At 43.1% G+C, this 122764-nt stretch overlaps 6 protein-coding genes across 8 annotated transcripts; 4 read left to right on the forward strand and 2 right to left on the reverse strand.

The window, feature by feature from the left end:
• Positions 1–29780: 29780 nt before the first annotated feature.
• NFKBIL1 (NFKB inhibitor like 1) lies at positions 29781–36785 on the reverse strand. 2 transcript variants are annotated; one of them, XM_087708479.1, is made up of 5 exons: positions 36471–36785; positions 33741–34053; positions 32238–32353; positions 31185–31302; positions 29781–30369 (listed from the first exon to the last, which is right to left on the reverse strand). In XM_087708479.1, exons 2-5 carry the CDS (start codon positions 34015–34017, stop codon positions 29834–29836), a joined length of 1047 nt encoding a protein of 348 aa, XP_087564605.1. In that variant the 5' UTR covers positions 34018–34053; positions 36471–36785; the 3' UTR covers positions 29781–29833. The 2 variants fall into 2 exon arrangements, with proteins under 2 accessions (XP_087564605.1, XP_087564604.1); XM_087708478.1 differs by having other exon boundaries at positions 29781–30372.
• Positions 36786–41237: 4452 nt separating this feature from the next.
• Positions 41238–49804, reverse strand: GPANK1 (G-patch domain and ankyrin repeats 1). The gene is made up of 3 exons (XM_087708481.1): positions 49578–49804; positions 43588–44211; positions 41238–41778 (listed from the first exon to the last, which is right to left on the reverse strand). Exons 2-3 carry the CDS (start codon positions 44172–44174, stop codon positions 41322–41324), a joined length of 1044 nt encoding a protein of 347 aa, XP_087564607.1. The 5' UTR covers positions 44175–44211; positions 49578–49804; the 3' UTR covers positions 41238–41321.
• CSNK2B (casein kinase 2 beta) lies at positions 45879–55952 on the forward strand. 2 transcript variants are annotated; one of them, XM_087708482.1, is made up of 8 exons: positions 45879–46052; positions 46882–46975; positions 50513–50595; positions 50839–50941; positions 52974–53089; positions 53572–53647; positions 53969–54158; positions 55434–55952. In XM_087708482.1, exons 2-8 carry the CDS (start codon positions 46906–46908, stop codon positions 55522–55524), a joined length of 729 nt encoding a protein of 242 aa, XP_087564608.1. In that variant the 5' UTR covers positions 45879–46052; positions 46882–46905; the 3' UTR covers positions 55525–55952. The 2 variants fall into 2 exon arrangements, with proteins under 2 accessions (XP_087564608.1, XP_013930825.1); XM_014075350.2 differs by lacking the exons at positions 45879–46052; positions 46882–46975 and adding an exon at positions 49870–50025.
• A 6184-nt stretch (positions 55953–62136) lies between these two features.
• On the forward strand, positions 62137–67442 carry LOC148047742 (galectin-1-like). The gene is made up of 4 exons (XM_087707771.1): positions 62137–62437; positions 65296–65372; positions 66286–66457; positions 67251–67442. Exons 1-4 carry the CDS (start codon positions 62429–62431, stop codon positions 67395–67397), a joined length of 405 nt encoding a protein of 134 aa, XP_087563897.1. The 5' UTR covers positions 62137–62428; the 3' UTR covers positions 67398–67442.
• Positions 67443–77946: 10504 nt separating this feature from the next.
• LOC148047743 (E3 ubiquitin-protein ligase TRIM39-like) lies at positions 77947–97601 on the forward strand. Its single transcript, XM_087708119.1, has 6 exons — positions 77947–78351; positions 81871–81966; positions 83185–83415; positions 85850–85872; positions 88256–88374; positions 97084–97601. Exons 1-6 carry the CDS (start codon positions 77947–77949, stop codon positions 97599–97601), a joined length of 1392 nt encoding a protein of 463 aa, XP_087564245.1.
• A 10664-nt stretch (positions 97602–108265) lies between these two features.
• LOC106545696 (E3 ubiquitin-protein ligase TRIM7-like) lies at positions 108266–121605 on the forward strand. Its single transcript, XM_087708120.1, has 7 exons — positions 108266–108682; positions 110609–110704; positions 111745–111978; positions 113772–113794; positions 116433–116545; positions 118523–118555; positions 121085–121605. The coding sequence occupies exons 1-7, from the start codon at positions 108266–108268 to the stop codon at positions 121603–121605; spliced, it is 1437 nt and encodes a 478-aa protein (XP_087564246.1).
• The last annotated feature ends 1159 nt before the right edge of the window (positions 121606–122764 follow it).

Here is a 122764-nt window from a genome sequence, read left to right on the forward strand (position 1 = left end):
AGAAATGTTGGGCTCAGTTTTGATCCTACATTGAGGACTAGCTGTATAAACAGGACCATGCCAAGATAGAAACAAGCGAATGATGATGATAAGGATGGATATATCGCCACTGAAGGTGGGAGACCAGCAAACAGCAGCATTTTGAAAACCTGGTGAAGATTCAGAAAGTCTTGAGAGACCAAAAGAGGACAGGAAATGTGATGCTTGCAATTTCTCTGGAACTAATTGTAAGCATCTTCTGTTCCTGGAAATCTTCGTCAAAGCCCTTAAGCAAAAGAAATCTCAAATGTCAGAAATATATTTCACACCAAAACCAAAACCAAAAGCAATCCAAAAACCCATCAGAAAGATTCTTGTGGTTTACCATCCTTCATGCAAGGTCTTGTGCTCAAACTTGGAAGGGGGAAACACCTATCAGCAGAACAACAAAAATCACAATCCATTTGCTTGTATAGGAAATGACATACCATGGAAAGTAAAGCAAAGCAAAGCAAAGCAAAGCAAAGCAATAAATAAAATAAAATAAAAAAGTAAAATAAAATAAAAAAGTAAAATAAAATAAAATAATAAATAAAATAAAGTACAGGACAGTAGAATAAAACTGTTTAATAAACTATTTAATAACTGTTTAATAAATGTATAGGCGGCCCAATCCTGGAGGAAACAAAGCAAAGCAAAATAAAAAAATAAAGAAGTAAAATAAAATAAAGAAGTAAAATAAAATGAAGAAGTAAAATAAAATAAAATAATAAATAAAATAAAGTACAGGACAGTAGAGTAAAACAAAGCAAAGCAAAACAAATAAAATAAAAAAGTAAAATAAAATAAAATAATAAATAAAATAAAGGAGGGAGGGAAGCAAGGAGGGAAGGAAGGAGAGAAGGAGAGAAGGAGAGAAGAAAGGAGGGAAGGAAGGAGGAAAGGAAGGAGGGAAGGAGAGAAGGAGAGAAGAAAGGAGGGGGAAGGAGGGAGGGAAGGAAGGAGAGAAGCAGAGAAGAAAGGAGGGAAGGAAGGAGGGAAGGAAGGAGGGAAGGAGAGAAGGAGAGAAGAAAGGAGGGAGGGAAGGGGGAAGGAGGGAGGGAAGGAAGGAGGGAAGGAAGGAGGGAAGGAAGGAGAGAAGCAGAGAAGAAAGGAGGGAAGGAAGGAGGGAAGGAAGGAAGAAGAAGGAGGATTGTTGTAAAATAAGATGGGTTTATGGGATGGTAAGAAAGCAATTTCAATTATATTGTCAACTGTAGGGGAGAAAAATTGTTACAAATACATATTAATAACAGTTATGAGATCATATAATTGTGAATGTATATATGAGATATAAAATTTTTAAAAAATAAAATAAAGTACAGGACAGGACAGTAAAACAAAGCAAAGCAAAACAAAATAAAAAAGTAAAATAAAATAACTAAAACCACTGACAGATTGGCTTTTAACGGGGCCCAATTTTTTTAAAAAAATATTTTAGCTACTTTTACGTTTGTTAAATTTACTTCATCTGTCTTCCTTTTTTTAAATTTTAGCACTGTGTGTGTGTGTGTGCATAGAACCATACAATGGGGATTTTAATATTAAGTAATTAGCTTAAAACTGAAACCATGATCATATCATCAATATTGTAATGTGGATTTGGTTTCAGATTTTTAAAAAAAAAAACAAATGATTTTATGCTTGTAATATTGACGTCCTAAATGGTTATTCCTATTAATGGGATTTGTTTTCTTTTTCAATGCTCTGAGATATCTAAATCGTGAGTGTTAATCCTCTCTGATCATATTACCGTTTGGAAACCATGGAATGGTCAGGCGGCGTTCAGCTTACGACCGCAATCGAGGCCAAAATTTCTGTGGCTAAGCGAGACATTTGTTAAATAGGCCTCATTTTACGACCTTTCTTGCCACAGTTAAGTGAATCACTGCAATTGTTAAGTTAGTAACGCAGTTGTTAAGTAAACCTGGCTTCCCTCATTGACTTTGCGTGTCGGAAGGTTGCAAAAGGGGATCACATGAACCCGGGACTCTGCAACCATCATAAATATGAGTCAGCTGTCAAGCGGCTGAATTTGGATCCCGTGACCATGCGGATGTTGCAGTGGTTGAAAGTGTGAACAAAACAATCATAAATCATTTTTTCAGTGCTGTTGTAACTTTGACTGGTCACTAAATGAAGGACCGTAAGCCGAGGTTTAATTATATCAAGATGTATAACAATAAAAAGGGAAACATTTTCCTTTTTCCCTTTTTATTGTTATACATATTGATATAGTTAATCCTTGGCTCACAGTCATTCATTTAGTTTAATAGAAAGAAGGACCAGGGGAAACATGATAGCAATGTTCCAATATCTCAGGGGTTGCCACAAAGAAGAGAGAGTCAAACTATTCTCCAAGGCACCTGAGGGCAGAACAAGAAGCAATGGGTGGAAACTAATCAAGGAGAGAAGCAACTTAGAACTGAGGAGAAATTTCCTGACAGAACAATTAATCAGTGGAACAGCTTGCCTCCAGAAGTTGTGAATGCCCCAACACTGGTAGTCTTTAGGAAGATGTTGGATAGCCATTTGTCTGAAACGGTATAGGGTTTCCTGCCTAGGCAGGGGGTTGGACTAGAAGACCTCCAAGGTCCCTTCCAACTCTGCTATTGTATTTATATTGTATTGTATTTTTTTAAAATCTGCAAGGTAGCACTTTAATTATTGTTGTGAGCACGGGCAGCATCATACATGTGAATTGTGAAATCACACCAGCTTACAAACACATCACTGGTCTTGCGCAACATTGCATTGCATTTTTGTCCTCTCTATTTGTCCACATTTGTTCTTTGTTTAGTGAAACTAATTAGAAACGGATTAAAAAGATTACAGCTCGACCGCAAATGCTTGCGTAAATAGATTAAAAGAAGGGGGGAAAAAACCCTGAAGTCATCCCTTTTTTTAAAAAATTGCACAATTGACTAGAATTAAAATGCATTTTGTTTTTAAATGCTGCTTTTAGGTGAAAATCAAGCCGGACAAGTAGAGTTTGCTTGTTTATTTTCATTATGAAGAACAGAAGATGAAGTTGATGAAGAAGGTTGCTGGTGAAATCTCTTGTGAGGATAGAGCTGGAAGGGATCTTGGAGGTCTTTTAGTCCAACCCCCATTTGAAGGAAGAGACTGTCTATACCATTGAGAAGAGAAGAGAATAACAGAGTTGGAAGGGACCTTGGAGGTCTTCTAGTCCAGTGTTTCTCAACCTTGGCAACTTGAAGATGTCTGGACTTCAACTCCCAGAATTCCCCAGCCAGCAAATGCTGGCTGGGGAATTCTGGGAGTTGAAGTCCAAACATTTTCAAGTTGCCAAGGTTGAGAAACACTGGACTAATCCAACCTCCTGCTTGGGCAGGAAATCTTGGTCTATACCATTCCAGATATGTGGCTGTCCAGTATCTTTTTAAAAACCTCCAGTGATGGCGCACCCACAGCTTTTGAAGGCAAGCTTCATTCCCAGGGGTGGGATTGAAAAATTTTAGCAACTGGTTCTCTGCTCGGGTGCTGGGTGGGCGTGGCCATGGGGGCGTGGCGTACTCGGATGCCTGCACCATGGCACGTGCGTGTGTTTGTGTGTGTGTCCTTCCCAGGATTTGGAGGTTTTGCAGCAGAGGTGGGTTCCTACCAGTTCGCACCTATTCGGTAGAACCGGTTCATCAAATCTACCAAACCGGTTAGAAGAGGTTCCACCTGTGGACCCGGAAAGCAGGCCACACCTACAGAAGAGGTTCCACATTTTTTTTGAAACCCACCACTGGTCCTTGGATATGATTGTTCTACACTATCATGCTCATATTTATAAAACTCAGTGCCTCTGAGAAAGGTAAGGATGACTACTGCGTTTGTGGTGCAATCAGAACATTGCGTGTGTTGAAGTTGTTTTAACGCAAACCAAAGATGCCTTTTAAAAAACAAGTTTACATCATATTCTTATGCATGCCAGTGCTGTGTGTGAGGTAATTTAAGGATGGTTCTGACAAGTGTCGTCGGCATCTTCATATCCGGTCACATGGATGGCAAGGCTCGCCCATCCGGTCACACGGACAGCAAGCCACTCCCACAAAGGAGGCCACACCTACAGAGTAGGTTCGAACAATTTTTGAAACCCATCACTGGTTTGCAGGAGGGCTAAAACAGCCTTCCCCGGACTCCGGAGGCTCTCCGGAGGCTAGAAATGGGCTCATTTCTGGACTGCTGCTACTTCCCATATTCTGGACTTGGCTTAGCTCTGCAGCTCTGAGACTGCGCTGAGCTCAAAACTAGTCTGCTGCTCTAAACTGAAACAGAAATTGTTCTCTCCTCTGCCAGTGTTTGCTTGTATTTGCTACCATGTTGGAAAATCTGCTTTTGGTATTGTATATTTACTTCATGTGTTATATTATATATAAAGAGAAGTGAATGAATCCTGCTGAAGCAGTTACTTGTGTGTGCTTTCTGGATGTGATCGCTGCAACAAATTCTGACAGACATTGTTTACCCAATGTTTCCCTGACAATCCCTTGGCCTTTGATATACTAATTTTTAGATCCATCCTCCTCACTGCAGGACACATGCCAACTAAAATTGACTGCAAATTATTCTATACACACTAACAAACTATGTGTATATGCATATACATACACATGTATACATATACAAGTAGTCCTTGACTTACAAGTACAATTCATTTATCATCATTATCATTTATTATATTTATATGCCGCTCTTTTCCCCCTAAAGGCTATTCATGCCCTTAAAAAAAAAACAGGCCCGTTTTCATGAAAAACAGACCATTTTGGGGAGGTTTGCCGAATGCAAAACCGTTTTTTAAAATTTGCCTCTTCAAAACCTTGGTGTGTCTTAAACTCCGGTGTATCTTATACTCCAAAACACACGGTAAGTCTACGTGGTATTGCTATATATTTTTTCTCAATCAAGAAAATGTACAGGAGGCTTTCTCTCACACTCATGTATTGCTCAGTGACCGGTTGTAAAAGAAATATCTGACCTCAATCTGTGTCCTTCCCAGCTTAAAACCACTTCCTCAGGAAACCGCATCTGTGTTTTAACGCTTCTCTAATTACATCATCATTATCTGTGGCATTACAACTTTTCATCATTCTCATAGCACTGATCACGCCACCATTTTTTTCCTGGATGCTAACATTCCTAGCACTCATTTTAATCCCGCCTTCATTCCCATCCAAATCTCTAAAAATCTCCCTTTTAGCATGCCGTACTCTCAGTTCAGATTTACTGCTTTTATTTTTATTTTTGTTTCCACCCCTTTGCTTGCTTGCAAGAGCCGAGGTGGCACAGTGGTTAGGGTGCAGTACTGCAGGCCACTTCAGCTGACTGTTATCTGCAGTTCAGCGGTTCTAATCTCACCGGCTCAAGGTTGACTCAGCCTTCCATCCTTCCGAGGTGGGTGAAATGAGGACCCAGACTGTGGGGGCGATATGCTGACTCTGTAAACCGCTTAGAGAGGGCTGAAAGCCCTATGAAGCGGTATATAAGTCTAACTGCTATTGCTATTGCTCGCCTGGGCTCCTTGGGGCCCCAATAGGAAGCAGTTGTTGGAGCTAAGCAGCCCACCATGAGAAAGAGTTGGCAAAACAGCTGGCTCAGTTCAAATTGGATCTGACTGAGAAGGAGGCTCAGCAGAAGCACCCCACTGAGGATTACGAGCATAGGCTTTCCAAGCAGAGTGAAGACCTGAGGGAGTGCAAGGCCAGGTACTGGAGGCTCAGCGGGCTGAGATGGTCAGCCAGTTCCAGGCCATGATGCAGTCCCACTGGAACACGGCCCTCCGGCTCTTCGCCACCAGTGGCGCTTCCCTCCAGCCGTCGCCCAAAGCCCCACACCAGGAGGCTGAAACAGACCCCAAGTTGGAATTTCTGCCCCCCCCTCCGACCCGCACAAAAAGACCCCAAAAGGAGAGACACTCTGCAGCAAGACAAATGTTCATTGCACGGTTCCACCCCAAGGGGTGTAGTTTGAGGACCCCTGATGTAGTGCAATATAAAAAAATGCAAATAATTTTTCTGCGGACCCACCAAAATTTTCTCACGCAACACCAGTTGGTGACTGCTATTTTAGAGGATCGTTGAAGCAGTTGGAGGTTTATTTGTGTCCTCAGGGGTCACCTGAGTAGTGCAAATGGTTCCTGTGGCTGCAATTCCCCCCCCACCCCAGAAATCCATGCCTATTCCCACACCATTTAAATGGTGTTCATCCCAAATTGTATAACTGAAAGTCTGTAGAGATTCTCAGTCATCCAGGTCATGGTTGTTCCCAAAGGTGCTTTTTCAGGAGGCAACTGGACTGTGGGATAGATTAGTTTTCGCCCCACGGTCACAATTTGGTGATGGCATAGGTCCATGATGGTGACCCAATGGCATGTGAGCTCTCTCTGCAGGCATGCAAGCCGTCATCCCAGCTCAGCTCCACCAGCTTGTTTCTGGGTCTCTGCCATGCATGCGCGGGGGGAAGGGTGCATGCAGGAGATGCACATGCATGCATGGGGGGGAGTGCGGGGGTGCACGTGCATGCTTTCAGCACCCCTGACAACAAAACGATTAGCCATCACTGGTATAGCTTATTATCCTCAATTACAATTATGCCCCACGCAGCATTCCTTGCTAATGGTAAAGGCTAATACGGTCAATTTTGGCTAGTGATTCATAAGTACAACTACAATCTAGACTTTCCCTAACCAAACTCCTGCTGTTTTACCCACGCTAAGAACGCTAATCTGGAGACAGACAGTTTGTTTTTAATGCAACTTCCCCAAATAACCATTTCTCAACACACAGCACGCTTCCTTCTAAACAGCAATATGCACCAATGTACACACTTTGCACAATCTTTTTAGCTGAGAAATTCATCACCAAATTTGCATATTGCATTGGCAAAGCGTGTGAATTCGCTTAAAAACTCAAGGGGAAAAATATATATTCTTCCCGTTTGCAGTGTGATGATTAATGTCTTGTTGTTGTTGTTGTTGTTGTTGTTATAAACTTCTATTCATTAAACATGAAACTCAGTCAACTGAACATTTAAAAATGTATCACAAATATCATTGACTGGTGCTAATGGTTGATACGGGTTGCTGCCAGCGTCATGGGTATTGACCAAGTACCTTCTTAAGATTATATTATTATTGTTGCTGCTGCTGTTTTAGCTGAAACCCCTTGCCAGAACTTTTTCTGTGCACCCACCTAGCTGGATATTTTGTCTGTCCCTTTAAGCAGTCTCCATCTTTGGCTGTACTAGCTGAAAGAGTGTTAAGCAAGAAACCAAGAAGCTTCAGAGGGCTTTAGAAGGCGGGTGGGACCACAGCTGTACTTGATTTCACTCCAGAACTCACGCTTAGCCAATCCATTGGACTTGACATCACACAGAGGAAGTTGAAATTGTACCTTGGAAATCAGCCAAACTCAGTTCTAAACAAATGCGCAATGCCAGATTTTCCCACAAGTGAAGCTGGGAAAGGAAGAAACTCATGCCTTCCCACTTTCTCAGGAGTCTGTCTGTGAAAGCGCACCTTCCTTCAGAATCAGGAACATGCCTATTTTCACAATGCCTGGCAAGATCAGAGGAAGTACTGTTCTGTTTACATTTGATCAGAGTTAGTTCACTTTATTGTTTGTGGGGGGCGGAAATGGGTCTGCTTTGATATTGTTTTGAAATCAACATTCCATACGAGGGCAAAAATTTTATTGGGGCACTTCAGGACAGCAATCAATTGATTAATCAATCAATCAGAATAGAGCTGGAAGAGACCTTGGAGGTCTTCTAGTCCAACCCCCCCTCCTCAAGCAGGAGACCCTTAAACACAAGTGATGGCTAAGCTTTTCGTTGCTGCGTGATGAAAGAGCACCCATAATGCAATGCATGTGTGACCACCCGCACCATGTGCCCCCATGCATGCACGCACAACCCCCTGCATTCCCCTGCTCATGCACGTGTGACCCGTGCATGTGCCTCACCCACTCGCATGCACACACAACCCCCCCATGTATGTGTCACCTCCCATGCTCCCCACCCCCTGAACGTGTGCATGTCTCCCGCATGAGCTGCATGCATGTGTAGCAGAGACCTGCAAACCAGCTAGCCAGCGGGAGGCACGCACATGTGTGGTGGAGCTGAGGTGGGGCGATGGCTCTTGGGCTCGCAGAGAGGGCTCTGCATGCCACCTGTGGCATGCAAGCCATAGGCTCACCATCACGGCCCTATACCATTTCAGACAGGTGACTGTCCTGTCTCTTCTTAAAAACACCCAGTGATGAAGCACCCACAACTTCTGAAGGTAAAACTGGTTAATTGTCCTCATTGTTAGGAAGTTTCTCCTTAATTCCAGGTTGCTTCTCTCATTGATTACTGATTATTTTTTGGATTATAAGACGCACTGGTGTATAAGATGCACCAAGATTTTGAAGAGGTAAGTAAGAAAAAAAAATTTTGTTCTCCCCGGCCCCCAGGAGCACTCTGCAGGCTTCAGCAGGACTCGGGGAAGGCAAAAATGCCTCTGTTTTTGCGAAAAACGGCCCATTTTTCACCTGTTTTCCTCAAAAATGGGGTGCGGGGCGAGGCTTTGTGAGGCCAAAAATGGCTGTATAACAGTGTATAAGACGCAGCAACATTTCCACGCTCTTTTAGCGGGGGGGAAAGGTGCATCTTATACTCCGAAAAATATGGTAGTTTCCATCCGTTGCCATTTGAAAAAGCATCTTTGGGAAAACCGTGACCTGGATGACTGAGAGTCTCCATAGACATTGATCTCCTCTTCTATGTGGCAACTGGAATAATGCTTGCGTTGCCTTAATAAAAATGAATGTGTTGCTTTAATAAAACTCCAAATGCAGAATTTGCCCCCATGTAAATTTGGATTCTGAAATAATTCATCACTTCCCTTCTTGGGAAGTGTGGCTACACTCTACATGGCGAGAACTGCTGAGATGCAAATGATCTCTAAGCTTTTCTTTCTTGGGAATATTTCTGCTCTTTTTATTGCTCACTTTAGACTTAAAGGTCATGCCAGTCACTAGGAACTCGGAATGGCTCACTCTCCGGAAGCAAGTACTCAAGATTAAAGCCTCAAACAACCCTGGAAGTAGCCATCAAAAGGCAGCATACACTCAGAAGACTATGTTCTATGGGGACATCATCTCAGGAGCAAATCAAAATCCATCTCAGCCCGGTTTATGGATTAACAGAGCTGGGAGGGACCTTGTAGGTCATCTAGTCCAACTCCCCGCCCAAGCAGGAGACCCTTCCCCCAGTGATCGTTAACCTTTTTGGCACCAAGTGCCAGAACTGGAGCACCAGAGCAGTGGGACCCAGAAGAGAGCAGCTGACCGGTGCACATGCTTTTTCGGGTTCTGTCACGCACATATGCAAGCCGGAGAGCTGGTCGGGCATGCATGCTCACCAAGCAGCTGCTCTTTTCTGGGTTCCGGTGCTCCAGTTCCAGTTTTGGCACTTGGTGCCAAAAAGATTAACCATCACTGATATAGTGAAAATGAGCAGAACCCAGAAGAGAGCAGCTGTCTGGCGTGCATACATGCGACGGAACCCAGAAGAGCAGCTGGCGACGGTTTGCATGCCTGCAGAGAGGGCTCTGCATGCCACCTCTGGCATGTGTGCCATAGGTTCGCCATCATGGCCGTACACCATTTCTGACAGATGGCAATCCAGTCTCTTCTTGAAAGCCTCCAGTGATGAAGCTCCCACAACTTCCCAAGGCAAAGCTGTTCCATTGGTTGATTGCTCTCACTGTTAGAAAGTTTCGCCTTACTTCTAGGTTGAATCTCTCCTTGATCAAAAGGGTTCCACCACAAAACCGCGTTAGACTAAAGGGCGCTCGACGAAACCGCGTAGCTGACGTCATCACAGCGCGACAACAGCGCGGAGAAAAAAGCACGCTGTAAACGCTAAACCTAAAACTAACCCCTAAACCTAACCCCCCTAAACCTAATCCTAAACATAACCCTAAACATAACCCTAAACCTAACCCTTAACCTAACCCTTAACCTAATGCTAAACCTAATCCTAACCCTTAACCTAACCCTAAACCTAACCCTAAACCTAAACCTAACCCTTACCTTAACTTGAATCGGCTTGCTTTAAAAGTGCTATTTAAAGCGCTCTTCTTTCTCCGCACTCACTGTTGTCGCCCTGTTGATGACGTCAGCGACGCGGTTTCATCGGGCGCGCTTTAGTCGAGCGCGGTTTTGTCGTGCCACGGATCAAAAGCCCCAAAGGTTCTCCAGAGAGTCAGATCCTAAGAGCTTCCCAGAATCCTAGTAGGGTGGGGTTTTCTCTAATCTCTGGGGAATGTGATTATCACATACAGGAGGACCTTGGCTTACCATCATTCACTTAGCAACCAGTTGAATTTGCAGCAGCCCTGAAAAAAGAGGATTTTATTTATTTGTCTGTTTGTTTGTTTGTCAAGCATGTACAAGGTAGTATAAGGATGAACATGGAATAAATGAAGGAAATAAGTACAAGTAAATAAGGACAGTAGGACAGAGACGGTAGGCACGCTGGTGCACGTATGCACGCCCCCTTTTACGGAACTCTTAGGAATGGGGTGAAGTCCACAGTAGACTGTTTAAGGTTAAAGCTGTCGGGGGTGTTGAGGATGTAACAACGGAGTCAAGTAGAGCATTCCAGGCGTTGACCACTCTGTTTGCTGAAGTCGTATTTTCTGCAATTGAGCTTGGAGCGGTTCACCTTGAGTTTGTATCGATTGTTTGCCCATGTATTATTGTGGTTGAAGTTCAAGACGTCGTTGACAGGTAGGACATTGTTTATGACTCAGATTCGAAGTTTTGACTTCGGGCACCGGGCAATACAGCTGCAATTACAGCTGTTTGCAGCATCCCGACAGTGCATTTTATAATGGTACCCCTAGAGAACCATTATTTTGCTTAATGATCAGGGCATTACAACTGCTGCTTTTGCAGAAAAGGTTGCAAAATCATGTGACTGACCTGTTTTACAACGGTTACAACATATGATGGCAATTGTCAGGCTCCATTGCAGTTCTATCTCAAGGACTATTTGTATGATTTCTCCACCACCCCCCTCCCTCAGCAAGAGATATTGTTGACCGACAACAGTTCATTTAGTGGCCATTCAAAGTTACAATGACACCGAAAGAAGTGACGTGACTGTTTTTCGCGGTCATGACCTTTGCAGCAACCCCAGGATCACGTGATCAAAATTCAGACGCATAGTAACCAGTTCGTAGTTATGACCGTTGCTGTGTGCCAGAGCCCCTTTGCAACCTTCTGACAAGTAAAGTCATTGGGGACATCAGATTCCCTTAACAACCCGCCTGACTAACTTATCAACCACAGTGTTTCACTTAACAACGGTGGCGGGAAAGATCGTAAAATGGGGCGAAACTCACTTGGCAAATTTCTCATTAACAACAGAAATGTTGGACTTAATTGAGGTTGTGAGGACTGCTTGTATTTTCCCCAGGAGGCTTGGAGGAATGATCATCCATGTTCCCATAGAGTTCTGATAGACTTTGCTCTCTCATTCCCACAGGGCAACTGCAGGCTTGTTAGTTTATTTGCTTATCAAAACAACATGATCTTCTTCTTCCTCCTCCTCATGTCTGACTGGATGAGAGAGGGAGTGTTGATGAGTCATCTCAAAGCACTCGGTGAACCATCTTGGGTCATTTTCTCTCCCACTGAGAGATATCGCTTGAATAATATAAAGCTGTTCAACCAATTCCTTGGTTATCAGGACTTAACACAGTGGTTCTCAACCTGTGGGTCGGGACCCCTTTAGGGGTCGAACGACCCTTTCACAGCGGTCGCCTAAGACCATTGGAAAATACATTTTTTTTAAAAAAGTACAAAAAATATAAAATAATTTCACCACAACATGAGGAACTGTATTAAAGGGTCGGGGCATTAGGAAGGTTGAGACCCACTGTCTTAACAGATCATTATTTCAGTGGAACCCCACCATGAACATTGAAAGGGGATTTTGGGCAACTAAAAATGTTGCTACAGTATGACACCTCTCTCTGATCCTTTCATAAGACTCTTGCTCTCCTTCTCATGTGCATCACAAATGCTTTGCCTCGTTATTTCAAGTCCTCCCGTGTAGGTACTTCTCGACTTGCTATCATTATTGGCTCTAGAACAGGGATGAAATCTGGCAGGTTCTGACAGGTTCTGGAGAACCAGTAGCGGAAATTATGAGTAGTTCAGAGAACCAGCGAATGCCACCTCTGGCTGGTTCCAGAGTGGGAAGGGAATGGAGATTTTGCAGTGTCCTCCCCCCTGCCACGCCCACCAAGCCAGCTCCACAGAACTGGTAGTAAAAAAAAATGAATTTCACCACTGCTCTAGAACATCTTTCACTTAAAGCAGAGGTATCAAACTAGATTTCATTGAGGGCCACATCAGGGTTGTATTTGGACTCGGGAGTCTGGGGGGTGCATTGCCAGGGTGGCAGTGGCCAACTCAACATCACTCATCGAGACTCCGTTTTAGGCTGCAATGGCCTCCTGAAGCCTTCTGCCAGCAAAAACAGAGCTTGGGGAGCAGTGGGGGGTTTCAAAAATTGTTGGAACCTACTCTGTGGGTGTGGCCTCCTTTGTGGGAGTGGCTTGCCACCCATGTTACCGGATATGAAATTATGAATTAGTACTTAGGTCGGTCCAAGTAGCTATTCAAAAACTCTGGCATTGAAGCATGCAAGTCTTAAAGCTGTGAAGTTACAAGATCCTTGCCAGTGGTGGGTTTCAAAATTTTTTGGAACCTCTTCTGTAGGTGTGGCCTGCTTTCCGGGTCCACTGGTGGAACCTCTTCTAACCAGTTTGGTAGATTTGACGAACCGGTTCTACCGAATAGGTGCGAACTGGTAGGAACCCACCTCTGTTAGGGAGGCTGTGTGTGGCAAAATTTTTGGTGCGCTGAACCGGCAATAATTCCGGCAGCAACCCATCCCTGATGTGATCCCCCTTTTCTGTTCAGGAGCTCAAGCCATGTGATCCTGTCCACCATTAAACCTTCTTTCCAAGCAGCTTCCATGTTTCCAGTGTCTTTTTCCCCACTTGGAACTGAACCCAGAAGGACATTTCTTCCAACAGCAGTTTGCTATATAACTCCAATAATGACAAGGTCAAATACATAGAGCTTTTCTGGCTGAATTAGGAACAGCTATCTACGAACTAGAGAGGGCTTTCTCACCATGTCCTGTTTTTCATCAAGATTTTTGCATGTCTTGTTTGCATATAGTTTACTAGTGAAGCAAGTGCTGTTGTCAGAAAGGTATGGTACTGGGGCTCTCAAGAGCCAAGAAATTCCTTCCTTCATATTTCCAGAATCTTGATGACAAGTCTCGGAAAATTTATAAAATCTGAATCATATTTCTTTAACCGTATTACACTTCTGCCTTTGTGGTTTGTTATGTCATTCTTGTCTGGTAGAATTACTTCTTAATTCAGGGGCACAGTATTCTCCCATTTCACAATGCCCTATTCACTGTTATGCAAAGAGACTATGTGGTGTTGGTCAGTGGTGGGATTCAAAAAAATTTAGTACCAGTTCTATGGCTGTGGCATGATGGGCGTGGCAGCTGAAGGATACTGCAAAACCTCCATTCCCTCCCCACTCCAGGGGAAAGATACTACAAAATGCCCATTCCCTCCCCACTCCAGAAGGATACTGCAAAATGCCCATTCCCTCCCCACTCCAGGGGAAGGATACTGTAAAATCTCCATTCCCTCCGCACTCTAGGGGAAGGATACTACAAAATCCCCATTCCTTTTCCACTCCAGGAGAAGGTTACTGCAAAATCCCCATACCCTCCCCTCTCTAGGGGAAGGAAACTGTAAAATCTCCATTCCCTCCCCACTCCAGTGGAAGGTTACTGCAAAACTTCCATTCCCTCCCCACTCCAGGGGAAGGATACTGCAAAATCGCCATTCTCTCCCCACTCCACAGGAAGGATACTGTAAAATCTCCATTCCCTCCCTACTCCAGGGGAAGAATATGGTGAAATCTCCATTCCCTCCCCATCAGCTGGGACTTGGGAAGCAGAGAATAGATGGGGGCGGGGTCAGTCAGAGGTGGCATTTACTGGTTCTCCGAACTATTCAAAATTTCCACTACCGGTTCTCCAGAACTGGTCAGAACCTGCTGAATACCACCTCTGGTGTTAGTCCATTGATTCTCAACCATGGTGAATTTGAGATGTCTGGATGTCTGCCAGACTGGGGAATTCTGGAAGTTGAGGTCTAGACATCTTAAAGTTGTTAAAGTTGAGAAACATTGGTGTAGTTGTTGCGGTAGACTCTGTTAATTCTACCCTCAGCCCTAGAGATTTAGTGACTTAAATCTCTTTCACTCTAACCATTTTCACGGGATTTTTTTATGTGTATGTGGGAGGAAATAATCATAAAATTGGAAGAAATCTTAGTGGTCTTCTAATTCAGCCCCATGCACAGGGTAAAAATCTTCGTAACATCCCTAGATCTTTCTGTGAAGATGTAAACTGTGATCTTCAGTGAAAGATCTAAACTCTTAAACTGATTTTGCTTCTACCTTCGGGAATTATGGAAAATAATTCGATACCTTCTTCCTTGTGACAGCCTTTCAAATTAATTAATCAATTAAACAGTTAATCAGTGGAACAACATGATGCTTCCAGAAGATGTAAATGCTGGAGATTTAAACCCTGGGAGTTTTAAAGGAGAGATTGGACAACCATTTGTCTGAAATGGTGTAGGGTTTCCTGCCTAAGCAGAGGGTTGGACTAGAAGACCTCCAAGGTCCCTTCCAACTCCGTTATTCTCTTCTCCTCTCCTCTCCTCTCCTCTCCTCTATTCTATTCTATTCTATTCTATTCTATTCTATTCTATTCTATATATTGAGAGATCTGCCTAAAGCCTTTTCTCTTTTCATACATTTCCTTTCATTCTTAGCATTTACAAAGAGCATTTAAGTCTTGAGCTCTTCCAGGAAGAACTGGACCTACAGTAGATCTGACACCGCCAACAAACGTATGAGGCAGCTGCAACCCACTGAATTGGCTCCAAGGTTTTGCAAGATGTAACAGATACTGTTATGGATAGTCAATATGAACTTTAATAAACTGGTAGCCTCCTGATTAGAATTCCCCTTAATTTTACCAAAGCATTCAGCAAAGTCATCCATGAGGACTAATCGGGAAGATGGCAAAATGTGAGTTGGGTTATGCGATCATAGATGAATCAAGCATGAAACATCCTCTTCTCAGTAGTTCAGCCTAAATCTGGAAGGAAGTGCACTATATCAAATAGCTCTGGCTAATTTCTGTGGTGTTCAATGTATTCGTAAATTATTTATTGGGTTGGAAAATACGATTATAGATAGTCCTTGACTTACAATCACTTGTTCAGCCAATGGTATAATGGCACTGTAGGAAGTGACTTATGACTGGTCTTCACACTTACGAGCATTGCAGTATCTCCATGGTCATGTGATCAAAATCTGGGCGTGGGGGGGGTCTGGCATGTACCTCTGATGATTGCAGTGTTCCAGGATCATGTGATCAGCATCATCACCATGAGCCGTGGTGGTGCAGTGGTTAGAATGTAGTATTGCAGGATAATTCTCCTGACTGCCGACTGCCAGCAGTTCGATCCTGACTGACTCAAGGTTGACTCAGCCTTCCATCCTTCCGAGGTAGGTAAAATGAGGACCCAGATTGTTGGGGACTAATAGGCTGACTCTGTAAACCACTTAGAGGGGGTCTGTAAAGCACTGTGAAGCGGTATATAAATCTAAGTGCTATTGCTATTTCTAACCTTCCCAGCTGGTTTCTGACAAGCAAAGTCAATGGGGGAAGACAGATTCGTTTAATAACTGCATGATTCACTTAACAACTACAGAGATTCGCTTAACAATGGTGGGGAAAAAAAGGCAGAGGTGGGATTGAAAAATATTAGCAGCCGGTTCTCTGGTGGTTGCTGGGTGGGCGTGGGCATGGTGGGTGTGGCCTAATCAGCCTACTGCACCACAGGGGGGGGGCATTTTTGCCTTCCCCAGACTCTGGAGACTTTCCCTGAGTCTCCAGGAGGGCGAAAACAGCCTCCCCCAGGCTCCAGAGGCCCTCCGGAGGCCGGAAACAGGCCTATTTCCAGACTTCCGGAACTTCCAGAGGCCCATTTTTCACTCTCCCGGAGCCTCCACTCGGGCCCTGCAATTACCTGGCATGATGGACGGGCTGCGTGGAGACTCCTGGGAGGGAGGGGAGGGGATGGCGGGGCCAGCCAGTCCTTGCAAAAATTGGTTTAGCAAACCAGATGTAAAATTAACCTCGGGTTCGCCCGAATCAGCCCGAACTGGCTGAATCCTGCCACTGAAAAAAGGTTATAAAATGGGACCCAGTTCACTGAAACAACTGTCTTGCTTAGCAATGGATATTTCGGGCTTAATTGTGGTCGTAAGTTAGGGACCACCTGTATCAGAATTTGCAAATGACAAAAAAAAAACCAGAAGGAATTGCAAATAATCTAGAGAAGAGCAGCCAGTTTCAAAAGAGTCTGGGTAAAAGTTGAAACAATGAGCGGAAACCAGCATGGTAAATTAGCAAAACTGAATTTAAACTCCTACAGTTCAATGGAAGAAATCAAAAACATAGGTATTAGGATGGGGTGAGGATTGGAAATCATAGTGGGCAACATGACATTTATAATGGTTTTGGGTGTCTTAATAGATACCAAGCTGAGATGAGTCAAACAGGTATTCACCCAACTGCAAAACAACACTTTCACGTCACCTGACAAAATAATTTTCTTTCTTTTTCTTTTTTTAAAAAGATTTTTATTAACAAACATGTAAAATACACACACACAAAAATTAGACGTACACCACATTTATACAATACAGTGCGAACAGGAACTTCCTGTTTTTTATATTAGCAATCATCAATCGATATCGCTGACCTTATATTATTTCCCCTCCTATTGTATTTCATTTAGGTTTCACCATTCTTAACCCTCTTATTTTACTCATAACTAATTTTCTTACAGAAGAGCAATGTAGGAGATGACTAGATTGAGTCCTGGGACAGAGGAATCAAATGCATAATCAGTCATGAGTATCTAAGTCCGGCCCACTGTGAATTCCTTATCTACCACCAAATTGCTTTGATTGTTCATAGTTCAGATTCTTGTAGAAAGCTTAAGCTTACAGTAAATCTTTATGCCCATTTGAACTGGCTGGATCTTCTGATTCCCCTGGCGCTTGACATGCAGTGCGATAGGATACAGGTAACTCTTAACGACCAACCTTTCCATAACTAAGTAAGACAGTTGAGTCGTGCCCCATTTTACAACCTTTTTGCCATGGCAGTTAAGCAAATCGCTGAAGCTTTTAAGTGAATCATGCGGTTGTTAAGCAAATCTGGCTTCCCCCATTGACTTTGCTTGTCAGAAACTCCCTAAGAGGTTTGCAAATGACACTCACCAGAGTCCAGGATGCTGAAACATTTATCAATGTTATACATTTGTTTGCCAAGCATACAAAATTGTGGGAAATGCTGCAACAGTCATAAGTGTCAAAACTGGTCCTCAGTCACTTTTTTCAGTACTGTTGCAACTTCGAGCGGTCATTAAATGAATGGTTGTAAGTTGAGAACTACCCGCAATTCCTTGTAGTAGGCCCCTTGTTTAGGGGCCCCATCAAATTATAGCTCAGGGTTTGAAATGATCTTCAAGGCTTCACACTTCACCTTCATGATACTTAAATTAATCAGCAATCCCAAAGGTCAATGTAATTGGGATTTCCCTTCGCACAAACTGCTTTATTGAGCCAGTTTAGAAGACTTTAGACTTAGAGTAACTTTTATTGTCGCTTTAAATATACCCTAATCAGCATATAATAAAATGAAATTTCGTTACATCCAGCTCTCAAATGGTCACCACCTCCAATATATGCTACATAAACATGACAAAAATATAAATAAATAAATACAGAAATATGCATATAACCACATATATTATATGACACAGAGAAACGACACAGTCTAGTTCGGATATATTCATGTACATGGCAAGAAAAACGAATCTTGTGAGTTTACCAGATGGATGGCCTTGGGAATAAAGCTGTTAATCTGGGAGTGCTACTAGAAATACTTTGAAACCTCCTCCCAGAAGGGAGCAACAGAAACAGACCGTGAAGTGTGTGTGTAGGGTCTCTAACAATGCTTCAAGCTCTAAGCACATAGCGCTTAATAAGCAGCATCCTGAATTACAAGAAGCGAGCTTCCTATGATCTTCTCAGCTGTCCTTACCACTTTCTGTATGGACTTTCTATCTGGCACTGCTGCCAACAACCAAGACAATGATGCTGTTTGTTAAAACACTCTCAATTGTGCCTCTGTGGCCAGGACAGAAGGAGAAATATGTGCTCTCCTCATCCGACGCAGGAAATGTGGGAAACCCGTACTCAAGGAGATGGCATTGGAAACTTTTTTTTCAAACTCGCCCGAAACTGGGGCCTCTCAACAAGGAAATCGAGTATCCAGTTGTATAACAGTTTGTGTGAAGAGATTGTGATGGAAATGTCAGAATCCCCCCCACTCTCAACGGAGAGAGAAAAAATATTTCCGACATCTCCCACTCAATCCCGCCTCCTGAGAGCCTTAATAAGTGCTTGGCCACGATTGTATACATGAATCCAGAAGGCGAGATGGCTTTGCTAAAAGCATTCCAGGAAATTGAGCTCTTGGTTAAAAGCGACATTAAAGAGAGACACTCTTCCATCGTGTTTTCTCGTTCTTGAAAGGATGAGTCCAGACAGTGGTTTCCTTCCTTCCAGGAGGCCCCATGAGAGATCAATATCATTTCTCGGAGGGTTGTGAAATGGAGGAATTGCTTCTGGCTTGCAATCAGAGAATTTTTGTTTTTGTAGATTCCAGAGATACTATAACTTACCACGGTCCTAGAGAATGTCAGCTATTTGATGGTTTCCATCGCCATCCCTAGTAATCCCCCCTCCCCCTTTGATCAGATTCAGAGTGGACAATCGATCTTTCACATTCAATCATATCCTCTGTGGTTTTCTCCAGATGTCAATGAAGTTTCTCAGTCATCCAGGTCACGGTTGTCCCCAAAAGTGCCTTTTCAAAAGGCAACTGGACTTTCTTGTTTTTCTAGAAGACGTTTCACTTCCCATCCAAGAAGCTTCTTTGGTTCTGACAGAATGATGGTGAATGGAAGGATTTATATTCTTTGCAGACAGGTGGTCATTTGCATCCTTGTATCCTGGGGATGTTATCTGTGTCCTCAAGGTCACCAGAGTAATACAAATGGTTCCTGTAATCTGTAATTTTTTCTCTCTCTGGAAATCCACTCCTACTCCCACACCATTCAAAGGGTGTTCATCCCAAACTGTAAAGCTAAAAGTCTGTAGAGATTCTCAGTCATCAAGGTGATGGCTGTCCCAAAGGTGCCTTTTCGGGAGGCAACTGGACTTTCTTGTTTTTTCTTGTTTGAATACGTTCCACTTCTCATCCAAGAAGCTTCTTCAGCTCTGACAGGATGGTGAGGAATGGAAGGATTTATATTCCTTGCAGACAAGCTGGTCATTTGCATCCTTTTATAGGGCCATTGAGGCCACAGGGAGGTTTATCTGTGTCCTCGGGGGTCACCTGAGTAGTGCAAATGGTTCCTGTAATTTTGTTCTCTGGAAATCCGCTCCTACTCCCACACCATTCAAAGGGGTGTCCATCCCACATTGTGTAGCTAAAAGTCTGTAGAGATTCTCAGTCATCCAGGTCATGGTTGCCACAAAGGTGCCTTTTCACAAGTGCAATGTCTGAACCAGGTCATTTGTCTCATTCTGTGAGAAGGAGGGAAGTTCCTTTGGATCTGCCTCGAACAGTGTTTCACAATCCTGGCCATCCCAAATCTGCTTTTTCAAGAGGCAACTGGACATTCTTGTTTTTTCCTTTTGAAGATGTTTCGCTTCTCATCCAAGAAGCTTCTTCTGTTCTTACAGAATGGTAGGGAACGGAAGGATTTATATTCCTTGCAGTCATGTGGTCACTAGCCCTCTTTCTGAGAGTTGTTGAGGTCAGCTGGTGGTTTACCTGTGCCCTCAGCATCACCTGAATCCAATGTTTTCTTTCCAGATGTTCTGAACCAGTGTTTCTTCCATCTTGGCAACTTGATGACGCAGGAACTTCAATTCCCAGAATTCTGGAGGTTGCGTTGCACACACCTTCAAGTTCCCAAGGTTGAAAAACACTATTCTGGACCAGTCTGCTGTCAATCTGTTCACTAAGTATGTGTGAGTGAGTGTAGGAGGACAACTTTCTTGGCCAACCCCAACAAAAGATCATCATGATAAGCTGTCACTAATTAAGTTGAACCTGTTGATCTCTACGGCAGGAGAATTATTGGACTTTCAGCCTATCCAGGATGGTTCCTTTTGGCTCACATCCCAAAGGAGGATGGGCTTAATCATCCTATCCAAAGGCCAAAATCCAGAACTCAACATATGGGCAGCCAGTTCCAAAGCACAAGAATTAATCAGAGGTGTAATGGTGCTTACATCGTACATGGGTAGGTTATAGTGAGCAATTTCCTTTGGAAACCAATGAAGTGATATTTCCAGATAGAAAAAGAAGTTTCTTGGGAAAAGGATAATATGAAGAAAACAAAGCAAGGGAAGAATCATACAGGGAGAATTTCAAGTAAGATAAGGAGAGTCAGCTAAATTCAACTCATTGTAGAGAAGTCCAGAGAGAAATATTTTGAGTCTTTTGCTTGTCCTCCCTCCTTCCCTCCCTCCCTCCTTCCCTTACTTCCTTCCTTCCTTCCCCTTCCCTTCCCTTCCCTTCCCTCCCTCCCTCCCTCCCCCTCCCTCCTCCCTTCCCTTCCTTCCTTCCCTTCCTAACTGGTAATAAAAAGATTAGCAACCCACCTCTGATGTGCAGAGTTGCCAGACAAAGGGAACAGCTAAAGAACAGGGGTCGACTTGGCAGTAAGGCCACAGGTGGTCGATGAATGGCCCCTCCCAGAGGAAATAAAAGAGGAGTGAAAGGGGAGTGGGGTTTGCAGGAGACAATTAGTTTGATTAATTGGTTCGTGACTCTCAGAGACTCCTTGCCAGGTTTTGCAGATATCGGCCTGTCAGCTCTCCAAGCCAGATAAGGTCTGTGACTGTAAATCCTCCCTTGAAAGACTTTGCTGGATGTGAATGAGCAGAATTCACAGTCAATTAATAAAAGGGGTTTTTGACAGGACAAGGAGTTGCTTCGTGGTTTGGGGAAGCCAAGGTCAGAACAAAGTGATCCTGACTCCAACTCTATTCCCAAAGAGAAATCCAGAGCAAATTTCCATCCAATGCAGAATAACCTTGTAAATTGATTCCAGGGAAATGAGACCCACTGAACCTGAAAGAAACATTTCACCTACATCTACATACGGTCCTCATCTTATGACCATAATGGAGCCTGTGCATGACAGCTGTAAGTAGTGAATGGTTGTAAAACATGTCACCCACGTGACTGACACAATTTTATGGGGGGGGGGGGTTGCGGCCGCTGTTGAGTAAAAGCTGTGATTTTTAAGTGATCGCTGCAGTTAAGGGGACCAATGGTTTGTTACGGGCCAGTTTTGCCAAAAACTGGTTGTAAATGTCAGGTTTTGTCAAAAACCTGGTAAAGTATGTGGTCATGTGATGATTTCAGGGGGGGAGGCAGCAGAAATGGGTCATAAACACTGCCAGGGAGGTCCATTATAATTTCAACCGGTCAATTAAGTGATTGGCCATAAATTGAGGACTACCTATGGATTCTTGAAGAAGCACGGTGGATATCAAGGTCCACATGCAGGAAAAGATTGCTTTAGGGGATAACCCCAGCAGCCTGAAAAACCTGTTGGTTAATGTACAGCAGTCTCAGCCCATGGATCAACATCTGAACATCACCAAACACATGTAACAATTGTAGGCAACTGTTGGTTTCTTTCCATTGGGAGCAATAACTCTCCAATGGTCAGACCAGGGGTGGGTTCCTGCCAGTTCTAAGCTCTTCTATGGAAGAGGTCCCACAAATCTACAGTGCCGTTTAGAACCGGTTCCAGCTCCCTCCCCCCCGATATCTGCACATCATCAAGATGAAGAGCGAGAGGAGGAATTCTGGGAGTTGAAGTCCACAAGTCTTAAAGCTGTCAAGTTTGAACACCCCTAGGCTTTTTTTTCCCTAAAGGGTTAGCGGTGCAAGGGTCTTGTAACTTGACAGCTTTAAGACTTGCATGCTTCAAATGCCATAGTTTCTGACCAACATTTTGGTTGCTAAGCAAGAGCGTTGTTAAGTGAGTTTCACCATATTTTACAAGTTGGTCATGCCCACCCGGTCACACGGCTGCAAGCCACTCCCACAAAGCAGGCCACACCTACAGAAGAGGTTCTAAAAATGTATGAAACCCACCACTGGGTGAGACATATAATTTCCCAACCAGCTGCCAAGTGGTTGTGGGGGTGGCTGGATTTCAAACCGAGCCAGAGTTGTTGGACAGGAGGCTCAGAACAAGGATTTTGCTTTACACGCTCTGGAAGGTTGAAGTTAATGCTCTATAAAGCCCTAATAAGACCACACTGCATCCAGTTTTGGTCACCACACTATAAAAAAGATGTTGAGACTCTAGAAAGAGTGCAGAGAAGAGCAACAAAGATGATTAGAGAGGCTAAAATATATGAAGAACAAGAACAGGGCATAGCTAGTCTAGTGCAGAGAAGGACCAGGCGAGACAGGATAGTAATGTTCCAATATTTGAGGGGCTGCCACAGAGAGGAGGGGGTCAACCTGTTTTCCAAAGCACCTGAAGATCAGACAAGGTGTAATGGATGAAAACTTATCAAGGAGAGATTCAACCTAGAAATAAGGAGAAACTTTCTGATAGTGAGAACAATCAACCAATGGTAGAGCTTGCCTTCAGAAGTTGTGGGTGCTTCATCACTGGAAGCTTTCAAGAAGAGACTACACAGCCACTTGTTAGAAATGGTGTAGGGTCTCCTGCTTGAGCAGGGGGTTGGACTAGAATCACTAGATGTTCTTACAAGGTTATTCTATTAATATTATGTATAAAACACTGATTCCTATTTCTGTTGCTTGGGGTGTCTGTTTTATAATTCTCCCCACCTCAAAAGCAAACAATTGACAAGTCTGTTTGGGTTTAATGACTGGAACTCTGCCACTCGGAATCTGCAAGAAGATTCTTAAGAAGTTGGGAGGTGATTTCCATTGTTTTTTGTTTTTTTTTAGCTTGACTTCCTCTCAAAGATTTCCTTCCTTGGACCTGCAGCAGAAGTGTCACTCTGTGCGTTACTTGTGCTGCCCTGACAATATCTGTTGTGGACACAGCTTGACATTTTCATGCAAAACTAGATGAAAAGGGATTGTTCGACTACTCCTACAACAGAAGGAAGTTTGTAGTGGTGAAAATTGACCTTTTTTTCATCTGCCCCCTTTGAGATCAAAAATGTTCCAAACAGACCCTCATCTGTCCAAAAGTCACAAAGGCGTGGATTTCCACCCCCCAAAGCCTGGAAGTTCCTACTGCTTATTATTAGCAATAGCACTTAGACTTATATACCGCTTCACAGTGCTTTTACAGCCCTCTCTAAGGGGTTTACAGAGTCAGCGTATTGACCCCCAACAATCAGGGTCCTCATTTTACTCACCTCTGAAGGATGGAAGGCAGAGTCAACCTTTAGCCGGTGAGATTTGAACTTCCGAACTACAACTAGCAGTACTAAGCACTACCCCACCTCGGCTCTTTTTCTGCAATTAATCCAAAGTGAATTCTGGTTTCATCAAGACCAACGTGTTTTCCTGTGAATCTACTCTATATCTGTACACTTTGCCAAATCCTCCATTAATATGACAACATAGTGCTGCATTTCAAGGGCTTTTTTCTAAAGTGCAGGTAGTCCTCGACTTACAACAGTTTGCTTAGTGACCGTTCAAAGTCAACAGTGGCATTGAAAAAAGTGATTTATGACTGTTTTTCACACTTAACGACTGTTGCAGTATCCCCATGGTCATGGGATCATGGCAATTGGTTCACATTTATGACCTTGCAGTGTCCAGAGGGTCATGTTATCCCCTTTTGCGAACTTCTGACAAGCAAAATCAAGGGGGAAGCCAGATTGACGTTCCTACCTTAACAACTGCTGTGATTCACTTAACAATGGTGGCAAGAAAGGTTGTGAAACAGGGCAAAACCCACTTAACATTTGTCTGCCTTAGCAACATAAATTTGGAGCTAAATTGTGGTCATAACTTGAGGACTCTGTTGTACTTGTAGATTCTGATGAATGAAATAAAAAAAAGTATTTGCGTATAAACTTGAAAAAGATATCTGGCCTTTATCACTGACCTCTCCAGCTCCTTCCATTGTTGGCTATCTGGAGGTTTTTCCAGAAAATGTACCCCTTCTTTACTCTCTTACACACCCTTCTTCTTTTCCTTCTCTCTCTCTCTCTCTTCCTCCCTCCCCCCTCTCTCTCCCTCCCTCCCTCTCCCTCTCCCTCTTTCTCTCACCTTCTCTCTCTCCCACTTTCCCCATCTTCATTCTCTTTTTTGTCACTATATTCTGTCACTCTTTTCGGTCACTGGATTCCTGGGCAAAATTCTGCTATTTTCAGATTCTATTCAAAAGTTGGAGCACAACACGCATCCATTTCCTGCTTCCTTCATTGTTATTTCCTATCCCTCATTAAAGCCAACAGAAATAACAATGACTCCAAACTAGTAACGGGCGGAAACTGTTCCTGAATTTCAGTTTTCCAAAAGCTGCTTCTGAGAACATGCTTTTAATCATGTTTTCCCCTTTTGGATTTTCTTGGGGAAATTCTTCAAAGTGCGTCTGTCCTCTCGTCAACCAATTGTCCCCAAACTTCCCCTTCTTCTAAGGATTCCTCAGTAAATGATATGTAGGGATTGTTACCATTTAGGCTGAATCTTCAAATACTTCTACAATGCTGAGAATTATTTGCCCTTCTATCTGTCTAGAACCTTTGAGTTTTATGGTGAGATTTTATGCCTGTAGTGGTATAAACTTCAGCTACAGTATTGGTTCGTATTGTGTCTGTATACCCAAATGTGTAAACCGTGATGTAAGCAGTGAAGAACTAAGAGATCTCCAGAGTAGGCATGTTTTCTGAAGAAAGCACGGTTTGACCTCTTCATTGTACAGTTCACAGCAGTTTCCTTTTGCATCATCTGGAAATATTCTTCACTGACTCATGAAGGATGGTTAAATACCATTAACAATTTCACAAATAAATTGGAAGGATTTATATTCCTTGCAGACAGCTGGTAATCTGCATCCTTTTTGTCTGGGTCTTTGGAAGTACTTGGAGGTTTATCAGATAAACTATCCTGTCAAGAGCTGAAGAAGCTTCTTGGATGAGAAGTGAAACATCTTCCCGCCCCCCCCCCCCAAAAAAAAACCCCAAGAAAATCCAGTTGCCTCCTGAAAAATACCTTTGGATGACTGAGAATCTCTACAGATGTAATGTTAAAACATTAAGAGATTCACAGCATCAGGAACCTTAACTATTTTGCATAACTCTTTTTTTAATTTTTATTTCCATTTTCATAACATACAATCACATGTATACTATACATAGCCAGTATCATATAGTATTAAAAGATAATTACATCAGTTCCTCTTTTCAACAATGCCCAGAAAAATAAAAACCCATTATAGCTCTTCTACTCTCCATACATCTCTTTCTACTACCTCTCTCCAACTTCCTATCTTCCCTCCATCATCCTTTCCTACCCTACTTCCCCTTCCTTTCTCCTTCTCCTCTCTCTACATTCCACTCCTCCTTATCCTCATCCTCCTCATCTTCCCCCCTTACCCTCTCTCCTATCCCTCTCTTCCCAACTATTTTGTATAACTCTTGAAATCTAGAAAGGGCACCATGAATTCAGACCCAGGAGAAAACTTGGTAATTCAGCTCTCATCCAGAATGAGCTGGTGCACAAATTAGATCAGGGGTAGTCAACTTTTTTATACCTACTGCCCACTTATGTATCTCTGTTAGTAGTAAAATTTTCTAACCGCCCACTGGTTCCACAGTAATGGTGATTTATAAAGTAGGGAAGTCAATTAAATTTTAAAAAGGAAAGTGCTTCAATATCGGACAAAACCCATACCGCCCACCATGAAAGCTGGAACGCCCCCTAGTGGGCGGTAGGGACCAGGTTGACTACCACTGAATTACATGTTTGCCTCGCATTTGTGATATCTGAGTGTGTGGCCAGGTGGGCTGTGTGAATAACAACAGAACAGGAACCATGGAAAGTTTGAGTATCAAAGACAAGGTGGTATTCCTACCCTGAAGATGGAAGAAAGGCTCCTCTAGTGGGAGGCACATCCTGGATCTCTCCATCAATGCCATTTTCATTACAGATAGTCCCCGGCTTACAGTAATTCATTTAGTGACTGTTCAAAGTTGCAACAGCACTGAAAAAAGCGACTTATGACCGCTTTTCATACTTATGACCGTTCCAGCATCCCCGTGATCAAAATTCAGACACTTAGTCACTGACTCATGTTTATGACGGTTGCAGTGTCCTGGGGACATATGAAAGTCGCCTTTCGCGACTTTCTGACAAGCTGAGTCAATGGAGAAACCAGATTCCCTTAACAACTGTGGCAAGAAAGGTTGTAAAATGGGGCAAAACTCACTTAACAAATGTTTCACTTAGCCACAGAAATGTTGGACCCAAATGTGGTCATTAAATCGAGGACTACCTGTGTAGTCCATACTCCTTTTAATTCTAATGAAAATGCAGAATCTGTTGCCTAATTAACCGGGCTAAAGGGCTTTTTTTAAAGTCTGGAATTATCCAGATAATGGACCTCATTAATGCCTTATAATTCTCTGACAAAGCAATCAGACTTGTAAAGATTCTGTTATTATAGGTAGTCCTCAACTTATGGTGAGTCACTTATCAACCAGTCCACATTCCAACAGACCCAACTGGAGAACATTTATGACATGGATTCAAAGTTCTGATGGTCAAGCGCCCCTCCCTACCCAGTGCCTCAGATAGAAAGTCCATACAGAGAATGGTAACAACAGCCGAGAAGAGTATAGGAAGCTCACTTCCTGTCATTCAGGATACTACTTATAAGAGCTATGTGATTAGAGCTCGAAGCATTGTTAGAGACCCCACCCACCCACTTCTCAGTCTGTTTCTGTTGCTCTCCTCTGGGAGGTTGCGAAGTATTTCTAGCAGGACTACCAGATTCTGCAATAGCTTTGTTCCCTACGCCATCCGTCTCACAGGATTAATTTTTCTCGCCATGTACATGAATACATCCGAACTAGACTGTGTGTCAGCCTCTGCTTTGCTGCTGCTTCGGCTGCCATGAAACAGGGAGGGGAGGGCATGGTATTTGGGAGGGGAATCATTATGTGCTGGAGAAATATTCTAGATGCTGTCCTGACCATCCATTGCGCATGTGGAGGAAGGGAGTTTCCCGCCAAGGTTAACTGTCCAGCATTCCACCCTGATGATATTTTTTGAAGATATCTCCCACCTGACAGTTGGGTGAATTATAATTGGACTATGGACTAGGGTGCCAAGGGGAGGGGATTGACCTGTACATGATATTCTTTGCTTTCGCGCCTAATTAACCAGATTCAGCTTAGCTTTGCTACTATTCGTTTGTAATTAGTAAAAGTACACTTAATTTCAAACAAATGGAGTTGAGTGGTTTCTTTCCTGATTATTAAATGAAGCAGCACCTGACACTGTGTTGTTTCTCTGTGTCATATATGTAGTTATATGCATTATTTTGTTTTCGTTTATTTATTTATTTAGTCATGTTTATGTACTGTATATTGGAGGTAGAGAGCGTTTGAGAGCTGCGTGCAACAAAATTTCATTTTAATATACGTATACCAATTAGTGTAAATTCACAGGACAATAAAGTTATTCCAAGTCTAAGTGGTCAGATGAACACACTCTGGGCACTTGGCAATTTGTGCCATGTTTATGGCCATTTGCAGTGTCCCATCATCACGTGATGGTGTTTTATGACGGTTTTGCTCAAAACAGCATTTAACTTACGCTGCAAAAATCACGTCCATAGAAAAACCAATGGTTCAATTGACATCTTACAACTGTGATAGGCAGGCTCCATTACAGTCATAACTTGAGGACTATCTGGATAGCCATTCGGAACAAATGAATTTTTAGCCTTTCTGTGGTACTGATTTCCTGATCTGGGCTATCTATTGGGACTCTCATCGGGTGAGGAAACTAAACTACTGGGCTTCAAATGCTGATCTCTAGCTCAGGTCTTTCCTTGTAAGATCAAATGACAACGCAGCTAGTGGGCATCACATTTTCATTGGCTGAGATTCCAACCAAGATATGCATGTGCAGAAGACTGGGGCTGGCTAAATGTACTAAGCCAGTGATGGCAAACTTTTTTTGGCTCCCGTGCCGAAGAGCACAGGGGGGGTTCGTGCGTGGGTGTGCCACACTCTGCTATGCACACGCACCCCCACGCATGTGCGCACAACAGCGCACCTCCTGCTTTTGGCATGTTTTTTTCACCCTCCCCAGGCTCCAGAGGCTTTCTAGGAGCCTTGGGAGGGCAAAAACAGCCTCCCCCGCCTCTCCCCCCCCCCCCGGACGCCCTTCCCTGAAGCCTCCGGAGGGCAAAAAATGGACCTACTGGGAACCCGGAAGTTTGGGAATGGTGACTTCTGGTTTGTCCATAGGGTCGATTTTTAACCTCCGGAGCCTTCAGGAGGCTTCCTCGAAGGCTCTGGAGGGTGAAAATCAGATCTACTGGATCTGGAACTGGAAGTCATTTCCGGTGTGCTCATAGGGCCAGTTTTTGCCCCCTGGAGCATTCAGGGAAGCCTCTTGAAGGCCCCTGAAGGCTACGGAGGGCTAAAAATGGACCTATGGGGAACCCAGATGTTGGGGAATTGTGACTTCTGGTTTGTCCATAGGGTCCTTTTTTGCCCTCCGGAATATTACCTGAAGGCTCTGGAGGGCAAAAAGCAGCCCTACGAACAAACTGGACTTCTGGTTTGTCTGTAGGGCCAGTTTTTGCCCTCCAGAGCCTTCAGGGAAGCCTCCTAAAGGCCCCTGAAGACTCCAGAGGGCGAAAAACGGACCTACAACTTAACCGGAAGTCCATTCCTGAATTTTCGGTTTGCCCATAGGGCCGTTTTTTCGCAGTCCAGAGGCTTCAAGGAAGCCTCCGGAGGGCGAAAAACGGCCTCAAAAGAAGGCCGAAGTCAGCTGGCCAGCACGTGCATGCGCACTGGCCAGCTGTTCAGGCCAATGTCTCACGTGCCCTGATAAATGGTTCCGTGTGCCACCTGTGGCAAGCATGCCATAGGTTCGCCATCCCAGTACTAAGCCATATTTTTAAAATGATTTTCAACAAAGCCATATTGATCTGGCTTACCTATGAAACTCAACCATGGGGTGTGTGTATTCATACAGAATTGCCCTCAACAAAGAATACTCAGTCGGCCCTAGGCCAATCGAAGACTTTCAACAGCAACAGTTTATAGGGTTTTTTTTGTTTATAAACAGGGCAAAGAAAACAAGACATCTTCTCTCTTTTCAAGTATCCTAACACATTTTAGTCACATAGACCAGTGTTTCTCGGCCTCAGGTACTTCAAGATGCATGGACTTCGACTCCCAGAATTCCCCAGACGGCATGCCGTCTGGGGAATTCTGGGAGTCGAAGTCCATGCATCTTGAAGTACCTGAGGCCGAGAAATACTGATGTCGACAAGCAGCCAGCTTTATTTGGCTGCTTCAGCCAAGCGATTGAAAGCTTGGGACAACGCTGTGACAGTGTCCAAGATCCGACGGCGATCCTGTTCGGCCAACCGTGTGCCGCAACGCTGTGCAAACTTATCCGGATGCCACAAAGCCTGCTGACGCCGAAGGAAGCGCCGATAAGCGCCTCTGTCTGAAGGATCTACACCACGAAGGGCTGCCGCGGCCATTTCCTCAGGAGTCCCAGTCGAGCTAGGCCAGGGAATGTCCTTGTAACACAATGAATGTGAACTGTCTGAGGAGGAGAAGACACGGCTGCACCCTTCCTCGTAACGCCTTCTCTTGCCTGCCTGAATCTCTTCCTCCTTGGCTTGGGCACGCTTTAGGTACTCCAGGTGTTCTTGCTCCAAGCGCTGGAGTTGAACGGAAGGCTTTGTAGTTTCTTTTTTAGGCCTCTGGTGACGCTGTTCCTCTTCTTGCCTACGTTTCTGCCCGTATTCTCGGCGTATGCGTTCAGTCCATTCCTCGAACGTTTCTGAGTTGGGACCAGTAGAGAAATCTTCTGAAAAAGAACGAGGAAATAAGCCAGGGGATGCATCATGCTCCGTGAAGGTCCCTTCCAAATCTAGCTGATGCCACAACTCTCTTACTTTTTAAGACAGTAGAACAAGGGAGCTTGCAAAGCCCAAAATAGCAACAGCACTTAGACTTATATACCGCTTCACAGTGCTTTACAGCCCTCTCTAAGTGGTTTACAGAGTCAACATATTGCCCCCAACAATCTGGGTCCTCCTTTTACCCACCTGAGAAGGATGGAAGGCTGAGTCAACCTTGAGCCTGGTGAGATTTGAACTGCCAAATTGCAGTCAGCAGAAGAAGCCTGCAGTGCTGCACTCTTACAACTGCGCCACTGCAGCTGATGCTGCAAATTGTTTAAATAACAGCAAAATGGGTGCTTCAGAAAATGAAAACAAGGTAGAATCTCTGGCCAAACTGATTGAGGGAATTATTTAATTTTTTTTAAAAAAAAGTCTAGGGGTCCTGACAACTTGGTCTAAGTAGCAGTAGCAATAGGACTTACATATCGCTTTTCAGCCCCCTCTAAGCCGTTTACAGAATCAGCATATCACCCCCAAACAATCTGGGTCCTCATTTTATCAACTTCGGAAGGATGAGCCAAACTGGAGCCAGTCAGGATCGAATTCCTGGTTTTGGGCAGAGTTAGCCTACAATGCAGCATTCTAACCACTGCGCTAACCCTTCTTAGTGGCAACTCCACGAACCCATCTGTCGCGATCATGGCTCAGACCTCCACAGGGTAGACCACCTGATGGGACTGTGAGATCTTCACTTTTAAGGAAAGTCTAGCTTTACCTTCATGCTGCCATGGGGTCTCTTGAAACTCGTCCTCACATTCATTGAGAAGTTTGCATCGCCACTCTCTCTCAGCCTCAGATTCTGCCTCATTTTCCTCAAGTGTTGCCTCAGGGCACTGTGGGGAATTAAAATATATCACTCTTTGATTGAGATAAAACAACAAAACAGAAACAGTTGACGATCCTTCCTTCTTCCTTTCCTCTCCTCCTTCTCCTCTCCCCTCCTTTTGTTTCTTCTCCCCGCTCCTCTCCTTTCCTTTCCTCTCCTATCCCCCCTCCTCTCCTTTCTTCTCACCTCTTTACTCTCCTCTCCCCTTTTTCCTTTCCTCTTTCCTCTCCCCCTCTCTTCTCTTCTCCTTTCCTTTCGTCTCCCCTCCTTTTCTTTCTTCTCCCCGCTACCCTTTCCTCTTTCCTCTCCCCTCCTCTCCTTTCCTTTCTCCTTTCCTCTCCTCTCTCCTCCTTTTCTTTCTTCTCCCTTCTTTCCTCTTTCTTCTCTCCCTCCTCTCCTTTCCTTTCCTCTCCCCCCTTTCCTCTCCTCTCCCCTTTTTCCTTTCCTCTCCCCCTCTCTTCTCCTCTCCTTTCGTCTCCTCTTTCCTTTCCTCTTTCCTCTCCTTTCCTCTCGCCCTCTCCTCTCCTCTCCCCTCTTTCCTTTCCTTTCCTCTCCTCTCTCCCCTCTCTTTCCTCTTTTCTCCTCTTTCTTCTCCCCCTCTCCTCTCCTCTCCTCTTCCCTCTTTCTTCTCCCCGCTCTCTTCTCCTCTCCCTCTCCTCTCCCCTCTTTCCTCTCTCCTCTCCCCCTGTCTTCTCTCCTCTCCTTTCCTCTCCCTTTCCCTTCCCTCCCTCTTCATCAATAAGAAACACGTAAGAAGGTTATGCAACAGCGATGGTCCTAAAATACTATTACGAAACATGAAAGTAATAATGATTAAAATAAATGATATGGATCTTTTTCTCTTTCTTTCCCCCCCCCCCCACCTTCTCCATTAAGTTTTCATTCCTTTCAAGTTTCTGCCATCTCTTCCTACAGACACCCTTACTGGAGGGTTACTGATACCCATTTCTCTTCCGCTGCTGTGTTCAAGAGGTCCCCGGGGGTCTTCCCAGCTCTGTTCTTGAGGCTCATGGCAGATGGACAGTGGATTCGCAAAGGTACGAACAGATCTTCATAGGCTGAGAAGAAAGATCAATGTTAATGAGCAGCGCCACTTAGTGGCGTCTGAGAAAATTGCAGCAAGTTGTGTTTTGAATATTCATAGTTTGCTACACCGACTGTAAACTCTGTAGTAAAACAGGCTTCTCTTACCAAAACCAGCATATTAAGACTATTGAGCGCAGTGCCTCACAAACCTTGAAAGACTAATAATATAACTGCATAACTCGCATAACTCTAGTAAACCACAAACTCCTTCTTTAGATGCACAAATTATTACCGATATATAATTTTTGGTTACTCCCTCAGCGAATCTAATGAATTGGATTGCGGCCTATGAAAACTTATGCTAGTGATGGCTAACCTTTTTGTCGTCACGTGCCAAATGTGCACGCTTGCACATGCCCACACTCAAAATGCAATGCGCATCCGACACCAACCCCACCCCTGTGCTTGCATATGCCCCCCCCCGCGACCCCCACCCCTATGCATGCGTGCATGATTCCTAAAGGCCCGTTTTGGGCTTAGCAGGCCTCCCTGAAGCCTCCTAGGCCCAAAAATGGGGTGTGGTGTGTGCCCGTCCCCCACATGCACGCATGACTTCCAAGCATGCGTGTGCATCTCCTTTAACAAATAATCAAATGGATAAATATTGCGCCAAATGAAGCCCCTACCATTGATTCCATTGAGGGCCTCATGTTATTCCCCCAGGTGAGCAAAATATAGGAATGGTTCCCACGTCAATCCTTTGCCCCCAAGGGGCATCTCCAAGGTCCCTTGTTCTATTCCACTGATGGCGAACCTTTTAGACACCGAGTGCCCAAACTGCGCCCATGCGCATGGACAAACTGAAGGGCGTGTGTGCACATGTGAACGTGCGAACATGCACATGCGTGGACATGCATTTATGCATGCATACATGCACATGTGTGAATGTGTGCATGTGCAGATATGCGTGAATGTGCATGGGTGCGAACATGCACGTATGCGCAGCAGAGAGCCAAAGACCAGCTGGCAGGTGGAAGGCGGGGCATCCCAACACCGGCAGCATGGCAAGAGTTAAGATCTTTTTCTTTCGTGAGCTTCTCTTTCATCGTTTGCAAGGAAACAGAAGCTCACAAAAGAAACGCCACGGAGATCTGACGAGGGGCAACGGCGTTTGTGCCAGCAGAGAGGGCTCTGTGTGCCACCTTTGCCATAGGTTCACCATCATCACCTTTGCCATAGGTTCACCATCATGGTTCTATTCTATCTTGCAACAATATATTACTTTATGCGACAGTCCTATCTACTATCTCCATATAGTACAGTAGATGAGAGATCTCCATTGTTTTATTTATTTTTTTGAAGCAGATGTCTTCATATTTTAACTAAGCCACAAAACAAAGTTTTAAAGCTTCGTCTCACCACGATCTCCTCCACGTGCCACTTGCCGGGCAGCCAAATGCAGAGCTGTGTCTCCCCGGTGGTCCGGGAGAGAGGGGTCTGCCCCGTACTTCAGCAAAAGGGCGGCAGCTTTGCGGTCCAGGAGGGCACAGCATCGGTGCAAGGGTGTGTGGTTTTTGTGTCCCTTCCTTTCGCCCAGGTCCAAGACGTCTCTGTGATGCCGCAGGAGCCTGTGCAACTTGTGACGGCGGCCGCGTTCCACATAGCGCCATAAGCGGCGCTGGTACCTCAGTGCCATGGAACCAGACGGGCACCAGGACTCTCACCAACAAGCCTGGAGAAAATTCAATATCAATCCCTCAGTCTCAGCCTAAGCCATCAAACAAGTGGCAGCAATATTAGATATGTCTGCTGTCTTAAGTGTGTGTGTGAGAGAGAGGGGGGGAAGGGAGGGAGGGAGGGGCAGAGAGAGAAAGAGAAGGAAGGATTGAGGTTGGAATTAGTAAAGTTTATTAAAGGAATTGCTGAGGCAGAAAGTTGCAGCTGCAATGTGTATAGCAAATGGTGGGGACACTACTGCCTACCAACAAGAAAGTGACAAGTTAGAAGGACACACTAGAAGGCTGCTATAGCTAAGGCAGGTAGATACATAAACTTTGATATCCTCTAGCTTATTATAATAGTAAAGCACTTTTGATAAGACAGCTTATTAACACAGACATGCAATGTATGAAGAAGGAGGGTAAAGTAGAAGAATCCAATCAAAAGAAAAGTGTATCCAGGAACCAATGAGTGATTCTTAGGGCATTAACTTCCTTGCTCATAACTGTATAAAATTTGTGCTTGTGCATTGTTCGAGGTCTTGGCTCCTTTAGCTGCTGAAACACCTTTGCTGGAGTCCTCCAATAAAAGAAGCTGGAAATGCCATTCTTCGTGCCTGGTGGTTTTTATTTTTATTGGCTTTGGCACCAGGCTAGGACCCATTTGAGGTACTGTGTGTGTGGGTGTGGGTGTGTTTGTGTGTAATAAAAAATATATAATGAAATATATTTTCTGCTGAAATGTTCATAGATATTCTAGTCAGAGGGGAATATATACTTTATAAAAATACAAAATAACAATAAATAGTTCTGCAAGTCATGAAAAGCAGCAGTTCTAACCCACTGGGTTAGCAGAGACCTCCAGCTCCATTACCTCTCCATGCAAAATGCCAAAATTCCTTCTCTAGGCTCAGTAATGGGAGAAAGGAGAGTGAGAGATTAGGGGTGGGGGGGCACCTAGAACTGATGAACCCCCAAATTAATCAAAACATCCTTGATCTTCCTGGACCAGCTGCAAGAAGACACTTGCCCTTTATCTTAGGACCGAAAGTGGACACCTAACATCAAAAATGTCATCAAAAAAGCACAACAAAGAATGTTCTTTCTGCACCTACTCAGAAAGTTCAAACTGCCCAAAGAGTTGCTGATTCTGTTCCACAGAGGAATTATTGAGTCTGTCATCTGTGCCTCCATAATTGTCTGCTCTCAAACCCAACAAGACAGACAGAAGGGTAAGGATCTTCCAAACCTTTGGAGAGTAATATTCCACAGCGTAGACACAACATCAGAGAAGACAGACAGAGAATCTTTGGATTAAGCAAGAGACTTTGGTCTGTGGATGTCTGTCATACATCAAGATAATTTGCTGTTGAGCAATACAAATCTTTTCAAGGTAAACTAAAGTGGGACAGCACGCATAAGGGAGAGAATATAGAAAGAGGTGTTTGGTGTCAGAGCTGAATGCTGCCAGTAGAAAAAGATACATTTGTCAGAACTCATATCTTAAAAATAGGTATATCAGATTAAGAACCAAGCCTATCTTAAAAAAAAAAGGAAAAAAAACTTGTTGTTTTTTTCTTCAACGGATTATTGGAACTGCAGAAAAAACAATTACTGCCAACCTGCCTTCCATTGAGGACCTGTACACTGCACGAATCAAAAAGAGGGCTGAGAAAATATCTACAGATCCCTCACATCCTGGACATAAATGGTTTCAACTTCTACCCTCAAAACAACGCTGTAGGGCACTGCACACCAGAACAACTAGACACAAGGAGAGTTTTCCCCTGAATGCCATCACTCTGCTAAACATCCCCACAACACTGTCAAATTATCTACTAAGACTGTATTATTATTATTATTCTCTTCCTTCCTAGTACCTATCTCTTTCCTAGTACCTATCTCTTTCCACTTATGGCTATAACCATGTTGCTTGTATCTTTAAATTTTATATTGTTTTATTTGTTTCCTAGTATAATTTGATTGCTTATGAAACCTATGACTATCACTAAGTGTTTCTTGATGAATGTATTCTATTCTATTTTTTCTGTATGTACACTGAGAGCATATGCACCAAAGACAAATTCCTTATGTGTCCAATTACACCTGGCCAATAAAGAATTGAATTCCATTCCATTCAGCATATCCTAAATCCTGCTTCTTTGGGAGTTGCCTTTAATTCTTCAGGCACCTTCACCCCATGCCTCCATTTTACTCACCCTTCTTCTACCTCTGAAACAGAATCTTCAACTCTTATCATTCTACCATTCTTAGTATAAAATGAGACAGTGAAGCTCACTGAGAGGGAAGTGACTCTATTATTGGTACAAGGATTCAGTTATAACACCAAAGAGTTGACCAGTGTGGAACAGGCCACGACTGGTCAAATACTAAGTACCAACTTAAACTAAAACAGCAGAAGAAAACCAACCAGTTTCCATGATCTTGAGCACACAACTACCATTTTCAAAAACATCAGGAATCACGCTAAGGTCCCGAACCTCAATGACGGGAACTAGAGAAACCTGTGGATTGAAATCAAGGAGGTTAAGGAGGAATGTGAAAAGAGAGACTACCAAAGATCAAGAATTAGGGAAAGGAACCCAAAACACGGACAACTGCCAGCAATGACAATGAAGACACTAAAATGATACATCGCTAGCTCTTCATTCAGTTCACAACCGTGTGCATCAGCGCGAACAGGGACCGGAGAGAGAACAGCTGGCACGGAAGGGAAACCATAGTAAAGCCCCTAAACTTCTGGATTGCCCTAGTAAAGCCCCTAAACTTCTGGGTTGCCCTCCCGCCCTCCTCCCGCCCTCCTATTTGTAAAAGGGTTGAAAAAGTATAGTAGAATAAATTATACTTTCGAACCGATGTCCAATTCGAATCGCTTCCTTGCTCACGAGTGATAACCCGGTTTATGATCTAAACCACCCCTTCCTTCCTTTCCCGTGTTAATCCGATTATGATTCCAAAAAAGGTTATGACACACTTACCTCCCCAAGCGAGTTTTGATCAAACGTTCGTGTTGTTTTTCTGCAAAGTCGGGTGCTCATTCAAAGCACAGCATTATCTGTGCTGCATTTAGCTCGTTGAAATGCACTTTTTCTTTATTCTCATTCTGGATTCCTGGGCAGTTAATTTCTTCCCCTTCCCCTCCCACCCCACCCCAGAGCATCTCTTTCCTTTAATACACCCTCCCTTCTTCCATAAATCGAGATTACCTTAGCAAATTTCTAGTTGATACATAAAAGCGCCCGGCGTTCATACAGGAAATGGAATAAATAAGAGGTAAGTAAGGGCGGAAGTGCCTTCAAGCAGTTCTCTAAAACATCAGCGATGGTTTGTTCATGCCCATACTTGGTGTCCGGCGTTTAAGAGTCCGACTAGGAAACCAGAGTTGGAAGCACAAAGCAGGCGGGTTGGGGAGGGAAGAACAGCAGCAGCGAGGTAATGTTGTAACCCTAAATTTCCGTCCTCCAGATGTATTGAAGTGCAGTCTCCACCCTTCCCAGCAAGCGAACATATTGTGAGATGAAAGGAATGGGAATTAGAAACTTCCTGTGTGTCTGAATCGCTTTCTTAATTTTATATAGGCTACTATTGCCGGGCTGCAAAAGGAGATGAGTAGCAAAGAGTAGCAATTTGGTAAAGGGGGGGGGGGGGGAGAATCTTCACACTGCTGCCATCTATTGGTTACCCAGGTTTTTTTTTTAACCCAAATATAGTAGTCCTAAAGAGATGGGTTTGGGATTACTTCAGTATATCTGTTTATAAATATCTGCCAAAAGGAAATGTGAAAATTAGGAGTGGTATTGTAGGAAGCTAAAACCCACCCCTCTTCTAGAAAAATGAAATATCCTGGGAAATATTGAAAAGGCAGAATATTATATTTCCCTGGATCAGAAATGGAGAAATGTGTTTTTAGGCAGGAAGCAGGCTCACTCTTAATAGCCCCCACCTTTGTCAATGGACCATTAAAAGACCTGAACCAGTCTATTCTACATAACAAATACCTCCCCCTTTTCAGTTCCAGGGTGATGGGATTAAGGCATGATAGTATTAGCCCTTTACCCATCTCACCACAGGGTACCTGAGAAGAAGCAAATGCTCAACCAAACTTGGATTCAAAACACAGCCTAGAGAGTTGCCCCTGTGTAGCCCCATGGGAGTCTGACAACCAATCAGAATACAAGCTAAAGATCAAAAGTCAGAGAGGACCTAAAACCTGGAACTTTCAGCATCTCTTGTCTCTTTTTCTTCTTCACACAACATCTTTTCTGTTCAAGAGCTGAAGCCATGTGGTCCTGTCCACCATTAAACCATCTTTCCAAGCAGCCTCCATGTTTCCAGTGTCTTCCCCCCACTTGGAACTGAACCTAAAAAGGACATTTCTTCCATCAGTATAAAATGGGAATTCATGCTGAAGATGCCTTCCAAGCCATTGTTGTTTGAAATAGCAGATTCTTTGTTGTGTGTGTGTGTGGTTCAAGCAGACAAAAAAAAAAAAAAAATCAATGTACTATTTCCTTTTGAATAGGCAGGATTGTATAGAACACAGAAAAGGACTAAGAAACAATAAACCCCAAAAAACTACATGCCTGAAAGAAGAAAGGGAGGAGAAAGAGAATAGAAAATATAATTAAAAGTCTTCTACATCAGCACAATTCACTGCATCTCTATTTTTCTATCCTTTCAAATAGCTTTAGAATGGGATGTTTTTTCCTTCCTGGCCACCAAGAACATGTTGACTATTTTCTACATTTACATGTCTTGAACGTTCTCATTCTTCCATTTACTCTATTTTTTTTACATTCATATTAATTAGCAGAGATATATTCCATTGTCCCTATCATAGCAATAGCAATAGCAATAGCAGTAGACTTATATACCGCTTCATAGGCCTTTCAGGCCTCTCTAAGCGGTTTACAGAGAGTCAGCATATTGCCCCCAACAATCTGGGTCCTCATTTTACCCACCTCGGAAGGATGGAAGGCTGAGTCAACCCTGAGCCGGTGAGATTTGAACCGCTGACCTGCTGATCTAGCAGTAGCCTGCAGTGCTGCATTTTAACCACTGCGCCACCTTGGCTCTATTTACCTTGGTGTTTGAAATAATTTTCAGATTCATGGGTTTTATTTTATACAATCTGAAATATACAGAACTTAAAAATTCTTATCAAACAGTGTAAAAACATTTGGATGTCTATAGCAGTGGTCACCAACTGGTGGTCCGTGAGAAAATTTTGGTGGTCCGCAGAAAAATTATTTGCATTTTTTACATTGCACTAAATCAGAGGTCCTCAAACTATACCCCCTGCGGTGGAACCGTGCAATGAACATTTGTGTTGCTGCAGAGTGTCTCTCCTTTTGGGTCCTTTTGTGCGGGTCGGAGGGGGGCAGAAATTCTGACTTGGGGTCTGCTTCAGCCTCCTGGTGTTGGGCTTTGGGCAAAAGGCTGGAGGGAAGTGCTGCTGGTGGCAAAGAGCCGGAGGGCCTTGTTCCAGTGAGATTGCATGATGGCCTGGAACTGGCTGATCATCTCAGCCCAGTGAGCCTCCAGGCGCCAGTACCTGGCCTTGCATTCCCCCATGTCTTCCCTCTGCTTGGAAAGCCTATGCTTGTAATCCTCAGTGAGGTGCTTCTGCTGAGCCTCCCTCTCGGTCAGATCCAATTTTAACTGAGCCAGCTATTTTGCTAACTCTTTCTCATGGTGGTTGCTTAGCTCTTAACAACTGCTTCCTATTGGGGTCCTAAGGCGGGCGAGGAGTGGCTGGCAGGAGGGTGGTGTGTAAGAGGCCAGGGAGGCGCCCCTTGACCAACTTGAGTAACATCAAGTTGCCCACGCCCACCCAGTCACATGTCCACCTTGCCACGCCCACCCACCCACCCATTAGGCAGGTCATATTAGTGGTCAGTGGGATTTAAAATTATGAATTTAGTGATCCCTGAGGTCCAAAGGGTATCCAAAGGGTAGGGGACCCCAGATCTATAGGATGCCTTTATCAAAAGATACTGTATATATTACTTACTCTTCCAGTCCTAAGTGGTTTATAATCTATGAGTTCCAGGGTAATTAATATATTTCCAAGTAGCTGAAGTAACATCAATCCACTTCTTCCCACTGTACATTATTTTCTTCCTCAATTCCACAAAATAGTTCAGATTGTAAAGTTTATTGTTTATTCATTTTTAAGGCATGTAAAGCATACATTAAACTGTATAAAGTCAAAAAACCAGTAATTCCTGCTTTCCTCCTATGGATTTCTTCCCTGTTTCATTTTCTTCTCTGCTACATATTAGTTCAGTGCTTTTCAACCTTGGCAACTTTTAAGATGTATGGACTTCAACTCCCAGAATTCCCCAGACAGCATGAAAATGCTGGGAGTTAGACGTCCACACACTTCAAAGTTGCCACAGTTGAGAAAGGCTTGAATTAGACTGAAAAGACAAGGATTCAGTGGCTAGTCACACCACGTGTTCAATAACAAAGTGGCCAAGACTGTTACAGTACCCAGAGCCAATGTCAATATATTCAATAAATCCATGATGGTGAGCCACAGGTAGCACGCAGAGCCCTCACTACAAGTACGAGAGTGGTCGCCCCAGCTCAGCTCCACTGCGCATGCGTGCGTGACTCTCACCGGCCATACGATTTTTGGATCTCTGCCGTGCATGCGTTGGGCACATGTGCGGGGGAGCAGGGGGGTTCACATGCACCGCCACCCCATGGCACATTTTGGTGCTAGGAGGGTGCAGGGAGGCCTGCTAGGCCCAAAATGGGGCGCGAGGTGTATGTGGAGCCCCCTGGCCCATTTTTGCTCCCAGGAGGCTGCAGGGAGGCCTGCTAGGCCCCAAATGGGGCACAGGGTGTATGTGGAGCCCCCCCCACTCCTGGCCATTTTTGCTTTCAGGAGGCTGCAGGGAGGCCTGCTAGGCCCCAAATGGGGCGTGTGGTGTGTGTGGAGCCCCCCCGGCCCATTTTTGCTCCCAGGAGGCTGCATGGAGGCCTGCTAGGCCCAAAACAGGGCAGGGAGTGTTGTTCATGCATGTACGGGGGTGAGCAGGGGTGTCGCACACGCATGTGCAGGGGTGCGTGTTGCGGTGCCATGTGCGCATTGCATTATTGGTGCAGGCGCACACATGCACGCTTTTAGCAGGCGACGACAAAAAGGTTAGCCATCACTGCAATAAACCATGATTTAAGACAGGCTTTATTATGATGCACAACTCATAGCTGGATATGCCCTTCTCAGGATCACCAACTGTCCCAAAACGGTTCAAAGATCAAAGTTCATGTAAGTCCGGAGGTCGCGTTCCCAAGCTGCGGCCTTGGCCTCTCTGCGGCGGGCCTCCCGTTTCCCCACCGTTGTTGCTCGTTCCTTTCTGGATTGTCGTTTCCCAGGTTCCTCTATAGCACAAGGGTCGTGAGGTCTGAAATGGGTAACCTTGGCTTTGAGGTTACTGCAGAAGCCGAGGCCCTTCTGATCCCTCTTGAGGACAGTCTTAATAGGGAACTTGCGACCAGCCCCGTCTGGCCCCAATCCTGTCTCTTTATCCCAGCCACCTTTGACCATCAGTTGGAAGCCCACGTTACTCTCAGGGATGCAGTAGCGGGTGGAAGGCAGTGGGTCACGTCGGTTGAAAAGGTGGGCGGTGGAACGCTCATGGAGGTCCACGGTGTCCTCGCTATAGTGTGCCCGACACACTTCGCAGTATTTTCTCTCGGCTGGTAAACTGCAGAAAGAAGGGAAATGATTTGAAACAAGGCAAGCCACTTTTGCACATACTGTAACTTGAGTCACGCCAAAAGAGGGTCATGGGAGATGGGAGCCGGGCTGCAGTTTTTTATTCTTGAGAAAAGTTCCCCTCTTTTCTGAAATTCTATCTATGAATAGCATTAGACCAGGGGTGTCAAACAAACGATTTCATTGAGAGCCTCACCAGGGCTGGGGTTGACCTTGGAGGGACAGGGGGCATGGCTGTGGTGGGCAGGGCCGGCTCGACGTCACTCATGTCGGGGGCGCCTGTGGAGGGCCAGGTGGGCTAAAGGGATCCACTGTCTCCAGCGGAGGAAGGCGAGACCAGGGAGAACACCAAACCCTTCTCCTCTAGAGGAGCCTCGCTATCCCTCAGCCCTAGGCAGCGGAGGGCAAGCAAGTTTGTTTTGCTAACACTCTGCCAGAGAAAATGGAGCTCTGGAAGGGCGCTACTGTTTTCAGCTGCGACGGCCTCCTGCAGCACTCTGCCAACGAAAACAACTGCCACCAGATTGTAGATCAGCATCTAGTCAGCCTGAGCCGGGCTGAGGCACTGCGGGCTGGTTCTTTGCTGTTTCCAGGGAGGCTCTGCAGGCCAGATTTAAGCACCCCGTGGGCCGTATCAAGCCCCAGGCCTTGAGTTTGACACCCCTTAATTAGACCATGGCAAAAAAAAAATTCAAATTAACCTTGCTTAGCCCAGACCTGGTATCATCCCAGGTCTTTATTGGCAATAATTACACTGCACAGCAAGATTTCCATTTCAGAATAAATTCCAGGAGATGAATTCAATGTTACCTATTTGTATCTAGCCAAACACTGCCCCAAATTCAATAATAAAAATGTAATTAATCTTCAGTGATATAGAAGATGCAGCTGATGCTTAAAGGAAGGGCCATGTTGTCTTCTATCTGCTGGCACCCTGGAAGAACTACTTATAATTTGGAATGTTCAGTGATGGGCCTTCATGGCCTAGTAGCCTGAATTAGTTTAAAATAGCATTTATTTAAATGCATTGGCCATCCAGCTCCAGAGGACTCTGGGCAGCATACAAAATCAAAATACAAAAGTAAAAAAGCAAGAACCATTAAATCAACAAGCACTATGAAGCAGTACATGTCTATCGCTAAGTGCTATTGCTATCACAGCATATTAAGGCCTGAAGAGAAGAAAAACTGTTCATGGCATAAAATGGATTTAATGATCTTTGCTTTGCTATACCCGCACCCATTAGTGCAATAACTATAAATCAATATTAGGGTAAACCAGGGATGTAAAACTTGATTTCATTGAGGGCCGCATCAGGGTTGTGTTTGACTTTGGGGGGCTGGGGTGGGCGTGGCTGGGGTGGGCATGGCCAGCTCGATGTCACTCATGTCAGGGGCGCCTGTGGAGGCTTGAGCACTCTTCCAGTGAAAACGGGCTCCGCGCTCCATTTTGGCTGCAAAGGCCTCCCGCAACCCTCCGCCAGCAAAAATGGAGCTCGGGAGGGCAGCACAGAGCCCTCCCGCACTCCATTTTCACTGGCAGAGGCACTGAGGGCCAGTCCACTGTTTCCAAGGCAGCCCCATGGGCCAGATCTAAGTACCCTGTTAGCTGGATTCGGCCCCCAGGCCTTGAGTTTGATAACCCCGAGGCCAACTTTTTAAACTTTTGACAATTTTGGATTTGATTTTGGCCTACCTCAGTGGTCAAAATGTTGCATAGCAACATTCAGAAGCAAATGCACTCGAGGGCATTTCCTCCTTCAGGAAAATTGGATGAACACTGAAACAGGAGAACTCACCTGGGGGATTCATTCTTCACTTGAGGCCTTTTGCTCTCCCGAAGGATGCTGACCACCTCTTCGTGTCCAGCATCTTCAGCCAGATCCATAGCATCCCGGCCTTGTGACTCACAAACTCCCTCCCAAGCAGCCTCATGTCTCAAAAGATAACGTACCGCTTCCTCTTGTCCAGCATAGGCTGCACACATGATGGCTGTCCAATCAAATCCATCTTTATAATTCACATCACACCCTTCCTTCTCCACAAGCTTTTGGAGAGACTTCAGGTTGCCGTCTTGAGCGGCTTTCAAGAGCTGATTCCCTTTGCGGGTGTCGGTTTGTTCTGGGCAGCTCGGGGTGCAAGGAGACACCTGCACTGGCCGACGGAGGACACGAGCTACCCTTGGTTTCCTCTGTAACGCTCTTTTGGAGCTACTTGTAAGTGCCAGGCTCTCGTAAAAGTTACGCACGGCTTCACCAGATAAAGTCTCTCCTTCCTGGTTGGTGGTGCAAGAACTTCTCTTTTTTTTCTGAATGTGTCCATCTCGCCAAAGATCCGATTCTTCCCGGGCACGAGTGAAGGCGATCAGTTGTTCACCGTGGTTCATGTTGAAGCAGAATGGCTCTGGCTGCAAAGCTGCAACCCTACAAACGGTTGGAAGAGAAAAACAAGATACTTACATTAAAAAAACACGAATTATTTACCACAGAAAACCGTGCACTGCCTTTACATTTCGTAGCACTGCACAATGTGGCATCAAGCCCACAAACCTCCTGAAGATCGGTGCTTTCTTCCTCTCATTAAAACTAATAAATCTAGCTATTGTGGTTAGCTGGATTTAGTGAGAATTCAAACCGAACATTTCTACAGGGTACCTCATAGGCATAGCTATACCAGGCGTGTCAAACTTGATTTCATTAAGGGCCACATCAGGGTCCGGGGAGAGGGGGGGGGCTGTGGTGGGTGTGGTCAAGATGGATGTGGTCAGCATGACATCACTTGTGTCAGAGGTGCCTGTGGTGGCCCGAGGGTTCTACCAGCAAAAACAGGCTCCCGAACTCCGTTTTCAGCTGCGATGGCCTCCTGCAACCCTCTCTCAGCGAAAACTGAGATCGGGACAGCTCTGCGCAGCCCTCACGAGCTCTGTTTTCGCTGGCAGAGGCACCATGGGCCAGTCCTTTACTATTTCCAGGGCGGCCCCGCATGCCAGATCTAAGCAACTCCCGGGCCAGATCCGGCCCCCAGCCTTGCGTTTGACACCCCTGGTGTATACTGATCAATTTCAACAATTATGCAAGAAATAGATGCTATCCAGAAAAGAGTCCACACACTACTCTAGAGCAGTGTTTCTCAACCTTGGCAACTTGAAGATGTCTGGACTTCAACTCCCAGAATTCCCCAGCCAGCGAATTCTGGGAGTTGAAGTCCAAACATCTTCAAGTTGCCAAGGTTGAGAAACACTGCTCTAGAGGACTGAAGTAAAGAAAACTCAGAAAACAAAATAACCTAGTCTGTTATTTTGCCATCCCTAACATTGTTTTTGTTTTTATTGACATGTTTTTTTCCACTTTTAGAGCACAAGAGTCAATATTATTAACATTAATAATATCAAGATGGAGTCAATAATATTAATAATCATCATAATCTGTCCGAACTGCACCATTTTGTTGAAAGATACCCTAAGGTAGGGAGAACAGATCTTGGCAATTTTTAAGATTTGTGTACTTTAATTCCCAGAATTCCCCAGCCAGCATGGCTGATTGGGGAATTCTGGGAGTTGAAGTCCATAGATCTTAAAATTGCCAAGATTTGACCTCCCTGCCCTAGAGCAACGTTTCTCAACCTTAGTAACACACGTGGACCAGCTCTCAGAATTCCTCAGACATATCTTAAAAGTTGTCAACAAGAAACCCAGGCCTAGAGAAAAATAATAATTGCAAACTCCCTTCAATAGTAAAAGAACGATGGATAACATTTTCTATACCATAAAATATCAGCCCTTTTAGTATTGTATAGTATAATCTTTATTGTCATTGTACTTAAATACAACGAAATTGGTTTTCTTGCACAGCAAGAACTAAGTGTTAGCCATAGTTACGAAAAGTGGAAACAGATTCCGCAGGTTAATCTAACAAAGTTTATTGGAGGGGGAAAAAAAACCCTGTCTCTTTAACCCTGAAGTTTACCGTCGCGTGTCACTTTAACTGTGTATCTCTAAGGTTCCTCTTAAGACACCAGAGCAACGCGCGATTCCTGAAGAGGATTGTTTCCCCCCAAACGGAAGTGCCCGTTCGGTTGCCTAGCAACGCGCGAAAACGCTACGTAGGCGCGGCGGATGCTCCAACTTTACACGCAAGCTCGACTTATCCTCCAGCACTTTTTTGAAACGGGGTGGGTGGATTAAAAGCACAGAGTAGTACAAAGTGTACGGATGTAAAAAAGGGAGCCTTCCACACTACTGAGGAAAGGGTTTGAAATAGCGGAGGTAAGGGATGCTTGGGAGCCGTTGACGTGAGGCATGCGCAGTCACGCGTGCTCTCCATGCGCATGCTCACTTTGGCCCGCAAAGGGTCCTGCTTTTTCCCGCCTTTTCCTGCCAGACTCTGAAGGTTTTTCCTAATTCGCACCTTTAGGCCCAATTCGCCAATACTATGTCATTTTTCAAGCATAGCCTTTTTAAATGGATATTTTAAGAAAGCAATTGCTCTCAAAAGTCGACACTGTGCCACCTTTCACTTGTAAGAAAATAAGATTTCCAAAAGTTTTAAAGCTTGTTTACTGGCTGCATTTCCTCAGTTAACAGATTTTATGGAAGCAAAAAAGGAAAAACCAGAAAAAGGAATAAATCTGATAAAAGATTCCTGAGGATTAAAAAAAGTTTATGTTTATAGCTTTGGTTTACGAAGGAAAATTCAAGAGCAAAAGCCCAAAATGTAAATAAAGTGACATCTTTCTGAAATAAAGCACTGTTCTATATAACAATAATAAAAGACATATGACCACTGTAACCACAAGCCACAATTGGTTATTAACATTTTGAATCTATTTTTTTTAAAAAGTCCTGTCAAAAGTTAAAATCCAGAACTGTTACCATTTTTAATTTCCTGATTTTTCAGGATGAGGAATCCAAGCAACTTTCAATGTAAGCAATCTAAAAATACACTATAGGTACCTTGCATATCTAGAATCCATCTCAGAGGGCAGTTGGTTAAAAAAAAAATACCCCAAGCAATCCAAACATTACTTATATGTGATGATTATACTTTACTGAACATGTTGATGATGGATGTTTTCCTCATTTTTCCATTAAACAGGCATGGCTAATTAATACAGAAAACATGACAGCCATTTTGAGAAGTACTACTGCAGACAGGATGAGCCGGCGAAGCAGCACCAGCATCCGTGATGGTAACTTATTGGGAAAGGGAGGTCAGCATTGAATTCAGGGAAGTTGGGTTTGCTTCCTTCTTATATGTCTATGGAGGTTCTCAGGTCATGGTTGTCCCAAAGGTGCTTTTTCAAAAGGCAACTGGACTTTCTAGTTTTTCTTTGAAGATGTTTCACTTCTCATCCAAGAAGCTTCTTCAGCTCTGACTGGATGGTGGGGAAGCTGAAGAAGCTTTTTGAATGAGAAGCGAAACATCTTCAAAGAAAAACCAGAAAGTCCAGTTGCCTCTTGAAAAAAAAGCAGCTTTTGGACTTCCTTCTTATGTAGTCTTTGAATTAAAACTGGGATAACTCTGATTTTGCTATCCCTCTTAGCTACTATATTCTTTTATAATAATGGTTTGTGAATTCAATGAAGGAGAATATTTGTAGCTCAAGGTTAAAATGAGGGGTCCTTGGTGCGCTCTGAGTTTGTTTTCTTACAGACATTTCATTACCCAAACTAGGTAACATCATCAGTGTTAATAAGGAGAGCAGTTTGCGGTCAGCTTATATTATATTGTAGAATATAAACCTCATAGCAAACTGCACTCCTTACTAGCACTGATGATGTTTCCCAGTTTGGGTAATGAAATGTCAGCCAAAAAAAAAACAACCCCAAGCAAGCTCAGGTTTGTGATTTGCACAATTTGCACTGTAGAGAGGGAGTTCTGGATTTAATTCAAGCTCTCATAATTAAAGGACTGTTCATTCTTTGTATGGATCACTTCTGTTTTGGTCCAGATAGATACAATGTTGATGATAGAATCATGGTTAAAAAGGAATGTGCAAAGAAATGGAAATCAGCCACAAGTGGAGGCCAGCTAAAATAGTGTTAATCTTTCAAAAGCTAACTATTTTGAAAACAGCATACTCTGGCTTGCATCTCTATCTCATTGCACTTTTCCTGTCACATTTTTAGAATTAGGCAATACAGGTAGTTCTCGACTTACAACAGTTTGTTTATTAACTGTTCAAAGTTACAACGCCAACACCACTAAAAAAATGTGACTTAGGACCATTTCCCACACTTAACACTGTTGCAGTGTCCCGGAGTTGTGTGATCCCCTTTTGTGACCTTCTGACAAAGTCAATGGGGAAGCCAGATTCACTTAACAACCATCACTAAGTTAACAACTGCAGTGATTCATTTAACAACTGTGACAAGAAAGGGCATAAAATGATGCAGATCTCACTTAACTGTCTCATTCAGCAACAGAAACTTTGGACTCAATTGTGGTCGTAAGTCAAGAACTCCCTGTATCCTATATTCACTGTTATTTACTGCTTTCACTCGATATAACACCGAAGTATGACCATGTACTTTCTTTTTTGGTCCTATATGTAATTTGGTGGGTTAGTGGGAGCAGTGTCCAATTGTATTTGGCTACCAGTGGGCACCCATCATCCATAAATCCTGCTATACTGTATCATAGTGAGGTGAGGCTGGGAGAGCTGAGCGAAGGATGCCTAAGGAGCCTAAGGCAGAATATGAGCTCCCAGCAGGTGATCCCTGTTGACCAGTTAAAGCGGCCAGGCACATTCAAGAGAAGGGATATAAGAAGATCCTGGAGGCAATTTACTGACAACTAAACTGACCAACAACCAATATCTGGACATCACCACATGGAGCACAGGTAGTCCTCGACCTACCACCGTTCTTTTAGTGACCGAAGTTGCAACAGCACTGAAAAAAGTGACTTATCACCGTTTTTCACACTTATGACCATTACATCATCCCCATGGTCACATGATCAAAATTCACATGCTTGGCAACTGGGTTATATTTATGACAGCTGCATTGTCCCTGGGTCATGTCATGTGATCCCCTTTTGCGACTTTCCAGCAAGCAAAGTCAAAGGGGAAGCCAGATTCACTGAACAACCATGTGACTAGCTTAGCAACTGCAGCGATTCCCTTAATTGTGTCAGGAAAAGTTGTAAAACAAGACAATGTCAGGATTCAGTTATAGCAACAAAGCCGGCTAAGGGATCACCATGAAACAAGCCATAAATTGCTCATGTACCAAGTACCAAGGTAAGCTAAAGCAGCAGCAGAAGAAAGCCAACCAGTTTCCATGATCATTTCCAAGAAGAACATCAGGAATCACACTGAGGTCCCAAACCTCAATGACAGGGAACTAGAGGAACCGCGGAATGAAATCAAAGAGGTTGAGGAGCAATGGGAAAAGAGAGAGACTGCCAAAGATCAAGAATTAGGGAAAGGAACCCAAAACAAGGACAACTGCCAGCAATGACAATGAAGACACTGAAATGATACATCGCTAGCTCTTCATTCAGTTCACATCCGTGTGCATCAGCGCGAACAGGGACCGGAGAGAGAACAGCTGGCACGGAAGGGAAACGATAGTAAAGCCCCTAAACTTCTGGGTTGCCCTCCCGCCCTCCTATTTGTAAAAGGGTTGAAAAAGTACAGTAGAATAAATTATACTTTCGAACCGATGTCCAATTCGAATCGCTTCCTTGCTCACGAGTGAGAACCCGGTTTATGATCTAAACCACCCCTTACTTCCTTCCCCATGTTAATCCGATTATGATTCCCAAAAAGGTTATGACACACTTACCTCCCCAAGCGAGTTTCGATCAAACATTCGTGTTGTTTTTCTGCAAGTTCGGGTGCTCATTCAGAGCACAGCATTATATGTGGTGAATGTAGCTCGTTGATGTTACCATGCAAACTCCCCCCTCCCCTCTACAATCACCGAAAGGTTTATCGGGAAGAGTCCTTCGCTTACAAATGGGTTCTGGGCAAAACAGCTGCGATTGAAAGGAAGTTAGGACTAACTACCCACCACCAGCAGCGTTCACTTCCTTCTCCGTTGCATTGTGGGACTAGTAGTTCCCCGTTTCCTGTTTGTCCAGTCTCTCCTTATGCCGAAGTACTGCAATCCCGTGATGCCGTTTCATCGGCGAATGTAGCGCGTGCGCTGTTGAAGCTGAGAAGAGGCCTTACTGGTCCAAAGCTTGTTTGCACCCCGCGTCCCTCTCCTTGAGGCAGTCGTGCCTTTTGGGGTGAGTTATTGGGCTGTAGATTTAGGGAAAATCATAGTGGGGGAGGCATGGCCAGGTAATGTAATGGAGTTTCTCTAGTTAATATTCAGGGAAGAGCGGAGGTGGAGGGAGGGTGGCAGCCAAGATGTGTGCCGGGCGCTAAAAAAATAAAAACCGAAAAAAGGAAGGAAGAGAGTCGATTGCATGTTTCTTGCAAAATGGTGCGGTAACGGGAAGATATTACCACTCTGAAAAAAAGCAGTGGTAAGTCGGAAGTGGGTTTCTATTTGCAAAGAAGAAACAGCTTATGGGATTCTTATGTAGCCTTGGTTCCCATGCACAGATGCAAGACGGTAGTTTATCGGCCAGCGTAAAGCAAGGGTTGGGGAACATGAGCTGAAAAATCCTATGTCTGTAGATTGTTTTGTGTAGGAAGATTTCCCCACAAAGAATTTGTGAGTGATCGCCGTTAACACTGAGGATGCTTCTGTTCCTCTCTTTCTCTTAGAGGACGGGAAGATGAGTAGCTCTGAGGAGGTATCTTGGATTTCCTGGTTTTGTGGCTTGCGTGGCAATGAGTTCTTCTGTGAGGTGAGTTGGGAAGTATTGTCCACTAAATGTGTATGTGGACAATGCTGCAAATTAGCATTGTCCAGTTTTTTAGAAAAATATTTGAACAACATATTGAGAGAGATGATAGAGGGTTTTAAATAAATAGGAGCTGCAGCCAATTTCAGATGTGTGTTAACTTGGGTCTTAATATACCTTGAGGAAGTAACGTACAGACACTTGAGAAGTCAAGATCAATTGATCCTGGTTTCTATTTGTTTTCAGGTGGATGAAGACTACATCCAAGACAAGTTCAATTTAACCGGCCTCAATGAACAAGTTCCCCACTATCGCCAGGCTTTGGATATGATCCTTGATTTGGAACCAGGTGGGAAACGATCTAAATCTGTTTGTATCATGGATTACTTGACATTACAGGGACTGAGGGGCCCTTGGTGCTCTCTGAGCTTGCTTGTTTTCTGGTAGAATGTTCATTACCTTTAACAAAGTAACATCATCAGTGCTAGTAAGGGGTGCTGTTTGTTGTTAGTTTATATTCTGGTATGACAGGGACTTTTGATTAGTGGATTGTAACCTCTTGACCCTGCTATGCCTCCCTCCTTGATGTTGATACACATGCTTAGCAACATGCACTTGACATATACATGCAATAGCCATTACTCAAAGATACTTTGATGAACCTAATCAGGGCTCATTGGATATGCCACTGGAAACTCTTCATACGTATGTAATCAGGATCAGAAATATGATGAATTGTCACAGGTTGACAATATGGGAAGTTTTTGATAACCACGGTAGAAAATATTGGGATTCATAATCTTCAGACATCCCTTTTCTTTCCAATTTTTCAAAATAGGTGGTACTTGATTTACAACCACAATTGAGCCCAAAAGTTCCATTGATAAGGAAGGCACTTAAATGAGTTGTGCCCCTTTTACAGTCTTTTTGCCATAGATGTTAAACGAATCGTTGTTAAGTGAATCAGTGCAGTCATTAAGCAGATCTGGCTTCCCCCATTGACTTTTCTAGTTTGAAGCTGGCTGGGAAGGTTACAAATAGTAATTACCTGACCCCAGAACATTGCAACTGTCCTAAATATATGCCAGTTGCCAGTCACCCAAATTTTGATCACATGACCATGGGAATGCTACAATGGTCTGTGTGTGAAAACTGGTCATAAATCACTTTTTCCAGTGCTGTTATAATTTTGAACATCACTAAATGAATCTTTGTAAGTTGAGTATTACATGTACAACATTTGGAATTGAATCTTGTTTCACTATCTGTCACCAGAATCACTTTCTGAAAACAAAACAGAATGGGTCCAAATTTGATGTATAAGCATTGGGGGCAAAAAGCCAATAAAAGGAGATTGAACTTGAAAATGAGTTGGATTTAAGGTTTTAGAGGAAAATATTCCTCCAATTTTGGAAGATGCAGTTGGTCAGCAGCATGGAATGCTCTTGACTGCTTCCTTCTAGGGTTCCCATCTTTTCTTCCTCCCAGTCACATGACTGACAGCAGAGCATTTGTAGCCTGGGCCCCATGTTACAGCGGACATGTACAGATGCACTATGCGGAGAAAGCAGAAAACTATGGCAATAGCTGGCAAAGGCTTTGGAAAGAATTCCAGAAACCATGCTTTGCGTTCTTTTTTCTGTTTCATGTCATAAGAATAGAAGCAACAGGTTAAACAATATGCTATTACTAACCACCATTGTTCAACTGTCTTCATAAATATTAATTCTCTGAGGGCCCGGTAATCTAAAATGAATCTTGATTCAGTCCACAAAAGCAGGATTTTAAAATTATTTTCCAGTTTTCTATTAAAATTCTGCAGGGCACTCAAAATATAAAATATTGTCACTTGTTTTCCTTTCTGTTTTGTTTTGTGCCTTCAAGTAAGTCTTGATTCCTGGCAACTATATGGACAATTTCTTGCAATTGTCTTAGCAATGTTTCTGGTATTGGTTTGCCATTGCCTTCTTTCTAGGGCTAAGAGAAAGGGCCTGACCCTAAGTCATCAAACCATTTTTATACTTAAGGCAACGTTAGAACTCAGTTTCTAGCCTGGTGCCTTTAACTAGTGCAACAGCTCACTCTCTCATTGATCTTAATGTGTATAAAAATAAACGCTTGTTAATTTGTTAAAGTAAACCAAACAAAATATTTTGCCAATTGTATTACATTGTGAGTTACAATTACAATTTAGTGTGGCAGGAATAGAGTAAAAGACAACAATGGTTAAGAAAATACTAAGTAAATGCATAACAGTAGAAGTGAGCTAACAATGTAGAATCAATATATAATAATGCTTCAGTAGGAAAGTACAACTTTCTCCCTCTTTGTCAATGTCACAGTGCATTGCAGCAGAGCACTTTCTTCCCTTTCTCTTGCAGATGAAGAGCTGGAGGATAATCCTAACCAGAGTGACTTGATCGAACAGGCAGCTGAAATGCTCTATGGACTTATTCATGCCCGCTATATCCTCACAAACCGTGGTATTGCCCAGATGGTAATTATCCATGCTATTTGGCAAGCGGGTACTCTATAAAATCTTTCTTTATGTTCCTGGACAGATTCCCAATCAGAGATTATAAAACTTAAAAAAGAGTAAAATTTTAATGTATACTGCAGATGCATTTTGATCAGCAGTCCCCAACCTTTCTGGCTTTGTAGACTGGCAGCGGGAGTGGGAGAGAGGAGATGGTTCTGCATGAGTGGTGGGTGAATGCGTATTTATGCAGCTTCATTTGCACAAGCGACTGCACACACACCCATCGCTTGCACTAATGGAGATTTGAACATACACGCATGTTCATCTGCTACTTCCGGGGGTTGGAGACCCCCTGATCTAGATGATTGAGTTAATTGCCAAGTGCAGCTTCCTTAAAGATTTGCCTTAAAGATTTCTCTGCCCTGAGCCAGCGAATCAGTTCCTTTTCAATTTATGGAGTGATTGTATTTTCTATACTTTTTCTCCTTCTCTATTTCTAGCTTGAGAAATACCAACAGGGAGACTTTGGATACTGTCCACGAGTTTATTGTGAGAATCAGCCTATGCTGCCCATTGGTGAGTATGTTATATTATGGAAGAAGTGAATCGGAGCTAATGTAAGGGATCTATTTTATAGGAGGAGATGAAGAAAAAAAACTGGGCTACAGAATCAGGGTGAAATAGTGGGCAGATGCAATCATAGAATACTTTCAGTTCAGGCTCTTTTAGAACTAAATTCTTGAATCGTCCATTTTGGAAACGTGCAAACTGTAAGATCTGGGGACTGTGGATGGAAGTCAGGTTGCGGTAAGTCTGCTCCAGAAGACAATCAAGTAACTTCTTTAAACTAATTTAATTTCTGAATTCGATCTTACTGTGCTTTGTCTTCACTGCTAGGTTTATCTGATATCCCAGGGGAAGCTATGGTCAAACTGTACTGCCCCAAATGTATGGATGTCTATACTCCCAAATCTTCCCGCCATCATCACACAGATGGTGCCTATTTTGGAACTGGTTTTCCTCACATGTTATTCATGGTGCATCCTGAATATCGGCCGAAGCGACCAGCCAATCAGTTTGTGCCCAGGTAAGGCCTCATCAAATGTGTAGCAGAATATACTGAATATATTCTGCTACATCTCTAATGTTATTGCTGTCCCCCCAAGAAAGAAATGAAGGAAAGAGAGAGAGAGAGAGAGAAAGAAAGAAAGAAAGAAAGAAAGAAAGAAAGAAAGAAAGAAAACGAAAGAAAGGAGTTGCACTAGAGACTTGTCAGACAAAGTGGACACCTCTATGCTGCTGGAAAAAAAGACTTGAACACAGGTCTGGTTTTTGTGTTGTCAGTGCTTACTTGCAACTGATCTTGGACCTCGTAAATTCTCATTTCAACACTAGCCAGAGCCTGGGATGTTAGTGATATGGTTGTTTTCAGGGAGTCGGTGAATGTTGAAACATAGCAATGTTAAGCAATACTGTTATAAGTGCTGGCAGTGCTGCTTCCCAGTATTTTGCTCAAGAAGTGGTGCAGTTCAAATCATTGTTAAATGTGATGAAATAATAGAATAGCAGTGAAGTGTTAATAGGACACTTTCCTATAAAAGTGACAGGTAGGCCAGAAGCTAAGAGAATAGACAGACACAGAGTATAAGAGAAGTAGTTGACAATGTGATTGAGTTAAAAGAGAGGAAGGAAATGGAAAGAAGCAGTACATATAAAACAAAGGCAGATACTGGTAGTTCATATGACAATTTAAACAACTATTTTGTAAATAACAATGGGAATATATTATGTAATATACAGAAGAGTATGCTTTTGTTAGATCAAATTTTAATTGTTTATAAACAACTCATTCTCTGAATAAATGAGGCATGATAACATAATAATTCTCTTCCTATTCCAAATCCAGTTTGAGATACTATGCTGCCAGAAAAAGAGAAGAATCTTATCATTATGGGGCCATATTTTAAAGTATATATTTTTTCCTCAAAATAAACCAGGAAAATCAGTACATCTGAGTTGAGATGTATAATAAGACTTTATGCAGAGAATATATTTTCTTCTAAACCATACTGTGGAAACCCTGATTTTACTGTGCTTTTTGTATCCTTGGGAAGTTAAGTAAACTTAAGTCAAAGTTACTTTCCTGAGGCTTGTAGGTATAACATTGGGCCAATTCCCACTTGTATCAAATTTCCCATTTTAAAAAAAAATCCATGATTCCTTATTTGAACCAAAGTATTCATACTGAAATCTGACAAAGTCTATAATTTAACTCAAAATATATGTTGGTTATTTGGGCCAGACTTTTACATCTTCCTTTCTTCCCCATCCCACTTTATTTTAATTCCTTTATTTCTTTCAGACTTTATGGATTCAAGATCCATCCTATGGCTTATCAGCTGCAGCTTCAGGCCGCCAGCAATTTCAAGAGCCCAGTCAAAACTATCCGTTGATCTTCTGTATCCAGGTGCCCAGGATCCTTCCCTGAAAACTTCCTTTAACTTCATTCAGGGCTGCTCATACTTTGATTTTTTGGTGAAGTCCCCTATGGACTGTTTGTCACTTTCGGCCTGATTTTTAGTCTCATTTCTGGTGCGTGGTTAAAATGAATAATAAAACAATTTCTGTTAATTCCCAGAAACACAGACTGTGACAGATACATTCGGTAGCCAACTTGAATGTCATAATTTTGTGGGGGCTTTTTTTTTTGTTTTTTAAAAATAAAAAAAATTAAAAATGTAAAAGGTGAGAATTAAGGTCCTTTTTTGTCCAAGAGAAAGGACTACATTTTGGCAAGGAATGCTATAGAATAAAGTAAAGAATTAAAAAGGAAAAATACATACGATTATACCAGAAAAATAAACCTGAAAGCGCTGAATTATTTTGGCAGAATCCCAGATTCTTAATTGTAAGTGTAATATAACGTACCACTCATGCATTTTTATTTCACAATAATTGTCCACGTGAGTATGTTTATAAAGAGTGAAAGAAGATGAACTATTTGCGTAAGTAGAGTTTTAAATAAATAATTAAATAATTTTGATTGAGTTAGAATTATATTCAAATAACTTCATTGTAGTCATTAATCAGCAGAAAGGAACGTGACTCACGCTGCGTTCGAGACCCAAGTGCTGCTGTGTGGCAGGGTGAGTCCCGTTATTCGCTCCAGTTCCTTGACAGGAATATGAAAGGAACACCCCACCCCCATCAGCTAATCCTTTCAACCCAGAAACGCACCTTGAACAATGCCTCTGATAGAAGGACCAGAAGAAAGACTTATATGAAATTCAATTTGGAAGGAAAAGATCAAAGCAACAAGAAATTCTGTGTGCTGGACACTCTGTGAATTGCCATGAGGGAAGAGTGAATTAGAAATATTTAGTGAGATAATATTTCTAGCACAGAGCATCATCATTTATATTCCCAAGCTCTTTGATTTATGAGCTGTTGATACATTAAAGAGAAGTTGGATTTCCTGTCAAATTACTAACAGTTTAATTGTATAACCCTCTAAAATACTATTCCTCACTAACCTCTACTAGCTTTAGACTAGCTCTTCATACTTTGCACAATAGGAAATTCAGTGGCCTACAATGCTTTTGCTTTATTCATGTTCGGGAGTGGTACTGTTGCTATCACGTCTCCTATTGTTGCTGACTCTGCTTTCCAGTCACTTTGCCCAATTCACTCACCGTGACTCTGGGTGGCTTAGAGAAGTAAAACCTCAAACTCAAAAACCAACAAATTCCCATCTCTCCAGTGACAGTCTCTTGTAGAAGGTAAGGTATGTGTTTTAGCCAGGTGACTTCTACCAGGTGTTAAGCCGTTAGATCTTTCCTTCGCCCCTCCAAATCCATAGAACTTTTGGTAATTTCTTCCCCTTTTTCTCTTCCCTGGCTTCTCTCATGTTTTCCCAAAGTGAAGGATATTGCCATGTACTGTAGGATGATTTCAGGTTATCTTTAATTCTTGCAAACAAAGTTTATTCAAAGTACATGGCAGGCTCAAGTACCTGGTTTTGTGGGGTGGGATGTTCTGCTATCGGAGGTGCAGCTTTGCTTGGAGTTTTCTCATTTGTAGGCTTGAGATTTGTCGTTGGCCTGTAGTGGTGCTGAGTAGCATCTTTGGCTTGCTTCTTGAAGGTTGTCTTTTCCATCGAGGTGAGCATTGCTACTTGGCCTGGAGGTGCTGATAGACATACTCTGAAGTGCGTTGCAGGGGATCTTGAGGTTCGGCTTCTGGCCCAAGCACGTTGCTGCCTTCACTGCACTCGTGGTCAGAATATGCAGCTCTTTCTAATGTGTTGACTTCGCCTGTGGCAGCTGTTACTTCTTTGTCTGTGGCCAGCCTCTCTCAGTCTGCTTCTAACACAGCTTTCTGCATTTCCAGGGTTGCCTCTAATTGCTCTCTCTCTCTTTCATTTCCGTTTCCCGTTCAGCAAAGGCTGCTCGTGCTTTTGCTGCTTCAGTCTTTGCTCCGGCAATGGCAAGTGCATTACTTTCTGAGGACTGCTTAGAAGAACTAGAGATTAGATCTTGTATGAAGAGGCCCGGGTCTGTGACATAGTATCTCCTGGAAGTGCTTGACTGTCTAGAGCCATGATTGTGAACCTATGGCACGCATGCCCAAAGTGGTACACGAAGCATGTCACCCGGCACACGCGGCCTTGCCTTTTTGTTTTCTGGGTTTCTGGAACACATGCATACATGACTATCAGCTGTTCTTTGCACGCGTGGCAGTGCCAAAAACCAGTGCACACATGCATGCCAGCCAGCTGATTGTTGGGTATGCATGTGCGCCAGAACCCAGAGGTTTGGCTTCCACGATGCTTCCATGTGACCTTTTTGGCATTTGGTGCCAAAAAGGTTTGTTATCCCTGGTCTAGAGGCTGCTGTATTGCCATGTGCAGGTAGCTGCTTTGCCAGAGTAGCAGGTCTCAGTATACTCGTGATCCTAGATCCCACTTGCTGGGTAGCTGCTGTTTCACTATTCTCTCATTACACGTTACTCTGCGTGCAGCTAAACCTACCTGTACCTCTAATAAAATGGACTGCGTGTGTCGATCTGGATGCTTTGTTAAAGGAACGGGAGGGTGAAACTAGGGGAAAATAGGAATACATATAATAAGACCCAAATACAAGATAGGCAATATTGAGTTGCTGCTGAACATAACAATTAACAAATACAGGGAATCTAAAACTTAAGAGTGATGCTGTGTGTGTGTGCGTGTTGGGGGGATGTGGGTTTGTCCTTGGATGAACATGTGCCACAGAGTAGCAGAGATTCTTCCTGGTGCTTGTGCCTCCTCCAAATGCTAAAAGAAAACGGAGTCTGCCTTCCCAGTGTGCACTTGTTTTGAGAGTGTGGGCTAATGGGTAAAAGAGGTTGTTGGTTCAGCTTCAAAACAATAGATTGTTATTTGCCTCTTGGGCCACTAGATGGGGCTAAAGAGCAACAACACACACACACACACACACACACACACACACACACACACACACACACAGAGACAATGCTGGGGCATGACAGATCCAGTGTAAAAATGGTTGTGAGGGTGCTTTCAGCTACTGGTGTCAATTCTTTCTCGTCACCTAATTGAATGATTACTCCTTAGATTTCAAATAGAAGGCATGTGGGAGATTAGATGGATAAAAAGGTATGGAGGGAAGATGGATATGATGGGTAGATAGACAGACAGATAATTTTCAGCAACGAAGTATCAGCAACAGCATCTTCGTGTCCAATTTTAGTGAACTGAAACTGTGTGAAAAGGAAGGTGCCTGGAGTGACTACAACTCCCGGCATTCCCCGGGATTAGGTTTAAGAGCCTTGTCGTTTTCAACAGAAGCTAATGGGAGAGGGAATACAAATATCAGCAACCTGGTCCATTTCTCTTAGGGTTCGTCACGGATTGTACAATTTCATTGTGCTTCAGTTATTCGGACGCTCGGAGGTGGAGAAACCACGTAGACTGGGGAAACCCGTAAAGAGAATGGGGCAATGTGGACCCAAGATTTCCCCGTTGGCAGCAGGAAAGCGCCCTCCACAGCATTTGGATCTGACTGAAGCTTAAAGGCCTTTCAGACTGGCGTATGTAACAATAACACAGTTGGAAGGGACCTTGGAGGTCATCTACTCCAACCCCCTGCTCACACAGGAGACCTGTATTAGAGATTCGAACCACCAAACTGCTGACCTTTCTGATCAACAAGCTTAGTGTCTTCACTGAGCCACCCCTCCTGCTTGAGCAGTGGGGTGGACTAGAAGACCTCCAAGGTTTCTTCCAGTTCTTCTATTCAGCTTTCGGGCAATGGTAGATGGAGCGCTGAAGAAAATATGTTTCTTGAGGCTTTTATTTAAGTCACCTCTCTATTTAAGCTGTTGGCCTTAAAAGTTGCGAGGTCAGCACTAAATATTGGATTAGCGAAGCAATGCAGAGGGAGGGCAGGGCCATCTTAACAGCATTATGGGGCCCAGGCAAAGCAGTGTACTGGAGCCCCTACAACAACTACTCTCAGGAATAAAAATGTAAATGGTCAGTAAAATTAAACATGTATCTAATTAAACACTTCCAACAAAACCAATGTTGAAACATTAAAAACATACTGTGGAGCAACAATTAATCCACATGATAAACATTTGAACAATACATAAGGCTTGAAAAACACAATAATACTCAGCCATCCAGTTACTGTATTTATAGGATATCTGGTGCATTGAAGGGTTAACATACACAGATTAGTATGGGACCCCTATGCTCATGGTGGGGCCTGCAAGCAAATGCCCATCAGGCCCATGCGTTAAGACTGCCTTGAGGGGGGGGAGTTGAGTAGGAAGAAAGGGGGCTGTGATGGAAGAGCAGCGTTATTCGAAGGGAGGGGGGGAGTTTCCCTAAGTGGGATTGGATACATTCTTTGTGGCATGGATTAAATGATCAATCTCTTAATAAATTATGCTAGCAGGAGGCAGGTGTTTCAAGAGGCACTTGAACAGCACTTGAAACGCTGAGGAGAAATTCCCAAACGTGTGCCCAGGATTCCTGATTTAAACCAACACATGTCCGCTGATCCCCAAATCCTCCTAATCGTTCTGAACCAAGTTTTGGTTTCCATGGACTTTGTCTTTTGTCCATAACGGTATTATGCAAAACCTCATTTGTGTGTGTGTAGTGGACAAAACCCTCCACTCTCCCTTGCCCAATGTATATTTCTGTGACATTTCCTTTGGGCAATGATAGTGAAATATGGCTCCTAGGTACATGCTTCAGTATGCTACACCTCAATTAAGCAAATGAGATCATAATTTAATTCACGATTTAGTAGAAAAGTTTCAATTTAAGAGGTCTTCTCTTTAGACTGAGGAAGGAACCTGCCAATCAAGAAAATGTTGATTGGTTTAGGAAAAGTTATCTGTCCAGTTGCATCATGAAAAATTAGACATCCCATAATATGTAAGCGTAAGAATTGAAAAAAAGCACGGCATTCTGAATAAAACCAAAAGAAACAGGCTTGGGAACAACTGAAAAGGAAATTGTTTTATGTACAATGTATCAAGCACTTTGGCAAGGTTCTGGTTTTTCTAAGAAACTCTTTTTAAATTCTTGTTAAGTTAGTTAGACTTATGACCATTTATTAACACTGCATTTAAAAGAAAGAAAGATAGATTAGCCAGTGCAACTACTACAAAACCCAATTGCAAGTATTACAAAGTCCATTCTATGTGGCCCTCACTAAAGACGGGCTCCCAACATGATAGTTTTATCTTGAAAATATCCACTTTAGCGTATGTTGGGGTCTCAGACTTTTTTATTCTATTATTTTACTATTCTATACTGTTAATCTAAATCAGTCCTTCACTGACGTTGGGCTCCAATGCATGGATTCTTATCACAGCTGCTGGATGTTTTGTGTGAAAGTGTGTTTTTGAGCCAGTATTTTTTTTCTTAATTTATGGAAACTATCTGAAATGGTTTGCCATTACCTGCTTCTTAGGGCTGAGAATGACTGGCTGAAGATCACTGAAGATCACCCAGCTAGCTTTGTGCCTGTGGTGGAACTCCCAGTCTCTAGCCTGATTCCTTAGCCATGATTAGACCGAATCCTCTCTCCTTAGTTGCTTTAAATCATAAAAAATCTACTGTGCTGCAGTCCCCTTTAGGGAAGAGCTGGCTCACTACTCAAATGTACACATTGCTTGAAAGTATTTTTGAAGTGGGCAGAAAAATGCTTCAAATAAACAAGGATGCATATGGACTAGCATATTTTTCTATTGCCAGCAACATGCCTTCCATTTTTATACACTTGGGCAAAAAGGAATCTGTAAGGGAATCGCTTCCAAAATTGTTCATAAATCCCATTTACTCTAAACCTGTCTCAGTGATTCAGCAGATACATAGATTATAGTTTAAATCTGCCATTCTGGATTTAAAACTGTTAACTTGCCTTGTGAGATATCTTAAAGATGGCACTAATATTTTGAGGGGAAATTACAAAACGGAGGATAATTTCGAAAGAAATATTGTCTGGTTTCCTTTCTGCCTTTCTTTTCCTATCCGCAAAAACACTTAGTTGAAGTTTTCGGCTGAAGTGTCAATATTTTTGGCTCCCATGGACTCTCCTGCAATTCCTATGCTTGCAATTCTGGCTGCAGTCTCTTCACGGGTTTCCCTTGCGGTTCTTTCATTAAATAGGAATAATTAACATTTCCACCTGAGATCCGCGTAAAACCTGGTTTGGAAAAATGTACACCCCGCGCCCCCTGCTAAGAAGGTCTCCTTGTGCAAATCTAGTCCCACTCCCAATGCAGCCAATCCGCAACACGCCACTCATTGTCCACAAATCAGAATTTCGGCCTGGCGAAAGACCATGGGTTAGCCGTGCTCCGAAAGGCTGCTGGGAACTGTAGTCACACGGCTCTCCTTTTGCCCCCATAAAAAAAAAATTCCTGGGAATGATCAAGGGGAATTCTGGGAGCTGTAGTCTAAATACCTTTCTCTGTATACTTTCAAAAAGATAGATTTCTGCCCAAGCAAGCCGCGAATAGATCGTGGAGATTCCAAACACTTTTTATTATTATTTCTAATTTTTTAAATGTCAATTTTAACGCACTCTTATGCATCCGCCCTCTCGTGGCTCCGTTGAGGAACGCTCATAATCCCACCTGGAAAAATCCGTAGATCCGTTTTCCCATCTCGTTAATTGGTGCTCGGCGTTTCACTCCTGATTGGCTGGTAGTAAAAAAAAGCACCTGCAGCTGAAAGCTATTTCAAGGTTGCGGGGAAAGAGCCTGGGACAATTAAGGGTGTTTGATTTGGTTTGCAGGGCGTGCGGCGACTTCTCCGAGAAATCGAAACAAACGATGGCAGTGGTGAGTAGAAAAGGCAATGTGTGTGTATATACACATATGTACTATTGTTTTTTTCCTGGGATACAGAACTGTTGATGTTGCGCAGCCGGGAAAGGAAGAGATGAGAGTAACGTGATTGTAGCGTTTAGAACGGTTTTGTTGAGGTTTGGCAACTTGAAAACGGGCGGACTTCAACTCCTAGCCAGCATGGAAATTGGAATCCACCCATTTGCGAAGTTGAAAAAAAACAACACACACACATATTGGTTTAGAAGTTTGGTGTAAAACAAGTTTAAGCATTTTGCCAGAAGTGCAAAAGTTATATTGGAGCTCATATTAAAAAAAACTAAAGGGAACATTTATTGGATTTATTGGTGGGTGCAGGTCCAATCTTGGTCAGATTTCAATCAGAATAGAGCTGGAAGGGACCTTGGAGGAGGTCTAGTCCCCTTCTCAAACAGAGACCCTACACCATTTCAGATAGGTGGCCGCCCAGTCTCTTCTTAAAAACTTCCAGTGATGAAGCACCTATAACCTCTGGTGGCAAGCTGTTCCACTGGTTAATTGTCCTCACTGTTAGGAAGTTTCTCCTTGATTCCAGGTTGCTCCTCTCTTTGGTTAGTTTCCATCCATTGCTTATTGTCCTGGCTTCTGATGCTTTGGAAAATAAGTTGACCTTCCAACTTTTTTTTTGTGGCAGCCCCTCAAATACTGGAAGATGGCTATGGGGTCACCCACTAGTCCTTCTTTTCTCTAGACTAGCTAAGCCCTGCAACTGTTCTTCATATGTTTTAATCTCCAGGCCCTTAATCATCTTAGTTGCTCTTCTTTGCACTTTTTCCAAAGTTGCAACAACTTTTGGGTAATGTGACCAAAACTGGATGCAGTGCTCCAAGTAGTTTAGTAGTAGTTTATTGGTCTTGTATGCCACCCACTCCCGAAGGACTCCGGGCTGCTTACAATAAACAAGGGAAGGGGGATAAATAGACAAAACAACACTTTAAAATACACAACATTCATAGTTACCGTGGGGCTGGGTACTTCAACAGCCCCTCCCCCCCCCTGCTGGAGCAGCCAGGACTTAGTGGCTTTGCGGAAGGCTGGGAGAGTAGTAAGGGTCCGGATTTCCACGGGGAGGTCTCGTTCCAAAGAGCTGGAGCTGCAACAGAGAAGGCTCTCCCCTGGGGAGTCGCCAGCCGACATTGGCTGGCAGATGGAATCTGGTGTGTGTGTGGCCTTACTAAGTATCCAAGCTGGAAACAATTTTGGGTGGGAGGCCCTTTGTGTTTTACAAGTTGGAGAAAGGTAAACTTAAGGTAGCCTCCTCCCTCTTCCACAGCCCTGGTGGGAGAGTCTATAGTGCAGCGTTTCTCAATTTTGGCAAGTTTAAAATGAGTGGACTTTGACTCTCAGAATTCTGGGAATTGAAGTCCACCCATCTTAAATTAACCACTACTGAGAAACACAGCTATAGTATATGGGATGCTATGGATAATTAACCCAGCCTGTCGGGTTTCTTTTCCACATTTTGATCCAATCATTTTTAGAGCATTGTGAATTGAACGCTCCTTACCCTTATGTGTATAATAGGATTATGTAGTGAACAAAGACATATTTATTTTCCAGTGCTTTGGATATCTCACTAATTGTTCTCCTTAGCAAAACTTGACTTCTCACTGTGAGAAAACATTCTCTCTTTTCTCTGCAGTGTGCACAAACGTTGTACTACATACCTTTGCATAAATGTGTTGTACTTCCTAAGTTAAACTATCAAACTGCCCCAATTACTGGGTTTCAACACAGCTGAAGTCTCATACTGAATTTCAGGCTTGTTTTTCTTCTTTTCCTGACATAAAATTTTTATGGAAAGCTGTATGTACTGAGCTTCATGTATAGTAGTTGTTTTCTACCTAGCTAGGGTGACTTTATTCATAAGCAATTAAGTTTACAGGAACTTAGCCAAACAAAACAAGCTACATGGATTCATGCTAAAATTTAATTGGGTTTGCATACCTTTGGCTTAACATGTGCAAGCCAAACATTTTTAGGTTGCAAAATACAAATTATAATGGAATGTGAGAAAGACCTTGAAACGCAGAATGAAGTAATGCTGCCTAGGGAACAGTCAGATAAGAGAGGGCATACCATGTAGGTCCGTAATGGGCAGAGAAAGAGGCTGGGGTGGAGGGACCATCCTTAATTTCTCAGGCTATAAAAAAGATGGGGAAAAAATCCTATTTTCAGACTTGCAAGATTCTGTTAATGTAGCTTTACAACAAACTAGAATTAGTCATGTCTCCTCTCTGTTGTGCCTGAGAAAGCTAATACAAATAGGTTAGTAGGATGTATAAATCTAGTCAATTGTGGTTTATTCATGAAACCATGTGAAAATCACACTGTGATGTGAGAATTTGGCTATGGTCTATATACAGTTGAGATGGAAAATTTGTGGAAACTCTGAAGTGGGTGGAAAATCATTTTTAGATTTCTGTGAAAACACTTCCAGAATTTGAAATATGTGTAATTGTTTTTTAGATAGATCTGTCTTGTGTCTTTTAATCTATACAAATAACAAGGGAAGCACATATAAGCACAAAGGAGGAACATGTGCTTTTTTTTTGCATGAAAAGAACTGTTCCAAAAAAATGAACTGGAAAAGGACTTACGGTAGTACAACATCTGTCCAAGAAATCCTGTATGTTGCTTTAAATAGAAGTTTTAGTTTAAAACTTTAGGGGAAGTTTTCTTTCCTAATTTTTTCCTCCTGTGCTTTCAATTGTTATCAGCCATGAGATAATTACAGAATATTGTTTAATGTTCTTTTCTGTTTTGGGCTAGAAGTTTGGCAATTCTCATGCCCTGCTCTTCTTGTTTTTTAGCAACTGGTCGCTCAAACGAAAATCAAGCCTGGCGGTTGCATCAAAGTGAAAGGCAGGATAGAAGTAAATGCTGAAAGGTTTGTCAATAATAGAATTGTAATTACATCACAAAGAATATTGGGTTGGAAGGATATTGGGTTGAATTCATTCTGCGATAAAGGGACACTGAAAACATTTTGGTTCAGTGGATAGTTGGACCCCTACATGTCCTTTAAATTATCATTTGTTGAAATTTTTTGGAGAACCTGGGTAGTTTTTTTTAAAAAAATGTAACAATGAATTGTCTTTGCATGGTTATATAATGACCCTTAATGAATGCCAAATAATATAAAATCCTTCAAGCACCATTTTTAAAACACATAGAAAATGAAGCCTATTGGTCTTCGACTTGAAAAAAGCTTCAGCTTGAAATTGTTCTGCAATTCAGATATTTTTGCACGTGCATGTTGAGCGCAAGGACAGTGTTTTTCAAAGTTGCCAAGTTTCCATGTAATGGAAGTGAGCTCCCGTTACTTGTCCCAGCTTCTGCCAACTTAGCAGTTCGAAAGCACGTAAAAATGCAAGTAGAAAAATAGGAACCACCTTTGGTGGGAAGGTAACAGCATTCTGTGCGCCTTTGGCATTTAGTCATGCTGGCCACATGACCACAGAGACGTCTTCGGACAGCACTGGCTCTTCAGCTTTGAAACGCAGATAGGCACTGCCCCCTAGAGTTGGGAACAACTAGCAGATATGTGCGAGGGGAACCTTTACATTTATTCTAATGTAGTCAGACTGTATTTTCTAGCAGGAAGAGAAAGGGTTAATCCTTCCCTTGCACTTGGGAAGTAAAGATGAAAGTCCAGAGTAGCCTTTGTAAGTAGGACTGTTCTGGACGTCTTCTTTATGGTTTCCTTTCTATATTTGCACATGTACTCTGGATAGAGAGGTCTGAATGTAAGACTAGATTTCTTGGACTATCTACTAATGATCAAAACTTGTTCTTTCCAGTTTTGCCATCAACCTGGGCCAGAGTGAATCTGACCTGGCCCTTCACTTCAACCCTCGCTTTGACAGTAAGGGCGATGTTAGGACCATTATTTGCAATTCCAAAACATGTGGAGAATGGGGGATGGAAGTCAGGCAGACAGCATTCCCTTTCCAACAGGGAGAAGAATTCAAGGTAAGAAAAACTGTTGGTCTCCCCTCCACTTGGTATCTTCCAGATGCCAACCTCTCCCCCCCCTTCCAGCATGGCTATCAGACCTGGAGGGCACCAGGTTGAGGAAAACTGAAGTCTACATACAACTAATCACAATAAAAGCAAAGTAGCTTATCAAGATAAACAGAAAGATTGAGATCTCTGGACAAGATAGAGTGGGGGAGGCTGTATTGGAGGGATTTGTTTGAAAACCAATTCAAGTCTTCTGGATTAAATGAGTTTTTTTTAGAACCCATTGCACTAATAGTTTACATTACAAGAATGTAATTGACCTGGCAAGCTAATTTGCAATTACCTTAGGTGTTGTCTAAAGCTGCACATTTGCTTTCTTTGAAATGATAGCTTTTAACCAAGGTTTGCTGTATTTACATGATTTGTATCCCAGCTGATGAACATTCAAGGGAGCTAATGAAATATTTTGGTTTTAAAGCTCCAATCTTTATTTGTGTGTGTGCATGGTCTTTATGTATGCTTTCAAGTCAGCTTTTGACTCCTGGTTTTTGACTCTCAGAAGAAGTGCTGACAGTTTTCTTTGCAAGGATTTATTTCCCAGGGCTTGAGAGGGGGAGACCGGCGCGAAGTCACCCAGCTGGCTTGGTGCCCAAGATGGCACTAGAACTCAGAGTCTGCAGATTTGTAGCCTAGTGCCTCAAGAATGACACCAAACGGATGCACTCTTTCTCACAAAACTTTATAGCGTCTGAACAATATAATAAACTATATCTCAAGCGACTTTCTTTTTCATATCTTCCAGCTCTTTATCTGCTTTGATGCCAAACAAATCCTTGTGAAAATGCACAAGGGGGAAGAAATCATGTTCCCAAATAGACTGGAAACCGATACAGTGGACTACTTCTCCATTACTGGCGATGTGAAAATTAAAGCTGTCAGATTTGATTGAGCCCATCCCTTGTTATGAAGCCCAAAATAAAACTTGCATGAATAAAGTGAGACTACCTTTGCCTGATTCTGTCGTTCAGCCTTTGCTCGTCTGTACAAATTGCTTTTCTGCATGGAGTAATTCCAATTTTGCTTCCTGTTCAAATATGAAGAAATGTGTGCTGGGATAGAATAGAATAACAGAGTAGGAAGGGACCTTGGAGGTCTTCTAGTCCAACCCCTTGCTTAGGCAGGAGACCCTACACCACTTCAGATAAATGTTATCCAACATCCCCTTAAAAACTTCCAGTGTTGGAGCATTCACAACTTCTGGAGGCAAGTTGTTCCACTGATGAATTGTTCTGTCAGGAAATTTCTCCTCAGTTCTAAGTTGAAACTAATTCTGTGAAGCAAGGCATCAGAGGCAGTTCATGAAAATCTATGCTTTAAATAAAAGGGTTAGTTTTCAAAGATGCCGCTGGATATTTCCTAAATTTTGGCCGCCTAGGAGAGTAGGGTAAGAAGCAAATCTCTTCTTACACAGTCCAGCTATGAAACTTGTTGGGATAACTCGAGACAAATTCAAACCAAGTGGACAATTTTACTTAGCCAACAGAATTTCCCTAAAAGAGAGCAAGGAGTCCAAGGTTGCTGTGTTATACCTCATGGCCGGGGCTTCTGGGAGTTGTAGTGTTGTACAGGCTGCTGAATTGCAAGTTCCATACACCGGGCACAGTGCATATTTTGAGTGACACGATGCAAGAAGAATCAGCTACCTATAGAGTAGTTTGCCTCTAATGGGAATCACTAGAGGTAAATTCAGTGAGGTTTCTTATAGCTTCCTTATAGCTTATACATCTTGTGTTTTCTCCTGTTGTCTTCTTGCCATTCCCCCCCCTCTCCAAAAAAAAATATTGTGAAAAAGATTAGCCTGGGGTTCTGCAATCTCCATAAAGTGGAAATATGAACTGTGCACTTGATGTTAGTCTATTCCCTGTCACTCACAAGCTATTGAACTCTGACACTGCTGAATTTCTACAGAGGCCACACTAGGCCTGTATACAAGTGGTGGGTTGCTAATCAGTTTACTACCGGTTTGCTTGTGCTTGCGCATGTGCAATGCTTCTGCGCATGCCGAACCAGGAGCAACCCACCTCTACTGTATACTAATATAAAATAGTTTGCTTGGATTTGGCCTAGAAGATTGGGTCACTCCAATCTTTGTGGTAAATCATGGCTTATGGTTTGGTACATCAGTAGAAGAGGATACTTGCAGCTGGGGTAAACAGTGGGGGAGGGGTATTTGGTGCTTTCTGAGCTTAGTGGTTTGCCTGCAGATATTTCATTAACCACCTAAGTAACAACATCTGGCACTCATTTGATAATGAAACATGTGAGAAAGCCTCTCTTGGCATCAAGGACTCCACAGTTTGGTATATACTGAAGGCCAACTGATTATGGCTTGTGTAGCCTATATATTTAATGCTTAACAGGTATGAAGCTGAACTAATTCTGGCTTGCCTCTTACCCACCCCACCATTGGCTACTGGTGATTAATTCTGCTGGTGAAACCCTAGTTCTTCTGTTGTTTGAACCCCATTTAGAATACAATAGCAGAGTTTGAAGGGACCTTGGAGGTCTTCTAGTCCAACCCTCAGCTTAGGCAGGAAACCCTACACCACTTCAGACAAATGGAAATCCAACATCATCTTAAAAACATCCAGTGTTGGAGCATTCACAACTTCTGGAGGCCTTTAAAGCAGAATAAGCCACATTTCTCCCATGGATGGGTGTCTGAAGGAATCTCCAACGTTTATGGAAGATAATAAAAATGATTATGGGCTCTTAAGTTGCTGTTTATTCCTAGTAACCACATAGGTTTTCTCCCATGATCTATCCTTTGATGGTAAACCTATGGCACATGTGCCACAGGTGGCAAGCAGAGCCCTCTCTGCGGGCACGCAAGCTGTCGCCCCAGCCCAGCTCTACAGCTGATTTTCAGGTCTCTGCTGCGCATACACAGGGATGGGGGATATGCATGTATGCACGGGGGACATGTGCGGGGGCCCCCTGTGGCCCATTTTTGGTTCCAGGAGCCTGCAGGGAGGCCTATTAGGCCCAAAATAGAGTGGGAATGGGGTTGTGCACGCTTTCGTGGGGGGTGGAGAGAGCACAGGGAGTTGTGTGTGCATGCACAGGGGGGTGGGGCACAGGTGTGTATGTTGCACTTGCATTGCATTATGGTTGTGGGTGCGTGTGCACAACATGACAAAAAGTTAGCCATCACTGATCTATCCTTAACTTGGCCCCCTCAGATTTTGCAAAGGGTTCTCCCGTCACCACTGTGTTCTTCCTCCTCCTTGCTGCTGGTCCTATTTTCGCTCACTTTCCCACTATCAGAGCCTTCTGTAGACAGTTGGGTTTTCGCAACATGTCCAAAGCAGGGTAATTCAAACGTGATGTTTCATACCTCCAGCAAGAGGTATGAAACATCACAAATCTTGAGTTGATTTGTTTCTCAACCCTCCTGGGCAATTTTTAAATGTGTGGATTATGCTGGCTGTGGAATTCTGGGAGTTGGTGTCCACACATCTTAAAGCTGCCCAAGGTTTCCATTGTTTCACTTAACAACTGTGGAAAGAAAGGTCGTAGAAGGGGGCAAAACTCAACAAACATCTCACTGAACAACAGAAACAAAATCCGAGAGAGAATTTTTATAAGATGTTTTATAGATGGCATTTAGATCCTAAAAAACTGGCTTGTATGTATCCGAATTTACAACCTAAATGCTGGAGATGTGATTGTGTTGATGCTACATATTACCATATATGGTGGACTTGTAAAAAGGTTAAAGCATTCTGGATAAAAATATGGTGGATTATGCAAAATATTTTTTAAAAGAGGATAAAGTTTACCCCTCAGTTATTCCTGTTAGTTATAACTACTGATTGTACTGTTATAGAGACTAACTTGATTTTGTACTTAATAACGGCAGCGAGACTGTTGGTGGCGCAATACTGGAAGAAGGAAGATTTGCCTACTATTCAAGAACGGACATTAAAAGTAACAAACTTAGCAGAGATGGCTAACATATCAGCATATCTTAAGGATCACTCAGATGAGAAATATAAACTGGAGTGGAGAAGATGGATTGACTATATTCAGAATAGTTTATGACTGAATAAGCGAGGAATGAGGAACTCTGTTTGGAGTTAGCCTAACAAAAGAGGAGTTAAAGCACAAATGAAAGATGATACTAACTTTCTTTTAGTTTATTTTAGAATATGTTTGTTAAAGATTTATACCCTGTATTTGCTCTGGGAAGGGGGTGGGGGAAGGTTGGGGGGGGTTGGGTTCGGGTGGGGAGGGTGGGGAAGGTAAATATTTGTAAAAGCTTTTTTAAATTTTTCAATTAAAAAAAAAAGAATAGCAATAGCAATAGCAGTAGACTTATATACCGCTTCATAGGCCTTTCAGGCCTCTCTAAGCGGTTTACAGAGAGTCAGCATATTGCCCCCAACAATCTGGGTCCTCATTTTACCCACCTCGGAAGGATGGAAGGCTGAGTCAACCCTGAGCCGGTGAGATTTGAACCGCTGACCTGCTGATCTAGCAGTAGCCTGCAGTGCTGCTTTTAACCACTGCGCCACCTTGAAACGTTGGGCTCCATTGAGGTGGTGAGTCAAGGACTTATCTATTTCCAATTTCCTCCATAGACGGAAAAAAAACACCCCAAAAGCTTAAAACGCGGGAAAGAAGAGCTCTGTCTGTGACCGGTGTTGCTAATGGCGACTCCAAGGCCACCTGGCTCAGATGCACCGGTGGAAGGTGGAAGCAGTCAAGGCGCTCTTTTCCGCGGTTAGCGTCTCCGCGCGGGTGGGAGCGGGCGAGCGGGAAGATCAAAGACAAGGGGCGGGGAAACCCCCGAAAATTCTAGTATGAGGATTCCAGATGGGCGTGGCCAGCGGCTGGTTGGGCAGGGCAGGCTTGGCTCCTAATGAAAAGGAGGGGTCGTTTTCGCGGCGATTTCGATTTTTTTCTCTGTGCTGTTCGCCGGTTCCCCTTCCTGGCGCCCGTGTGTCTGAATGCGCTCTGCCCTTCTCTTTCCACCAGCCGGGTCCGGACGTTTTGCTTCTGGCTTTGGGTATATATAGTAAACGGATTTCTCTCTCGTCTTAAATCTGGTTTGTTGAATGGCTCCGGGTTTTCTTAGAATAGAATAGAACCTGGAAGGGACCTTGGAGGTCTTCTAGTCCAGCCCCCGGCTCAAGCAGGAGAACCTATAATACTATTTCAGATAAGTGGCTTTCTAGTTTCTTCTTAAAACTCTTCAGTGATGAAGAAGCACCCACAATTTCTGAAGGCAAAGCTGTTCCACTGGTTAATTGTCCTCACTGTTAGGAAGTTTCTCCTTAATTGCAGGTTGCTTCTCTCTCTGGTTAGTTTCCAACCATTGTTTCTTGTCCTGCCCACTCTGGTTCTTTGTGGAATAATTTAACTCCCTCTTCTTTGTGGCTGCCTCTCAAATACTGGAATATTGCTATCATGTCACCTCTAGTCCTTCTTTTCTCTAGACTAGCCAAATCCTGCAACCTTTCTTCATGTTTTAGTCTCCAGGCCCTTAATCATCTTAGTTGATCTTCTTTGCACTTTTTCCAAAGTTGCAACAACTTTTGGGTAATGTGACCAAAACTGGATGCAGTGCTCCAGATGTGCCTTACTAAGACTTTGTCCAAGCTGGAAACAATTTTGGGTGGGAGACCCTTTGTGTTTTACAAGTTGGAGAAAGGTATTTGTATTTGTATTTAAGTTTATTTATATGCCGCCCTTTTCCCTGGGGGGACTCAGGGCGGCTTACAACTTAAAAAGGGGGGGGAACAAACTTTTAACATATAGAACAAACATCATTAAAACACAACATTCATACCATTCGGGCAGGTTGCAATCTTTAGCCCCAGGCCTGACAGGAAAGCCAGTTTTTAAGGGCTGTGCGGAAGGTCTGGAGGGTGGTGAGGGTACGGATCTCCATTGGGAGATCATTCCATAGGGTCGGAGCTGCCACCGAGAAGGCTCTCCTCCGCGTGGTTGCCAGTCGACATTGACCGGCGGATGGAACTCGGAGGAGGCCTAATCGGTGAGATCTAATTGGTCGAATGGAGGTGATTGGCAGTAGGCGGTCTCTCAAGTACCCAGATCCACTACCATGGAGGGCTTTATGGGTGGCAAGTAGCACCTTGAAGCGTATCCGGAGATCGACAGGTAGCCAGTGCAGCTTGCGGAGGATAGGTGTTACGTGGGTGAAGCGAGGTGCACCCACAATCGCTCGTGCGGCCGCATTCTGGACTAGCTGAAGTCGCCGAATACTCCTCAAGGGCAGCCCCATGTAGAGCACATTGCAGTACTCCAGCCTACAGGTCACAAGGTAAACTTAAGGTAGCCTCTTCCCTCTTCCACAGCCCTTCCACAGAGTCTATAGTGCAGCGTTTCTCAATTTTGACAAGTTTAAAATGAGTGGACTTTGACTCTCAGAATTCTGGGAATTGAAGTCCACTCATCTTAAGTTAACCACTATTGAGAAACTCCCTCTTCTTTGTGGCTGCCCCTCAAATACTGGAATATTGCTATCATATCACCCCTAGCCCTTCTTTTCATTAGACTAGCCAAATCCCGCAGCCGTTCTTCATATGTTTTAGTCTCCAGGCCTTTGAACATCTTAGTTGCTCTTCTCTGAACTTTTTCCAAGGTCTCAACTTTTTTGTGATATGGTGACCAAAATTGGTTGCAAGTGTGGTCTTACTAGGATTTTATAAAGTGGTACTAATACTTCACATGATCTTGATTCTATGCCTCTGTTTATACAACCCAGGATTGTATTAGCATTTTTCACTGCTGTTGTACACTGCTGGCTCATCATTAAGTGATCATCCACTAGGACTCTTTAAGATCCCGGTCACAGTGGCTGTTTTTGAGCCAGGTCTCACCTAATCTGTACTGTGATTTTTCCTGCCTAAATGTAAAACTTTGCTTTTCTCCACATCGAAATTCATTTTCATGTTTGTCGAGATCTTTTTGGATCCTGAGCTTATCTTCTGGAGTATTCGCTATTCCTGCCAGTTTAGTGTCATCTGCAAATTTGATAAGCCCCCCCCCCCCTCCTATTCCCTCATCTAGGTTTTGGAATCAAACTGAGTTGCCTCTGTGTCATGGTGTAATGATGTGCAACGCAGCATAATTAATAAATTAATTGCAGTGTTATTTATTGACTTGGAGGCCTTGGAAAGATGACATGGTGTTAATTAATAGTAAATATTATTTAAGTATTTTAGTAGTGTATAATAGCTAAGTGCTTATTTGATTTTAAATATATTTACAACCAAATAGAGGTAGTCCTCAACTTACAACGTAAGTTCTCTTAGTGACCATTCAAATTTACAGTGGCACTGAAAAAAGGGACTTAGGACCATTTTTCATGCTTATGATCTTTGCATTATCTCTATGATCACATGATCTAAATTCGGATGTTTGACAACTGACTTGCATTTATGACAGTTGCAGTGTCCTGGGATCATGTGATCCCATTTTGCAACCTTCCGAAAAGCAAAGTCAACGGGAAACCAGATTCATTTAACCACCGGGTTACTAATTTAGCCACTGCTGTGATTCACTTAATGACTGTGGCAAGAAACATTGTAAAATGGGGCAAAACTCACTTAACAGATATTGAAGAAATCCAATTTTACACCCTTGGACTAGAAGACCTCCAAGGTCCCTTCCAACCAGTGGTGGGTTTCAATTTTTTTTAGAACCACATCTGTAGGTGTGGCCTGCTTTGTGGGAGTGGCTTGCTGGCCATGTGACTAGGTGGGCATGGGCAACTTGTAAAATGTGGCGAAACTCACTTAACAATGCTTTGCTTAAAAACCAAAATGTTGGCTCAGAAACTAGCATTTGAAGCATGTAAGTCTTAAAGCTGTCAAGTTACAAGATCCTTGCACCCCTAACCCTTTAAAAAAAATACCCCAGGGATGTTCAAACTTGACAGCTTTAAGACTTGTGGACTTCAACTCCCAGAATTCCTCCTCTAGTCATGTTGGCTCAGGAACTCTGGCATTTTTTTTTTTTTTTTGTTTTTTTTAAATGTTTTATTCATTTTCATTTTCAATTTTGTACATTCACTTATATACTGGATATTGGCAATAATAATATTATAATCGTAAGAAAAAAAAAAACAAAAAGCCCCCAACCGAAACACAACTCATAAACCCCACCTATCACTTTCACACACCCCTTCTTCTCCCCCTCCAACTTTCCTTTCTCCCTACAACGATCACCCCTCCTACTTCCCTTTCCCCTCCTATCTTCCTTTCTCGCCTTTCTCACCCTCCTTCCCCTCTCATCCTCCTTACATTCCCCTCTTCCTCCCTCCTTACTTCTCCCTCTTCTTTTCCTCTACTTCTCACTATGGTGCATTTCTCTATTCCTTACACCCAACAAAAAAAAAGGAAAGAAAAAAGCAATAAGAAAAAAAAAGAGAAAAATAAAAAGAAAAGATAAGGAACAGCAGTATACAAGTGTATTCTTCTTGTTCTATATATTGAAGCTATATCTCCACCCACCCACCCACCCCCAATGAACCCCCCTCCCTAACCCCCTCCGACTTCCCAGGTCACACACCCGGCACAGTTCAGTACCATTCACCTTCAAAATATCTTATTAACAATAATAATGAAAATAAAATAAAAAGAACACTCCGAAAAAGAAAACAAAAACAAAAAAGTAAATAAAATAAAATTGAAAACTCTTTTGCATTATGCTCAGCCTCCCATCATTCTTCAAATTTTAAACAGTGTGAATCATTCCATTTATATTTTGTCCTCGTCCCTTACTTCTTTGATATTTACCCCCATCTTCCTGTAGAATCTCCAGATAGTCTTTCTTAACCTTATATTCAAATATTAGTTTATACAAAAATCAATTTATCTTCATACTTTCGCTACTCATCTTCCTATCCTTCGTTTCATGTCTCCATTCCTCCCAAGCCCAAATTGCATAAGATTAGGATCTCGCTCTTCACTTTAAAATCCTGAGCTTTTTATATTATACTTCAGACATGTAAATTCGTAAAACATATGCCCAAAATTCATACCAGTTCGTTCAATCTCAAGATTCCTTCATCAATATCCCACTCCACCTTCCTTTCTGCTCCACACTCCATTCATCCCAAACCGCAATTCAAATAAATCTTAGTCCCCGCTTTCCTCACAAAAAACACTTCATGCGCAGTTTGGATTGAAACTCAAATAAGTCTTGTAAAAGTCCCGTATCAGTACACAGCTTTACCATTTCATACCAAACAGAAATCCTAAAGTTTTAATCAGTCCAAAAGCTTAGAAAGTATTTTAAAAACGTCGCTGGGTCTGTATTCTTTACTCTTCTGTCCTTCCGGAAAGAAAAGGCAACCCTCTGCCTTATAACCACGTGTCCTGCTGCTTTGAAAATATGACTGAATCCTCAGTTTCCGCTCTTCTGCCTCTCCAGTAGGGGGAGAGCAACTCCCTCCTTCTTGTAGTTAAGTGAGTTGCTGCTTGTCTTTCCTTCACCTTGTCCTTCCGCGTTTCCGAGTGAGTCAGGAAGCCCAGCCTTCAGAGTTTTATAATAAAAGTCCCGAGCTTCCGAAACAGAATTAATACGAAATCTTTGATTTTCAAATGTAACTGTGATTCCAACTGGAGCCTCCCATTTATACTTTATTTGACGATTTCTGAGTTCTTGGGTTAAAAAAGTATAACTTCTCCTTGCGTGCAGCATCTGAAGCGGGATATCTTTAAAGACGAACAAATCGTGGTCATCAATTCTGAGCCTTCTATTATAAAGCTTTTGTGAGATCGCATTTCTGGATTCTCTTGTGAAAAAATATATAATTATGTCTCTTGGAAGCTGTCGTTGCTCTGCTACATGCGAATTTTGGCGATAGATTTTTCGAATATTCCAATCAAAATTAAGTCCTGGGCCTCCCACCACTTGGCTGAAAGCTTCTACAAAAGTCTGTTTCAAATTTTCTCCTTTCTTTTCAGGCAGTCCTCTGACTCTTATTGCAAACGCCTTTGTATTATAATTTATCATTGTAAGTTGTGTTTGATTATTAATAATCTCTTGTTGTAAAGCTTGAATATTAGAAGACAAATTAAAATTAGCCCTCTCCAAAGATTCCAATTTCGTCTCCATTTCTTCAACATAATCTGTTAAAGTAGACGTGACTTCAAACGTATTCGCATTTATCTGGGCAATTTTAGCATGTATTTTATCGCATAAATCCAACACAAATTCTTGAATTTCTTTTCTAAAGTCATTAATTATTTGAAAGAGAAGCTCCTGTGTCAAGAAATCTCCAGTAGATGGCGTAGGAGACAAAGGCAGCGATTTGGTAGCAAGTTCTTTAAGCACGAGGGGGGAGGATTTTTTTGCCTGTTTGGACCTGGGAGACATTATAGATAAAATCTGAGAATAGACAGATAAACAGTGTCTTCAGCTGGCCAGTTCTCAATAAATTATTTGTAGACTTTGCTCATTAATGAGTAGCGGTCTCCGGGGAAATAAAGCCAGTTAATTACGTCATCAATCACCAACACAGTAAAAACGCCATTTTGTGTCCCAATTGCGCAGAGAAGTTCAAAGGAAAAACAAGGCTGGTGTTTAGATAGTTAAAAAAAAAAAAACACATCACAGAGGTGCGACCCGCTCGTATTATCTTGAAAGCAATTTATCATTGTCCTGAGTGCGGGAGTCGGCTGTCTAGGGCTGCAAAAAGGCAGCTGCAAAGAAATGGCTGGAGATAAAAGCTCGGCTACGTTGGATCCATTCTCTGTTCGCAGCCCCCCAAAAAAAGAAGAGGGCTGTGAACTACGAATAAATCCTAACACCTGAGCTTCTGCCTGTCCCTTTCTGCCAGAAAGGGATGATATCTATTGATCTTAATTAGATATACAGACCAGATCTTTAAGAGGGGCTTCGTTGAGCTCCTCGGCGACAGGCTCCTCCCACAGGAAGTCAGGAACTCTGGCATTGAAGTGTGCAAGTCTTAAAGCTGTAAAGTTACAAGACCCTTGCACCCCTAACCGTTTAGAAAAAAAAACCCTCCAGGGGTGTTGAAACTTGACAGCTTTAAGACTTGTGGACTTCAACTCCCAGAATTCCTCCTCTCGCTCTTCATCTTGATGATGTGCGGACGGGTGAGGGGAGGGAACTGGAACTGGTTCTAAACGGCCCCGTAGATTTGTGGAACCTCTTTTATAGAAGAGCTTAGAACTGGCAGGAACCCACCCCTGCTTCCAACTCAGTTATTTTGTTAACAACTAAACGTTTTGGTGGGATTGGAAGACAATCTCACCAAACAAGATGGGTGACAATCCCACCTCACCCTAGTTTCCATTTCCGGTTGACCTTTGCAGGAGTGGCAAAAATAAATGAATAAGCAAACAAAAAAAGGGAACTCTCCCTAAACTTTGATGCTCAAGCATTATTACATCCTCTAGGAAGAACAAAACGGCCTTCAGCTTCTTGGCATCGGCACCATGAGTCAGGAGATCACCATCAAGACGTTCTGCTCCGAAGTGACCTGTTCCATCTGCTTGGAGTATTTCAGAGACCCCGTGCTGCTTCAGTGCGGGCACAATTTCTGCCACGACTGCATTATGAAATACTGGAGGGAGTTTGTTTTGCAGTACATTTGCCCCCAGTGCAAAATGGCCAGCGGGACGGAGGGGGTTCTCCCAAACAAATCCCTGGAAAAATTTGCAAGGTTGCTCGAACAGCGGAAGCAGGAGGCAGGAGGCAAAGAGGCCTGCGAGAAACATCAGGCGCCTTGGAAATATTTCTGCAAGAATCACCAAGCCCCCTTCTGCAAGTGGTGTGCTGGATCCAAAGATCATGAAGGTCACGTCAAGATCTCCTTGGAGCAAGCAACCCAAGAATTTAAGGTGGGTAGATGGAAATCTTCTGTTTCTAAAATGCTGGAAAAATAATGATCTGGGTTTGTGTTTTTTTTAAATGTGGACAAAAACCTGGGGCAGGAGCTGGCTGTGGGATTCTGGGAATTGAAATCCACACATTTTTAAAGGGAATATTTTTAGCTCAGGGTTGAAACGTGGGGTCCTTGGTGCTCTCTGAGCTTGCTTCTTTTCCTGCAGCTCTCTTTCGTTATCCAAACTAGGTAACTAGCACTGATGATGTTACCTAGTTGGGTAATGAAATGTCTGCAAGAAAACAAGCAAGTTCAGAGAGCACCAAGGACCCCTCACATCTTAAAATTATTGTGTGTGTGTGTGTGTGTGTGTGTGTGTGTGTGTAAACAATGACTTACACTGTTTCCTTGAAAATAAGACAGGGTCTTATTTTCTTTTGACACCCCCCGAAATAAGCGCTTGGCCTTATTTTCGGGGAGGTCTTATTATTTTTGAGGTGCAGGAGGCGGCGAGTGTGGTCACTTCATGGCTGCTGCTGTGTTGGAATATTTTCAGGGAGGGCTTATTTTTGGGGGAGGGCTTATTTTAGCCCATGCACTCAAAAGCCCGATTGGGCTTATTATCTGAGGAGGCCTTATTTTCAGGGAAACTGAGTAAATGTGCCAAAAAAGATATGCTTGGAGCAAGCAGCACAGGAATTTAAGGTGGGTGGATGGAAATCCTTGTTTTTGAAATGCTAGAATAATAATAGTCTGTTTAAAAAAAAAAAAAAGTGGACAAAAACATGGGTCAGAAGCTGGTTGTGGGATTATGGGAATTGAAATCCACATATCTTAAAGGTGAATATTTGTACCTCAGGGTTGACATGAGGGGTCCTTGGTGCTCTCTGAACTTGCTTGTTTTCTTGCAGACCTCTTTCGTTATCCAAACTAGGTAACTAGCACTGATTATATTACCTAGCTGGGTAATGAAACATCTGCAAGAAAACAAGCAAGCTCAGAGAACACCAAGGACCCCACACATCTTAAAATTACTAAGAGGGGAAACAGTGACTTAAATGGATTTCTTTAAAAAAAATGAAGAAAAAATTTAAAAACTGAACTCTCTTCCATTTGCTGAGTAAAAAAACAAAATGCCTTTTGACTCCTTGAATGGCAAAGCATGAAACACAAACACATCTGTTGCATATATTTTTCCTTCCAAAGGAGTTTATTACATAGTGTAATGATTTGATAAGCTGATGGGATAGTTACAAGTACTGCACAATTGAAAAACCTCAGATTTTAATTTATTTGCTTGTTTAATTTCTAAAAAGCTTTTCTTTCGGACACCCATGGTAATTTCCGTATGTAGTGCACTTCCTCCCATTATTTGCCCTAAACTATGGTTGGGTTGAGGGACGTGGCTAAGATGCTGAGCTTCTCGATCAGAAAGGTCGGCAGTTCGAATCCCTAGCGCTGCGTAACAGAGTGAGCTCCCGTCGCTTGTCGCAGCTTCTGCCAACCTATCAGTTCAAAAGCATGTAAAAAATTGCAAGTAAAAAAATAGGAACCACCTTTGGTGGGAAGGTAACAGCGTTCCGCAGACCTTCGGCATTTAGTCATGCCAGCCACATGATCATGGAGACTTCTTTGGACAGTGCTGGCTCTTTGGCTTTGAAACGGAGATGACAACCGCCTCCTAGAGTCAGGAATGACTAGCACATAGGTGCCAGGGGAACCTTTACCTTTACCTTATGGTTGGGTTAAGGCAGGTTTGGACAACATGTGGTCCCACTATGTCACCAAATTACTGATCCCATTTTAAGTGAATTACAGCTCTCAAAATCTTCTGCCTTTTAATAAAATACAGGTAGTCCTCGACTTACGATCACAGGTGATCCCCAAATTTGTATTGATAAGTGAGATAGTCATTAAGTGAGTTTTGGTCCATTTTACGACCTTTCTTGCCACATTAGTTTAAGTGAATCACTGTAGTTATTAAGTTAGCAACACGGTTGTTAAATGAATCTGGCTTCCCTATTGACTCTGCTTATTAGAAGGTCGCAAAAGGTGATCACACGAGTCTCGGATATATGCAACCATCATAAATACGAGTCAGTTGCCAAGCACTCACATTTTGATCCCATGAGCACGGAGATGCTGCAACATTCGTAAGAGTGAAAAATGGTCACGAGTCATTTTTTTCAGTGCTGTTGTAACTTTCTAAGGCAGTCCAATAGGGATTAAATTCCCCGCTATATTCTTACTTAGAGGACTAATTTATCTTTAAAAAAAAGGTTTCTTAGGGCAATCTTTTGAAAGTAAAATAAAACCTCACCAGATGGAACACTTTCACTTCTTCTTTCCTTCCGGAGCCGTCTCCGACTATGTCAGTCTGGGGGCTGCCTGTTTGCCGCCGGTTGGAAGCGCTTCCCTTGGGGCGATCAGGGACTTTGCAGTGTCGCTGCGACCAGCAAGGTTTTGTCTTCCAAGTCACCGTTTCTTCGGGACAGTTTAGGTCCTGCCGGACCATCCAGGGGCAAAAGTGTCATTGGCAGACTCAGACTGTCGAGTCCGCACGATGTATCGTCGCAAAGCTGGCTCCTCCCTCCCATGCCATTGTAACTTTGAATGGTCACTAAACAAACTGTTGTAAGTGGAGGACTACCTGCATGTTAATCAAAAAACGTACCTAACATGACTTTGCTCTTACAGCGTCTCCCTCTTAAATCTTGGTCTAGCTATTTTGGGCTCTTGAATGTTGTAGTCCCTAACACCAAGAAAGCCATCGTTTTTTCCACATTTTTATTGTAATTTTGTGTGATTCTTTGACCTTCAGTTGGCCCCAAGCAGTGGTGGGTTTTAAATTTTTTTAGAACCTCTTCTGTAGGTGTGGCCTGCTTTGTGGGAGTGGCTTGCTAACCATGTGCCTGAGTGGGAGTGGCTTGCCAGCCATGTGACCGGGTGGGAGTGGCTTGCCAGCCATGTGACTGGGTGGGCGTAGCCAACTTGTAAAATGTGGTGAAACTCACTTAACAATGCTCTTGCTTAACAACCAAAATTTTGGCTCAGGAACTCTGGCATTTGAAGCACGCAAGTCTTAAAGCTGTCAAGTTGCACCCCTAACCCTTTAGAAAAAAAAAACCCAGGGGTGTTCAAACTTGACAGGTTTAAGACTTGTGGACTTCAACTCCCAGAATTCCTCCTCTCGCCCTTCATCTTGATGATGTGTGGATGGGCGAGGGGAGGAAGCTGGAACCGGTTCTAAACGGCACTGTAGATTTGTGGAACCTCTTCTATAGAAGAGGTTAGAACTGGCAGGAACCCACCCCTGGCCCCAAGAGAATGGGCAAGCTAAGAAGTCTGGGGAACAAAAAAGTGAAAAATAGGCCATCGTTGAAGAAATGTTTGTTTGTGGTGAAGAAAGTGGTGGCTTTCTAAAGCAAAAGAGATGGAACTCAAACAATTTGCCTACTGATTTTAATGAAGGAACCTGTTATTAATGACAGATGATCCGCTCAACAAACTTATGTTTTTTTTCCTTTCTTTTCAGGATTATTTCCGTGAGCTCCTTGTTTATATAGAGAATCAGAAAAGTGCAATTCTGCAGCATAAATCGTCTATAGAGAAAGAAAGCCTAGATATAATCGTAAGTGTTGATGTTGCTGGCAAGTCACTATATAAGTTTTTTTTTTAAAGTGAATTCCTTTTAATTTGTAAATGTGTAGAATGGCATCTTTCATTTGAAGGAATCTGATCCATGAGGTATTCGAAATCTGGTCTCTAATATGGGATAAATCTAAATACTGCATTCAGTTTTGGTTGCCACGATGCTAAAAAGATGTTGAGACTTTAGAAAGAGTGCAGAGCAATTTAGTGGATTAGAGGGCTGGAGGCTGGGAAGAAAAAAGAGTCCGAGGCTTGAGTTCCTTAAACTGTGTCATATTGGCACCAGCTGGTGAAAACTGACTCTGAATATTCACTTGGTTTTCACCTACCGTATATACTCAAGTATAAGCCGAGTTTTTCAGTCCACTTTTTGGGCTGAAAAAAGCCGCCTCGGCTTATACTCGAGTCAGTGAAAAATTTGCCCGAAATGGAGGAGAAAAAGGGGCGGGGCCATGCCGCTGGGTGACGCTCGTGAATGGCCCGGCGCCCCTGTGAGTTTCCCCTCCCTCTGTGTCAGTTTGTTGCGCAGTGCGCACCGCACCATCCCCCCTCCTCACGTTCTAATGTAATGCAGGGCTGTCTTACGATTCCCCTTCCTCCCCCTCCTGCCGCTCTGCAATGATGTCCCACCTCCTCCTTGTTATGGCAAGCAGCCACATAGCGATGTCCCACCTCCTCTGGTACAGTGATCCAATGATAGGAATGCCAATGATAGGAATCACTGTGCCGTGTGTCATAGGAGGCAGGACATCGCTCCCGCGGCTGCACGGGACATCATTACTGGTAGCTGCTGCATTTCCCACCCTAGGCTTATACTCGAGTCAATAACGTTTCCAGTTTTTTGTGGTAAAATTAGGTGCCTCGGCTTATATTCTGGTCGGCCTATACTCGAGTATACTATACTTGGTATACTATAACTCAAAGTAAAAGTTTGTCACTTTCTCAAAACAATCAGTCACATGGTTCAATCAGGATAATGTCCGGTTGCTAGGTGACTCCAGTTCCCTTCTTCCAAGCCCCTGCAGGAATGTCCTTGATTCCCAAGAGAAATTATTTTGCTTTGACTACAACACCCAAACTATCTTTATTGCCCCCTTCCTATCCTTCTCCAATGTGTCAGCACTGAAGTCTCCCAAAATGGCCTCAGTCAGGCCAGCTTCAGGGTTGACACCTTTTTCTTTGTGTGTACTTCCCATAGAAAGCGACACAGACCATGAAGAAAGTGGTGGAGGATAGGTTTGAGGAGCTACGCCGCTTTCTGAACAGCGAAGAACATACTCAGAACAGCAAAATCAGCGAGGTGGAGAAGAATGCCATGCAGAAACAGGAGGAACGAATGGATGAGTTGTTTTGGCAATTCTCTTCTTGCGATAAGATGATGCGAGAATTGCAAAAGAAATGTGGCCAGCAACCAAATGACCTACTGCAGGTAAGCTGGGAGATATTTCCCAGCAGAGGTTTATTACCACAATAATTAAATATAGATACATAGAGTTGGAAGGGACCTTGTAGGTCATCAGGGAGCCGAGGTGGCGCAGTGGTTAAATGCAGCACTGCAGGCTACTTCAGCTGACTGCAGTTCGGCTGTTCAAATCTCACCGGCTCAGGGTTGACTCAGCCTTCCATCCTTCCGAGGTGGGTAAAATGAGGACCCGGATTGTTGCTGGGGGCAATATGCTGACTCTGTAAACCGCTTAGAGAGGGCTGAAAGCCCTATGAAGCGGTATATAAGTCTAACTGCTATTGCTATTGCTATCTAGTCCAACCCCCCACCCAAGCAGGAGACCATACACCAAATTCTTACTCCTGTGTTCATTATTTATCAGTTGGAAACCTGGGGCTCTGCAGACAGTGAACTTCAATTCCCAACAGCCTAAACGAGCATGTTCAAAAGGGGTTGAATGCTAGGAATTATAGTTTATTTACATCTAGACTGCCAGGGTCTATGTCAGGGGTGTCAAACTTGGTTTCATTAAGGGTCGCATCAGGGTTTTGTTTGCCCATGAAGGGGGGGGGGCAGGTGGATGGGTGTGGCCAGGATGGGCATGGCCAGCTCAACATCTCTTGTGTTAGGGGTGCCTGCAGTACTCTTGCCAACGAAAACAGATCTGTGACCCTCCCGACCTCCATTTTTTGCTGGAAGAGGCACCACGGGCCAATTCTTCACTGTTTCCAGAGCGGCTCCGCGGGATCCAAGCACCCCACAGGCCGGATCCAGCCCCCGGGCCTTGAGTTTGACACCCCTGTTCTGCGTGTTCCCATTGGCACAATATTAGGTGGGTTACTCAGAAGTATGTTCCACATTGTAGTTAGTGACCCTCCTCCTAGCAGGAGTGGGAACCTGAGGCCCATTAGAGACCCCTTTGTTTGCCACAATATAAAAAAAGATGTTGAGACTCTAGAAAGAGTGAAGAGAAAAGCAACAATGATGATTAGGGGACTGGAGGCTAAAACAACAGTTGCAGGAAATTGGGTATGTCTAGTTTAATGAAAAGAAGGGCTAGGGGAGACATGATAGCAATGTTCCAATATCTCAGGGGCTGCCATAAAGAAGAGGGAGTCAAGCTATTCTCCAAAGCACCTGAGGGCAGGACAAGAAGCAATGGGTGGAAACTAATCAAGAAGAGAAGCAACCTAGAACTAAGGAGAAATTTCCTGACAGTTAGGACAATTAATCAGTGAAACGACTTGCCTCCAGAAGTTGTGGGATGCTGGAAGTTTTTAAGAAGAGACTGGACAACCATTTGTCTGAAGTGGTGCAGGGTTTTCTGCCTAAGCTGGGGGTTGGACTAGAAGACCTCCAAGGTCCCTTCCAACTCTGTTATTCTGTTCCAAATCTTTCTGATCTTCAAACCCTACCATCTATCACCATTGACCTGGCTGTTGGCTAGAAAGTCTAGTTCAGTTGTAACTGGATGGCTACAAAAGCCCCACCTTTTCTGTCCTGAAATGCAACTTCAACCGTTGCCCTGTTCCACAAAGGTGTCTTTAATTCAGGTTTCTCAATTTCCCAATACAGGTAATCCTAAACAGGTTGCTTAATGGCTGTTTGAAGTTACAGTGGACTTCCCTAGACCAGGGGTCAGCAATCGGGGGCTCTTGAGCCACGTGTGGCTCGTTTATCCTTCTGTTGCGGCTCCCTATTGCTCAAAACTTGCGTCACAATTGTCAATGTGTGATAACTGCTGCCATACGATTTACTGAGGTTTTTGAACCCCTCAGTAGGCCAACTATGGATAAATCCAAGAAAAGAAAAGTTTCAAAAGAAAACAGAATGTTTAATTCAACTGCATATGTTAGTTTTGGGCTCCCGGTGTTTTCTTTTCTGTGGGATACAGGTCCAAATGGCTCTTTGAGTGTTTAAGCTTGCTGACCTCTGCCCTAGACCTACTAACAACCTGATTTTGGAGTTATGATGGCTGCACACATGCACACCTGTTGGACTGTGATATCACCTTTTTGGGCACTTGGCAACCTGCTCACCTTCATGGCTTTTTATAGTGTCCTGTGGTCATGTGACTGCAATTTGTGATTATTATTATTTTTGGGCTAGTGTTTTCTTCCAATTTCCAGCAAAAAAAACCCCAAAATAACGCCCATGGGGAAAAATGAATTCACTTAATGACCACAATGTTCATGTAATGACAGTCGTAAAAAATAAACAGTTGTAACTCTGAATTTGGTCACGTGATGCCTCAACTTATGAGTGCAAGAAATTGTGATCATAATTCCAGGTTTAACTGTTTTCCTTCCTGTGCTAAGTGGATGGTTCTTTGATGAGCCCAAATATGAGCTGCTATCAACATTTTTAACTTCCAGAATGGTCTGTGACTGGTACTGAAAGTGTTCTCTTTCTCTTCTAGGATGTAAGCAGCACTCTAGAAAGGTAAGTTGATCCAAAAAAAAAAGAGATAATATGTGCAGCAATGCTGAATGTATATTTCCTTGTCCTGTTGTTCTTGAAATGCATTGGAACTAAAGCTACCTGACATCATAAAGCTGGACTGTACATATAAATGTCAGAGGATCATGTCAGCTCCCAAAATGCAGCTCATTTCATCATGTAGGTCAGTGAGGGCTAATCTTTTTCTAAAGGCGTGCCAAAATTGTGTGCACGTGTGTCCCACCCACCTGCACATGTGTGAGTGACCCCCCCTGCACATGCCCATGTGGGGGGAGTTTTTATTCTCCCCAGGCTCTGGAGGCTTTCCTGAAGCCTGGGGAGGGTGAAAACAGCCCTCTCCACCTCCTCGGCATTTATGTACAATAGTATATGTACATCGTTCTTCCTCCTGAAGTCAGTTATAAATTCTTTAATTTTGTTTGGTGTTAAGTGTAAGATTATTTTTTCTTTACACCACAATGTCAGCCCTTGTACTTCCTTTCTATAAGCAGACTCATTGTTCTTATTATTGAGCCCCACTACTGTTGTGTCATCCGCAAATTTAATAATTGCGTTGGTGTTATACAATGAGGTGCAGTCATGTGTGAACAGAGAAAAAAAGAAAGGGGCTTAGCACACAATGTGCTTAGTATCAGAGTAGAAGAATGGTGAGATCCCATCCTTATTGACTGTGATCTATCTGTCAGCAAATCCTTTATCCACAAACAAATCCTCTGATTTATACCCAAATTGGACATTTTAAGAAACAACCTATTGGGTAGAATGGTGTTAAAGGCAGAGCTGTAATCCACAAATAACAACCTTACGTATGTTCCCCCTTTTTCCAAATGATTCAATACAGTATGGACAACAATAGACATAGCATCACCAGTTGATCTATTACTCCTATATGCAAATTGGTATGGGTCCAAAGCAGTGGTGAAATTCATTTTTTTTTTACTACCGGTTCTGTGGGCATGGCTTGGTGGGCGTGGCTTAGTGAGCCTGGCAGGGGAAGGATACTGCAAAATCTCAATTCCCACCCCATTCCAGGGGGAGGATACTGCAAAATCTCCATTCCGACCCCACTCTGGGGCCAGCCAGAGGTGGCATTTGCCGGTTCTCCGAACTATTCAAAATTTCCGCTACTGGTTCTCCAGAACCTGCTGGATTTCAGCCCTGGTCCAAAATAGATGGAGGACTTGCCTTAATATAGTTCAACACCAGTCTTTCAAAACATTTCATGAAAACAGATTTTAAAGCTACTGGTCATGTGTGTTGGGCCTGGTCTCTGGGTGTTATGTGAATTTCGTTGTAAGGGTATACTTTGTATACGGTATATGTACAATGACAATAAAGTAATTATAATTAATATTCAAGGGAATCAGGACTTGTTTTATTGGGAGTTCTGGACACTGAATTGAAAAATACTCATGGTAGAGTACAATTTATTGTATGCCCTGCAGTGGAAGGATTACAAAATTCCCACAATAGAGGAATGGATGGTAAAAGTGTAAAGAGTTTGCTGAAAGGGCAAAATTGATTTGTTTGGTTAAAGTACTGTTGGAAGAAATGTCCATCTGGGTTCAGTTCCAAGTGAGGAAAAAGACACTGGATTCACAGAAGTTGCTTGGAAAGAAGGTTTATTGATGAACAGGATCACAGGACTTGATATGCTGGGCAAAAAGGGAAGAGATGCGGAGAGTGTCCTGGTTTTATGCCCTCTATTGGGCTTTTGAATTTGAGCTTGTATTCTGATTGGTTGTCAGACTCCCATGGGGCCTTGTAGGGACAACTCTGTAGGCTGTTCTGAGTCCCAAGCTTGGTTGACTCTTGCTGAATGAAGATATAATGAAAGGGCTTTAGGCAATTCCCATTATGGCTCTGCCTGAAGGAGATTCCTATTATGGCTCTGCCTGTTATGTAGAATAGACTGGCTCAGTCCTTAATGGCCCATTGACAAAGGTGGGGGGGGCAGGGGGCTGAGTTTCTGCCTCCCTTTTAGGGGAAATATTTTGCTCTTTTAATATTTCCTAAAATATTTCATTTTTCTAGGAGGGGTGGGTGGATGCTAACTTCCTACAGTACAAGGAATGAAAACTTTTGGGGAAAATAGGAAACCTTACATGGACTTTTACTAAAAGGAGACAAAAGTGAATGGATGATTCATGGATTTGAAAATGATTACAAATGTGGATTAAATGAAGGGGGTGGGGCTTGAAGGGATTTGCAAAATATTTATGGAGGGGAGATTGGAAATTATGTATATATTTCTTACCTTTTTGTTTTTCGTTTCTTGTCTTTTACTATATGGAGATTCTCGATAAGTAGAAATAAATGAATGAAAGAAAGAAAGAAAATGAATTAATACCCCGTTTCCCATCAGGTGTAAAAAGAAGGAGATTCTGCAACATCTCAAGCTTTTCCCTCCTAAGAATCGGTGGGAACTATGGAACGTATGGGATGCTAACATCTTTCTGAAGAAAGCCTTCGGGCAATTCCAAGGTAAAAGAGGACGCTGGCCAATATATACCGGCAGTCCTCAACTTAGGACTGTTAGGGGTATCTCCGTTGGGAGACAGAAAGTAGCACAGCAGAATGTACAGCGAGAGTGAAGGAACGTTGTCAGTAGAAGAAAACACACGAATAGAGTCTCAGACACTGCTAGTAAAAACAAGTAGCTTTACTACTAACAATAGCTTCACAAGCAGTGATATTAGATATTTGTCCAAACACAATTCAAAGAACAAACAATTGCTTACAGTCGTAGTTCACGTTCCAGTCATCAAGCGAGCAAGTAGTTATCAAGCATAGGACAAGCAGAGAGAGAGAGAGAGAGAGAGAGATTTCCTGACTCCCTCTTATTGCAAAGTTAATTAGAGCTGATTACATTCACCCAATTAAAGCAACATCGACCATTTGGTATTGTATATGCATCTATATTGCCTACCCAACACTAGGAGTATACTCCCAACAAGGACCACAATTGAGCCCAACATTTCTGTTGCCAAGTGAGATAGTTGTTAAGTGAGTTTTATCCCAGTTTACGACCTTTCTTGAATCCCTGGAGTCATTAATACCATGGTTGTTAAGTGAATCTGACTTGGCTTGTCAGAAGGTCGCAAACATGACCATGGGACACTGCAACCGTCGTAGGTACCAGTCGCCAAGCATCCAAATTGTGATCATGTGACCATGCCGACGCTACAGTGGTTGTAAACATGAAAAATGGTCATAAGTCTTTTTTTTCAGGACTACTAGTTTAGTTTAGTTTAGTTTTATTGATCTTGTATGCTGCCCACTCCCGAAGGACTCTGGGCAGCTTACAATAAAACAAGAGAAGGGGATAATACACAAAACAACATATTAAAATACACAACAGTCACAATTTCCGAGGGGTTGGATATTTCGAAAGCCCCCCCGGCCTGCTGGAGCAGCCAGGACTTAACGGCTTTGCGGAAGGCCGGGAGGGTAGTAAGGGTCCGGATCTCTATGGGGAGATCGTTCCAGAGAGCTGGAGCTGCTACAGAGAAGGCTCTCCCCCGGGGAGTCACCAGCCGACATTGGCTGGCAGATGGGATCCGGAGAAGACCTAACCTGTGTGATCTAATCAGTCTATGGGAGGTGATCGGCAGGAGGCGGTCTCTCAGGTACCCAGGTTCGATGCCATGAAGGGCTTTATAGGTAGCGACCAGCACCTTGAAGCGGATCCGGAGACTAATGGGTAGCCAGTGCAGCTCGTGGAGGATAGGTGTGACATGGGTGTACCTGGGTGCACCCACGATCGCTCGCGCGGCTGCGTTCTGGACCAGCTGGAGTCTTCGAACACTCTTCAAGGGCAGCCCCATGTAGAGCGCGTTACAGTAATCCAGTCTTGAGGTCACAAGGGCGTGAGTGACTGTCTGAAGGGTAGGGTTGCAATTGGTGCACCAGGCGAACCTGGGCAAAGGTCCCCCTGGTCACAGCTGACAAATGATGTTCTAAAGTCAGCTGGGGATCCAGGAGGACTCCCAAATTGCGAACCCTCTCTGAGGGGCGTATAATTTCACTCCCCAGCCTGAGAGATGGAATATTTGGCCAATCTTTGGGAGGGAACATCAGTAGCCACTCGGTCTTGTCTAGATTGAGTGCCAACTTGTTTACTCCCATCCAGACCCTAACAGCCTCCAGGCACTGGCACATCACTTCGCTGAGTTGGCACGGGGCGGACAGATACAACTGCGTATCGTCCGCATATTGGGGGTACTTAATCCCGTGCCAGTGTATGATCTCACCCAGCGGCTTCATGTAGATGTTAAATAGGAGGGGGACAGGACCGAACCCTGCGGCACCCCGTAATTGAGGGGCCTTGGGGTCGACCTCTGCCCTCCAACCAACACCGACTGCGACCTGTTCGAGAGGTAGGAGGAGAACCACTGGAGGACGGTGCCTCCCACTCCCACCTCTCGCAACTGTCACAGAAGGATACCATGGTCGATGGTATCGAAAGCCGCTGAGAGTTCAAGGAGCACAAGGATAGATGGGTGGCCCCTATCCCTGGCTCGCCAGAGATCATCGACCAGCACGACCAAAGCAGTTTCCATGCTGTAACCAGGCCTGAAACCTGACTGAAAGGAATCCAGATAATCGGTTTCATCCAAGGACTGTCGGAGTTGAGAGGCCACCACTTTCTCAACAACCTTCCCAACAAAGGGCAGGTTGGAGACTGGACGATAGTTGCTCAAAATGGCTGGGTCCAGAGATGGTTTCTTCAGGAGGGGTCTCACCACCGCATCCTTTAGGAGGAGCGGGAAAGTTCCCTCCCGGAGAGAGGTGTTAACTATCGTCCGGATCCAGCCGCGGGTCACCTCCCTGCTGGTCTAGACCAGCCAGGAGGGGCACGGGTCCAGTATACAAGTGGAGGCACTCACCGCTCCCATGGCCTTGTCCACTTCCTCAGGAGAAGCAAGTTGAAACTCAATCCATAAAGTATGCTCAAGACCTTCCCCCTGTACCTCGGCTGGTACCGTGCAATTGGAGTCCAGCTCTGTCCGAATCCAAGCGACTTTATCCATTAAATACTGAACAAATTCCTCAGCTCTACCTTGTAAAGGGTCATCCGCATCCCTCCCTTTCAAGAGGGAGCGGGTTATTCTAAACGAGGCGGCTGGGCGTGATTCAGCGGATGCAATAAGGGCGGCAAAATGAGAACATTTCGCCGCCCGTATTGCCACGAGATAGGCTCTGATAAAGGCTCTCATCAGTGCTCGGTCTGACTCAGATTTACTGGCCCTCCAGCGGCGCTCTAGGCGTCTCTTTTGGCGTTTCATCTCCCAGAGTTCCTCGGTAAACCAAGGGGCCCTCCTGGATCCGCTGCCTCGGAGAGGTCGCAAAGGCGCAATCCGGTTTAGAGCCCCCGCTGCCGCTGTATTCCAGGCAGCGACTAAGGACTCCACCGTTAACTGTTGTTAACTTTGCTTTTAAAACTGTTTATTTCAGTTTTTGATTTTCATTTTATACAATCACTTATATACTGTGCATTTTTAAAAAAAGGAAAATCAATGAACACAACTCATCTTCCACCATAGAAAACCAACATAGCACTTCAATCCCCCATACACCCTTTCTTCTCCCCCTCCAACTTTCATTTCTCCCCTCCAACATTCCCCTCTTCTACTTCCCTTCCCCCTCAAACATTCCTTTCTCCCCTTCCCTCCATCTCACCCTCCTTACATTCCCCTCTCACTCCCTCTTTACTTCTCCCTCTTCTTTCCCTCTACTCCTCACTTTGGTGTATCTCTACAATTCATTAATCTATTCAGTTTATATTTTACTCTAAAATTAAGAAAAATGAAAAAAAAAAAGAGGAAAAAAAAGAAAAAAGAAAAGAAAAGAAAAGAGAGCAACAGTATACGAGTGCATTCTTATTGTTCTGAAAATTGGGACTGTATTTCCACCCTCCCCCCTCCCCCCCTAGACCCCCCTCCCTAACCCCCTTTCGACTTCCCAGGTCCCATACCCGGCATAACTCTTTATCAAGCACAGTCTGGAGTATATTAAAATCAAATAACTTTAGAATTAAAAGATAAAAGATAAATGAAAAACAAAAAAAAGGAAATAGTAAAAAAAGGAAAAAAAACCACACACACACACAAAAAAAAGGAAAAACGGGAAAAATCAACAAATTCTCTACATTAAACTCAGCTTCCCATCATTTTTAAATCTTAAACAATGTACCTCATTCCTAATTTCAGTTATTTTATTACTTGCAGGATTTCAAACTATATTGAAACCAAGTAAGTTAATTAAATGGAATTCCAGCGAAGGCCTTATCTCTTTATCTAAATATCCAAACCTTTGATTTATCTCTTTTACCTCCTTCTCCATTAAACCATTTAAACATTCAAATACTTCTCTCGGTTTCCTTTTCCAACTCCTCCCATCCTGCCTCTACCCGTGTCCATATATATATATTATTTTCATCCGTACTCCTCTTATATTTGCTTCACCTTCCTGCAGACTCTGTGGGTATATCTTTCCAAACATTATATTCAAATAACAATTTATACAAAGATCAGCTTACTTTCTGTCTCAAAATAAACTCTACTTAAACCTTCACTACCCTCCCATCTATCCCACACTTCCCAGCTCCATTCAACCCGAACCACAATCCAAGAAGATCACGATCTCCGCTCTCCTCACCCTAAAGAATAAATCATGAACAATTAAAGTAGAAATTCAAAGTTATCCATCGAATCCTGTTTAAATCCCATACAATATATATTCCAAAATCATCGCCACTTCTTTCAGTCTCTTTCAGTCTCAATGTCTCTTTGTCAGTATGCAGCTATACCGTTTTACCCAAGACAGAAATCACAAAGTATTATTCAGATTAAAAATTAAGCAAATGTTTTAGAAGCATAACTAAGTCTTTATTCTCTACTCTTCTGCCCTTCCGGAGGGAGAAAGCAATGCCTCTCGCCTTGTAGCCACGTGTTCCGCTGTTTCTCTTCTCCTTCTCCTTGTCTTTCTCCATGTCCGGGTAATTCAGGAAGTCCCTCCTTCAGAATATTGTAATAGAAATCTTGGGCTTCCCAAACAGAGTTAAGGCAATGTTTTTGGTTATCAAATGTAACAGTAATACCAAACGGCACTTCCCATCTGTATTGTATCTGAGAGTTTCTGAGTTCCTTAGTTAAGAAGGCATAGTCTCTTCTGGCTCTTAATATTTGAGATGGTATTTCTTTGAAAACAATCAAATCCTGTCCATCAATTCACATCCTATTATTGTAGAACTCCTGTATTATCGCGTTTCTGGATTCTCTTGTGGCGAAATATATAATTATGTCCCTCGGAAGTTGTCGCTGTTTTGCTACGTACGAATTATGGCGATAGATTTTTTGGATCTGCCAATCAAAGTTAAGTCCCGGACTTCCCACCGAGCGACTAAAAGCCTCAAAAAAGGTCTGTTTCAAATTCTCCTGCTCATTTTCACGCAATCCCCTAACTCTTATTGCAGACTCAGTCTTCTTATAATTTATCATGACAAGTTGTTTTTGCGCAATTTGGATTTCCTGTTGTAATATTTCAATTTTAGATGTCAGGTTGGAATTAGCTTCTTCCAAAAGTTCCAATTTATCCTCCATTCCAGCAATATAATCTGTCATAACATTCATAACCTCGATCATATCCTCCTTTGTTTGAGCAATCTTGGCATCAAGTCTGTCATAAAAGTCTGAAATAAATTTTTGCATTTCCTCTCTGAACTCTTTAAGGATTTCAAAAAGAAATTCTTTCATTAGCAAATCTCCAGTAGAGGGCGTAGAAGGCAAGGACAGCGGCTTCGTAACAAATGCTGATGTGGAAGAGCGTCTGGGTTTCGATTTCGGTGCCATGATAAAAAGGGAAGCAAACAGAGTCTCTACTCACGTTAATTTGAGATAAGATAGTTTCAACAAACCCCTGGCAATTAATAAAAAGAAATCTTCGAGGGAACAGGGCTAATTAGTTTGTAATCCCTTAAATCTGTCCAGGAAGTTGAAGATATATCGTTATAGCAAATGCGGAAGTTATAAAATCGCCATATTTTTTTTTAAGAAAAAAAAAAGGTTAAACAAAAGGAGTCTTTTATAAAATTGAAGCTGGTATTTTAAATAGAGAAAAAGGAAAAATTCACAGGTATGGTCACTGCCCGGATTAATCTTAAATGGGTTAATTACAAAGGCTTGTTCTGGGGGGGGAAGTAACTTGCCTAGAGCTGAGGAAAAAAAACAGCTGAGAAGATCTGGCCGGAGTAAATGACTCAGCTTTCGTTGATTCACTCTCTTTCGTTCGCAGCCAAAAAGAAAAAAAGGCTACGAACTTCAAAGAGGATTCTAACTGGCTGAGGGTCCCTCCCTACTTTTTCCTTACTGGAAAAAGAGATATCTAAGATCTTAAATAGATATATGAACCAGAACTCTGAGGGCAGCTTCATTAAGCTGCCGACGGCGGCATCACCTCCCCCGGAACTTCACTGTTGTTAACTTTGAACAGGCATTTAAATGAGTGGTTGTAAGTCTGTACCAGACTCTCTCGGTTATCACACTTCTAACACCAACCACCCCAAGCCCCATTAAACAAATACCTTTGTATTGTAGTTTAGAAGTTATTTATTTGCTATTTTGCACACCTGTGTGCTTTATAAAGTCAGCTCAGTTATTTTCTTATTCGGTGCTGCATTAAAATAAAATGATTCACTATTAAATGGAAAAGGGGGGGGGGAAGAAGGGGAAAACAGAAAAGAAAATATTAAATATAATTATATATTCAAGAGTGAGATATAAAGGGGGAAAACATAACTAGGGTAGACTAATGAAGGTAAGGGAATAAGAAATGGTACTAAATTATATTTGGGTTGGCAGAAATACCATCCCAAGGAAACATAAACTGAGTTTTGAAATATACACCAACAATAATAGAAAAAAGAAAGAGAGAGGAGGAGAGAATGAAAGGAAGACGGGGGAAAGAAGAAAGAGGTAAGGAGAGGAGGATGGAAGCGGGAGAGAGAGAAGGAGACAGGGTAGGAAGGGGAAGAGCAGGAGTAGGAGAAAGGTAAGGGAAGAAGGAAGGAGAAGGAGAGGAGGAAGGAAGGAAGTAGAGAAGGGAGGGAGAAAAGAAAGGGAAAACAAGGAGATGTTACAAAAGGAGGAAGGGATGGTAAATAAAGCAACCCAAAATGTACATTATAACTTATTAAATGAAATAATAAATGTATAAAAATGATAAATGTAAAGAATAACAATTACGTAAATGTATACTTGGTATATAAGAGAATAAAAAAAATCTTTGAAATAAAACGATTCACAAACTTTAGGGAGGGGACTCTTGACTTAAGGGAACAGGGGGAGTAACAGAGAGTATTAAAGAGAACAAATGAAGACAATCTGCATGATCAAACTTTGTTTTCTTCTCCAGAAAGTCTGAAATTGGGGTTTTCCCTGCAGCAAGGTAAGTTTCCGGACTAGCATAGACAAAATTAGGAGAGAGGGAGGCTGTTCAGACCTCTTTCTTGCCATCTTCATCATCATCTTTTAATGAACCCATAATTCCCTTGCGGGGTGGCAACTGAATGGAGCTGAGTGTTTACTGGCTGGATGCCCTTCCTGTTGCCAATGCAGAGTTTTGTTCAACAGGTATATTCTCACTGTGCCCAGAGAGAGAAATATCTCCCTCTACCTAGCATCGAACTCACAGCCTCCTGATGGTGAGTCGAGAGCTCTACCTCTGGACCACCGCAGAAATCCTCTTTCTTGCCATCTGAATGGCATTTAATTAAAAAAGAAGTTATTTGCCTCCATATGTGCCTTTTCAGAAGCAGAGGATAGAAGAGAATCCACGTTTGATCACACCAGCTTTCTGTGACTTTAAAGATGGTTTTTTTAAAGAGGGAGGTGGGGCTATGATTATATTGTTTTAACTATTGGTTTTATTTGTTATGGATTTATTTTTTTATTCCCTGGCTAGAGTTTCTTTTGGAAACTCTTATGTGGCCACCATGGAGCCCAAATTTTCCGTTGCTAAGTGAGACAGTTAAGTGAATTTTACCCTTTTTTACAACCTTTCTTGCTATAGTTGTTAAGCTAGTAACAACGCTGTTGAGTGAAAGCAGCTTCCCCGTTGACTTTGCTTATCAAAATGTCGCAAAAGGGGATCACATGACACCGGGGAGATTGCAACCGTCATAAATACATGCCAGTTGCCAAGCATCTTCATTTTGATCATGTAACCGTGGGAATGCTCCAACAGTTGTAAGTGTGAAAAAAGACCATAAGCCACTTTTTCCAGTGCTCTTGTAACTTTGATCGGACACTAAACAAATAGTTGTAAGGTGAGGACTACCTAAATAAACAGCACAGGTAGATAAATAACTAAAATCTTTTTCAGTCTCAGTTTGGCGCTTTATTCAAATTACTTTTACTAGATCCAGACATGTATGGGAGTAAAGACTAAAAATGTTTGGCTGTCAGGGTTCCGATGGATGCCCTAATTCAGGGGTGAAATTCAGCAGGTTCTGGAGAACCAGTAGTGAAACTTTTGAGTAGTTCGGAGAACTGGCAAATGCCACCTCTGGCTGGCCCCAGAGTGAGGAGGGAATGGGGATTTTGCAGTATCCTTCCCCCAGGAGTGGGGAAGGAATGGGGATTTTGCAGTATCCTTCCCCCAGGAGTGGGGAAGGAATGGGGATTTTGCAATATCCTTCCCACGGGAGTGGGGAGGGAATGGGGACTTTGCAGTATCCTTCCCCCGGGAGTGGGGAGGGAATGGGGATTTTGCAGTATCCTTCCCCCAGGAGTGGGGAAGGAATGGGGATTTTGCAATATCCTTCCCACGGGAGTGGGGAGGGAATGGGGACTTTGCAGTATCCTTCCCCCGGGAGTGGGGAGGGAATGGGGATTTTGCAGTATCCTTCCCCCGGGAGTGGGGAGGGAATGGGGATTTTGCAGTATCCTTCCCCCAGGAGTAGGGAGGGAATGGGGACTTTGGGGTAGGGTTTATATTAGGCACGCCCTTAAAAATCGGGGTTGGTCTTATTTTGTGGCTAGGTCTTATTTTGGGGGTTGGTTGTAGTTTTGGGGTAGGTCTTATTTTCAGGGGTAGGTCTTATTTTTGGGGAAACACAGGGTTTGCCTCCAAGATTGCTCCCCCAACCGTCATGCTTGCTTATCTGCATCTTTTACTTCTTCCCTCCTCCAGCGGTGATAACTTTAGACAAGGAGACGGCTCACCCTCTACTCCTCCTATCGACAGACTGCAAAAGCGTGACGCTGGGAAACGAGGAGCAATCGTTTCCAAAGAGTCGTAAGCGATTTGACACGAGCCACATTGTGCTGGGCTGCGAGGAGTTCAAGAAGGGCCGGAGCTATTGGGACATTTCCATGGGCCACGAGGGGGACTGGACAGTGGGCGTGGCTCGAAAATCTGTGAAGAGGAAGAATACCATCTCCATTGAGCCCAAAAGTGGCATTTGGGCCATCGGGAAGCGTGGCAGTGGCTATTTTGCTTTTGAAACTCACAATTGTTCTCCGCTGCAACCCAATCAGGATCCGAGAAAGATTCGGGTCTTTTTAAATTACCCCGGGAAGCATTTGTCTTTCTTTGACGCCGATGAAGCAACAATACTTCATCATACCTACACAAACACAGCCTCCAAAGAGGCCTTTGTTCCTTTTTTTCACCTCTCTCACAAGGCTGTTCTCACCCTGACTCCCTAAGTTGACTGGAAGGAAGGATGTTGGTGGCTTTTAAAAGCCCCGCACTCCAATTTCCATGACGCATCCTTACGAAGGAGACAAGCAACACATCAACCACACTTTTAGTTTGCCTTTTTTTTTAAATTTTGGATTCTTATCCGAATCTAATTCATTCAAAACACCAGCTTCTTGCTTCTAACCAAGGAGCTTTCCAAAGGACTTTTTTTAAAAAAACAGGGGAAGCTTTTAATGCAAACTCTAAATGTACGCTTCACATAGAGCACGGGGTTAATGTTTTAAGTTTGTGTATCTGAAACTCGAGTTGATGCGATGGTTATGGTTTTCAATGTTGAGATGTATTAAAACTGGTTGAGTTGATGTCTGCTTCCTTTCCTTCCCCACCCCCAGCTTTAGAAAAATATTGTGCAGGTACAGTTAGTCCTTGACTTACAACCACAATTGGCCGGAAAAATTTATGTTGCTCAGTGAGACATTTGTCAAATGTGTTTTGTCCCACTTTACGACTTTTCTTGCCACAGTTAAGTGAATCATTCCCGTTGTTAAGTGAATAATATGTTTGTTAAGTGAATCTGGCTTCCTCATTGAGTTTGCTGGTCAAAAGGCCTCAAAAGAAAATTATGTGACCACTGGAACACTGCAAACGTCATAAATATGAGTAACATGCCAAGCACCTGCATTTTGATCCTGTGATGATCTGCAATGGTTGTTAAGGGTCATAACTCACTTTTTTCAGTCTCGGCGTAACTTTGGACAGTCATTAAATGAACCGTTGTAAGTCGAGGACTACCTATGCAACAGTTCATTTCGCAACCGTTCAAAGTTACAACAGCACTGTTTGTCAGTCGGATCTCCAGCCTGGGTTTTCCCTTTGATGCTTGCTTGCTACCGGCTGCCATAGTAACGGGGAGTGGGTGACATGGCATTGAGGTTTGAGAAGTATGCTGGTGCGATGAAGGCGCATGTGAAGTAAAAGGGAGGTTTGCTTTCAAGAATTACTGTGCTGCTGAAAGTTGTTTACAGTGGAGTCAAGGCCAGAGGTGGTATTTAGCCGGTTCTGACGGGTGCTGGGAAATTGGTAGCAAAAATTTTGAGTGGCCCTGCCCCCATCTGTTTGCTGCCTCCTGAGTCCCAGCTGATCCACTGGGTGTTCTTTTGTTGCTCTGAACAGGAGAACAGAGCTGGAAAGAGTTTAGTGAGGTGGGGAGGGAATGGGGGTTTTGCAGTATCTTTCCCCCAGGAGTAAGGAGGGAATGGAGATTTGCAATATCCTTCCCCCAGGAGTGAGGAATGGGGATTTTGCAGTATCCTTTCCCCAGGAGTGAGGAGGGAATGGGTATTTTGCAGTATCCTTCCCCCAGGAGTGAGGAGGGAATGGGTTTTTTGCAGTATCCTTCCCCCAGGAGTGAGGAGGGAATGGGGATTTTGTAGTATCCTTCCCCTGGAGTGTGGTGGGAATGGAGGTTTTGCAGTATCCCCCACCCCAGGAATGGGCAGGGAATGGGGATTTTGCAGTATCCTTCCCTCAGGAGTGAGGAGGGAATGGGGATTTTGCAGTATCCTTCCCCCAGGAGTGGGGAGGGAATGGGGATTTTGCAGTATCCTTCCCCCAGGAGTGGGGAGGGAATGCGGATTTTGTAGTATCCTTCCTCTGCCATACCCACCAGCCACGCCCACCAAACCATGCCTACAGAACCAGTAGTAAAAAATTTTGAATCCCACCACTGGTTAAGGCCAACCGTCCTAGAACTCCAGATGGACAAAAACACCTGAAGATGTGCCCCACATGACATTATGCGGGATGTGGATTGGACATTCAGCCTGGGTCCCAGGGTGGGGGACTCATTTGGGGAAACTTTCAATATATACCTTTCGTGCCTTTTGGCTCAGATCTTGCTTTTCTTTTGCTGCTATGGCTTCAAACTCAGTAAAAGTACCTCTACTTCAATGGAGTCGAGGGTGTTCTTTCTTGGGATTTTGAACGGAGACAGGCCTGACACATCAGCACTGTTGGTTTTGTTTTGAAACTCTTTATCCTTCATGCAACAATGCAAGTTGTTTCTGAGTTTGGTCGCCCCCCCCAACCCTTTTTTTGTGTTTGTTCTCTTACATACTATTTTAAGTATACATTCACATAATTGGTATTCTTCTTTACATTTATCATTCTTATACATTTATTATTTCATTTAATAGGTTATAATATACATTGGGTTGCTTTATTTACCATCGCTTCCTCCTGTTGTAACACCACCTTATTTTCCCTTTCTTTTCTGCCTGCCTCCCTTCTCTACTTCCTTCCTTCCTCCTCTCCTTCCCTTTCCTTCTTCCCTTATCTTTCGCCTACTCCCACTCTTCCTCTGAGTTTCGTCGTTCTTTCTACAGGATCCAATGTTCAGATCAAGATTTTCCTTTTGGATAAACTTGCTCATGTCCCAAAGTACTTTTTTTCAAGGTGTTTGTCTAGTTGCCTCTTGAAAAAAGCACCTTTGAGGCAATCATGACCTGGATGACTGAGAATCTCCATAGACATATCACTTGCTCAGATTTAGATCCAGAATTTAATATGGTAAGACTGAATGATTACATCAAAAGAAATCCTGCCTTCCCTTTAATTGCTGTTAAGTATTCAGCTTTGAAACTGTGGCTTATGAAGCCAATAAACATTGTGTGGATACCAACTCTCTGTCACTTTTTAAGATAATTTCCCAAGAGGCTTTTTTGATGAGGGCAGCAGATGAATAGAGCAGCTGCCTCAGGGGTAGGAGCAACTAAATTAGAGAGCCAGGACTTTAATTCCTTACTGTAAAAATCAACTCATACTCTTCATTTGTAAGACCCCCTCCAGCACATTCAATTTGTTTAACGAAAGCCCAAGGGACTTGTTAACATGATTACTATTATTATTTCCATCATAATTCCTATTGGATGCCTTTGTGTCTTGCCTGCACACAGAGTTCATTTTGTCATATTTTTCTTTTACTTTGCATCATATCATCTCATACAGGGGAAGTACAGATAAAGTACTCAGTTCTTGGAGGATAAGATTTAACAGTATGCTATTTATTTCGGGATCTGGTGAAATAAAACAACTAATAAAAAGGGTTTAGAAATAACAGAGCTTTAATTAAAAAATGTATTTGCATTTCATCGTTGTAACTCTGTTCTTAACACTTAAGTTTCTTAAGAAAGCGTATGTTACAACTGCATTTGCTAGTCTGTGACTATTTTAAAGATTAATGTTACAATTGTCCATTATCCGTTGTTTCCATTGTAGAAAGTTAATCCCACCCCCTAGAAAAATGAAATATCCTGGGAAATATTGAAAAGGAAGAATATTATATTTCCCTGGATCAGAAATGGAGAAATGTGTTTTAGGCGGGAAGCAGACTCACTCTTAATAGCCCCCTCAATGGGCCATTTAAAAAGCCTGAATTGGTCTATTCTACATAACAAATATCTCCCCCTTCAACTCCAGGGTGATGGGATTAAGACATGATAGTATTAGCCCTTTACCCATCTCACCACAGGGCACCTGGGAAGAAGCAATGCTCAACCAAATCTGGACTCAAGACAGCCTACAGAGTTGCCCCTACATGGTCCCATGGGAGCCTGACAATCAGAATACAAGCTCAGGTTCAAAGCCCAGAGAGGGCATAAAACCAGGGACTTTCAGCATCTCTCTCTCTTCTCTTCTTCTTCACCCAACATCTGGAAGCATGTGATCCTCCTTTTCTGTTCAGGAGCTCAAGCCATGTGATCCTGTTTACTATTAAAACCATCTTTCCAAGTAGCCTCTATGTTTCCAGTGTCTTTTTCCCCACTTGGAACTGAACCCAGAAGGACATTTCTTCCAACACCATAATAAAATTCATACACCCTGCTCCTCACATAGCAGGAAATACAGAAAAAACTCAATTTTGTGCTCCCCGATTTAGTGACCAATGCCAATTAAAATGGTTTTGCTGTCTGTCAATAAGGGATGTCCCACATGTGAGTGCATTTGGGAAACTGATCCAGATTGTGCGAGAAATACAAACTACCATTGGGGTATTTAAGGAATCAACCTGTGGTTTTGTTGGTATCGATCTATCTATGATCTTGGTGTAGCAATGAAAGTATTGAACTTGGGAGTGGGGAGACCCAAGTTTGAATCTTCTTCCCACCATGTGAGGTCCAGGTGCGATAACAGAGTTGGAAGGGACCTTAGGGATCCTCTAGTCTAGTCCAACCCCCAGGAAACCATTTCAGACAAATAGTTGTCCAAACTCTTTTTAACAACTTCAAGTGTTGGAGAACCCAAAACCTCTGGCTAAATTGTTCCACTGATTAATTGTTTTGTCCGGAAATTTCTCCTTAGTTCTTAGTTGGTACTCTCTTCGATTAGTTCGGAGTCAAGCTCTTCTCCAAGGCACCTGAGGGTAGAACAAGAAGCAATGGTTGGAAACCATTGCTAATCAAGGAGAGAAGCAACTTAGAACTGAGGAGAAATTTCCTGACAGTTAGGACAATTAATCAGTGGAACAGAAGTTGCCTCCAGAAGCTGTGAATGCCCCAACACTGGAAGTCTTTAAGAAGATGTTGGATAGCCATTTGTCTGAAATGGTATAGAATTTCCTGCCTAGGCAGGGGGTTGGGCTAGAAGACCTCCAAGGTCCCTTCCAACTCTGGTATTGTATTGTATTGTATTGTATTGTTTCCATCCATTGCTTATCTTGCCTTAAGCTGCTTTGGAGAAGAGGTTGACCCTTTTCTTTGAGGCAGCTTGAGTCACTGTAGGGTAGTATTAATTTGGTGCTGTAGGAGTGGGGAGATACTGGTTTAAATACAGAAACTGGTTGGAGACTTTGGGCCAGTTGTTTTCTCTAGATTGAATAATTGGGGAACACCCCCCCCCCACACACACACTCAATGTGTCCTATCAATGAGCTGGATTATGGTCCATATTTTCAATGAACAGGCCTTCATTCAATACTGGATTGATTCAGGCCAATTCAACTGTTATAGATACAAAGTGACTGAATAATTTTAAATATTTACAGGCTCCACCCTTCAAAGTAAAGTTTCCTCACACTGCCTTGCAAATCCGAGATGAAAGCTTTACAATTAAAAACATTAAATACCACTAATAATGATCGCTAAGCAGTAAATCAGAAATAAAATGTGAGAGTTTTAAGATTTACGTTAACACATATTAACATTAAAAACATCCTAAATTATCACACACATTTGTATGTTTATGTTCTGTTCTCAGGATAATGTATCCTCAATTGAGTAAAGGGTGCCTCGGGGAAGTGTCACGATTACTGTTTTTTAATTGCTCATTTTACATTTTTATCCACTGCTCCTCAGAACAAAGTTGCAAGCAGTTACTTCCCTTGCATTAATCCCGGATATACTAATTCTTATGTTTCACATCAGAATCGCTACTTAGGAGATGCAAAATAAAAGTAGCTCTAATTATCTTATGAATCATCTCATATATAAAATCTACTGCATTCAAAAGCCGCATGCAAAAACTTTCATCCTGCTTACGTCCTCCAATCAGCTAAACTTTTGCAAAACCGAAAGAAACGGGGCGTCTGTCAAAAAGAAAGGCCAAGATCCCCCTCAGCATGTGCTACCGATTTCAGCCAATCATAATTGCCTTTTTGCTCAATTCTCTTGTTTAAAGCTCCAATCCCGAAGCGGCTGCTCGGCGTGGGCGAGGCCAGACGCAGCAGAGCATTTCGGGAATGGTAGTTTAATATTTTCCTATAAAGACAGGGGTAGGAAAGGGGATTTTTTATGTAGAGGGAAAGAGCGCCGCCTTGTAGGTTTGTGATGTTTGTCTGTACGCGCGTCTCCCCGTTGGTGATGATGAAAACCTGATTTATAAAGCTGAGTGGCTTCAGAAAAGGCCATTTTAAAAACAAACCTGAGAAGTATTAAATTGGACTCTTTCTGCTTTAGTCCTGTTTCCTTTAGTATCTCTTGCTCTAAGAAATTAATGCTTTAAATCAATGTCCTCCCAAGATGCTTGCAAAAATTATTCCTGTTGCTATTGCTGAAAAGATGTTCCAAGATGCGTATTCCAAGAGAACTCTTGGAGAAATTCCGGACTTTTTCCCCCTGCTATTTCTAACTATTTTTAGGGAAACCTAAAATTTGAGACAGTTTATTTAGTTATTTGCATCCTGCCTTTGTTATTTTTGCAAATAACTTAAGGGAGTAAATCTATCCAAAACACCTTCCTCCTCCTATTTTCCCCACAACAACCACCCTGTGAGGTGCGTTGGGCTGAAAGGGAATGATTGGCCCAAAGTTGCCCAGCTGGTTTTCATGGCTAAGGCAGGATTAGAACTCAGTTTTCTGCTTTCCAGCATGGTGACTTAACCACTAGACCCAAATTGATTGAATTAAATTGAATTTGATTTTGGTTTAGTTTCTTTGGTTTTTGTTCTTTTTTTGTTACTGTATTTTAATTTTATTTGTTATCCTGCCTTTATTTTTATTTTTTTTGGAAATCCTCAGTCCTAGATGTAATCCTATTAATGTTGAGCTAGAAAGGAGAATATATTCTTAATTTATGTTGGTGGTGGCTGCTTGAATGACCAAAAGTCTAAAGACTACTTAGAATACAAACTGAAAGATGCCTAATAGAACTCAGGTGATTTAGTAGATTTTAATTTGTGTTACTCATGGATCACATGAAGAAAAAAACCCCAAGTGTTAACTGCTTTATTCAAATAATAAGCATGATACATTTGGTGTTGTGAGAATGGTTGTTATTTACAGATAAGGCAAACTGTCTGCATTGCCTATATTTAATCTACCTTGTTTTTACAGATTACTAATTTCATCTCCCAAAAGGAAGGTAGTGTGTGTGTGTTAAATTTATTTAGTTAGCATCTTTTCTAACTAAGCATTTTGCTTTAAAGGCAATACGCACACAATAATACTTCATGGATTTGATGAAATGGACAGTTTCCGAAAGTAATGCTACCACATAATTTGCTCTAATATTGGTCTTTAAGACACTACAAAACTTTATTTTTGCTATAACGAACACAAAGATTACTTTCTGAATGTTATTATTTTCTGAAATTATATATTGTTACTCAAACTAGTAATAAATTAGCTTATCTGGGCTTGTGGCAGACATGTTGATAAATGGAAGCCTTCAATGCATGTGAATGAATCTTACATTACATACCGTATATAAACTTTATAAGGACTGATTAGATCCCACAGATTAGGCCTCCTCCGAATTCCATCCGCCGGCCAGTGTCGACTGGCGACTAGCCGGAGGAGAGCCTTCTCTGTGGCTGCTCCGACCCTCTGGAATGAACTCCCCATGGAGATTCGAACCCTCACCACCCTCCAGGCCTTCCGCAAAGCCCTTAAAACCTGGCTGTTCCGACAGGCCTGGGGCTAAAGAGCTGTTGCCCCCGTCTCGAATGGTATGATTGTTGTGTGTTTTTAAATTATGCATTGTTATGTTTCGTTTTTATTTTTTGTCTGTACCCCCCTTCCCTGATTTGAATTGTGAGCCGCCCTGAGTCCCCTTCGGGGGAAAAGGGCAGCATATAAATATAATCAAATCAAATCAAATTTAAGTGGATCCTTCAAGTTTGGGAGGAGCAGTAAACAAGGGTCAACTTTCAAAATGGGAATTTTCCAAATCTATTAAAAAGTCATGGAACAAATGATAGTTGCTTATGGACAGGGAGGTATGGAAAAAAAGAAAGGAAATAGCATTTTGGAAAAGTGTAGCTGTTTCTCCCCCAATTTATGTAGTTGTGTAGATAACATTGTAAAAGGAGAAGCACAATAGTCTCCTAGTAAAACATCAGAAGGATTCTGAGAATACCTTTTGTGCTGATTGTACCTTTTTAGCACAGAACAAAATAACAGAGTGGGAAGGGACCTTGGAAGACTTCTAGGCCAATTCCCCTCAAGGAGGCGATAATATACAATTTCAGACAAGTGATAGTGTCAGTCTTCAGCTTCACTTTTAAGCTTGCGGACAGCTGCCAAGAAATGTTGGTGGTGGAGCAGTGGTGGGTTTCAAATATTTTTAGAACCTCTTCTGTAGGTGTGGCCTGCTTTGTGGGAATGGCTTGCCAGCCATGTGACCAGGTGGGCACAACCAACTTGTAAAATGTGGTGAAACTCACTTAACGCTCTTGCTTAGCAACCAAAATGTTGGCTCAGAAACTGGCATTTGAAGCATGTAAGTCGTAAAGCTGTGAAGTTACAAGATCCTTGCACCCCTAACCCTTTAGAAAAAAATACCCCAGGGATGTTCAAACTTGACAGCTTTAAGACTTGTGGACTTCAACTCCCAGAATTCCTCCTCCAGTCATGTTGGCTCAGGAACTCTGGCATTGAAGTGTGCAAGTCTTAAAGCTGTCAAGTTACAAGACCCTTGCACCCCTAACCCTTTAGAAAAAAATACCCCAGGGATGTTCAAACTTGACAGCTTTAAGACTTGTGGACTTCAACTCCCAGAATTCCTCCTCCAGTCATGTTGGCTCAGGAACTCTGGCATTGAAGTGTGCAAGTCTTAAAGCTGTCAAGTTACAAGACCCTTGCACCCCTAACCCTTTAGAAAAAAATACCCCAGGGTTGTTCAAACTTGACAGCTTTAAGACTTGTGGACTTCAACTCCCAGAATTCCTCCTCTCTTCATCTTGATGATGTGTGGACGGGCGGGAACCAGTTCTAAACGGCACTGTAGATTTATGGAACCTCTTCTATAGAAGAGGTTAGAACTGGCAGGAACCCACCCCTGTGGTGGAGGAAGTGTTGCAGGAGATGGAAATGAAATTTCTGAGAAGCGGAGAGGAGACCTGGTCTCAGGGAGGCCAACTTGAGTTGTTCAATATTTTTCAAGGCCAACTGTCCAGGCTTCGGAATGTATGAAGGAGGACAGTGCACTTGGACCACAGATTTTCCCAAAACATATTTCTGGCTGACGATTGAACTTTGGTTGCCTGGCTACTGAGCGGATGGGTTCTGAAGTTTTCCTCCTCTTGTTTCTTCACGTGAATTTTCTCCAGATCGTGTCCGACCATTGCTGCATTCAGTTCATTCCTAGTAAAAGCATAGTTTCTTTAAATTTATGGAGGTTTTTTCCTAGGGATGGAGTGGAGGCAGCCCTGACAGGTTGTCCAAACTTTTCTTAAAAACCTCTACTGATGGAGCACCCACAACACGTCTGAAGGCAAAGCTGTTCCACTGGTTGATTGTTCTGATGGTTAGGAAGTTTCTCCTTCATTTCAGGTTGCTTCTCTCCTTCTTTAAGTTTCCATCCAATGCTTCTTGTTGTGCCTTCAGGTGCTTTGGGTTGTTGGGTTATTGTAGCAGGGGGGTAGGCCTAATGCGTGGCTCTTTTTTGAAGGCAGGGGTTGGCATTCCACCCAAACACTGAAAATGTAATTCATATATTTTGAATGGTGTTGGAAGAAATGTCCTTTTAGTTCCAAGTGGGGAAAGAGACACTGGAAACATGGAGGCTGCTTGAAAAGATGGTTTAATGGTGCACAGGTCATATGGCTTGAGCTCCTGGACAAAAAAGGGGGATAACATGCTTCAATGTTGGGTGAAGAAGAAAAAGAGGCAGAGATACTGAAAGTCCCTGGTTTTATGCCCTCTCTGGTCTTTGATCTTGAGCTTGTATTCTGATTGGTTGTCAGACTCCCATAGGCCATGCAGGAGCAACTCTCTAGGCTGTGCTTTGTGTCCAAGTTAGGTTGAGCATTGCTTCTTCCCAGGTTCCCTGGGAAGATGGGTAAAGGGCTAATACTATCATGACTTAACCCCTTCACCCAGGAGTTGAAGGGGGATGTCTTTGTTATGTAGAGTAGACTGGCTCACGCATTTTAATGGCCCATTGACTAAGGTGGGGGCTATTAAGAGTGTGTGAAAAGGAAGAAACATGTTTTAAAAGACAGAATAGCTGCCTGCAGCTTCCTGCCCATCCCCTTTGTCAATGAGCCATTAAAGCCTGAGCTAGTCCACTTTACATAATAAAGAGTTCTCCCCTTCAGCTCCAGAATGATGGGATTAAGGCATGATAATATTGGCTCTTTACCCAACTCCCCACATGGCATCTGAAAACTCAACCAAATCTGGATTCAAAACGCAGCCTAGAGAGTTATCCCTGCATGGCCCCATGGGAGTCTGGCAACCAATCAGAATACAAGCTCAAGATCAAAGGCCAGAGAGGGCATAAAACCTGGGGACTCAGCTTCTCTTCCGCTCTTCTCTTCTCCACCAACATTGAAGCATGTGATCACCTTTTGTGTTCAGGACTCAAGCCGTGTGGTCCTGTCCACCATTAAAGCCATCTTTCCAAGCAGCCTCCATGTCTCCATGTCTCTGTGTCTTTTTCTCCACTTGGAGCCGAACCCAGAAGGACATTTCTTCCAACACCAGGATATTTTATTTTTCAAGGAGAGGTTTTTTTTGTAAACTTCCTACAATGAAAGATCACCTATTTTGAGGGATGATTGTGGGGATTGTAATATGCTGATCCTAGTTCCTTTCTTTTCCAATACAAGAATCTGTTCTTTTTCTGTAGCTCCAGAGCACAGGATATTGCTGTTAACTCCTTCACCTGTTGCCTTTTGCCACCCAAGTAAAGAAACTGCATTAACTTTCCCAACTCAGGTAGAAGAAGATCCATGGATCTGCAGGAGATTGTACGGAAGCTGCAACGGGAACTAACGTGTTCCATTTGTCTCAAGAGTTTCTTAAACCCGACAACGCTTGCCTGCGGGCACAATTTCTGCCATTCCTGCCTTGAGAGTTACTGGGGCGAATTTCCCACCATAACTGCTTGTCCTCAGTGTATGGAGAACACTCCTCAGCTGAGCTTCATAACAAACGTCCAGCTGGCGAATATTACAAAACTTGTTGAAGAGTTGAGTCTCGATATAAAGCAAATCACAGCAGAGGGCCGTGTGTGTAAGAAGCACCCTCCAGCTCTCAAGGCTTTCTGCAAGAATGAGCTCGTCCTCTTCTGTTCGATGTGTGATTCACCTCAGGAGCATCTGACTCACGATGTTGTCCCTGTGACTGAAGCTGCCCGAGAGTACAAGGTGGGTGTCAGTTCTGGAAGCCATCTTTTGCATTGGGCCTTCAGCCTACCACATATAATGGTCTGGGAAAATGTTGGTGGTGGTGGTTATATGGAGTAGGGGAAATATATAGTCAAAATAACATTCCTTTCTCTGAGTGTCAAGGACATCTTGCCCTGAACCTGGAGTGGTGTGACTAGAGAGGCATCTCCAGTTGGGACGGTGCCTGATTGGATCATGTGACGGACATGTGGGTGCTGGGCAGGACCTTGAGCTTTTCTTTGGGTGGGTAAAACCTGGAAGCTTTCAGATTCTGGTTTTCCCAGATGTGCCAATAGCAATAGCAATAGCAGTTAGACTTATATACCGCTTCATAGGGCTTTCAGCCCTCTCTAAGCGGTTTACAGAGTCAGCATATCGGCCCCCACAGTCTGGGTCCTCATTTCACCCACCTCGGAAGGATGGAAGGCTGAGTCAACCCTGAGCCGGTGGGATTTGAACCGCTGAACTGCAGATAGCTGAAGTGGCTGCAGTACAGCACTCTAACCACTGCGCCACCTCGGCTATTACAGGACATCCGTAATAAAATGGAACTTTGAGGAAACTCAAGTCTCGGAGTCTTATTCCGTTGTGGGTGTTACTTGGAACCCTGACATTGGGAATCTTTGATAGAAGCTGCCCATATCAGGTGTTTGAGGTTTTCTAAATCGGGTCCCCAACCCATAGGTCGCAGCCCACTACTAGGCCTTGAGCCAATAGAAGCCGGTCGACGGAAGGGGCAAGCGAGTGTGCATGGCTGCACACATCCCCTCCTCCACCCTACCTAGCCAGTCCGCAAAGCCAGAAGTGTTGGGGAACTCTACTATAAAGTATTGAAGAGGTTGCTGTTCTTCCAGTTATTCCCACTGGGAAGTTTGCCCACATCTTTTGGACTATAAGGCACAACTAGCTTTGGAAACCAAAACAAGGGGGGAAAAAAATCTGTTTCTGCCTCCCAGCAATTGGCCTCACCATCACCTGGAACTGATTGAAAATAAGATATGCGGAGGCCGAAAATGGGGTGCACCGAGATGGCGATAGGTGACAGCGCTGATGGTGGCGATGGGTGGCGGCAATCCCTGCAGCCTGAAACAGCTGATAGGCGGTATTCCGGGAGGTAGATCCAACCACCAATTAGCTGCTGGTGCTAAATCAAGCTTTGCTGAAGCTGGCTGTTTGCTGTTTGCTGCAAGGAGGCAAATTACTGGGAGGCAGAGGCTGAAGGGGCCGGCCGATGGGCGGGGCTTCGGCAACATTAGTTCTATAAGACGCACAGACATTTCCACCCACTTTTTTTTCGGAGGGGAGGGGAGTGCATTTTATACACTGAAAAATATGGTGAACTCTGCCGCTTAAAATTGTTTAGGCTTTTTAATACCATTATTAATTAGGATGGATGAAAAAGTCAGAGAACTGGGACTGCTACAATCTTTGATGATATCAGGGGTGAGCTGCTGGAGGTTTGCAGGGGTTCGGGAGAACCTCTAAGATTCTGTGCAGTTTGGAGAACCCCCGAATCCCACTCCTGGCTGGCCCCACCCACCCCGCCCCTCCTAGGAGTCCCCACGCAGCCCTTTTTGGATGCAGGTTAGTGCAGGGAGCGCACAGATTTGAGGCGGATGAAAAATCAGAGATCCTCCGGACCCTCCGCAGCCGTTTTTGCCCTCCTGGAGGCTCAAGGAAAGCCTCCGGAGCCCGGGGAGAGCCCCCCCCCCCGTGGTGCAGGAAGCTGACTAGGCCATACCCACCATGGCCACGACCACCCAGCAACAGGGCAGAGAACCCCTTGCTAAAACTTTTGAAGCTTACCCCTGCCCCTGGATATCCTCCTACTATTTGGTGATTATCTTGTGATGATATCCTCTTAGTATTCAATGTTTATCTCAATATCTTTTCTTCTTCTTCTAGGGCCAGTTGTTAAACATCATGAGGACTTTAAAGGATGAAAAAGAAAGGATTTCAAAATATCACTCGGACGAAAGAACCGAAGCTGCCTCCATAATTGTATGCGTTACTAAAAAATGGCGCTTTTTTAATGCTCTTTCAAATGCTTGCCTAAAATAGTTTAGTTTTCTCCATGAATATTCTAAGGACCAGCATTTTGGAAATTTTGCAGTTTCCCTTCGCTTTGATTCCTGGAGACTAAATAGGCAATTCCATATTGTTTTCAACCATACGGAAGTAATTTACCATGGTGGTTTGCCAGAGTGGGATTTTTAAAAAAAAATATTTTCCAATATAGAACCATTGGATTATTTAGTGTTCTTCTGTCCAAGTTATCCCAAAGGTGCTTTTTCAAGAGGCAATTGGACTTACTTGGTTTTTCTTTGAAGATGCTTTGCTTCTCATCTAAGAAGCTTCTTCAGTTCTGAAGAACTGAACTGAAAAATCTTGGAGGAGAAGTGAAATAACTTCAAGGAAAAACAAACTAAGTCCCAATTTGTTTGCCAGATTTGTAATGTGAAAATCACTACAGTCATTAAGCTGGTAACACAAAGTGTTAAGTGAATCTGAATTCCCCTTTGATTTTGCTTGTTAGAAGGTTGCAAAAGGTGATCACGTGACTCGAGGACCTTGCAACCATCATAAATATGAACCAGTTGACAAGCATCCAAATTTTGATCACATGACCATGTGGATGCTTCAATGGCCATAAATGCGAAAAACGGTCATAAGTCACTTTTTTCAGTGCCATTGTAATTTTGAATGGTCACTAAATGAACTGTTGTTAAATCGAGGACTACCTTTACTCTGTTTTCAAATGAAGAAAACCTATTGGCCCTTGGTATCTGCTTTCTCAATCTCACTTCAAAGGGAGGGGTATATTTTGTGAATTTGCGCCTCTTGTTTAATTTATGCTGTACCTTACAAACAGTTATTCTCATGGTGACATGCCCATCGAGACAACATCACACAGATATCACAAAGTGTGTTACTTTGAATTGTTTGCATAATTGTCATTGTGGCATCTAACTGGTGTCTTGTGTCTAATGCCGAATGCCATTTCCAAGCTGATTTGTCCTCTTTCCATCTGCTGCGTGTAGCAACAATTAGAAGAAGAGAGACAATTTGTCATAGCTGAATTTAATGGAATACGTCAGTTTTTGGAACAACAAGAGCACTTTCTGCTGCTTAGAGTTATTGAAAACTTAGAGAAGGGAATAGTGTGGGAAAAGGCTAAACATGCAGCCGTCTTATTCCGGGAAGTCTCAACTTTTGATGAACTTATCCAGACAGTCAAGGAGAAGTGCCAACAATCAGCAGTTGAGCTTCTGCAGGTAAGAGATTCCAAAACTGGGACAAAGACATCTGGAAAAACAGTTTCCCCTAGGTGTATCTCCCTGGCTGCTGTAATTCTCCTTGGAGACCTTCCTGATTCTGCAGTAGCCTTCCGATATTCATTTGCAATTCGCTGAGACATTTTTGCTTTGTTTTCATAACAAAACAATCTGGGTTTGTTATCTCCTTTTGCTCTGTGAAATGTAGTTACTGCAGTTATCCTGCTGTTACTATTTCTTTCTATATTGTCTTTTGATGGCTTTCCTTGATATTAAGACCAAGGCTTATAGCAGATTTTAAACCCATGATTCCCAACCTATGGTCCGAGAAATATAGATGGATTGTGGGAGTGTGGTAGGTGGTCCTTGGGGCACATCCCTTAAACCTTAACCAACTTTACTGCAATCCAGTACACATGGAGGACATTCCAAAAAGGTACTGAGGACTTTTTCCTACTTGGATCTAATTGTGGCACGTAGCTTCTATTTTTCTGCTTTGCCCTCATGAGGTTGCCTTCATCTCATTCTCAATCGTTGGAGAGAGAGAGAGATGCAGGGCATCCTTAGCTGTACTGGTGTTAAAATAGCATGCCCTTATTCTGACACCATCCAAGACCAATCTCAAGGTGTGTAGAATCTACCAATTTTTTTCCCCATCAATGATCTTGGAAGGGAGAAGCAAATGAGAATTGAGAGGATAGCCATCAGCAAAGAAGGACAGTCCACTTTATGGGTATAGCTTTCTGCTGAAGGATGAATGGAGGGCCGTTCAACTTTTTCCATGGGAAAAGGCCCATGGAAGTGGCTGAAATAACATTTCTTGGAGAAATATTGTAGAAGACTTCAGCATCTAGAATGGAAATATCTTGGCTTGCACAGGATACCCATTGAGCATCCCAATATCTCTCCAATATGTAGATTAGGACAGAGTCTAGCTTTGATTTTCTCAGCTGGGCAGGAGAAGAGTAGAGTGAAATGAGGAAGGCAGGTGCTAAAGTCGAGCAATAGTTCTTTCTGCAACTGAGACATGAATGGAGAAGTTGACACATCACGTCCCTCCAAGCAGAGTCTGTATAATTGGGAGGACCTACAGTATAAATTGCTGACAAGTCCCTCTTTTGCATACTGAACTGTCTTCTTTGAGTTGGCTGCTTCAAGATGTGTGGATCGGGGGTCTGTTCCATCAGGCACTACTGCCGGTTCGTTTGTGGGCATGCTGCGCCCACGCTTGATGTGCGCATGCACAGTGCAATAAAAATTGTTCTGCGTATGTGCAGAAGTGAAAAACAAGATGGCGGCGCCTATGGTGCAGCCAGAAAACCGGTTCTGCGGTGTGGCAGGCCTGGGTCACTACCGGTTCCAGCAACCCAGGTTGCCAAACCACTACCTGTTGGGCCGAACCTATCCGAATCGGTAGCAGCCAGTGGTGGGATTCAGCCAGTTCGCACCACTTCGGGAGAACCAGTTGTTAAGCTTCTGAGCTGTTTGGTGAACTGGTTGTGGGAAGAAATCATTAGGGCAGAGAACCAGTTGTTAAATTATTTGAATCCCACCACTGGTAGGAACCCACCACTGGTGTGGATAATGAAAATCCCCCAAGCAGCATTGCTGAGGATGAGAATTCTGGGATGAGAAATTCCACATATCTGGAGAAGACAAAGGCTTGGGAAAGTTGATATAAAACAACACAATGGTCACATTTCCAAGTATTATTCCAGTCTGGGATTTGAGAGGCACTTTTGATATGAACAACTACCTAATTCCTTTCCACTTTAACTCTTTCTCTCTTCTAGGATGTGGGAAGCACTTTTAAGAGGTAAGCTGACTTCTCCCTAAATTGGAATTGTGGACGCAAGGAGAATGGCAAGGCCCAGGGGACAGTCAATTTTTTGTTTTTATGTGTGCTACTAGTGCAAATTAGTGGAATAATAGAAACCCATTTTTTTTGTTGATGCTCCAATTTGAGACCTTTAAAAAAGAAATTTTGACATGTCAAAAATGAAAACATATGTATTTGATTATCACAACAGAATGTTTGCATAATTTGTTTAGACAATCTAATACAAATTATATTTGCACGTATTCAAGCCAAGTTACATGAGTAGAGTTTAACTTAAACATCACTGCTCACAATATGATCTAAATGACGATCCAGTTTTCTTAACAGAAGATCATTGAGGATAATCAGCAGTGATGATCTTAAGAGAAGTCAACAAAGAATTATTTATCATGATAGATGGCTAAGAGACATGTCTTGGAGTCCACTTTGCATGTGGTTCTGGTTAAATATGAATTTTTGCGGGGGGGGGGGGGCTTTTGAATTCCTGAGTAGCTTTCCTACTTGTTTGTTTCTGCCTAGGACCACTAGACTTTATCCTGATTGTTAGGTAAGCTCCCCGTTGGGAGAGCGAGTACGTTCAGAGAAGCGTAGTGAGAGTTGTGTTGGAGAACACACAAACCAGCATGCAGTTACCACTGCAGTTTAAATAGGCTTTTACTTTCGTGGAAATAGAGGTATCAGAGTCCATCAAACAGTCCAAGTCATACACGGATAAGACAGTCAGTCATCAATGTCTTTCAGTTAAGGAATAATCCAAATAACATAGTCCATAATCATACAAACAGTCCGGCATTCAAAGTTTGCTAGCAGTTGCAAAACGTACAATAGCTCACGGCACTTCCACTCAGATCAGATCAGCCCAGCATCCAACGAACAGAGAGCTAACAATCATTCTGGCTTCCTCTTATGGCTGATTGAGGAAAAACAGTAACCAATCACATTTTACAGTATGCTTTAAAGAAACAGGTATAGCATTGTGTTCTGATCCCCCCCTCCTCCGTCCAGGAACGAAAGCCGAAACCAACGTAAATAAGAAGGTTTCTTTTAATTAGTCAAGACTCTCGTTGGCTGCAAGCCACATAAACAAAGAGATAAGCACTCTGGCAGCAAGTCCTACAAAACTTGGCAGCAATGCAAACAAACTCTGGCAGCAATCCAGCCTGCCATGTTTGTTTCTTGTTAGTCCTTAACATGAACGTTGACTTCTGCAAAAGGGCGTGGCACAAGCAGTCTCTTTTATAATCAGGAGAGGATCTTAATAAGTATCAACTGAGCATAATCATCTCCTATAATTACACAGTTGTTCTTGAGTAGCCCTTCGACGGCGTGCATCCCAAAACAACTCACAAGTGTTTTACTGATCACTCCCTCTGATCCAAGGCTCCAGCGCCACCTGGTGGCCAACCAGTCTCTCCTCGCCCTGCTCAGAGTCGGCACCCTGACTAGGGTCCTCCACCTCCTCCAGGGCCGGCTCATAAGACCCCTTGCTGTCGGAGTCTGGCGGCAGCTCCAACGGCACCTGCTGGGCCACAACACATTGCTACATGATTTATATATTGCCAACCCAACTGTTAGAATTATATTCCTAACACTGATCCCTCTTACCTGCTTCATCCTAGATTACCATTCTTAGGCAGATGGTGGGATGCAAATTCCATAAATAAAATAGGCTTATTACCTTGTAGATGATCAAGTCTCCCACGACTTCTCAAAGGAAAAAGAGTAGCCAGCCTGAACTATCCACCCAAATGTGGGAACAGGGATCGTTTGAGTCTGGAGTCACATTTTGTCTTTTGTGGTTGATATGACTTCACTGGCATGAATGAAGCCTGTACCTTATAATAGAGAGAGTTGGAGATGCCTGGAGCCTTTACAGCTTAAATACACTTTGTTTGGCTCCTATCTTGTTACAGTTGGGTAGCTTTAAAAGGCCCTAACATTCTCAACCACTCACTGATAATTGTAGGTTCCCCCATGCTTCAGGAAAGGCTCTGGGAACCAAAGTTTGGAGGCTGCCTCTTTTAAGACATATTGATCGCCTATGACCGTGATGGCGAACCTTTGGCACGCAAGCCCAAAGTGACATGCGGAGTCATGTCGACTGGCACGTGCGGCATTACCCGTTTCTCTTGCGGGTTTCTGGCGCACATGCGCATCTGACGATCAGCTGGGATTTGTGCATGCGGCAGTGCCAGAAACTGGAAGAGCTGGCCTTCCATTTTCCGCAAGCGTGCATGTCGGCCAGCTGATCGTCGCACGCACATGCGCGCCAGCCACCAAAAGACTAGCTGCACAATGCATGTTTTCCAATGTGTGCATACCCCCTGGGCAGCTCCTCTTCTGAGTTGCAGGTTAGATGAGTGCGCATACGTGTGTGCATGCTTCCTTTTTGGACTTGATGCCGAAAAGGTTCTCCATCACAGGCCTATAATTTCAGTTGCAACCTATTCACTTCCTTTCATCTATAGAGCAGAGAACAATGTTCATTTTTCATAACGAGTCTACTGGGCAGTTTTGGATCTGAGGATGTTCAACACTATAAAGACAAATCTTGTCCTGGATTTTTCTATTCCCCCCAAAAGATGGCCCCACCGGTTTGTTTATTTGTTCTTAGGTGCAAGCAAACACTTACGAATCCAGTGTCGATTCTTCCATGGATGAAATTGATAGTCTGGGATTTATTTGATTTCAATGCCTTCCTAGGGATTCTCATGAAACAATTCAAAGGTAAGAAAAGGACTGAAACTAAACATAATCATTGGTGATGGAGAGATGCCGAGCCAGAGGTTAGTGCAGGTAAATGCTGGGGCCATTGAAAAACTAGGAGGGCCTGATCGATAGGGAATTTAAGGGCCACTTGAGCAGAAAGTGTTGGAAGAAACGTCCTTCTGGATTCAGTTCCAAGTGGGGGAAAAGACACTGGAAACATGGAGACTGCCTGGAAAGATGGTTTAATGGTAGGCAGGATCATATGGCTTGAGCCCCTGAACAGCAAAGGGGATCACATGCTTCCAGATGTTGGGTGAAGAAGAAAAAGAGACAGAGATGCTGAAAGTCTCTGGTTTTATGCCCTCCCTGGCCTTTGATCTTGATCTTGTATTCTGATTGGTTGTCAGACTCCCATGGGGCCATGCAGGGGCAACTTTGAGTCCAGGTTTGGTTGAGCATTTGCTTCTTGCAGGTGCCCTGTGGTGAGATGGGTAAAGAGCTAATACTATCATGACTTAATCCCATCACCCTGGAGCTGAAGGGGGAGATCTTTGATATGTAGAATAGACTGACTCAGGCTTTTAAAATGGCCCATTGATAAAGGTGTGTGTGTGGGGGGTATTAATGGTGAGTCTGCCTCCTGCCTAAAAACATGTTCTTCCATTTCTGATCTTGGAAAATATGGTCTGCCTTTTCAATATTTCCCAGGATATTTCATTTTTCTAGGAGGGGGGGGCAACTTTCTACAAAAGTTTTACTTTTTTTGGAGGAATTTTGAAGCAATCACAATGGCTTAATCAGCTTTTGTTTCAGAACTCTACTATCAAAGTTGTTAAGTGGAAATAAAATTGGCATGAGGAAGGAATGGAGGAAGGCTGGAGAGGTAGCAAGGATTTCTTTCTGAATGAGATTCACACAGTGCCTTTAAGAGACTCACTGTCTTTAAAAAAAACTCAATTAAAAATAGTGTTTGCTTTCTATGGAAAAAAAACCTGGATTCAATTCTTGGCATCTCCAGGAATTATTGGGAAGGACTTTTTTTCCTGAAATTTTCAAGAGGAAGGCATTTTAGGGAGTTGCTTAATATTTGAATTGCACAATCTTGCATTTGAAACTAAGTCTACCGGTAATTTCAAATTCTGCTGAAGAATTGCAAGGCCTTATGCATGTAATTAAGGGACGCAGTGGCTCAGTGGTTGAGATGCTGAACTTGTCGATCAGAAAGTTCGGCAGTGTGGTGGTTCAAATCCCTACTGCCGTGTAACAGAGTGAGCTCCTGTTACTTGTCCCATCTTCTGCCAACCTAGCAGTTTGAAAGCACATAAAAATGCAAGTAGAAAAATAGGAATCACCTCTGGTGGGGAGGTAACAGAGTTCTGTGCACCTTCGGCATTTAATCATGCCGGCCACATGATCATGGAGACATCTTCGGACAGTGCTGGCTCTTCGGCTTTGAAACGAAGATGAGCACCACCTCCTAGAGTCAGGAATGACTAGCACATCTGTGCAAGGGGAACCTTTACCTTTTTAATGTATGTAACTGGACATCAGAACTTCGTTTGCGTACCCATAACTAGGAATATGAAATATGAAAACATTTCATATTTAGGGAAAGCAAAGTTTTGATTCAAGTATCACGTTACACCATGTTGTTTAACTGTGGTTGTTGGTTAGTTGAGTTCACACAACTCACTTAGCCAGAACCAGCATTATAAATTAGTCTGTGATTTAAAAATCTAATATTGCTGTGCCTCTCTCTCTGTGCCAAACATCAACAACCTGTAGGATACATGACTCCAATTTTTATAAATCATTTGGAAGGCTTGGAAACATTTAATATTAATATTTAATATTATTTAATATTCAGAATCTGCTCAACTATTGTTTAGTTACGTGATCTTGAAATGAAGTGTCTATAATACTTTATCAGCAAATTATATTTTGTTCGAAGAAGTGTTGTGTTGGGTTACATAATCTCTTTCTCTATTCCCTTAGATGTCCTGGTAGCTGGATATCAGATTCAGAAAGGTATATCTCTGGGGCTGAGGGGTGGCTAAATCACCACAAACCTCTTTGTTTATATTTTACATGGGGGTTCACCATCTGTCCATCCTGGGTCCCTTGCCCAAAACAAGAATGAGGCTTTTCTATTAGAAAAAAAAAAGAGAGATAATTTCAATGCCATTAAATTGGAAGAAAACATTTATAGCAATGCTACCTAGTCCTGTGGTTTCTGCCTATGTTCGTTGTTTAAAGACCCGGGAATCCCTTGCGGGGTGGAGTCAGGGCACCTGAATGGAGCTGAGTGTTTACTAGCCGGATGCCCTTCCTGTCACCAATGCAAAGTTTTGTTCAGCAGATAGATTCTCATTGTACCCAGAGAGAGAAATATCTGTCTCTACCTAGGATCGAACTCACAGCCTCCTGATTGTGAGGCAAGAGCTCCGCCTCTAGGTCTCCACACCATTCTCTGCGATTTCTGATTTGACTATCAAAATGCTCTCCTTTTGATCGTCAAACTATAATCCACATTTTTCAAGCATGTCAGAATACAGCGTCATTGGATTGTGAACTGGAGGATGTTGCTGAAAGCCAGCATTTCTCTGAGAGTGACAAATCCAATAGTTGTTGTTTTTTTTGAGAAAATTTTTTTTTGTTTTAGTTTAACAAAAAAAAACAAGAAAAAAAATCTTTCGTTATATCTTGTTGAAAGCGTATCGATTGGTTACAAATATATTCCGTGCATTTCTTCCACAGTCCTTACATATACTTCATTCAAATAATGTACATTTTAAGTCAAGAAAGAAAAGTTATGTATTTTACTATCCTTGTACCATAATTCTCATTTGGTTACCATTGTTTAAACATGTTTTTATCTAGAATCATTTATATTAGAAGACACAACCACCTACTGGCGTTCATTTGCAATTTCAATAGATCTCCAATACCATTACACCTTTATGACATGTTCTAAAATTAATTCGGTTAAGTAAGATATCTAAGCATTCCTCTCTTCCCCCCCCCCCCCCGTAACACACCTGTATGTATCATTAAATATTGTCCATTAACATTTCATTGTTATTATTGTAGTTAACAAAAGGTTATTTACTGATTAAGTCACCTCTCCTCTCCAGGCTACAAATCCAATAGTTTTAGGTTTAGGTTTTTAGGTTTTATTGGGATTTATATGCCGCCCTTTTCCCTGAGGGGACTCAGGGCGGCTTACAACCACAGGGGAGGGGAAGTGCAAGGTCAAAACAAAACACTTTGTGAACAAAAGAAAAATAATAAAACACAACTTTCATTCAGCAATCAAACACTCGGGCGGGTAATTGGAAGCCTATCCCCAGGCCTGCTGGGAGAGCCAGATCTTGAGGGCTGCGCGGAAGGTCTGGATCGTGGTGAGGGTGCGGATCTCCATGGGGAGCTCGTTCCATAGGGTCGGGGCAGCAACAGAAAAGGCTCTCCTCCGTGTGGTCGCCAGTCGACATTGACTGGCAGATGGGATTCGGAGGAGGCCCAGTCTGTGCGATCTGATTGGTCGATTTAGGGAGGTAATCGGCAGAAGGCGGTCTCTCAAGTACCCAGATCCACTACCATGGAGTGCTTTAAAGATGGTCATCAGTATCCTGAAGCGCACCTGGAGACCAACAGGTAGCCAGTGCAGCTCGCGGAGGACAGGTGTAACGTGGGCGAACCGAGGTGCGCCCACAATCACTCGCGCGGCTGCATTTTGGACTAGCTGTAGTCGCCGGATGCACTTCAGGGGCAACCCCATGTAGAGCCCATTGCAGTATTCCAGTCTAGAGATCACAAGGGCTCGAGTGACTGTTGTGAGAGCCCCCCGATCTAGGTAGGGCCGCAACTGGCGGACCAGGCGAACCTGGTTGTGATTGCAACCTCTCTCCCCCAATTTAGCAAAGTCTTTTCTAACTGGGATCCTCTTAATTTTTACCTACAATTTTCAGGAGACACAAATCTTTTTTTAAAAAAAAAATTCTGCATCTTCATCGGTAAGAATAAGTCCCATGGCATAGCAAAAAGCATATCAGATAGTATTTTTTAAATTAATGTTTGAGCTTTCGATGTGCAGCTTGGTTTGGTTTGGTTTGGTTTAGTTTAATTTTATTTGTATGCCGCCCTTTTCCCTAAAGGGACTCAGGGCGGCTCACACTCAAAAAAGGAGGGGAAATACAAACAGGATAACAAAAACATAGAAACCATACATAGTTAAAAGCACAACAATCATACCATTCGAAGTGGGGCAGCGAGTCTTTAGCCCCAGGCCTGTCGGAATAGCCAGGTTTTAAGGGCTGTGCGGAAGGCCTGGAGGGTGGTGAGGGTTCGAATCTCCACGGGGAGTTCGTTCCAGAGGGTCAGAGCAGCCACAGAGAAGGCCCTCCTCCGGGTAGTCGCCAGTCGACACTGGCCGGCTGATGGAATTCGGAGGAGGCCTAGTCTGTGGGATCTAATTGGTCTAGTGGAGGTAATTGGCAGTAGGCGGTCTCTCAAGCTTCCCTCTTAGGGATGACTTTCTGTAATTGTGTTTCTTCCTAGCAAATGTGACTCTGGATCCGGACACAGCTCATCCCAGGCTCATCCTCTCAGAAGATCTTAAAAGCTGCTGGATGGGAACAAAAAGCCAAAAACTCGTCCAGGACAACAGGAGATTTGACCACATGATGTGTGTGTTGGGGTGCGAGAGGTTCGTCACCGGCAGGCATTATTGGGAAGTTGCTGTGGAAAACGAGGGCGACTGGGGTGTTGGAGTTGCCCGAAGTTCAGTGAAGAGAAAGGGTGTTAAGGCCCTTTGTAAAATGGAAGGGATCTGGGCAATGACAAAGCGTTATGGCAGCTTGTGGGAGTACATAAACCCCCCAGCGTTAATCTCTGAGCCAATACATTGGGAGATCAAGAAGATTCGAGTCTCCCTGAACTACCATGGAGGCCGAGTGGCTTTTTGTGATGGCGAGAGAGGAAACCTGCTCCATGCCTTCTCAGTAACTTCGTTTGCTGGAGAACCCATTTACCCTTTTTTTTGGATCCAGAAGAAAACCCGTATCTCGATTTGTCCCTAAGGCAGAAAAACCCACCACCAGATCCTTCTGCCTCTCGATCTTTCTTAGCATCAGTTTCCTTTTGTCTCTCTTTTTCCTCTCCATCTCATCCTCAGCACCAAACCCTTGGGATGAATTTTAGGTGCAAACTGAAAATGTGGAATCAATCTTTTACAAAGTTGCTACGTTCTTTTTAATGAAACCATGCCTGTTGTGAAATCCACCAGACTTGGAGGGATCAAAATTCCCAAGTAGTATTGGAGGGTGTTGTGTTGAGAAAGACAATCTCGGCTATTTTATCATTTTAATCTTTTAACAGAGGCTTCCAATTAAAGTTTTAATGCGGGGAACAGCTCTCAATATGGAGAAATAGAGCTGAACACAATCATTTCAGGGGATGTTATTTTGAACACATACACACACTTGATAATCATGGCAAGGTGATTCTTTTGCATAATAAAAGTGAAAACTAGTGTGGTTTTTTTTAGAATTTAATATGTGGTTTTTAATAAAGGATTATTATTATCTCCCTTTTTTGTGGTTCTTTTAGTTTTCAAACATTTCAGCCTCTTAAAAAAGTTCCTGTTTTAAGCATCAGCTTTTTGTCTTTTCCACCTTGCTACATGTGAGGCCGAAGTAGTTTGCGACTTCTTTCCTGGGTACTGGTGGTTCACTTTCCCCGTGCTCGATCAGCCTTCCTCAGAAGGAACGTTGGAAGGCAGATGTTGGAGTGGGCAGGGTTAGCCATTCATAGTGTTTGCAATAGTGGCAAATATCTGTAACTCGGGTGTAGGGTGAAGGTGAAAGTTCATTATTTGTTTATATTTTTCATGGGGGTTCACCATCTATCCATCCTGGGTCCCTTGCCCAAAACAAGAATGAGCCTTTACTATTAGAAAAAAATGAGAGATAATTTCAATGCATTTAAAGTGGAAGAAAACATTTGTAGCAATGCTATGTAGTCCTGTAATTTCAGCCTATTGTTGGAAGAAATATCCTGGGTTCAGTTCCAAGTGGGGAAAAAAACATTGGAAACATGGAAGCTGTTTGGAAAAATGGTTTAATGGTGGACAGGATCACATGGCTTGAGCTCCTGAACAGAAAAGGGGGGTCACATGCATCCAGATGTTGGGTGAAGAAGAAAAAGAGAGCAAGATGCTGAAAGTTCCTGGCTTTATAC

Source organism: Thamnophis sirtalis, unplaced genomic scaffold, assembly GCF_051295495.1.
Source record: "Thamnophis sirtalis isolate CommonGarterSnake01/CBP01778 unplaced genomic scaffold, rThaSir2_p1.2 scaffold_3, whole genome shotgun sequence".
Taxonomy (NCBI): Eukaryota; Metazoa; Chordata; class Lepidosauria; order Squamata; family Natricidae; genus Thamnophis; species Thamnophis sirtalis.

Bases quoted from the DNA above. Each gene is read 5' to 3' on its own strand.
- GPANK1 (XM_087708481.1), bottom strand. From the start codon at position 44,174: ATGAACCACGGTGAACAACTGATCGCCTTCACTCGTGCCCGGGAAGAA. The intron at 41,779-43,587 runs GTGAGTTCTCCT...TTCTTTCTGCAG, and splicing joins GTGAAGAATGAATCCCCCAG to TTTACCAGCCGAGAGAAAAT.
- LOC148047743 (XM_087708119.1), top strand. From the start codon at position 77,947: ATGAGTCAGGAGATCACCATCAAGACGTTCTGCTCCGAAGTGACCTGT. The intron at 78,352-81,870 runs GTGGGTAGATGG...CTTTCTTTTCAG, and splicing joins AAGCAACCCAAGAATTTAAG to GATTATTTCCGTGAGCTCCT. The intron at 83,416-85,849 runs GTAAGCTGGGAG...TTTCTCTTCTAG, and splicing joins AACCAAATGACCTACTGCAG to GATGTAAGCAGCACTCTAGA.
- LOC106545696 (XM_087708120.1), top strand. From the start codon at position 108,266: ATGGATCTGCAGGAGATTGTACGGAAGCTGCAACGGGAACTAACGTGT. The intron at 110,705-111,744 runs GTATGCGTTACT...TGCTGCGTGTAG, and splicing joins CCGAAGCTGCCTCCATAATT to CAACAATTAGAAGAAGAGAG. The intron at 113,795-116,432 runs GTAAGCTGACTT...ATTTGTTCTTAG, and splicing joins GTGGGAAGCACTTTTAAGAG to GTGCAAGCAAACACTTACGA.
- NFKBIL1 (XM_087708478.1), bottom strand. From the start codon at position 34,017: ATGGCACTGAGGTACCAGCGCCGCTTATGGCGCTATGTGGAACGCGGC. The intron at 31,303-32,237 runs GTATCAGTAACC...AATTCCCCACAG, and splicing joins CAGCAGCGGAAGAGAAATGG to TGCCCTGAGGCAACACTTGA. The intron at 30,373-31,184 runs GTAAAGCTAGAC...GTTCTTTTTCAG, and splicing joins GACCCCATGGCAGCATGAAG to AAGATTTCTCTACTGGTCCC.
- CSNK2B (XM_087708482.1), top strand. From the start codon at position 46,906: ATGACAGCCATTTTGAGAAGTACTACTGCAGACAGGATGAGCCGGCGA. The intron at 53,648-53,968 runs GTGAGTATGTTA...CTTCACTGCTAG, and splicing joins TCAGCCTATGCTGCCCATTG to GTTTATCTGATATCCCAGGG. The intron at 54,159-55,433 runs GTAAGGCCTCAT...TATTTCTTTCAG, and splicing joins GCCAATCAGTTTGTGCCCAG to ACTTTATGGATTCAAGATCC.
- LOC148047742 (XM_087707771.1), top strand. The intron at 65,373-66,285 runs GTTTGTCAATAA...TGTTCTTTCCAG, and splicing joins ATAGAAGTAAATGCTGAAAG to TTTTGCCATCAACCTGGGCC. The intron at 66,458-67,250 runs GTAAGAAAAACT...CATATCTTCCAG, and splicing joins AACAGGGAGAAGAATTCAAG to CTCTTTATCTGCTTTGATGC.